The 140,620-nt window shown below is 52.6% G+C and overlaps 2 protein-coding genes and 2 long non-coding RNA genes across 7 annotated transcripts; all 4 read left to right on the top strand.

Moving 5' to 3' along the window:
- Positions 1 to 14,424: 14,424 nt before the first annotated feature.
- On the top strand, positions 14,425 to 75,442 carry NECTIN1 (nectin cell adhesion molecule 1). The gene is given in 8 exon segments (XM_064398051.1): positions 14,425 to 15,178; positions 57,448 to 57,798; positions 58,556 to 58,758; positions 58,760 to 58,859; positions 59,686 to 59,781; positions 59,784 to 59,802; positions 61,545 to 61,696; positions 70,737 to 75,442. Coding segments are annotated over 8 exon segments (1,545 nt in total). The 5' UTR covers positions 14,425 to 15,096; the 3' UTR covers positions 71,279 to 75,442.
- Positions 44,565 to 47,065, top strand: LOC135285462 (uncharacterized). 4 transcript variants are annotated; one of them, XR_010350283.1, is made up of 4 exons: positions 44,565 to 44,905; positions 45,779 to 45,801; positions 45,946 to 46,038; positions 46,738 to 47,065. It is a non-coding gene; the product is annotated as an uncharacterized LOC135285462 (long non-coding RNA). The 4 variants fall into 4 exon arrangements; XR_010350281.1 differs by having other exon boundaries at positions 44,566 to 44,905; positions 45,940 to 46,038; XR_010350284.1 differs by lacking the exon at positions 45,779 to 45,801 and having other exon boundaries at positions 44,567 to 44,905.
- Positions 75,443 to 90,963: 15,521 nt separating the features above from the next.
- LOC135285351 (uncharacterized) lies at positions 90,964 to 106,956 on the top strand. The gene is made up of 7 exons (XM_064397542.1): positions 90,964 to 91,063; positions 92,652 to 92,799; positions 94,646 to 94,733; positions 95,182 to 95,292; positions 100,193 to 100,302; positions 102,326 to 102,370; positions 106,762 to 106,956. The coding sequence occupies exons 1-7, from the start codon at positions 90,964 to 90,966 to the stop codon at positions 106,808 to 106,810; spliced, it is 651 nt and encodes a 216-aa protein (XP_064253612.1). The 3' UTR covers positions 106,811 to 106,956.
- On the top strand, positions 95,302 to 96,622 carry LOC135285614 (uncharacterized). The gene is made up of 3 exons (XR_010350409.1): positions 95,302 to 95,462; positions 95,702 to 95,861; positions 96,300 to 96,622. It is a non-coding gene; the product is annotated as an uncharacterized LOC135285614 (long non-coding RNA).
- Positions 106,957 to 140,620: the final 33,664 nt, after the last annotated feature.

A 140,620-nucleotide genomic window follows, 5' to 3' on the forward strand; every position in this document is an offset into this window, starting at 1 on the left:
CCCCGAGCAGGCTGGCACCGCGGTGGCAGCAGCCAGTGCCACTCCCAGAGGATCAAAGCTGGCATGGACACACCAGCAGCAGTGAGGTCTCTGCTTGTGGACAGAGCTGTGATGCTCAAAGTGACCTCAAACCACCCTGGGAGAGAGCAGGGATCCCTGCAGGCACTGAGCAGCTGAAAAAGGAAACTCGTGGGGGGAGAAACAGGGGGGAGAGCTGGGCTGGGCTGGGCTGGGCTGGGCTGGGCTGGGCTGGGCTGGGCTGGGCGGGATGGGATGCGATGGGATGGGGTGGGATGGGATGGGATGGGATGGGCTGGGCTGGGATGGGATGGGGTGGGATGGGATGGGATGGGATGGGATGGGATGGGATGGGGTGGGATGGGATGGGATGGGATGGGGTGGGATGGGATGGGATGGGATGGGCTGGGCTGGGATGGGATGGGGTGGGATGGGATGGGATGGGGTGGGATGGGATGGGATGGGATGGGATGGGATGGGATGGGATGGGATGGGATGGGATGGGGTAGGATGGGATGGGCTGGGCTGAGCTGCCCCACGAGGGACTGTGGGGCAGCGTGGCTGGGTTTGAGTCACCCACGGGGCACTGCAGAGCAGAGAGGGCTCAGCTGCACATTCCCTGAGCCCGGACCCACGGGACAGAACCACTCCCTGTGGGGACAGCCTGTACCTGTCACCAGACCTGCACGGAGGAGCAGCAGCTCTGCCTGCCCTCAGGAGATGCTCCCCAGTTTGAGCAGGGGGAAAAGGCAGCTGCCCAAAACTCATCCTGGGAAATGAGCGCCGAGAGAAGGCTGGGATGGCTGTGCTGCACTGCATCCATGTCCTGCTGAGCTGCTGCCAGGGCAGGGGGAAGGAGCAGGGATGGACACACAGAAATATGCTCGTGTGTGTGTGTGTGTGTGTGAGCTCCCAGCACTCTCTGTGCAGCATGTGAGGGAATTTCCATGTAGGATCCCAGGAAACTGCAGCTCTGAGAGCTGGCCCTCGGCCTTTTGGGAAGAGCTGGGCACTCTCAGAGTCCCAGACTCCAGGGAGGGAGCGGTGCTATCCCAGCTGCGTGCAGGGACACGGCTTTCTCCAAAGAACTGTTTATTCAAAAGATTACAGCGCTTAATCTCAGCTGGGTAAGGCGAGGTTTATCAGCAAGGCTGTGCTCCTAAGCCAGCTGACGCACAAGCGAGTGGGACATGCCTGTGCAGAAAAGCTACAATGGAGCAGTGCTTGAGGTCACCGAGATACCTGGAGTTTATTTTTCCCCATGGGAAAGCAGAGCAAGGCCAGGCTCGGTGGCTCCCAGAGCCGAGTGACACCGCCAGGCCATTCCAGCACCCACCAGAGACCTGCCCTGCTCTCCTGCCCCGGGGAAACCCTGCTGGGGTGGGCTCCAGCAAGGAATGAGCGTTCCCAGAGCCAGCTCCTCCCGCTGCCTGCTGGCCCTCCCCATCCCCGCGTCTCGGGCGCCGCAGCATGAGCGTGATGTGATGTGACACCTTCCCCCACACTTTGTTATAAATATCGTGTTTCACTGTAACTGTGTCTGACACCCCCTTGGAGGCATTTGCTCATGCTCGCAGCCGGGGTGCGGGCACGTGTGGAGCGGCCCCGGGGAGCGGCGGGGATGAGCTGCCCACCACCCATCCCTGTTCCCACCACCCATCCCTGTTCCCACCATCCCCTCCCTGTTCCCACCACCCTCCCCTGACCGTGCCCACCACCCCTCCCTGTTCCCATCACCCATCCCTGGCTGTGCTCACCATCCATCCATCCATCCCTCTGCTCACCACTCCTGCCGCAAGCCCACCATCCATCCATCCATCCATCCATCCATCCATCCATCCATCCATCCACCATCCATCCATCCATCCATCCATCCATCCATCCATCCATCCCTATGCCCACCATCCATCCATCTCTGTGCCCTCAATCCATCCATTCCCGTGCCCACCATCCATCCATCCATCCATCCATCCATCCATCCATCCATCCATCATCCATCCATCCATCCATCCATCCACCATCCATCCATCCATCCATCCATCCATCCATCCATCCACCCATCCCCTCCCATGCCCACCACACCCAGCCCGTTCCCGGCCCAGCCGCCGCTCTCGGTGTTGGTACCAGGCCGGTGCAGGGTGAGCCTGCAGTGGCCCAGCCCTGCTGGAACACGGATTTCTCCCTTTCCTGCCTCCGGAGCAGAGGATGGAGCTCAGAGCTGCCCAGCCCGACGGCCGACGTTGATTTCGGTATTGCCCCGTCCCCGCCGGGCCCTGGCACCCCTGGGCAGCGTGGCAGTGCCTGTAGTTATAGGAAATGCCACTAGATGTCTGTCAGGGCCCTGCACATCGCCTGATGGGGACAGCCTGGCAAGGAGGGGACAGGGACAGGGCACAAGCTGTGCCCGTGTCGGTATCAGTGTCCCAGACAGCATTCCTGAGATTTTTTGGTGGGAAAAACCTCAGTTTGCCGTTTCACAAACTCTCGGAATGGGTCGGGTTGGGAGGGAGCTTAAAGATCATTGTGTTCCACCCCTGCCATGGGCAGGGACACCTTCCACTGTCCCAGGTTGCTCCAAGCTCTGTCCAGCCTGGATTTGAACACCTCCAGAGCATCCAGAACTTCTCTGGGCATTCATTTCCTTCTAAGAGGACATGCAAACATGAACCTGTTCATTCCCTGGCAGGGTTCTCCTCCCTGCAAGGCACAGCAATCCCACTGGGATCCCGTGGCTCTGCTCCTGGAACTGCTCACGGCTCTGGGAGCAGAGGCCAAGCCTTGGATGTGCTGCCCAAAAACATCACCGAGGCTCCTTCCAGCCAAAGGGCAGCTGCAGCTTTATGGCCTCACCCCTCGGGTGTCTCTGCAGCAGATGCAGGGAAATTACCAGCACTGCTGCGAGGCAATTACTGCTCGAGCTGCTTGAGAAATGCCAGCTCTTTTTCAGAGGAAATTTGGGATGGAAATCATCTCTTTTTGTGTTTTGGGGAATTTGAGTTTCTTTGGTGCTCAAAAGAAAAGGATGGCAAACGTGCTTTTCTTAATACTGTTGATGTAAAAACACATTAAGGAAGCGCAAGGATAAAAAGAGGAGAATGTGTTTTTGAGCATAAAGGAGAGTATTTTACATATTTTATTTTTTTTTAATCTACAATTTTTTTTTTCTGTTGTGAAGGTATTTACGTTGCTCTGTAATAGAGGTTGAATAAAATCCTACCCAGTTTAGGTCCAGGTCTCTCCTGCAGAGGTCAGGATAGCACAGGAGCCTCTGCATTCAGGACTGTCCCTCCCCACAGCCCAGCTCCAGACCAAAGGAATTGTGACAGTAATGGAGCACAAAAGCAAATTTCTTTCCCTTTTGCTTCACAGCTGACGGCCCAGGATGGGACCAAAGAGGAAACCCTGCTAAAACCTCCCGGAGAGGAGCTGGCTGAGTGCTGGAGGGGGAAAAAAGGCAAAAGGCAGTTAAAAAGTAATGGAGAGGACAGAAGGGAGAGATTCTTGGCTCCAAGAATCGGGGATGTAAGGAGCACAAAGCATCTGGAAAGGCTCAGAAGTTTGCGTCTGAAAAGCTCCATTGGCTGATGTGTCAAGGAGCTTCCAATCGCCTTTCCAAAGCTCCCCTTCCCTGCGCCGCCTTTGTAATGGGTGGCTGTTCCTAATTATCTGTAAATGTTAAACGTTCTCTAATTCAATCAGAACAACTTGTTCGCAGATGGCAAACCCTTCATCTGCTCGGCTTTCGGCGGAGTCTCTGCCACAAGAGCCATCGATGTCTCTTCCTTCCCGGAGGGGCTGGAGACACGCAGGAGAGGAGGGTTAGGGTTCCTGTTGGGGTACGGGAGGAACCCCAGGCCTGTCCCGTCCCCCTGGCAGCTCTCACACCACCCCGAGCTCCTGTGGCACCCATCCTCCCTCCTGGGCAGGGCACTGCGGCCGCGAGGAAAGGATTGGGATGAGGGCTGAGGGATGAGGGGGTGAGGGATTCAGGGTGAGGGATGAGGGGTGAGGGATTTGGGATTTGGGGTGAGGAATGAGGGACGAGAGATTCAAGGTGAGGGATGAGGGATGAGGGATGAGGGGGTGAGGGGGTGAGGGATTTGGGATGAGGGATGAGGGATTCAGGGTGAGGGATGAGGGATTCGGGGTGAAGGATTTGGGATTTGGGGTGAGGAATGAGGGAGGAGGGATCCAGGGTGAAGGATTTGGGATTTGAGGTGAGGAATGAGGGACGAGGGATCCAGGGTGAAGCATGAGGGATTTAGGGTGAGGGATGAGGGGTGAGGGGTGAGGGATGAGGGATTTGGGATTCAGGGTGACGGATGAGGAGTGAGGGATTCGGGGTGAGGGATTCGGGGTGAAGGATTTGGGGTGATGGATTGGGGATTTGGGGTGAGTAATTTGGGGGTGAGGGATTTGGGGTGAAGGATTCGGGATTTGGGATTCAGGATGAGGGATTCAGGGATTCAGGATTCGGGTGAGGGGTTCAGGGATTCAGAATTCAGGATGAGGGATTCGGGATTCAGGGTGAGGAATTTGGGGATTCAGGACTTGGGATTTGGGGTGAGGGATTTGGGGATTCGGGATTCGGGATCCTCCTCTCCCCGCTGCCGTGCTGCTCCTGGCCTCATTCCCACCCTGCCACAGGTGCCCGGTGTGTCATCCTGGATGCCGAGGCAGTTGTGGCACAGGCTGGCACTTCCCTCCCTCTGCCTGCCCGCGCTGTCCCCTCCAGGCCAGCTCCTGTCACGGCCGTGCCCCGCTGACGCTGATCCCCTTGGACTCCGCGGTCCTCCTCTCGTTTCTGCCGTGAGTGGCACATGCCAGCACTCTGTCCCTTCTCGTTCCCTGCTCCTGGCCCCTTGCTGCTGTCCCAGCTTGATGGTCAGGGCAGCAAAGCCCTGCTCAGCACCCAGGAATGTCTGTGACAGGGACCCCAAATCAGGTCACAGGGATCCTAAATCAGATGTCCCCACTCCTGGCACTAAAATCTGTGATTTTCCCCACTCCTGACACTAAAATTCGTGATTTTTTCCCACTCCTGACACTAAAATTTATGATTGTCCCCACTCCTGACACTAAAATCTGTGATTTACGCCAGGGGCATGGGGACAAAGGAGGGGGCAGCCAGGTTTTCTCCTCACACCCAAGGGACACTCTTTGCTGCTGATTCCTAATGATTTATTGAAGCATCAACTCTTCCTCCCAGACCCAGAAAAGGGTCTCGCCTTTGATCAACCAGTGACTCACCATCTTGCAGCCGAGGTGATTTACGACAAGCACGAGCTATTTCTGCTCATGCAAGGGGAGGAAAATAGGGCTCCTCATCAGCAGGAGGGTGGGAAGGAGGGAAAACAAGCCGCCCACGGGCCGTGAGGAGCCGGGGCTGGGCTGGGCTGCTCCCCCAGCAAAGGTGCTGTGGAAGGGAGGTGAGGGGGAGAATCTGACGTCTCACACAGATGGCTCCATGCCAGGATGGGAATAGAACAGCTCTGGGATGCTGTGGTGGATGCAGGGATGGGAGAGGGCTCTGTGAGCCGTGGGGTGCAGGGCCAGCATCGACAGACTGCTGAGCACAAACCCTGAGCATCACTCCAGGCCTGAACCTGCTCTTTTCCATGCCTGTCTTTCCCTCCCTCACAATCTAATCGCTTCCAGATTATCATTTGCTGGAAATTTGAAAAAATTCATTTTTCCTTTGAAGATACGAAACTGAAATCCTTAAAGACCATTATACTTTTTCCATGGCAGCCCTAAAAGCTGGAGCATCACCTCCACCAACTCCCTGACTCAAATTCCCTTTTTTTTTTTTTTAGCTAAAAGACCAGCCCCTTTCCAGGGAAGGAAGATGTCTGGTTGCTCAGGGTACCAGCAGACTCACAGCTAACATTCAGCCACCGTGCAGAGCCACTGCTCCACCTCCTCCAACAACTGGCTGAAGAGAAGAAAAGTCATTAAAGTGTGTGTTATATTGGCTGGAAAAATCCTTGGGAAGGAGCTCCACGCAGAGCCCCAGTGGGCAGAGTGCTCGGCTGCTCAGGAGCAGTGATTAGGGAGAGTTTGTTAATGAAGCAGATTTTAGTGACTGAAGGCAAGTGGAGAGACAGGAGAGGGAGCAGAGTGTTCAGCACATGCTCTCATGTGGGCCTGCTGCAGCTGAGCTTCAGTGGCCATGAATCAGCCCAGTTCTGCCAGCTTTTATCAGCTGAGGTTGGACCCAGGGGATTTGGGGGTCCCTGAGGGCCACAGCACCATCCCACCCTCCTAAAACTGCCCAGCTCTGCCTGCTGCACATCCCAAAACCCTGTGAGGGCATCCAGAGCTGCTTCCGAGCCAGAAAGGTTTGACTGACTTTTCCAAACTTGTCTTTTTTGCCCTGCAATCCCTTTAAATGAGGGGGATCCCCCGAGGCAGAGCAGAGGGACGCTGAGAGGAGCCCGGGCAGCCCTGCTGGGATGCAAATCAGCCTCACCCCCTGGGTACCGGTGGAACACGACCAATTCTCCCTGCCTGGGGCTCTGCTCCCAGCTCCCCGGGCCCTGTGGGAGAGATGGAAGGCTGGATCAGGGCTCTTAAAAAAAACCAAACACCACTTAATGCCAGTGTTTACAGGAGGATTGCACCCAAATGCAGCAAAAATGTGAGTTTTGTTCCCTCTTCTAACCTGTCATCCCTCCCCCATCTCATTCCTTTCCTGTTCTGCAAAATGTTGGCACAGCCACCCAGGGAATTCCCATTTCCTGCAGCAGAATCCCAAATTTCCAGGTATGATTGTCTCCTTTTTTTTTTTTTTTTTTTTTTTTTTCCCTAAGTGTTGGGCAACAGGAAAAAGACTTCAGGGGAGTTTGTTAGCCCAAAAGCAAGACCAGGACCAGCCCTTCCCCCAAGATAACTCCCATCAGGTGATGAGAAACATTCCAAAGCCTTCAGACACTTCCCAGGGGATGCAGGCCCCCAGAGCTCAGCTTCCCAGCCTTTATCTCCCGCCTTATCCACATCTAATCTCCCTGCCCCTGCTGAATCAGCTGTGACAAGAGGAAATTACATTTGCTGGGAGCAGGGCTGGGTGCTTTGGGAGGGACATCTCTCCTTCAGGGAGGGGGAAATTGGGACATCCCGAGTTTCTGGGGTGAGGAGACCCCCGGAGCCAGGCGGTGCAGGAGCAGAAAACAGAGATTGCAATCAGATCCTTCCCCGTGTCCTTCAGGCACCACCAGCTCGGCTTGGCAGGCTCTCCAAAATCCCTGCAGCGATTTCCCAGCGTTTTCCCAGCTATCCTCCATCAATCTGTGCCCACCCAGCCCCGCTGATCCCAGATAAAGCCCATTTAGCCAAGCCCCTTCCCATCCAGCCCTTCATCACCAGGGATCGATATCCTATATTGACTGAGCTGGGCCCAGCCATTAACGAGTTCATTTTCCATCACTTAGATGCAGATGGATTCCCTCAGGAGCCCCGGGGTCACCAAAGTTTCATTAACAGAGGCTGTAAAAGTATTTAAATACATTTAGAAGAATCACTTGACAAATGGAGTGAGCCCACAGCCCTGCTCCTCTCAGGTTATCTTGAAAGAGAAAAGAGACTTTTGCTGCCCACAGAAGGACAAAAAGCCCTTAACAGCTCGTCCCTGCCATTATCCATCCCCAACACTTCACCTCCACAAAGGTCCGATTTCCCCTTAATGCTCCAGATGGAAACCAGTTACTCATTTATCCCAGCACTGGATTAAATGACTGGAAGGGTTTTGGCCTCCAAAATTCCCGTGTTTGGTGACAAACTGAGGCAGGAGGTGATGAAGGCTCAGCCTCTAATCTGGAGAGGTAGAATAGATACCATCGGCAGACACGGGGAGATGTGAATTCTTGTCCCAGGTGTTTGTATCAGGGTAAAATAAAACGTAACCAAGCCCAACCTGGCCTTGAACACAGAAAATTCCATGAGAAAAAAAGGTATCAAAAATACAGGCTGAACTCAGGGGTCTCTTCCTGCTGCTAAAAGTCTTCTCCTTGCCACAAATCTGCAGAAAACATTGAATTTTAATCACCAAACTCTGTGGAGGTCCTGGCTTAGCTGTCCCCCCATGAGAACAGGATTTGGAACCCAGAAACGTCACCAAATCCCCACCAAAACCCCACGGAAATGCAGCCCTGCAGACAGTTTCCACTGTGAGCTCATTTTGTGTCAGAGAGCTGGAGCCACGCATTTGAAAAATTTGCAAACAGAAATTTAATGTGACATTTTTTGTCCCCGCTCGGGAGGAGATGACTCATTAAGTCACTTTGCAGCTCTTAGTGGGTGCCCACGGTGGCAGGGGCTCATGGCACGTGGAAACAGAGTCACACTTAGGAGGGAGGACAAATCAATCTGACTCCCCAAAATCCAAAGCCTGCATGAATCCTTCTTCCTCATGTGAAGGCTCTAAAGTACTATTAATGCACTGATTTTATTTTTTCACCCCTTTTTTTTTTTTATTACAAATAAACCCAAACTGCAGAGAGGAGTTAGGAGCAGAGGCTGGTGGAAAGTTTGCCATGAGGACTCATCCTCATCCATCCAGGAAAAGCCACCCAGAGCCTCTGGAAAGGTCCCATGATTTCCCTGGTGACCTCCTCCCTCCAGAACCTGCAGAAGGAAGCAGAAACTCATGGATGGAGAACAACAAGCCAGGAGGAGGGAGAGGTTTGTCCCCTGGGACAGAGCAGCCACCCCACCCCACTGCCCCCTGTGCAGTCACTCCAGGCTGACAGAAACACTCCCCTTGGAGTCCCTCCAAATTCCCACTGCTAACTGCTCAGACTGCAGCAAAACCCCTCTGAATAGACACCAGGCAGGCCCAGTTGGCATTCACAAAACAAGGCTGGGAGGGGGATTAGTCTGGGCTCACGCTGCATTGTTCAGATAAAACCCCTTCCCTTCCTGGGGTGGAGGAGGAACGTGCACAGGAAACCCCCAGGGCCTCCCCACAGGAGATCCATGGGTGCTCCAAGGTAAACTCAGCCTTTAGCACTCATATCTCTGTTTATCAAGCATTAAAGCTGCCAGACTCGGGGATGATAAATCAGCATCTCTGGGATGTGCTGATTCCCACCTGGCCTGGTGGATGGGGGCAGAGGGTCCTGCTTTTTTGGGACAGCCAGAAATTAAGGACGTGGCTGAAAGGAGGGAAGATAAAAGATAATCTTTGCTGGATGTATCTCAGAAACAATGGCAGGGGTTGAGTGGGGCAGTCCTTCCCTGTCCCTGGGGCTGCTCCCTGTTCACAGCAGTGATTGTACTCAACTCACTCCAGGATTACACCAAAAATTCCCACGTCTGGCATGGATTTGCTAACCTTAATGCATTGGAGCTGCTACAGAATTACACCTTGCAAAGGATCTGCTCCAACTCTGAGGTCTCCAGAGGGTGGCAGTGGCTTTGCCCTGCTGATGGCAATGTGCCCCTCACTTTTGGGATGGCTGCAGGGGCACAGCTCCCTGAGCACAGCTCTGCTGTCACAGCATCACATTCCCCCTCCTGTGCCACTGCCGTGACAGCCTGCAAATGAGACAGACCCACAAACCTCCCTTGCGACCCAGAGATCAGGCCCCAGAAGAGCTTATGCAGGAAGAGAAGCCTATTTGTCCAACCACAAAAAGCAAAGGGCTTATTTCCACTTGTACATTTGCAGCAAGGCCTGATCCCGGTTCAAATCCGAAGCGGAGCGTGTCAGTGAATTTCCAGGGCAGGAGAAATCCTCTCTGGGAGCTCTCCCTCATGGATGGCTGCACAGCAGCTCCTAACACAGCAGCTCCTAACACCCTCCACCCTCCGTCAGGAGGCTGCTCCCAGACTTGGTTGGGGACTCTGTGTCCTGCCTCGCTTGCACGGGCACTGCCAAGGCCCTGGGGATGGCAGGGCACAGAGCTGCTCAATAATAAATGCTATTTTCTAATACAGTGGCTGCTGCCTCTGAACGAGCTGTGTCCGTTCAGATCTCGGAGCTGGGAGAGAGCTCCCCTTGCCCGACCTCATCAGCCATGCCCTTTGAAGTGTTCCTGCTGATTCCACTCTCTGTTTCTCCTCTGGTTTCCCTTTCCCTGGGGATGCTGTGCCTCATCTCCTGCCTCTGGCCCTCACGGACACGCACACACCATCCCCGGTGCTTTGTGTGCATGCAATCCCTTCCAATCCCTTCTTCCCCATCAGCTCCTTCTGGGAAGGCAGCAGCTCCTTCTCGGAGGCATTTCATAGCTTTGATGATGGAATTATTCTCTGCTGATGGGAACACAGAGCCCACACGAGGCACTGGAGCGCCCAGCATTGCTGGCCAAACCTCGGCCCAGTGGTTGCTGTTTGCATCGCTCTTATCCATGCAAGATCCCAAATTCCAGCCCAAATCCCTCCCCTGGATTGAAAGCCCCTCACTCCAGCCCTTGTAGGGCATTTCCAACCCGTGGGTCCCCCCAAGCCCACCAGCCTTGCAATTCCAGCTGCTCTCCACTGGAAATCCGCAGCAGAACTCATCCTTCTCCCTGCAAGGCTGGGATTCCTAATCTCCCAGGGTTTCTTTTCTCCGTGTAAAATGAGGATTACGCTTTAATTCCTGCCTCACAAGGGGGTGCTGTGGGGATTGCCAGGGTTAAGGCACTCAGACAGCACCGAAAGGCTCTTACCAACCCTTCGGCAGAGGGGCTCAGAAAAAACCCCCACTGCTGTTTGCAGCCTACTCGCATCAGCTCCCATTAACTGGGAGGCAATTTTCTCCCCAGTTCAGACTTAATTCCTCCTCTAACTGCGGGCCCTATCCAGAGAACAGCAGGGCAGCAGCGACTATCAGTGCTGAATTGCCTTTTAAAATAGGATGGTGCCCGGAGGTCTGAGGGAGGGTGAGCTGCCTGTGCAGTGCATGTGTGCTGTGTGGATGTGAGTTCATGTAGGAAGCTGCACTGGGAGAGCTCAGAAGTGAAGCCAAGCACGGAATCAGCTCGGGAAGCCCTTTGCACCTCTGATCCCCCATTGTTGGCTGCGCCGCAGACGCATTATGTGTGTTTACAGATGAAAAAGCAAAAATAAAACCGATGCCGGCTTTCAAATTCCACCGAGCGCAGCCTTCTGCACTGATTCCAAATGTTTATAAACACGGGAGTTAATGTAATCAGCACTGCAGCAAATACACACCAGGTACACGGCAGAGACAGGAGTGTCAAACGCGCTCCCAGCTCGGAGTGACAGCTCTCTGCTGTGGGCTCTGCAGCAAACAAAAGCAGCTGAAAAACCCCACCGAGGAATGCTTTAAAGAGCAATCCCTTCCCCCCTCCTCCTCCCCTCCTTCCAAGACTTTCTGGTAGTCATAACTGCAAAAATCTCAGAGAAGGTGTCCATTCCCACTGAGCCTTTCAAGTGGCAGGGAGCCACTCTTGGGAAGAGGCTTGGGAAGGCGCTGGGGGAATTCCTGGCTCCCCTGAGGGACATCCCTCAGCCCAGCCCCGGTTCTGTGCTCATTCCACAGCAGCCAGGAGCTGCTTTAGAAAGATTTGGACAAGTCTGACTCCAGGAACTGTTCCACCCTGGGGAAGGATGTGCATCAGCTCGCCAGGGAAGATCCCATCCAGAGGAGCTGTGCCAGTGCAGAACCCTCACCAGCTCCTCATCCAAAGGAGTGGTGCCAGTGCCAGCCCCATCCCAGCCTCATCCCAGCCCCTCCCCGCTGCCCACTGCCCACGTTTTCCAGTGGGAAGGGCTTGGGGAGGTCCCATTCCAGCAGGTTGCTGAGGAGACGTTACCTCACATGGCAGCATCAGCAGAAAACCCCGGTGCCAGCAGAACAGCCAAAATGCTGGGAGGACAAAACACTGCAAGCCTCTTGTTTTTTTTTCTTTTTTTTTTTTTTTTTTTCCCAGCCAAATGTTGTTTCATGCTCTAATGGCAATTTTCAAGAGCAATATTAGTGTGACAACTTATGTAAGTGTGGGCCAAGTTCCTACACCACTTCCAGGGTCTGTGCCTAGAGCAGATTTCACAGGGGTGCACAGGAAAGGCTTTGGATCTCTGTTTTGGTGGCTACTTGCCACCTAAAATGATATTTTTACCACCCCTAAAACCCAAGAGAGGGTAAATATTGCAGTTTTAGAAATTATTTTCCTTGGAGAAGGTGGGGTTCTTCACAGCCCAGCTCTATCTGAAGCACCAGGTGGGTTGGTTTTTTCTCTCTTTGTTTGTAGTGGAATATATTTAGAGATTTATGGAAGGGATTTCTGAGTCTCACAGTGGTTCATGTGTTCCAGCAGTAGGAACCTTGAAATCCCCTGTCTTATCACTGTAGAGCTCCTTTTCCACATCTGTGGCTGGGATGAGTTTTAGGAACCCACTGTTGTGAGGGGTAGAACAAGGAAGTAAAAAATGGGCTTCAACCAGCTGATCTAGCAAAGCAGGAGGCAGCTCCCCCAGCCCCTCAGAGGCCACGCACACAGAGACCTCCCCAAATTAAAAACAATATAAAGGATGATGCAATTAAATATGTTACATATTATGATCTTCCTCCACTAGAAATAACAAAAAAACTGCCAAACCAGAGCATTCTTCTGCTGCCTCTCCTGCTCATGCCCGAGTCCCCTTGGGCTTCACGGAAATTTTGGACTCACAAAATGCTGCAGAACAGGGGCCCCCATGGCACTGTGTAATAAATCTTAGAAGTTAACAGCCAGAACTGTGCCAAATGTGATGGGTTTTGCTTTGTGCAGGATCATGAAAATAATACATTCTGGCTCAGTAAGTCAGGCCTCATGCACCAGGGCTAATGGTCCACTGCTGCTGCTGCTGCTGCTGCTAAATGGATTTACATTTTTGTCTCACATGGTTGAGGTCTGTGATGTGGGAAGCCAAGGCCCCAAGGCTCTGTCGAATCTCCCCAGATTCTTGGAGGGAAATGTGAATTTTTCCCCACCTGAAATGCAGGAAGCTCAGAGGAGAGTTGAGGTGTGGCTGCCCCACAGATCTCAGGGACATCAGCTCAGGTGCAGTGACAACAGAATAAGTGGGAGAAAGGGGAATGTAACACCGGGAATCATGTGAGCTGGAGCATTGTTAATGTGGGGAACTCCATGGTAACTCGGAGAGACCTGCCCAGGGGAACAATGTCTCATCGGAGGTATCTCTTTAATGGAGTTAGGAAAGGAAATAATGAGATTTTATGGATTAAAACTGAAATTAGACAGATAAACACTCCACAGGCAGGAAAACCAACAAGCAACAAGGATGCTGGGAATCTCCTACGGCCTGCCTGTCCACAAGGATGGGGGGTTGCCCTCTTGAGCTCAGGTCTGCAGCTTCAGAGAAGAGGCAGGAGGCAGAAACCATCCATTCAGCAGCCTCAGCTCCACAGGCAGGATGTCCAAAGGAATCCCAGCGGCCTTACAGTCTGCGAATCTATTAACTAAACCTCATTACTACGTAATAACTTTTGTTATTTCGGAACAAACCTTGTATCTGCCTAATCCGCTTTGTTACAGAGCTGCCCATCCTTCCCTTGAACAGGAATTAACTTCTAAAGGAATTAAAAGGAGGAGGAGACTGCTGAAGGGGGTCCTTAGGGGTATCTTTTTATAGCTGCTGGCTGCCCCCCCCCTTTCCCTTTCCCACTATGTGTGGTATCCTTCCCCACTGATTCCATCCTTTTCTGCCTGCCAGGCATTGATTTGTTCCTGTGTTGTTCTAATGGAGCTTGAAATCAACATGACTTTGTTGTTGGTTGTTGTCATTGTTGTTCACATCTTTGTTTGGGGTTCAGCATCCTCGCAGAGGCCGGGGCAGCTCAGGAGCCGGCATTAGCAGGCTGAACACCTCCTTAGCGAGAGATCCACAAAGGCTGCCTCTGTGTCCACATAATAAAGGCTGCTACAAAGCGCAGCGAAACCGCTGCCCCCTCCTCCCGCGCATCAGCTCCTGTGCCAGCTCCGAATCCCCTCGCTCATCAGAGAGTGGCCACAACAGGCTCCTTCCCGCAGCAGGCCCCAGGAAAACGCTGTGGTGTCCACATCCCCGGCGTTCCGGATTGCCGGCTTCGCTTCCACGTATCCCACCCACACCGCGCGGGGTGAAAAATGCGCTCAGTCGGGGCGGTGGGCGCCGGGCACCGCCAGAGCGGGCACCCGGGCGCTCCGGCGTGCCGAGGGAATTCGGGAACAGCCTCGAGTGCCCAAGCCCCGCGTGGCGAGGCAGCAGCACCTCCGCCAGCCCACGGCGAGGCGCGGCGCGGCCGGACACGGCGAACAAAGCCCAGCTGCCGCCAGCTGCCAACATCCGGAGGGGCGGGCGGCCAGCCCGGCCACCCGTCCCGCCCTCGCCGCGCATCCCCGGGAGCCGCCGGGCGAAGGGTTAACGCTGCGCCCTCCTTCCGCCGAGCGCTGACATCACGGGCCAGGCTCCTCCCGCCAGTGTGTGCGTGAGTGCGAGCGCGGCCGCCGAGCCCCGCACCGGGCACCGCACCCGGGCACCGCACCCGGGCACCCGCGGCCGGCCCGGCCCCGCGCCCCCCGCCCGGCCATGGAGCGCCGCGCCCGGCCCCGCACCGGCTCCGCCTGAGCGCCGCCGGGGCCCCAGCGCAGGGCGGGCAGCGGGCGGGGGCTGCCGAGCCCCGCCGCCGGAGCCACGGCACCGCCGCAGCCCGCCGAGGGCTCTGCCTCGCCGCTCTTTATTTGTTTTGCCTCCCCCCTGGCTTTTTTGTTTGGGGTTTCTTTGGGGTGATTTTTTTTTTTCCTCAAAAAAAAAAAAATTTTTTTTTTTTTTTTTAAATCGCGTTTTCCACCCCCCCCCTTCCTTCTCCTCGTCACTCGCCCGGGCTCTGCGGAAGGAAGAGCCCGCGCTGCCCCGCGGCCGGAGCGCCCCGCGCCCGCCCAGAGGGGCCCCGCGGATGTGCGGAGCTCCCCCCGGAGCCCTCCCGCCCTCTCTTTGTCCTCACCCACCTACGATCTTTTATTTTTATTTTTTTCGAATTTTAATTTTTTTTTTCAAGCAGACCTGAGCATCACCGGGGGCTGGGAGGGTGGGGGGCCCCGCGGCGCTGCCAGACCGACCCCTGCCCATCGCTCTTAAGGAACTCTCATGGCTTCACGGCTGCAGACAAGTTGCCGTGCATCGTGCTGGACTATCGGAGTTTGCATCCTGGCAGCCGCGCTCCTACCAGGTGAGCCGGTCCCCGGAGGGCGCTGGGCTCCGCTGGACGCAGCCCCGGCGGGGTTTGCGGGGTGCCCGTGGGGGACAGGGGGTGCGGGGAGTGCTGCGGAGCGGTGGGGAAGGCTGGGATCGGCGTTTTGGGGTGCGCGCCCGGGTCTGGAGCAGGTGTGGGAGCATCTGTGCGAGGGTGGGAGAGAGCCGGGGCCGGGTTCAGCGCCGGCTCGGCTCGGAACAGCACGCTCGTTTGTTTTGGAAGCAGCTGCAGGCAGCGGGCTCCGGAGCCCGGCGAGCCGAGGCCGTTTGTTTGCTTTTTGGATCGAACAGCGTCTAGCGAGGCGCAGCAGCCAGGCTTCCCCGGAAAGGCAGCCACGAGGCTGGGCACGGAGCGCAGATGTTTCGGGAGGAGAGACGGAGGGTTTCGGCTCTCCAGCATCCCAAAAATCCCAGCTCCCCTCCGCGCACACTTCCCACGGGCTCTTTTGCGGAGGGGCTGGACCGCTCCCAGCTTTCAGCGCTTCCTTTCGCTGCCTTGGAGCTTGGCTGCCTGATGGCATCTTATTCATCCCTTTGGTTCCGATCCATCCCTTGGGTTCTGATCCGTCTCTAGTAGGGAGGAGATGGGCAAAGACGCTCATCGGCTGCTCCCCAGCTCGCTGGAGCCACCCGGGCGGTGGCAGAGCAGTCCGAGTGTCCCTTCCCTGGGCTGGGACCTGCCCCGGGCTCAGCACAGCGCTGGCCAGCGGGCGAGTGACCCACTTCGGCCAGTGCCCTGCAGGGACTCATTTATTCTGCTCCAGCGCAGAACGGGTTAATGCCATCCTGGAGGGCTTTCCGGGAGCCGGAGCCATGGAAAGGGGATCGGCAGTCTGCGTTCACAGCTTGTGAATGAGCTGAGAGATGCAAACAGAGCCGGTGTTTTGCCTCTTGGGTGGCTGGGGCTGGAGCGCTGGCAGCGGGCACAGGAGAGGGTCCAGCCCGTGCCCGCAGCAGCGCTGGCATCTGCAGCTGGAGAGAAGCTGCGGTGAAAGCAGGGTGGAATTGCGTCCACTCCTCCGGTTTTGGGGCTGGGGCAGCGTCCCGGGCTGGCTGGGCTGGGACTCGGAGATGTGGCCGCAGTGAGCGAGGTGTGGGCCATCAGACCCCGGCAAAGACGGGGATGTGATAACATCGGGACGTGGGAGATCAACAGATCTCAGCTTGGTCTGCTTAAAATGGATGAGGACGGAGATGGAATGGGAGGGGGTGGTGATCCAGAAACCAGCGAGGCTGTGAGAGGGAAAAGGTTAACAGGGCGATGAGAAAGCAGGGCTGGGTGCACCTCGGTATTCCCAGGACAAAGGGATCTGCTGTGCATTGCAAAGAGAGGTGACGGAAGGGACAGCCTGGGGCTCCCCGCGCTCCTCTGTGCTCGCAGGCAGGTGCCTGCCTGAGCTCTGGCTCCTCACAAGGAGTCTCAGAACTTTCCATGCCGTTCTTCTCCCGGCTTTCCCTCCTCATCCTCCCTCCCGGCAGCCCCGTGCAGGACCCGCTCCCCACAGCCCCGGGCGAAGGCACTGGAGGGGCAGCAATGCTGTGGTGGCTGTGCTGCCTAAACCCAAAGGACTTTGTGCTCCCCTGGGAATTGCTTTCACCAAGGAGACACGCAGTGACCCTGACACAGCCTGGCATCTCACCTTGTCCTGCCAAGAGTGACTTTTCCTCCTATTTTTGGCTGTTCTCAGGGCTGTGCTGCCAGCAGCCAGGCGGGCTCATCTCCTGCCACTGCAGTAGCGTGGCAGTTTGTCTTGCACTGTCCCGCTGACAGCTCTGCCAGGATAAGCCAGTGGTGCATCTCGTGGTGCCTTGCCAAGGCCGGGGTACAGCCAGCTCCGCAGTGTTCCAGGAGGATCATCCTCCCTCCAGGAGGATCATCCTGCCCAAACCCTGGCCCTGAGCAGCGGTGCCCTGCAGCCTGTGTGGGCGAGACTCTCGGCCCGACCAGTTTAGTGGTGGATGCACCACAGCTGCAGGAGTGTCTGATCCTGGATATTAAATATTTATTCATTTATTTCCTTCGTTTGGGTGCTGTGCAAGGACCCAGACAGTGCTGCACAAAGCAGAGAGTCTTTACCAGACCCCACATACTTCCTTGAGTTCACACTGCATTTTGCCAAAATTATATCTATAAACATATAAAGCTGTATTTAAACTTTGAATACAGACAAGCTTGCTTAACAAGGGGAGGAAACTCAGGATTCTTTACTACAATGAATTAGTAGCTGTGGACTTGTTGGAAAATGTGGTTTTGTACCCAACACCTGAGAAGGATCAGAGCAGTGCCTGCTCTCTGGAAAACCTTCCATGTCCAGCTGATCAATGCCATTTCATTCTTTTCTCACCCACCTCCCCCTTCAGATAAATGTTAGCTTTTTTTCTTTGCTCTGATAAGGAAATAAAAGTTCCACCGCTGTAAAAGCTGTAAGGAGTCTCGTATAAAAATCTGCTTTACAAATTATCTTTAATGTGAGCGGTTCAATCGTCCAGAACGGATTCAATTCATGGTTCCTGCAGCCTTGCATGCCCATCCATTTGGAACCAGGTATCAACTCACGCTCCATTCAAGATATTGATATCAACAGGGGTTACAGAAAGCCGTGGGGGAAGGGGAGGAGAGATCCCAGGCAGCTGATCTGCAGAGGTTAGGAACGCTTGCAGTTCAATTTATGCTTTACAAGCCTTGACAATCTGTCTGTTTATCCCCACCGTGCAGCTCCTGCAGCTTGAGATGCAGCCACACAGAGCAGAGGCATCATCCGTGCCTGGTCCTGCCTCTGCACATCTGGGCCTCCAAATTCCTCTCTGCTATTGCTGGGCTACCTCCTGATCTCCCAGAGTGGCCTGGGAACCCTTTTTGCGAAGTGCTTTGAGGTGCTCCGCAGGGGAGAGCTGCAGAGGTGGCTGGGGCTGCTTTGACACGGGGTTTTTCCATCACGGTGCTTGAAAGGAGCATTGGCTGAGCCGTGGTGACCTGCAGGGCTGAGGTCAAACTCGGCTGCAGCTGGAGGGAGGGTTCATTTCGGGGAGGTACAACAGCTCTCTGGAGCGCTGGGAAGAGCCAGAGCGTGTCACTGCAGGATCTGCTCCATCTTGTACTTTTAGAGCTGCTTTAATATCCCAAAGTAGCTTCCAAAATGAAAAAAAAAAAAGTTGCCCAGAGTCTCCTTCAGCATTTGGGTTGAGTTCTTGGTTGTTATTTTTTCTTCCCCCGCCACCTGCCTCCTCCCAAAACTCACAAACAGCAGCATCAGGCTATTTCAGGAAACAAAAGCATGTCTTTGGCTGATTTTTTTTCTCTTTAAACCTCACTTAGACCGACTGGTCAGGTTCTACCCTGTGTGAATGGAGGAGCTGCTGAGTGTGTCAGCGTGGGTGAGGCGCCAGGCTGGGGCAGAGGCAGCTCAGCCCACGATCAGGGGGTGTCTGCCCCATGGCAGGGATGCTGTTTGCCCTCTGAACCAGCAGCGTTGGTCAGGCAGGAACTCCCAGCCCACTCCCAGGGAGATTCCAGCAGCACTTCCAGTGCTTGGGATGAGCTGGTGGCTGAGGAGATGCTGGCAGAGCCTGGCACATCTCTCCTTGCATCACCCCTGCTCTGGGCTGCAGCTGGACCAGCCACAAAAGCCAGGCTCAAAGGGAGGCACCACAGGGCTCCTTTGAGCAGGGCTCACACCTCGGCTGAATCATGGAAGGAACCAGAAGAGCCGGTTGTCCATGACCTGCTTCCCAGGCCTGGCTGCCACTCTTGCCCTCTGCTAGTGCCACTCAGCTTGGGGACAGCCTGGGGGGACAGCAGCAAGTGGCCTTTTCCCACCTCTTCCCACCTGGGGAGTCACACAGAAGACAGGGATGTGGTAAAGCACTGCAGGAAAAAGGGGTTTTAATCCCAGAATCCACAACGATTTGGATTGGAAGGCACCTTAAAGGTCATCCCCTTCCAACCCCCTGCCTTGGGCAGGGACACCTTCCACCAGACTGGATTGCTCCAAGCCAAACATTTTGGGAAGAGCTGGAGCTGGGCTATGTGTGAGAGCTGCAGGGGTGAGTTGGTGAGCTCAGGATGGCCACAGTCCCCAGGGCTGCCAAGAAAGGGTTGAGTGTTGCAACATCCTTGCCCGAGGTGCTGATGGCTCTTGCTCTGTCCCTTTCACAGGCCAGGCTGGCTTATCAGTGCAAAAAAGCAGAAACAAATGAGGGAGGGACAAAGAAAGGTACTCCAGTCTCACAGCCCCTGGAGATCTTGCTTTTTCAAATAACGTCAGATTAAATCAGGGCAGCTCTGCTGAAGGGTGAGCTGGTGCTGCCAGCCGCTGGAGCAGGGACCCACTTTGCACTGGAGACACCTCTTTGTGTTAATTGTGTTAATTACCAGAGCTCAGCCAGCCCAGCACGGAGCTTTCCCAGCTCTGAACCCACAGCAGCGTTCCAGGTGAAGGTTTGTTTAAGGAATGGGAGGTTCATACACGATTCCTCCTGGCTGCTGTTAAGCCATGGATGTTCTCCCAGGTTTTGCCGGGCTTCTCCCAGTGCAGATTAGTTCAGGCTGGATTGAGGCACATCCCAGCACACACCCGGGGTTTTCAAGGGGAACCCCAGAGGAAGGAAGGAAGGAGAGGTTCCCCTCTGTCTCCATTCTGGGTTTAGCGTCCCTTCTCTGTCACACGGGGAAATGGGAAGTGAAATTCGCAGCACGTGTTACTGTGCCCTGTGCTGTGTCCCACCCTCCTTGGGGACACGTGTGGAGCCCAGCTCCTGCTCTCCACTGAGGGTTTGTCCTGCCTGGGCACTGCTTGCAGCCCTTCCCACAGACTGGCAGCAGAGCTGTGGCAGCTCCATCTCTGTGCAGTCCCAGGGCACACAAAGAGCAGCTCCTGGCCATGAGAAGGGGACACAGCTCCTGTCCCTTGCTGTCCCCAGCTCAGGGAGGCACTGGCCAGTGTGCTTTTGTCATGTCAGCAGCTTTGGGGTGCTGGGGATGGGTGGGAGGAACTGACCCAACCTGATGAACCATCTCTTCTCCATTCCCCCACCACAAAGCAGTCCCTGCAGGAGGTTTCTAATCCTGCCCCGACATTACTGGGTGTGATGCAAGATGGAAGCATTTCTAAGCCTTATCCACCCAACTCTCCTCTCTCTGCTGCAGGCCTGCCCTCCCTGGCCCTGAGCCAGACCAGCTGGGGGCTGGTGGACAGCACTTCAGCCTCCAGGAGTGCAGGGAGAAGAGCCCAGCAGAGGCAGGAGCTGTGTGATTCTCCTCCCTGGGAGTTACAGCACAATGAAGGAGTTTTCTGTCCTCCATCCCAGCCTATTTGCCTTTCTAGCTGCAGGAAACAGCAAAGTGCTTCCATCTGCTCCCAACCATGCAGGGATGCTCCAGATGTGGTCCAGGACCTGCAAATCACATCCCTGCCTCGGAGCAGAGGCAGGCACCAGATGGACCACCTGGCTGAGAGACAGCAGGTACTCCCAAGCCTGCTTAGGCAGGAGGACTCAGCCTCCACCTCTCTTCCCAGCAGTTCTCTGTCATCAGGCTGCTTGTGAGGTTTTGCTTCTCTTGTGGAAGGTCCATCCCTCCCTCCCCCTGAGAGGGGCATCAGGAGGCACAGCCAGGAGTGACGGAGGGTCCAGGGCTGACATCCAGCCTTCCCAGAGCCATCCCAGCGCCAAGGGCTGTCTGTGAGGGACCCCGGGGCTGCAATGGAGTGCTGGCCATGGAATGGAATGTGTGGCCACCTGAGAGCAGAGGCAGCCCCTTGCTCTGTGTGGCTCCAGGCAGTGAGGCTGCTGCAGTGCAGCTGTGTCATGTGGGTGCAGGGATTTCACCTGGTGGCTGCTCTCTGCTCTGAGGTTCCCACATGTGGCAGAACCAGGTTTCATTTCTTATTCCCTGGCAGGACACCCTCTGGACGGAGGGAAATGCTGCTGGAGCAGCTTTCCACTGACCATTTTCACAGCCCAAGGGCACAATCTGGGGGCAGAGCTCTGGCTGTGGGCTCAGGGTCTGATGCTGATGGGTACAAGAGGTTGGTGTGACTCGAGAGCAGAGGGCTGTAATTAGAGGCTGTTGTGCTGAGTGCCCTGGCAATGCCAAGGGTTACAAATGATCCCTGACGGGCAGAAATCACAGACCCAGGGGAGGAGAGAGGTCAGAGTTTCTGCCTCTCTCCGTTCCTGATTTCTGTGCAGAGCGGCCTGACATGGGGTGGTTTTGCTGCCCTGTGAGGAGCTCAGGGCAGGAGAGAGCAGCAAGGGAGGGATGAACCCTGCCCTGTCCTTGGGCAGCCCAGTGTGAGCCTGCTCAGCTCGAGCCTGGTGCCAGTTATCAGCTCTGAGTTATCAGTTCTGTGGAGTCATAACTCACCCAACCCCACGGCCCTGATGGAGGTTCCCCTTGCCTTGAAACTCTCCTGGAAATGACCTTACAAAGCCTGCAGTCAGGAGGACACTTTGCACTGGAGAATTACCTGCATCAAGCTCTGGCTACATTTTCCTTAGGAAGAGGCATCCAAGGGGCTTTACTCTGCCTTTTCTTGGGCTACACAATCAGCAGAGACCCCTTGGGGGCAACCCAGAATCTTGTTCCCACCAGTGCTGATGGCCTTCCTAACGTGGGGGTACTAAAACTAGAGGAAATGTTAGGGATGGATAATCCAGATGAGTTTAGGAGCTGTAAGAACACACAAGAAGATCTCCCCCATTCTGTATTTCCTTTTTCTTGCCTGTCTCCTCACTTAGCCAAGGCAATGTTGTCCTAAGGGCTGGAACAGGAGGCAGCAGAAGATTTGATAGTGCACAACTGCACAAGCTGCTCATTGCTGGGCCTCTTTGGGCTCTTCCCCTGGTCAGCTGCACCAAGAGGGGTGGTCTGGAGAAAGGGACACCTCTGATATGGGGCAGAACTGGGGCTGTGCCCATTTATGGCCGCTGAGGATCGGGGATGTGTTGCATAGCAGCATCCCTGCCATGCTGTAATTCATATCAGCTGCCAGTTTCCATTGGATACAGGACCCCTCTTGGCTCTGCCAGCCTCGATGGAGTGCTGGATCTTTGACTTGGGAATGCTGAGTTGATTTTGGTGTGCAGGGTGCTGAGGGGAAAGGATGGATCTCCCTCCTCCAGTCGTGGATCTCTTTCCTCCAGCTCAGCCCCTCAAAATCTGGGTGCTGTCTGAGAGGCCAGGAGCTCTCTGTGTGTGAGTTTTGTAGCCAGAGATGGGGCTGAGCTTTGCCAAATTTACCTCGAGCTCAGATTCAGTGAGAACCCAGGGAAAGTGGGGGAGGTTTTGTGGGGATCTCCTCTCCCAGGGAGTGATTGCAGTGCTCTGATCTTCCCTGGAGGCTTCTTTGGGGTTTTGCTGGCTGCTGGGATGCCTGATGGGTATGCTGTGAATCCCTTTGATAGGAGCTGGATGGGATCCTGTGGAGGATGGCAGCAGTCCTGGGCAGGGAGGGAGAAAGGCTTGGACAGAGCAGAGCTTGTAAAGGGGGGAATGTTCTCTGTGCCCGAGGAGGGAACGAGGAGCAGGACTGAGGAAAAGGAAGGCTGCAGGGAAAGGCAGTGCCCTGGCAGCTTTATCTGGGGTTTTCCAGGAGAGCCAGGCTGGGAGCTCTCACATTCTGTCACCTGCAGCCTCATTCAAAGCCTGATCAGTCAGCTCTTGATGAGGTTTCCGGGATGTCCACCCAAAACCAGCTCAGTGTGCCCACGCCAGCACTGCCCAACTGCAGCTCGAGGAAGGATCAGGAAGGAAACTGGCCTGGCCATCCTGCCCGTGTTGATCCATGGATTCCAGAACCCAGGGGGTCTCACCAGGGCTGGGACACTCCCCTGGGACATCACCCCAGACACCGAGCAGGCAGGGACAGGGACAGGGCAGGAGTCACCCCTCAGCATTCCAGGGACTTGCATTTGCTGCTGATTCACTTTGGAGCTGGAGTAGCAATTTGCCAGTGAAAGAACCTTTATCCCCTGACACCCCCAGTCCTTCTGGGAGTTTGATTTCTCAGCTCACAACAGAATGATGGCAGTAGCAGTGAATTCTCTGGGGCTAATATTGCCAGCTAGCACACTATAGAAAGAAAATTCTTTATTTGTTGGCGTGGCAGGAACAGACTTTGGAAAATGTACCCTGATTTTTAAATACCCATTTCGCCTGTGGTGTAAATACTAAAATGTGTTTTTTCTCTCCCCCCCCCTCCTTCTCCCGGAGTTTAAAAATATCACCAGCCTGGGGAGGTGCATCTTTCACTGAGATTTATAACGGCTGCTCTCAAGTGATCTGGAAAATGAGCCTCCCTCTGCCCCATCCAGCCTGGCACCTTCCAAGAATTTATTTCCTATATTTGCGCAAGCCTAAGAATACTTAGAGGCTGCATCTCCACCCAAGCACTCTAATTATTTAAGTTTTGTTTATGGGCACTCTCAGGGGAGCTGGGTACGTCCAGGCTGCTGATCCCTCCCTCCTCTGGGTAATTCAGCCCTGCATTTCTGCTGGTTGGTAATGGCCAACAAATCACAGATGCTGCACCATTTGCCCAGGATGGATCACCCAGGGTCTGTAAATTGGCCAAGCCCTCAGAGCAGGGGGGAGGAGGCGTGCAGGGGCTCCTGTGTGAGCACAGGGCTTTGCCTCGGAGTCCTGCTCAGTGCCAGGCTGCCTTCTCCAGTGATCCCTGCTCACTTCTGGCTCTGGCAGCCACTGGGAACCTGTGGCTGAGGCGAGGCAGGAGCCTGGGATGGCAGCAGGCAGCGAGGAAGAGGAGGGAGGCTCCTTCCCAACCAACCTGGGGCTGTTCCTGATCACATCTGGGGCTGCACCCCCTGCCCACACCCCCATCCCTTCCTTGGGGGGTTCAGGCCACCTCTCCTGTTATCCTCATCCCAAAGCTGGAGTTTTGGCAGTGAGGGGCTCTTTTCCCAGCCCTGTGGCAAAGCTCCCCAGCCCCAGTGAGATCTGGAGGAATCTGTAGTCCTGTGGCTGCCTCTGCTCCTGTCACGCTCGGTGATAAAGAGAGAGAGAGATTTTGATTACATTATGACAAGCGACAGAGAGATGGAGTGAAAGCTGCAGCCTGCCTGTTGTAATTCCAATTAGCAGGGGGAGTGTGGCCAGAGCCTGACAGCTGTATTGATCCCACCTTGGGATGGGAAAACCTTTCCAGGTGTCCCTGGGGCTGAGCACAGGGACAGCTGTGGGGCAGGGAGGGGAAGAAAAGCCTGTTTGTAATAGGGCAGTTAAGCAGGCGACTGCATTTCGCCTTCCAAAATGCCACAGCCAGCCCGGTACTTGAGCTTTCTTCTGGATTTACCTCAAAATCTGTGCTGCCAACCCCCCTTGGGGTTTGTCTGTACCTGCAGGATGAAGCAGTCTTCTCAGTGTGCATGTGGAGTGAGTTTATCAAGACTCAGCTTCTTCCCTAGACAGAATGTACCCAAATTAAATAAATCAGCATCCAGGGAACAAAAGCCCAGGGCTGCCAGGGAAGGGGGAGTTTTCCTCTCCCACTTGAAGGCAAGTCCTGAAGGACAGAGCTGAGGCAGGCAGGCTGGCAGGGCTGTGGGCAGGCTGTTTGTGCAGATGCTGTCTCAGCTGTACCCTCTCTGTGGCAAAGGGGAGCACTCCAATTTGCAGTTTTGCAGGTATTGATCTGAGACCTTTCACTGCCTCTAAACTCACTTTGGAAATAAAAGGCTCAAATCATTCTCCTTAAGTACATATATTCTTTTGTGTTCTTGACATTTCAAATGCTGCCGAGCCCGTGGAGTACCTTACAGTACCTCAGTGGAAATGGGAATATCTGCTGCCTCACACCGACTCCTACCAGGCATGAATCAGCTTTTACTTACAGGGAAAGAATGGCCTGGAGGTGATGGCAAAGGCAGGCTGAGCTCAGAAGGGCTGGCAGCATTTCCTGGCTTTGCCACGAGCTCCCTGGAACATCCTTGGCCAGCTCACTTCACCTCTGTGCGCCTTTCCTTGTCAGGAGCTGCTGGGAGCTGTCCCTCTCTGCCCTGCTCACATTGCCCCGTGGCTGCAGGGTGCCTTGCACACCTGATCCTCCCCGATGCAGGCAGGAGACATTTGCAGAGCTCAGGGAAAGGTGACTCTGCTTTATTTGGTCATTTTTTTCACGGCAGCCAGAAGCAGGCAGCTCCTTGCCCAGGGAGTTTGGAAGGCAGGAAATGCTTTTGCATGGATCCCAGTACAAATATTCTGTCAGGGCAAACACTGGGCTCAGTTTCTGGCTGCTCTGGGTGTGGGATGTGGGGCTGACATCATGGAATTTGGTGAACACGGCCCACTGGCTTCCCTGCCTGCTTGAATTCAGAGCTCTCTTGATTTCTTGCTCTGCTGGTTTTGTGTTCAGGTCACCTCTGGTTTCCAGGACAGGGGTTGCAGGAGGGTGAGAGGTGTGGGCTGGACACCTCAGCACTTCCTTCTCCTTCCCACCCACAGCCTGGCTGTGGACAGTGCACCAGGAATGGCTGGCAGGGTTCATAGCCTGCCCTGTCCTTGGGTCTGCTGTGGGTGCTGAGGCAGGGAGGATGTCCTGCTATGGCCGTAGGTGACAGCTATGGTGTCCTTGTCCTGCCATGGCCGTAGGTGACAGCTATAGTGTCCTTGTCCTGCCATGGGAGTGGGTGACAGTCATGGTGTCCTTGTCCTGCCATGGCCGTAGGTGACAGCCATGGTGTCCTGCCATGGCCGTAGGTGACAGTCCTGGTGTCCTTGTCCTGATGGCCATAGGTGACAGTCCTGGTGTCCTGCCATGACAGCAGTGGGAGCCTCCAGACCCCTGCAGCCAGTTTTGCTTTTCCCAAAAGCTCCCCACATGGCTCCCAGCAGGATTCCTGGCACCTGAGCTGCCCTGTGGTAGGGCACAGATAAGAGAAACACCTTTTTTTGCACGAGCAAGCACTTCCAAAACCCTGTGGTGCTTCCCCCAGGCAGGGATGGAACCCAGGCCCACTGAGCCACCCAGTTTGTCCCCGTGTGAGCCTGGCACTGACTGTGGCTGCCTCAGACAGCAGATGGGTTCAAACAAGTGTCTCTGTGCTAGAAAAGCTCTCGAGTCTCTCTCCTGGGTGATGATGATTTCAGCCATATGCAGGAGCCTTTGGCATTCCAAGGCTGGGAGAAATTTCCCTGGGAAGAGCCACAAAGAATCTCTTCATTCTGAGGCCAAAGGAGCTGCAGGATTCATTGGAGGAAGGAAGGGAGGTTCACTTCCAAGCTCAGTGGAGAAGCAGGGAAGCAGCAGAGTCAGCAGCTGCCTCCTGCCTGCCCACGGAGTCTGTCTGCATCCTCCTCCTCCTCCTCACCCTGCAGCCCCAGTGCACCCCAGCACCCCGGGCTGGGAGTGTTCCAGACTGGGGGAGTTATTACAAAATCCTGGTCAGGACACAGAGAGAGAGAGAGATGGAGGGTTTAAAGTTCGATAATTGTTAATTATTAGCCAGGCTTCCCAGGAGACTTTCTGGGAAAAAGACGTGGCTCTCTTCTGCAAAGGTGTTTTGTGGAACATTAGTCTGTCCTGGCCACACTAAACCCTTTCACTCTGCTTCTTTCTGCTTCCTGTGGGATTAATAAAGTGCTGCTGGAGAGCTTCTTATCTCAGAGCTGAATAATGTTTGCAATACAGGGAGGGGAGGCAGCTCTGATCCGGGAAAGGGAGCAGAGGCAAGGGAAGAGGTGGGCTCGTGGGGCAGGGGGAGGGTGTGGGGCAGCCTGGGCTGTGCAGAGAAAAACCCTGGCGACAACGAGCAGTAACCCAGGCTGGTGGTACCAGGAAGACAACTGATTTCTGCAGGGTTTAATATGAGGATCTTCCACTGACACTGCAGCTTTGGACACAGATTACAGTAAACTTTGGATAAAGTCATAAAGGACATGAGGGATTATCGGAATTTTGCAAGCATTCCAGACACCAGCAGAAAAAAAATCAGTATATATATAATATATATATATAAACAATATATTATATATCTATATATAAATATATAGATATAAATATATATATATAAATATATATAAATAAAAAAAAAAAATATCAACCTCCTGTGAAGGAAAAAAAGGCCCAAAAAAGGCTGCTGGTGCTGCACCCAGGAGGCTCTGCTGCCCTTCCCAGTCTCCCCTCCCAAGCTGGCAGCCGAGCTCTCCGGGCGGGAGCCCGCGGGCCAAGGGCCACACCTGAGAGGCAGGACGGGCTCTGAGCTTCCCACGGGTGTGGGCTGGAGCCGGTTGGGCCGGGCTGGGCCCCCAGGCCAGCACCCAGCAGCCCTGAGAGCGTGCCAGGGCCGCGGGGAGGGAGCAGCCTGGCAGGGAAAGGCAGGGCAGGGAAGGCAGGAGGGGTTCAGCCCCCTCAGCACCATCATCTCCCACCCTGCTGCCCCTCCTCAGCCCCTTCTGAGCCCTGAGGAATGCTGTTTCCCAAAGCCAGCATCTCCCAGGGCTCCATGAGCAAGGAAAGCCCAGGGCCATGGGGAGGGAGCAGCCTGGAAGGGAAAGGCAAGGAAGGGAAGGGAAGGCAGGAGGGGTTCAGATCCCTCAGCACCATCATTTCCCATCCTGCTGCCCCTCCTCAGCCCCCTCTGAGCCCTGAGGAATGCTGCTTCCCATGCCCACCATCTCCCAGGGCTCCACGAGCAAGGAAAGCCCGGGGCTGTGGGGAGGGAGCGGCCTGGCAGGGCAGGGAAGGCAGGAGGGGTTCAGCCCCCTCAGCACGATCATCTCCCACCCTGCTGCCCCTCCTCAGCCCCTTCTGAGCCCTGAGGAATGCTGCTTCCCAAGCCCAGCATCTCCAAGGGCAGGGAAAGCCCACGTGTGGCACTGCGGGATGGGGACAGGGCTGCAGAACTCCACCATGATCCATGTGTGGAGCCAAGGAGGTTGGGATAATGGGAACAGCTCCAAAACTGGCTCTGGAGTGGTAATATTGCTGTGGATTTTTCAGGAGAAAACAGGCTCCAGCAGCTGGGACAGCCTGTGCTAAAGATCCTAAAGAGCAGCCATTCCTTTTTTTTTATTTTTCCTTTTCTTGCAGCAGAGTTTCTTGCTGCCTTCAGCCCGTGTTTCCCCACAGAGAGTCCCTCACCTGTGCAGGCCCAGACAGCTTTGGAGGCTTTGAAGTGCAGCTTCACACTTGCTGTTTTCCCCCCCAAAAAAAGGAAAATATACTGTTAATTCAGTTCTGGGGCTGAGCACACCAAGCTGCAAAGAGGGCGAGGGAAGAGGAGGTGAAGGATGAGGTGAAAAGGGAGGTGAAAGATGAGGAGAAAGAGCACCCTCTTCTCTCCGAGTGGCCAGGTCAGGCCTGGCTGCTCCCTGCAGACCCTGCAGAGGAGCTCTGGGATGTCCAGGAGGTTTCAGCTGCTCCAAAGCCCCACACACGGCCCCACGTGGATGGTTAATCCCCAGGGAGATTAGTGCCTGAGTTTTATCTTCACCCACCCCGCTCCTCATCCCAGTCTGGCCGGGTGAATCCGTCTGGGAAAGCCAGCAAGGCTCACCAAAAACACCTCAAAACACCCCCAGAAACACCCTGAAAACACCCAAAACCACCCCAGAACACCCCCAAAACATCCCCAAAAAACCCCACCAAAAACATCCCCAAAACACCTCAAAAAAACCCTAAAATATCCCCAAAACCCACCAAAAACACCTCTAGAAAGACCCAAAACACCCCCAAACAATCCCTGAAACCTTCTCAAAAATAATCTGAAAACACCCCCAGAAACACCCCTGAGATGTCCCCAAAAACATCCCCAGAAACATCCCACAATACCCCGAGACATCGCCAAAAAAAACCACCAAAACCACCCTGAAAACATCCCTAAAAATACCCCAAAAAAACCACGCCCAAACACCTCTAAAATATCCCCCAAAAACCCTCCAAAAACACCCTGAGAACATCCCCAATAATACCCCAAAAACACACCAAAACACACCTAAAATGTCTCAAAACACCCCCAAAACACCAATCCACTCCCTGCAGGGATGGCATTTGTGTCCCCTGTGCCCTCCTGTGTGCAGTGCCCTGCTTTAGGGGTGAGGCTTGCTGGAGACAGGCAGGGACATGCTCCAGATGTCTGAGAAAATGCGGATTTTCCCCCAGCCAGGTGGATCTCAGGCCCCTTGAGAGGGGACAATCCCTGTCCCTTCTCCCTGCAGAGCCACCCCGAGGTGCCACCGAGGCCTGGCCAGGGTGGGAGGATGAGGGGAGGGTGCCAGGGGGTGGTGACCTCCCTGTCCCCAGGGCTGTGGCCCTGAGCATTCGCCTCCAAGGGGGATTTGCCCATCTGTTCCTTAGGCCCGTTGCCATGGCGATGGGGTGGCTTGAGATGGGACGCCGGGGAAAAAGAATCCAGGCAGGAAAATATTCCTTTTTTTTTTTTTTAATCCTGTAGGGGAGAGGGAGGGGATCCTTCTGGCTCCTCCCTGTGTCCCCCTTTAGGGCTGTGCTGTCCTCAGGCTCCTCCTGCTCTCTGCATTTCCCTTCCCCTCCAGGCTGGGTGTCCCATCCAGGTGTGTGGCAGAGGCCAGGTGAGGGTTGGGGTTGTGCAGGTGAGGTCTGGATCTCTTCAAGTGAGGGTTTGGGCTGTGCAGGTGAGGTCTGGATCTCTTCAGGTGAGGGTTGGGGCTGTGCAGGTGAGGTCTGGATCTCTTCAAGTGAGGGTTTGGGCTGTGCAGGTGAGGTCTGGATCTCTTCAAGTGAGGGTTGGGGCTGTGCAGGTGAGGTCTGGATCTCTTCAGGTGAGGGTTGGGGCTGTGCAGGTGAGGTCTGGATCTCTTCAAGTGAGGGTTTGGGCTGTGCAGGTGAGGTCTGGATCTCTTCAGGTGAGGGTTGAGGCTCTTCAGGTGGGGTCTGGATCTCCTCAGGTGAGGGTTGGAGCTGTGCAGGTGAGGTCTGGATCTCTTCAGGTGAGGGTTGGGGTTGTGCAGGTGAGGTCTGGATCTCTTAGGTAAGGGTTGGAGCCATGCAGGTGAGGGTTGGAGCTGTGCAGGTGAGGTCTGGATCTCTTCAGGTGAGGGCTGGGGTTGTGCAGGTGAGCTCAGGATCTCTTCAGGTGAGGGCTGGATCTCTTTAGATGAGGGTTGGACTGTGCAGGTGAGGGTTTGGGCTGTACAGGTGAGGTCTGGATCTCTTCAGGTGAGGTCTGGGAGCTCTCTTGCCCCCCTGGCATGGCCACAAGCAGTGAGGATGCTCTGACAGGGGGCTCTGCCTGGAGCCTGGAGCCATTCCCATGGAATCCCAGCCTGGTTTGGGTTGGAAGGACCTTAAAGATCATCTCTGCCCAGCCCAGATCCCCTCACCTTGCCCAGGTGTGCGGTCAAGAGGAGCCTGGCAGCTTGGTTTAATGCAAAGAGTCACTTGTCAGAGAGAGTTAGTTACTCCCAGTCTTTCCAGTAAAAAAAGCCTGGAATTGAGTGAAAATGGTGCCCTGCTGTTTGTGTGCGTGTGGCTCTGCCTGCCTGGGTGCATCTCAAGTGGAAATGGCCTGGAAAAAGAAGCAAACAAAAGAGGAAACAACAAATAAATATCTGCTTGTTGACAGTGAGATCTGGGCTAATGTTTGACAGACGAAAGTGAAGCGAACGCGAAGTGACAGATTGACAGAAAGACAGACATGTTTTTGTGCTACTTTAGCATCCTGATAGAAACAGAAGATAATTCAGGTTTGCAGGGGACCTTGAGGTGTCACCTACCTGCCTGCTGAGGTGGGTGGGAGTGCTAAACACCCACTGGCAAGAGCTCCACACCCCTGGCACCAGAAGGGGCTCTGAGGGGCAGGGCTGGCAGGAGCTGGTTCCAAACTGGTGGTACTGGGGCTGGGGGGCAACAGGAGCAGGCTGTGAGGTTTAGTGATGAGGGGGTGTTTGGGCAGATTGCCCTCGATGATCTTGGAGGGTTTTCCCAACCCTAATGATCCTGTGATCCTAAAGCCAGGGCTCCTCTTGGGGAGGACACATGCTGCAGAGGCAGGTTGGGGTTTTGATGATGAGGCTTTTTGTTTGTTCCTCCTAAATCCAGGGAAGTGGGATCGATGGGATGCATTTTGTGCTGGAGTCTGGCTGGGCCGGCTGCAGTCCCAGCTGGAGATTTTCCCATCTCTGGCTTTCCCTTTGCCCTGGACACATCTGCTCCCAGGGCAGGAGGCAATGGGAGGCATTTCAGGTTGGATAGGGCTTGGAGCAACCTGGAAAATGTCCCTGTCCATGGCAGGGGAGTGGGAAGTTGATCTTTAAGTTCCCTTCCAACCCATTCCATGATTTTAGGCTTTGGGGCCGGGGTCAAGTGTTGAAGACAAGCTCTGTTTTCCCAGCATCAGAGCTGAGGCTTGTGCTGGGAGCTGAGGAACCAGGTGCTCACATGGCCCTGGTGAGTGCAGAGCTGGCTTAAAGTCGCCTTTGTGTTCCCCTTTATCCCAGATCTGAGTGCAGCAGGGCTGAATGTCACCTGTTCCCTTGTGAGCAGCGATTTACAAGCGCTCATCCTGCTCCTTGTTTGCAGAGCAAATGCCCTTTTCCTGTTGGCTCTGCCCTCCCTGCAGTGGGGAATCAGCAGATTCTGGGCTGGAAGCTTCTCCCAGATTTATGAGCTTGCGCTTCACCTTGAGAGTGAGGCTCCCTCGCCCTGAGAAAGCTTTGAAACCCAAAACACCAATTGCTGACTTCAGCAAACACCATTGATCCTCCTGCAAATAAAAGTTCTTTCTTTTTCCTTTTTAGGACATGGCTTGTGGGGATTTTGTTGTTGTCTTCTTTTTGTTTCTCTTTTTCCTCTGGAGACACGAATCCCAAATGGTTCTGAGCAAAATCAATGTGATCTGAAAAGAACTCATCAATAGTCCTTATGGGGGATATTTCCTACCAGCCAGACACCAACAAAAACCCCTCCTCTCGTCTTCCTCTCCCCTTGAAAAGCACGGTTCTTTAATTGGCTTTTAATCCTGGGAAGAGCAGAGCTGTTTGCATGGAATTGGTAATAGGGGATCATATCTTGCCCTGAGTGATGGGTTATTTGATCCTGTCAGAAACCTGAGCCCGTGCCTGGGAAATCAGGTGGGGAGGGGGATCCCAGCCTGGCTCAGAGCCCAAACACAGGCACAGCTGCTTTGTGACTTCCAGGAAGGATTAGGAGCGAAATGGGGAATAATCCCCTTTTGTGCTGTTGCTCCAGGGGATGGAGTGATACTGGGGAAAAGCCTTGCTGGATCTATGGGGTGTACAAAGGGGGGGCACACTGGGCAGTTTGGGGGTTTTCACCTCAGTTCCAGTGGTGTCCCACACCTGACTGTGACTCACAGGGACAAACTTTGACCCCCCTGGTGGGCTCAGTGCCTCCTGTATGCCCTCATCTCATCTCTGTGTCCCTAAATGTCTCTGCCAGCACCAAACTGGGCTTGGAAACGGGGATGAAAGGCTGATAAATCCAGCCAGTCACCAGCTCACCCTCACCAAGCTCTTCAGGCATCATCATTTCATCAGGGCTTTGCAGTGAGGTCCAAAGTGGGGACCACTGCCATCACCAGCACATGGAGCTCCAGAAAGGGGAGCTGGGAGGAACCTGGAGCTGGGAGAGCTCCAACAGCACCAGGTCCCCAAGCTCTGAGCCCAGTGAAACGTGCTTGAAATGCCCCCTGGCTCCGAGCTGACTCAAAGGAAACTTGTTGATGTGGATGACACCGTTCATTTCTGGCTGGTTTTTGTTTGTTTTGTTCTGTGTTTCTTGCTGCAGCTGCCTTTGGAGCAATAAATAGCTGTGGAGCTTGCTTGTGGTCTGTGCTAAGTTGTTAATATTTAATCAGAGGTCTGAAGCTGGATTTGTTTGGTTGGTAAAAGATAAAAATGGCTTTTTGGGGTTTAGAGCTAGGGACAGACCTTCAGAAAAAAAGCTCAGGGTCAGCTTTTAATTAATCAATTATTTTAAGAGTGGAGCACACTGGTCAGTGACAGATTTTCTGAACACCTCAGCTCCCAGCAAATCTAATATGTGCCAAAGCACCTGAAGTGACTGGCACTCAGCATGCCATGGTGTGAAATGTTATTTACAGAGGAAGCCCTGCTGACATGTGCCAGCAAAGTGTTCCCTGGATCCACTCCCCCTCCTCCTGCTCCTTCTTGGGGCCTGGATTCTGCTCTCCAAGGAAGCCAAGGAGAGAAGGATGTCCTTCCTACACCAGGATCCAGCTTCCCTCTGGCCTTGTTGGGATTAAGGATCCAGGCCCTGGACAACTGCTCCTGTAGAAACCTGCAAACTGCTGAGGGAGGGAAGTTGAGCTTTTATTCCCCCATTAGCAATTCTTGCCACGTAGAGAAACCTCTCCAGCAGCTAGACTCCGTGACCAGGCTACCTGCAAAACCACTGGCACACAGCCCTAGGAGCTGCCTGTTCCCCTCTTGGCAGGGAGTGAATTCTGGGTGTCCCCAGAGCCAGCCAGACCCCACAGCTCAACCCCAACAGCTCGAGGGATCCTGTCCCAGCTCCTGGCCTCCATTTGCAGCATTTCCATGTTGGCTCTGCCTTGGTGCAGGGATTTGGCAATCCCCAGGGCTCCCCTGTGGATTCTGTAGTGCCAGGTCTGTGGATTATTATCCCTTGGGACTGAGCACTGGGATGGCCACGACTTGGCCAGCTGGTGTTTGCCTTGTGGAGGAGGGCACGGCTTGTTTGTGAGCAGGACCAAAGCTAGTCAGCCCTGGAGCCTGATCCCAGCATCCTGCCTGCTAAATCCCAGCCTTGGGATGAGCTCCTGGGGTCCAGCTGTCCACTCCAGGGCCAGAGCCTTGCCAGGGCTGTTCTGAGGAGCTGGGCTTTGTGTGCTGCTCAGCTGTGCACAGGATGAGTGTGCTGAGCTGTTGACTGAAGCACTCCCTGCCTGGGGACAGCTTCTCCAGGCTCACCTGTGCAGTGGCACATTGTCACCGTGCAGGATCCAGGGAGGGATCACAACCCAGAGACCTGGCACTGCAGGATGGGGATGTGAAGGATCCAGGTTGGGAATGCAGATTTGAAGGATGAGGATGGAAGGGATGCGAGATGGGGATGCAGGGGTTGAAGGGTGGGGATGTGAGGAATGAAGGATGGGGATTCAGGGGTTGAAGAGTGGGGATTTGAGGGGTGCAGGATGAGGATGTGAGGAATGAAGGATGAGGATGTGAGGAATGCAAGATGGGGATACAAATTTTGCAAAATGGGGATTTGAGAGACACAGGATGGGGTGTTGGGGGTGTAGGATGGGGATGTGAGAGGTGCAGAATGGGGATGTGAGGATAGCAAGATGGAGATGTAGATTTTGCAAAATGGGGATTTGAGAGATGCAGAACAGGGTGTTAGGGGTGCAGGATGGGGATATAAGAGGGTGTAGGATGGGGATGTGAGTGGTACAGGATGGGGACATGAGGAATGCAGGATGGAGAGGCTGGGAATGCAGGATTGGGATGCAAAGATTGCAGTTTGGGGATATAGGGGTAGCAGGATGGGGATGTGAGAGATGCAGGATGGGGATGCAAGATGGGGACACAGATTTTGCAAAATGGGGATTTGAGAGATGCAGAGTGGGGCGTTAGGGGTGCAGGATGGGGATATAAGAGGATGTTGGATGGGGATGTGGGAAGTGCAGGATGAGGATATCATGGGGTACAGGATGAGGACGTCAGGAGGGCAGGATGGGGACACGAGGGATGCCGGCTGAGAATGCAGAGGTTTCAGGATGGAATGCGAGGCTTTCCGAGTGGAATGTGAGGGTTTCGAGGATGGGGATTGGGAGGTTCCAGGATGGGGTTAATGCTCTGCACCAAGGCATCCTTTGTTCTGGGCGGGCTGCTGAGGTTTGGAAATGGAGCGAACACCGCAAAATAGAAACGTCCGCACTTTCTGCTGCTGATTTTCAGTTTCAACAGCTGCTCCATTTGGAACGGATGAAAATGCACTCCGGCTTAGTAGGAGTCAATTAAAAATAAACCGAGGGATAGGATTGGTGTTGGAGCCCGGCGACGCTCATCGGACATAAAAGTTGCATCCTCTCAAGCCTGGATTTTCGCTCCAATTTGCCACGGGCGGCAGGATGGAGCGGGGAGCGCTCATTAGCATGGAAATGCTGCTGGTTGCGCTGAATTCCCGGCCCCGGCGCTTTGTTCCTGCTCCCGGCGGAGCGGGGACGAGCAGCCCCCGGCCCCGCTGACCCCCCCTTGGTGCGGGGCGCCGGGGAGGGGACAGCGCTGTCCCCCCCGGGGTGACACTGCTGCCTGCCTGCCCGGGCGGATTAGGCAGCAGCCAGCGGACATCTGCAGGGAGGGGGCAGGGAGCCGCTGCTGCCTTTTGTTCTGGCTTTTTGTTTTTCTTATTTTTTTTTTTTACCTTCTGTGCCCAGAATGTGGCCATGGGGTGCGGCGATCCTTGGGGATTTGCCTTCTGCCTTCCCAAAAATAGCAAGGAAAAGCGCTGGTTTAGCCCTGCACCTGCACAGGTGCGCGTGCTGCTGGCTGGGATGCTCAGGAGAGGAATTCTTTGAGCAGGAGAGGTTGATTCTGTTGGCTTCTCTGCTCCTATTCCTCCTCTGACCACCTATTTTTTGGCACGAAGCCTCTCATCCTCCTGCCTGTGTGCTTGCCAGCAAGAAATTGCAAGCAAGGCAGGGAATCCAGGGTCATCCAGGGATGTTTGACTGGGAAAGGAATGGAAAAGACCTGATGGCCCACAGTAGGATCCTAATTTTCCTCCCCTTCCTATTATTTCTACATGGACGCTCCACTTGAGCTCTGCTGAGCTGGGAAACAGGGGCAGGTCCTTGCAGTGCCTCCTTCCCTGCAAGAAACCCAGCTGGGTTTGCACTGCTGTGCCTCAGGCTGCTCCAGGAGGGCAGGAGGAGGTGGCACCAAGCATCATTTTACCGAGGCTGGACTGAGCACTGGGCCAAAACTGGGCATCATCTTTAAGTGATGAGCCTGAAATCCGACCCACAGCCCTGGTGTCGCTTTTCTCAGAGGGGGAATTCACAAAGGGAGAAGGGGAAAGACAAGTTCTACTCAGAAATTTGGGCAAAAAAAACCCCAAACAGTGGTGCCAAGGAGAAGAACACGGGCTCGGCTGATGTTCCCCTTGTGGCTGTGCTGGTTAAGACCCACTAAGGGGAGCAGCAACTCAGAAGTCATTTCTGAAGAGAAAAGGCTCTCCTGAAATGGGTTCTCCAGCTCAGCAGCTCCTTGAGGCAACAGAGGCTCCTCTGCAAGAGATTTCAGCAGTGGCTGGGGAGGTCTCCGGATGAGCAGAGCTCTCCCTCTTGTCCAGGTCAGTGAGAAAGGCTCAGTTTCACTGAGTTCCCTGCAAGACCCTGCTTTGAAACAAAAGGGAAAAATGGAGCAAATCATCCAGACTCCCTCGTGTCCAAGGGAAAAAATAGGCACTTCCAGATTTATCCAGCCCAAGGTAGATTTCGTATGCAGAGTGCCTGAATTGAGAATTTCTCCTCCCTGGCTTTGCAGCGAGTGCAGACAGAGAGCCAAGATGATGTCTGCACTGGGAGCTGGGTTTTTCCACCAAGGGGGGCAGCTCATTGTGCAGGCAGAGTTTCCTCCTCCTCCTCTCACCTTTCCGCAACTTTAGGAGCCCTTTCAGTGGCTTGGAGATGCTTAACAGCTTCACAGTGGGGAAGGTGACCCTTTTTGGAGCTTCCTTCTCCCCTTTCCTGCTTCTCTTGTGCCTTCCCATATCTCTCTGTGGTGTGTTTGCATGGCAGGAAGAGAAAATGCAAGGACTGGAAATTAAATCTGGAGAATAAATGGAGATTTATTAATTTATTAATCTGACAGAAGTAATTACTGTCTCTCCAAGATTCATCTCCTTGCCTGGGTTCCCACACGGCCCCAGGAGCCACAGAACTGTGACAGCAAGGCTGGGAAGAGCTTCCTGAGGGGAATGGAGAGCAGAACACACAGCCAGGATGGGCAGGGCACAAGGGCAGGGCTCCAGGACATCCCAAAACTGGGGATGAGACAGGGCAGGATGGCTGGGCTGATGCTGGACCATCATTCCTGTGCTCACTGCAGGGAATCCCTGTCCCCTGGGACAGCTGTGGCATTGCAGGGACAATCCAAGGCAAAGGAGCTGGCTGGGAGCTGCTGCCTGCACTGCAGGAGCTGCTCTCCATGGGTGGACTGTGAGAGATGAATTCTGGCAGCAGCTTCTGGGGTTCTTGGAGCTGCTGGGAGTCCTTGCACTCTTCTTGCACCCCTGCTCCTGTTAATGTGTCATTTAACACAAGTGTGGGCACAATCCCGCAGTCCTGAGAGGTGCCAAAACATTGCTGATGAATCCCCTGGCTCCAGCTCCTGGCATTATCAATTAAAAAGCCATTTTTCCTCAGTGTGTGCATTGAAAAGCTCTCAGCTCGTTTTATTCTTCATCACCCTCAGTGCAGGAAGGCCTGGGACTCCATTTAAAATCTATTTCAGCAGTGGTTCCGAGGTTTCTCAGTGACCTGGCGAGGTTTCGTAGGCTGTGCTTGCAGCCAGGGGCTTCTCTGCCTCCCTCAGGATCCTTTGCTCTGTTTCCACCTCTGTAAAAAAAACAAAGGGAGTGGATCAAGAGGAGTTTTCAGACAACATCTTCATGCTTTGGCCTGATCCTTCCTTCTCTGCCTCCCTGAAGATCCTTTGCTCTGTTTCCACCCCTGTAAGAAAACAAAGGGAGTGGATCAAGAGGAGTTTTCACACAATCTCTTCATGCTTTGGCCTGCTCCTTCCTCATCTGGCAGCACCAAGCAAGGCCAGTGGGGCCTTTTTGCTGTTTTGTGGCTGAAAACTCCTGTTGTGGTGCACTCCTGTGTGTGTGAAGTGCAGAGCTTTCAAGGCAGGGGTGACAGGGAAGTGTTTCTGCAGTGTGACAGGGCCAAGTGGGTCCCCCCTGCCTCCCCTTCCCGCAGCCCTGGCTCCCTGTACACTGAATTTCGCTGCTGTGAATTTGTCAGGCTGCTCCCCCTGGCACGGCAGAGCGATGCTGCTGTGTGCAGAGGTGCCAGAAAGGCAGAGCCAGAGGTGCTGGGGAGGGTGGGAGAAAGGGAAAACACACGGGAAGTGTGAGTCAGGTGCCTGTGTGCTGTCTCTGAGCCTGCCACTCTGCCTCTTCCTCTTCCTCCTGGGAAGGCAGAGCTGAGACACAGCCAGTGCTTTGCTGGCTGCCCTCTCAGAGAGGGAAATCACCCCTGAGCAGCTCCAGCATGGGACAAGGCACCCCAGGCAGGCTGAGCAGCTCCAGGGGCAGCTCCAGCTCCCCTTGGGCTGAGGGAGAGCACCCCAAAACAGCTGGAGGGGCTCTGGTGCACTCAGGGTATCAAAGGGGGGGCCCAGCCCTGCTCCTCAGGGTGTCCCAGCTCTGTGCACGCTGAAACTGCCCAGCCTCTCCTCCAGTGCAGGCCACAATGGCTGGGGACAGTGGGACAGCCTGCAGTGCCTCTGGGGGGTCCCAGCTGAGGCTGCTCACCCAGCCAGGCTGCAGACAGGGGTGGAATGACAGAACATCCCAAGGCAGGCTGCAAACAGTGATGGAATCACAGAACATCCCAAACTGGAAGGGAGGCACAGGAACCTTGGGGTCCTGCATCCCCACAGCAGGGTGAGAGCTGTTGGAGTCACTCCCTGATGGGATACAACACAACCCCTGGGAGCAGGCAGCAGGATTTGAGCCCCACTGCTGTAGATCTGGGGTTTGGACCTCGGGCCTGATGTTCAGCCCAAGGAAAGCTCTTGGTAGTGGCAGCAGGGAAGAAGGGACAGCAGGGAACATGCCTGGAAGGGGCAGCTCCTCCTGCCCTGAAGCTCCAGGGCTGGCTGTGTTCTCCTTCGGGTGCTTTTTTGGGGGTGCTGTGGGGCAGGATGGAGCCAGCAGGGGTCTTTGCCAGCTGTAGTGATGTTGCTGTGCCTCCAGCCCGAGTGAGGTCAGGCTGGGGAGCCTCACCCCTGCTCTGCTCCTCCTGCCTGGCCCAGCTGTGTCTCCAGGAAGGTTTCTCATTTCTGGGCTGGGTTTCTCCTCTGGCTGCTTTGTTTATGGGGGAATAAATGACACAATCAGGCGGCCTGATCTGGTGTGCTGGGAGGGAGGAGAGGTTTGATGCAGATCTCCGGGGCTGTTGCAATCAGCTTAGCCATTCCCAGCAGCAGGGGCTGTGGAGATCAGCCCTGGGAGGGAGGCTGGACCCTGCTCTGCCAGCATGAAGGTTTTGTGGGCTAGTACCAACGTTAGCACCTAAGTTTGGAAGCCTTTTTCAAGGTCTCAGATCAAATCCTGTGTTTAGTTCTCAGCTTTGTCTTGCAGGCCCAAAGTTCTGAGAGCTCCCTGCATTTCAGATTCCAACATCCCCCCCTTCTCCTCTTCCCAGCACCTGTAGTCAGGCTTTCCCAATCTGCCAGCCCTTTATTCCCCACTGCAGTGCCCCTTTTCAAGGCCCGTCCCTGTGGACAGTCCTGTGACCTCCTCCCCTCCTGTCCCCTCCGTTCTGGCTCACTCATGTCCCCATTTTTGGGTGTCACTCCTAGGGGCAGCACCTGAGCTGTGCCTGCCCCTGGAGGCTCCAGCTGCCACAGGAGCCACAGCTGGACGTGGGGTGGAGAAGGTGGATGGGGAGGGAGCGTGGGAGAAAGAAGGGCCTGTGCATGAAATAATCCAAGTGGGGAAAACTGGCAGGGTTGCTAATGCTCCAAAGGAGGAGGCAGGCTCTCGCAAGCCCTGGGGCAGATCAGGAGGCAATAAAGGAGAAGAAAACACCAGAAATGAGATCCGCCAAGCTGACGGCCCAAGCAAGCTGAAACCTGCCTGGGAAGGCAGCTCGTTCCAGAGTGGGAAGGGGCAGATTCCCAGTCAGGACTGGCTGTGTGCAGTGCCTTTCCCATGGTCACAGAGCCCCAGCTTTGCAGGAAGAGCTGGGCTTTCAGTACCAGGAGGGGGAACTCTGCCCCCAACCCTTAACCCTGACTCGAGGAGCTCAGTTTGTGGGCAGCTAAAATGTCAGCCCAACAACTCCTCTGTGCAAGTCCCAGCTCACAGAACTTACTGGGCCCAATCTGGGGCTCATTCACAGGGACAGAATAAAAGCCTGTCCCACGGTAACACAGCCCCAGGTTTGCAAGAAGAGCTGAGCTTTCAGTACCTGGAGTGGAACTCTGCCCCCAACCCTTAACCCTGGCTCAGGCTCTCGAAGCTCAGTTTGTGGGCAGCTGGAAATGTCAGCCCAACAACTCCTCTGTGCAAGTCCCAGCAGCTCACAGAGCTTATCTGGGGCTCATTCCCAGGGACAGAATAAAAGCAGGCTCATGCAGCACCACACCAGGACCTTTCACACGTGCTCTAGCACCAGAACGGGAATGACAAGGGGGATCTGCTGTGGCAGCTGGATTTTTCCTTTGGGGAGGACTCGTGCAGTCCCAAATATCACCCCAGCACAGGCTGCAGTGCTTTGTGTGCAATTTGTGCAACTGTCCTGCCCTCAGCCTCGCTGGGGCTGGAGGAGGGGAGGGCAGTGCCTTTCCTGGGGCTGGGAGCCAGGGGACATTCCCCAGCAAGCCAGCACAGCCCCCTCCAGCACACATCCCTGTGTTCAGGACAGCTCCGATGCAGGGGCTGATTCCACGGCCCTGCTGCTGCTTTGCCTGTGACATTTCTCACTAAATCTGCCTTTCTGGGGCAAGTTGGAGCAGGCAGCCCCGATTCTGGTCGGACAGGCTCTGTTTGTGCTCTGGGAGAAGCGGAGGGGTTGGCAGCAGGGATGGGAGGTGCAGGGTTTGTGGCCTGGGAGAGAGGGGACGTGCTGGGACTTGCTGCCCATCACTCCCCCTCTCCACTGTTCCAGCTCAAGGTTTTGAACTTTGGGAACGTCTCCCTGAGAAAAAAGGGGTGTGAAACGGTGCCAGAGGGAGGGAAGGAGTGGAGAAGGGGAGCAGCAGGAGCTGGTGGGAGTTATCTGAGTCAAGGCTGTCCAGTGTGGGGACACAGAGAACAACCAGCCATCCCCCCTGGGCCAACACTCCAGGCTCTGGAATTGGATAGCTCCTGTCTGTGAGGAGAAGGAATGGCATTGTTTCCCTGTCCCTGCTTCCCTCTCTTCTCCTCAGCTCCTTCTCCATTTCCAATGTGCTTTTTTCCCCCAATCCCTTCTCTCCCCACCGCTCTCCTCTCTCTTCCATCCTTTTGTCTGGCTCTGTGTGAACCCCTCTCCTGCTGCCTGCAGAATTCCTGTGCCCAGACACAGCAGATGCTAAAGGGCAAGACTGGAACTACTCTAGATGCAATCTCCATTTTGCTCAAGGATCATTAATTACCTCGATGATTAAATACAATTAAAGATCCGTAAGACCTTTCTAATATCAGGGCCTTTAGCAAGGGCAGCTTTTAGGAACTCGCACCAGCAGCGAAACAAAAGGAGGAGATAGACCAGCAAATCGGGGAATCCCAATTAAAATCCGTGCTTAGCTCATTAACCTAATTACACATTGTGTCTTGCTGGCCTCAGCTGGGCTGAGGGGGAGGCGAGGCAGCAGTGGGGGCGGGCTGGGTATCCATGTGCTGATCCTATGGGATTGTTTATGTCAAGTCCCATTGTCCCTTTGGCTGAGCAAATGGCCTTGGTGGGGGATTCGGAGCCGGGGCTGCGGAAATCCAGGAGGGTTTTGTTCCCTGTGTCCTTGGAACACGTGTTTCCTCTCCCCTGAAATGTTCCCTGAGCACACACCCTGCTCCGTGCCCTGCCTGTCAGGTGGCTCAATCCCACACCCAGCTCACCCTCACCCGCTGCGGGGAGCACTGGGGGAGAAGGAGAGCGGGGGAACGGGATGGGAGTGGGTTTGAGGGGGAGAGAGGCTCCCCGGGAAGGGGAAATGGCTGAGTGCTGAGCACAGAGAACCCCCAAGCAGGCAGATTTCTGTGCTGAGGCTGAAGAACGCCAGAGCTCCCTGACTTGGGGCTTGCCCTGCAGGGAGCCATCTGCTCTAGTTCTCTGCTGTGGCCCCAGGAGTCCCTGTCCCCTGTCCCCTTCCCCCTTCTCACAGCAGGCTGCACATAAGACACCCCTTCTCCCACCCTGAGTCCAAAATCCTGCACAAAGATCCCCCCTTCTATCCTGAGGTCCAAAATCCTGTACTAAGGTGTCCCCTTCTCCCACTTTGAGGTCCCAAATCCTGCACAAAGGACCCCCCCTTCTCCCATCCTGAGTCCAAAATCCTGTGCAAAGGACCACCATTCTATCCTGAGGTCCAAAAACCTGTAGTAAGGTGTTCCCTTCTCCCATCCTGAATCCAAAATCCTGCACAAAGGCCCCACTTCTATCCTGAGGTACAAAATCCTGTACTAAGATCTCTCCTTCTCCCACTTTGAGGTCCAAAATCCTGCACAAAGTTCTCCCTTTCTCCCATCCTGAGTCCAAAATCCTGTTCCCAAGCCTGGCACAGGATCCTGCCTTCCCAGGAGTTCTTGGGAAGGGAGTCCTGCTGTCCTGGGCCTGTCTGTCCCACCGAGAGAGGGAACAGGAGCCTTCACAGGCTGGAGGCAGGTGACTCAGGGATTTGTGGCTTTTCCACACGAAAGTCTGCGGGGTGCAGCTGCCTACGTGGCTGCCTTCAAAGGCTTGGGGAGGAGGTGGCAGGTCCGGGCACGTCCTGCCCAAAACCGGCCCAATTTGGGAAAGCAAGTCGGAGCTGGAAGAGGTCAGGGCGCGGCTTCCCATGCACCAGGGCAAGGGAAACGGCAGGAATGGGGACCCTGAGTCCCGTGGGAGCCAGTTGTGGCTTTCCCAGTACCTGCAGGCATGGGGGAGAAGGGATGGAGGCAGGGAAGCAAGAAGGTCTGTGCAGCTGGAAGGGGACAGCATTCCCTGGACCAGCTTGAGCTGCCCTGTGGAGAGTTTGGGAAGGAGGCAGAGGGGGGTTAGGCACAGTTTGCCACATTCCTGCTGGGAAGGAGCCCTGCCATAGCCTCAGAGGCCTTCACACAAAGCCAGGGTGCCCCAAAAGGCCGTCCCTGCTTGGGGAGAGCTGCTGCTCAGCCCTGGCTCCCATCTGAGCCCCTTGGGAAAGATCTGTTCCTTCCCTCTGCCCACACAGAAACACACCCAAACACCATTTTCCTTCCCTTGGGTTTGCTGTGGGCATCTGAGGAAGATGAAGGGATATGAGGGGACCACAGGGAACTGCTGGGAGCTGGGAAGGGCTTGGTGGGATGGGGACAGATAGAGAGGAGGGATCTGCCTCTCTGCTGTGTTAGGAATGGAAAAACAACAGCTTCAAACCCTGCTGGAGTTCCTTGGGTTTGGCAGTGGGGTGAGGTTTGCAGTTGCCCAGCTCTGGGAGCACAGGCACTGCCCCAGCCCAAACATGGGTGCAGGGAGCTCATCCCCACTGCCATAATAAAACCTTAGGGCAGCTCTCAGCCAAGAATTTAATCTAACAGAGGATCAGCAGGAGCCTGGTGAGACATCCCAGCCCCGCTGGGACAGCAGGGCTTGCTTTGCACATTGGCCATTCCTTGGCTGGTGCTGTTTGCAGGTAATTAAAATGGCTTAACCCTGCAGCCCCAGCAGCTGCCTGCAGCTCGTTTGTCTCCATGCCCAAGGGACCCTGCCCTCGGTGTCTGCTCCAGAGATCCCCCTCTCTGCAAGGCAGGTTTGGAGGATAAAATATTTCATTACACGGGCAGAGAGGGAAGGCAGAAACTCAAATGCCTTTTTCTAAAATCACTGCAGTGGAAAGAAGGAAGGGAGAAGAGAAAATGTAAAGAAAGAGGGGGGTTTGTAGATCCTACAAGGAGAGAATTCTGAGTGTTCCTCTGTTATGCCAAGTGTATCTGGAGTATTCCCAGAGCAAACAGTGCAATTACTTTGGATTCACACTTTGCCACGGAGTTGTCAGGCCCGAGGTTCCAGCTCCCAAAGGGCTCTGTGCAGACTTGCAGATGAGTTGTTGTGCTTTCCCAGGGGATGTGGAAGCTCTGAGAGGAAAGGCCACGCTGACTTTTCTGAGGACAGCTGTAAACTTCCTCTTCCTCTTGGGCTTTGTGCTGCTTCCCTGTCTGAGTCCTTCCCTTGGGGACATCCACAGCATGTCCCCATCCTTGTCTGGGTGTTTGTGGAGCCTGGATAGCCCCCAGGGCTGGGAACAGCCACGAGGATCTCACTGGGCTCCCTCTCAGCTCGCCCTGAGAAGAGCCTGTTATTTCCTTTTCAGGGCTGTTGTTTGTCCCTGATGGGATCTCTCCCGAGGAAGGTGTGTCCCTCCCCTCGAGGAAGGCTCTTCCCTTCCCTTTGGGGCACATCCTTCTCGTCCTCTGTGCTGTTTGCTGCCTCTGTTTACCCCAGAGGCAGAACCCACCTTGGACTGGTCACAGAGATCCCCGTGACTGTCACAGCCCTGGTGTTGTGACACCATCACAAACAGGAGGCTCCCAAGCCTGCAAGAAACTTTTGGTTTATTCAGCTGCCTCCTCTCAGAGCTTTTACTGACATCCAGACAATTCCTGTGACCTCCATCCTTCACTGCAGATTGAGCCTTTGAACTCTCTGAGCCCTGCACTAACAGGGGTTAATGACATTTATCTGCATTCTTATCTTCCTTGTCCACTGCCTCTTGTCACTCTGAAGTTACTTCCAGTAACTGGAGGGTTTGTGGCACCCAGGTGACATAAATTCTTTTTCCAAGATGGGACAATTACTCTTCAAACAGGTTCAGAATCTCCTTTTAGTCTCTTTTCCCTGTCTTCTCTTTTAATTCATTTTCCATTCATTTAATACCCACATGCTTATTTCTGGAAGTCTTCCTCTGCTACTATTCTGGTCAGTTTTTTTACCAGATTGGAAACGGGACTTTTTGTCCTCTTTCCTCTTCCATTAGCTATTTATATCCTCCCATCCATCTCTTCAGGTAGCCAAGCATCCAGCTGTGTTCTCTCTGCCACCCTGCTCCCTAAGCAACAAGTAAAGGTGGTTCTGAGCAGTCCTTAGCTCAAGCAGGGGTGACAAACAAGGGACACTGCAGCCTGGGAGCCACCCCAGCCCAGCTGCCACGTCCAGAGGTGGTGGAGCACCGAGGGGACCCACGGCCAGGCTGGTCCCACCCTTCTGAGGAGGAGTTCTTGTCTCCCTCCTTGGGATTCCTTCTGCACAGTTCCTCCTCCTCCTGGCATGGGAGGTCAAGGCATGGAGTCACAGCATGCTTTGGGTTGGAAGGGACCTTAAAAACCATTTAATTCCACCCCCTGCCACAGGCAGGGACAGCTTCCCCCAAGTCCCACCCAACCTCGCCCTGGACATTTCCAGGGATGGAGAGTCCACAACCTCAAGGCCCAGCCCAGCTCCCCTCCAGGCCTCCAGTGTTTGTCTCCAGAGCCATTTCCCCCACCCTGGGCACTCCCCTGAGGGAGGACAGGACTGCTCCTGTGGGAAATGGGGTGTTTTGGAGCACCCCTCCTCGCTCCAGCCCTTGGGAAGCAGCACGCTGTGCTGGGGAAGGTGCTCAGGAGTTTCCAGCTTTCCCAAGATAAAAGTTCTGCTGGAAACCTGGAGGACCCTTTCATTCCTTCATTCTTCCTCCCACCAGGAGAGCTGGCTGACATTTTTGGGGTAAAGTCTGTCTTAAAATATGCACAATGTTCTGGAGGAACTGTGTCCATATTGTCATGTCTGCTCAAAAACGTAATAGCCTGGTTTGTGTTCCCTCTCTCCCTCTCTCCCCCTCTTTTTTGCCCCCAAATGTGAAAGGAACAGGAGTTCTCTCAACCAGCCTCCCCTGGAGTTGCTAGAGAGTGGAAAGGCACAAGCAGCAGACGGAGGAGGAGGAGGAGGAGGAGGGCACAGCAGGCAGGTGCAGGGTGGGAGCAAATCCGTCTGTCAGGAAGGAGGAGCAGACAGGGAATGCACAGGGAGAGGGGCTGCAGCGGGGCTGTGGGTCCCACACAGCTTGCAGGGCTGGCCCAAGCCCCCAGAAAACTCCTGACCCAGGGCCAGGGTGGGATGAGAGCCGGGAGAGGATGAACCCAGATGGATCAGAGCCTGAAGGTGGGGAGAGGCACAGGGAGGTGATTTGTGTTTGGGGGGAGAGCTGTTGGAAAGGTCACCCGTGGGGATGACTAAGGCACGATGGGCTGGCAGAGTGGGCATGTTGGGAGTTTCAGAGGGAGGTCTCCTTCTGCTTTGTGGCTGTCATTTGAAACCTTCCACAGAAGGGAAATTTCAAAAGAAAGCTTTGGCCTGGCTTCATCCAAAATGCCCCCATTCCATGGCAACCAAAGCACCCCGTTCTGGCTGCACTCTTGGTCACTGTTTTACCATAATGCCATTTCAAAGAAATGGGATTCCACAAGCAAAAACCATTTCAAACTTATCAAAAGGGCTTTTTTTTTTTTTTTTAATAGAATTTTGCCAAAATCAGCACGTTCCAGTAGATGGTTTTGGCTTGGACTAAGTGACACTTTTCCATCAGAAAAAATATGCTGTGCTGGAAAATTTTCCACCAGCTCTGGTTATTTTTTTATAGCATGCTTTCCATTTTTGTGGCAGCCTCCAGTTTGAGCTGAGACAAAGCACACAGGAGTCCCCTGAGAGCAGTTGACCTCCTGGTCTTTGGAAGAGCAGGATGACTCCCTGGAGCTCTCCCCAGTGGCACAGCAAAATCCATCTGGCTTCCACATCCTTCTGCACATGGCTTGCTGCTCCCTAAGAAGGAAACAGGGAGCCTGGTGCTGATGGAGTTGAACAAAAGTCAATGAAATCACCATGAAAGTCAATAAAATCTGTCAATTAAGGCCAGCTGAGCTGTTTAACCCTGAGAATCCAGGCCTGGTTTCTCCAGCAGCAGGCTGGGAATGGGGAGCTGGCTCTTGGCTTGCTCCATCCTGCTGCCCGTTCGTGGATCTCCACGAGGAGCTGATTGCTCTTGGTCCTGCCTTGTCTCTCATGGATCAGGACTGGGGGAACAGTTTTAGGGTAAATGTGTGATTTCAGCCTGCCACGGGGATTGAGGCCTGCCAGAGCTGTGGGGATCCCAACCTTCCTGATTAAATTAAAGTGAAACACCCTGAGAGAGGCCCCCAAAGGTGTTGAAGGTCGTGTTTGAAGGAACACCCTTGTCCCTGGGCACTGAGGCACTCAGCACTGGTGTCACTCCACCTCCTGAGGGACATTTGTCATCAAATTCCCCTAAGTGTTGTAGCACAGCCCAGCTCCTCCCTGGGGCTACCTGGAAGCACAAAGCCACCTCGCTGGAGAATGGGATAATCAGGTGTGGGGAAGTCTTTAATTTCTCTTCCTGGAAGTTCACCTGTGTCCCTCACTGCATTACAATCACGAAGGAGATACAACTTTTGAGTCTAAGTCCCCGCTTAACTCAGCAGAAGGAGCAAAGCCCCCACTGAGAGGTGTCCAGAGGGAAATGGGAGTTTGTGAACTCCTCTCTGCACAACAAATCATGTTTTTTTTATGCAGAATTCCTTGCTCCTTCCTCCTGCCTTGCCCTCTGCTCTGGTCTCTCTGAGCCCTTGCTGACAGCCCTCACCTTTCAGGGCAGGGAAGAGGGGCTGTACCTGTGTTGGTCTCCCAGGAAAGCAAAGATGCAGAGGATGGGGCAGGGAGCATGACCCGTGGTGGGAGGTCTCCCTGCTGGGCTCTGACCCTCCCTCCCGGCTTTCCTCCCCCTCCCCATGCTCGGCCTGCCTTTAATGGGTGGTCTTGTCACTTGTTTACAGCCCTGGCCCTTGCAGGCCCCTCTAAGCCCAGCAATCATTCCTCAGACAGCCTGGATGGAGGCTGGGATGGGAGAGCTGCATCTCCACCCAGCACGGGGGTCACGGAATGGTTTGGATTAAAAGGACCTCAAAGTTCATCCCATTTCACCCCAGGGACACTTCTCCATCTCCCAGGTTGTTCAGAGCTCCATCCAGCCTGGCCCTGGGCACTTCCAGGGATGGGGCAGCCACAGATTCTCTGAGAAACCTCAGTCCCTCACAGTAGGGAATTTCTTCCTAAAATCTAATCTAACCCCCCTCCTTCTCAGCATGTGGGATATTTCAGAAAAGGGGGGCTGGCTTTGCTCAGAGGGTGAATGGCACACTCACCCCCAGCCTCAGTCTCTCCTAATTTCTGGCATGTCCTTAGCACAAAATTTCAGAGATTTGGTTGCAAGCGGTTTTCTTGTGGTTGGTAAAACCGTGAGCCACATTTTGGGAACCTTTAGTGCAGCTCTCACCTGGGCAATGTTTAGGTTTCCACACTCTGCCTACTAAATGGATTTTCCACTTCATCTCCCTCGCTTTCCTCAGCCATGGAAATGAGGGTGACTCTGCCATTTGCATCAGGGGTGGGTGGGGTGCGGGGCCTCCCCACAAAAAAAACCTCCATCCCTGCTTCCTCAGGTGAGAATTGCCACCATCCTCTGCGCATCCCCACCTCCAGCCGGGTGAGATTGCCGGTGCTTGCCTGGGTGGCCCTGGGCACATCTCTTTGTCATTCAGCACCTCTGATTTCCCCACCCCTGAAAGCAGGGGTAATAAGGCTTTCCTGCCTCTCAGGGTGTTGGAGGATTAATTAGTTGCTGTTTGAAAAGCCTTTTGAAGATGCAAAGCTTTTCTCCATAAATATGCAGAGTGATTCCTGCGGATGGGGCCCAGGTAGGGCTGGAGCTGGGTCTGCCTCTGCTCTGTGGAGACCATAAAATTTGAAATTTGTAGGAATTCCTTACACAGGGGCTTGATGATAAGAAAGCTGAGCAGCAGCAGGCTGGAAATCAAGCAGAGCGCTGAATTTGGGGTTATTTGTGCTCGCTGTTCTTTCTGGGCTGTTCTTCATGTGCAGGAATCTTTAAACAACCCAGACAAAGTTGGGAGGTCTGAGTCTTTCCCATTTCCCAGCAGAGATATCTCTAGGGCAAGATAAAAGCACATTAAAAGAGAAATCACAGGCAGGGAGCCAGCGAAGGGTGTCTGTCCATTGCATCTGTTGGTGCCATGTTTGCATTTGTCTTGTTTGCAAAGCTTTTCCCTACTTGTCAGTCACCAGAACATATATCACATTCTCCTGGTTACAAAAAAACTTGCTTGTTTCTGTCTTTCGAAACAAATTACAGAAGAACAGAGCGTGGCATTCCTGCTTACGAGAGGAGGAAACATTTCTTTTTAACTTGGGGAGATACTGAGATATCAACAATATGTTATATCCTGAGAGATAATGGGAGGAAAGCAAAACCACAGGCAGAAAGCTGTGACTGTTAAACATACATTTCAACTATAAGAAAGTCAGAGTTTTGATCTTCTCCATGAAAATTACAGGGCTGGTCAGCACCAGCGGGGTTTGGCAGGGCTGCATTTCTCACCACGTTTTGGACACAAGACCAGCGTTTGGATCTTTGATAATTTCCTGTGACCGGGCATCTATGCTGATGAAAGAGGCTTGGTTTGAGTGGGGACAGAGGGAATTGGCTGCTGGGGCCAGCCAGAGGAGGCTGCCAGTTATTAACCCCGGGCTGAAGTCACGCCTGAGTCAGCAGAGTTTCGGCTTTGTCCCGTTCCCATTGTGGAGGCGAGTGAGTCACTCCCTGCTCCAGCCCTGAGAGCTCCCCCATTTCCTGCTCCTGCTCCAGCTCCAGACCAGCGAGGGGAGGAAGGAGCTGATGTTCTCCCGTTTTTCTGTGCCATCAAGTTTATTTTTGTTTTTATTGAATCTCTTCAGTCTCAAGTTCCCTCATTTCGGAAATGAGGCTCTCCATGGGTTACTATCTTGATCCCCTCTTCACAGCTCCTCATTAAATCCCTCCTCCTTAGCACCTGGAGAGCTCTAATAGCCAGGAGATTTAGCACTGGACCAGTACTCCTTGAACAATATCCAAGGCAACGAGGAAGTCCAAGAAAGAGGCAGAGCAGAGAAAACACTCGTGTGCATTTGGGGACTTAGCCCATCAAGATAACGTCTCAGGACAGTCTCAGCTTAATTAGCTTCCCTCTTCTCAAAGCTCCAGCTTCTTTCCCTTCCTCCACACTTGATTTTCCAGCTTTTCTTCCCCACCCAACCACCAAATAAGCATTGGCTCTGCTTGTGGTCCTCTTTCTTTTGCTTACAGGTTAGAATTGGTAAGCAAAACGACCTTGGTTTTTTTCCTTGCTGGCAGGCAGTGAGATGATTCCAGAGAGAAGAGTCTTGGATTTTTGGTTCTTTGTCTTTGCCTGGCCAGCTGCCTGCTTTTCTTAGTGCAGAATGTCATCCTGGACATATCCACTGGTGGAAAAGTGGCTGGGGACGAGCAGAGGCAAGCGAGTGGCCTGGGGTGTGGTGGTGGAGACACAAAAGGGATGGGAAGATGTTTAAGGCTACAATGGAAGGAGGGCACATCAAAGAACGGCACAAGCATTGACCAGCTGGAGAGGCAAGCCCAGAGACAGTAGTGAACAAAACACACCGTGTTCTATCACAGCAGTGGGGAGGGAAGGAGATGCGACGTGGAAATTGCAGGACAAAGGAGATTGGAGTTGTGAAACCGGGCGCTGGACAGGTGGGAGCAAGAACACACAGCAGGAAAAGAGCTGAGGAAGGAGCTGGAGTCACATCCAGCCCAGAAGGAGAGGGGGAATGAGCCAAGTGGCCAGGCCGGGGCACGGGGCAGGCTGAGTGTGCTCAGGTGTGTGGGAGCTGGCGCTGGATTAGCTGAGCGCGCCGGGGCGGGCGACCGAGCCTTTGTGCTTTGTTGCTGAGCATGGGCTTTGGGAGCTTTATTGCAGGAAGGCCTTTCCCAGTGCTGTGTCAGCTCTTTCTGCAGCAGCCCTGCTCTGCCAGCCTCCCTGCTTTTGCCATGGGGCATGTTCCCCTCCCCGTGACTTGGGGGGTGAAGCAAAGCAGCTGTGAGAAAGCCAGGGAAGGAACGGCAGGGAGTGAGAGCTGGGAGCAGAGGCAGGCTGCTGTTCCCATCCCACTCCTCTGCTTCGCAGCCCTTTTCCTGGCTGGATGTTTGCAAAGTTGAAAAACTCGTGGTCTAGTCTGGTGGTCATCCCCGTCTCTTCAATCCATGGCCCATCCCACCCTGGTCTCTGTTTTTCTTTTGTCTCTTTCTACAAGAGCACTGGGACAAGCATGGCCTTGCTCTTGCTTGGGGCCTGTGTGTGAATCCCAGCCGTGGCTCAGTGACCAGATTTCCCAAAGTGTAACAGGGAAGAAGTGGAGCATCGATGGATAAGGCCCTTTGGGGAAGAGCTTTCATTCAAGGATCTCCTGAGGCTGCTTTGTGCTCCATTTATCCAGAGAGAAAATCCTGCACAGGCAGGAGAAGGCTTTATCCCAAAGGCAGCCAGTGATGGCCTGGCTGGAGACCTCGCTCGATGCAAGCCATTGACTGGTGCTGGGATAAAATCATCTCTGCCCTGCTGCCATGGGCTGGATCTGGGTCTGAACCAGTGACCTCGAGGAGAGGACCCCGTGTTTCCCATTTACAAACCAAAGCCCAGCCCAGTCCTTTCTTTTGAGAGGGATTTATTTGGCTGAGGGCCAGGCAGGCCATTGTACAATGATGCCATTTCCCGACAGCTCCCGTAAATCTCTCCCAGCTCCCTCTGGGAAGGGGGAAGGGATGCCTGGGCGTGCAGTTTCTCTCTTGGGGTGCCCCCACCCCATCCCCGTGTTATCTCAGGCCTTTCATGTGCAGCCATGTCACCTGGAGCTATAATCTTGCCACATCTCTCTCATCTTCCTTCTAAGGCTCCCCCTCCCCTTGTGTTGGAAACTCAAGTTTTACAATCCCTGTGGTGCTCAGGCTCTGCAGGAGTGAATCAGTGGATGACAGAGAGGCCTCCAGTAAAAGTCTGCTGCCACAGGAAGGGCCTGGGGTGACTCACTGGAGCCCACTGACTCACTGGAGCCCACTCCTTCACTGCAATGGGCTCCCAGCAGGGCGAGGCAGGCCCTGTGCTCTTGGAAGAGCAGCACAATCCTGATTTAAATGCCTGGCAATCAATGCAAAGGCTCCCTGGCAAGAGCAGAGGTACTAACCCCAACCTCTTGGCCAAGCGCCACTTCACACCTTTGCTTCTTGCCACCTGAAATTCCCCTGCTGGGATTTAGGATCTTTTCTCCTGTGTTTCCCACCCTGCCTGACACACCTGGGATGTTCCTTTGGGCTGCTGGAGGCTCTGCCCCACAGGAGTTGTGTTTCAGACCTTTGGAAAGATTCAGAGTTCAGAAACACCAGGAGAGAAATATTGAAATGCCACCAAGTGGAAAGTTTTGAGCTCCTGTTCCATCCCACTTTTCCTTCATGGAAAATTTGCAGTGTCTGTGAGAGATACAGGACCACGGATGGGACATGATTGCCATGGCCATGGTGCTGTCCCAAAATCAGGTCCTTTTGTGGGACTTTGTGCAGGTTGAAGTGTGATGCATTGATTTATCCTTCTGTAAGATCCCAGCTGCTGTGACTAAGAATCAGGAGCGATCCCTGTGACATCTGCATCAGTCATGATATTGCCACACCGAAGGGTGGCTCATCACACTCTGCCAAGGGCTGTTTCAGTGCCCTGGGGGCGAGATGAGTATCAGGGAACAGGAGGGAGAGAAATTGGTGAGAGGCTCAGCAGAGGCAAGGTTGTGCAAAGCAGAGTGGAGTTCACATGGCTCTTAACAAAGAGGCATTGAGTGAGGTTGTGACAGAGCTCACCCAGAGCCTGGAGATCATTTCCAGAGCTTTCTATACGGGGGAGCAAGAACCTGATTTGCAAGTGTGGGAGCCTCACTGGAACAGCACCTCCTGGGCTTTTAGGAGAAAGGGTTTCCAGCTCCAAGAGCCACCACCTGCCACTTCTGCTGTGTCCCAGTGCCCCTGACACCCAGGGAGTGCAGACCTTCCTTCCAGCCCTCGTGCCTCAGGGCACCCCGAGCTGTGCACGGAGCCCCCGAGGCCTCGGTGAATATCTGGGCTTGGGATCGTGGGGAAAGGCATCAACACAAACCACTTCAGAGGCCAAGGTGGAGGAGTAGGATCTCCGAGGCCTGCACTAATGAGGTCTTGGCACCAACATGTCTTTGGCACACGGCTGGGCCCTTTTTGGTCCGTGACAAAAAATAACACCACAAAACTAATGAATAAAATTCAAATGGGCAAGCTGCAACCCATCCAGCTAATCCTTGCTCGGGTGCTGGCTGCCCCTGGGAGGTGTCAGCATGGATTGGTGGGCACCGGGAGATCTGGGGTGTGAAAATGGCAGGATTCATCCCAAGCTTTCTCCCTGCCCTTCCAACCACACGGATCGTTCAGCAAAGGAGAAACGCGGCCAATCCCAGCACTCCACACACACACACATCCAGCTGAATATGTTCAAACCTCTCCAGAGGCTGATTAGTGATTTTATTTTCTCCTCCTCTGCCGACCGTGCGTGCTCATTGCCATCAATTATCTATGCATTTGCCCTGATGAATTATTGAGTGTGTAACGGGGCGAGGGAAGGCCCGCCAGCCCAGCTCAGTCACCTTGCAAACAAGCGCTCTCCAGAGCATGGCAGCAGCCAAGTTTGCCCTCTGGCTTCTGATTTAGGATGGGAAGCTGATCCAGCAACCTCCCAAACCCCTCTCCCCCATCTGTCCCCCTTCCTCATCTCTGCATTGAGGTGTGGGTGCTCCTGGAGCAGAATGGGTGCGTTGTTTTCCTGATTTAAAGCTTGGATGAGTGGAACAGAGAGAGTTTTTCCTGTCTTGCAAAAGAGTTGTTCAGTCACCTGGAAAGGAAACGCGATTTCCGCGCTGTGTTTGGGGTTTTTCAGGGTGTTTTTTTGTTTGTTTTGTTTTGTTATTTCTTCTGCCGGGTGTTATTTTTTTTGTTTTCCCTTTTCCCCTGGAGCCTCGAGAAAGTTTGGAATGTGTTTTTGTCAAGGCTGCTGCGTGTAAGGGCCTGAATCCCAGCTTTGGCAGCATTTGGCTGTTGGCAGGCTGTCCTCACTCAACTGGCACCAGCTTTTTCCCTGGCCAGGAGTCTGGCTCTTGACACCTGGGTACAGGAGGGTTCTGCAGGACCATTGTGGGCTCAGGATCAGGTTTATCATCTCCAAAATCCACTTTTTCTCCAGTTTATGTCCAAGCCCAGCCAGTTTTGATGCATGGGTCCCATGGCAGGGGGAGGGTAGAACTGGGAATTGTTGCTGCCGCTCAAGGTCAAGATAAATAACTTGATTTTTAAAAGGGTCAGTTCATTAATTTGCAGGGAAATCACAGCATAAAGGAAGGGCACAGTGATGATGGATGCAGTGAGGGACTGGGCTGATGTCCCCTGTGCTATCCATCACATTCCCTGCTGGAATGGCTGCAGCTTGATTGACTTTATCTTCATTCGAGAGGCACAACTTTGTTGCCCATCAGTGACGGCCTTCAGCCTGGCAGTGCTCACGCCACGAGGGACTGCCAGCCCTGCAGGGGTGACTCTGAGGAGAATCTGGTGGCTTCCACCCTCTCCTGTCTGCAGTTTGGCTCCTCCGCTGCTCCCGGGCACCAGAGGAGACGCTGAGCCGTGACTTCCTGCGCTGGCGGACAGGGCCGCTTTGTTGGGGCGTGGAAATGCCGGTTCAAAGGGCCCCGCTGGGCCCCGTGGGGGGTCAGGGAGCTTGTGGGGAGCACAGCCAGCTCTTGTGGGGAGCAGAGCCAGCTGTGCCAGCGCCCCAGCCCCAGGCAGGCCCCGCTGGGGGCACGAGCCCTTGGTGAAAGAGGCGCCGATGACTCCGCGCTCCCCCGGCCCTGGGAGCTGAGGGAGTGCTGAGCACACCCACCCAGGCTGGGCCGTTCCCAAGGCCCTGGCTACGTGATTGAAGTGCTCCCCAGCAAGCTCCCACACGCTCCTGGGAGGCTCTGGAGCCTTCCGAGCCAGACTGCTTGGCAAAGCTGTTCCTCACCTCGGCGGGTGTGGGCAACGCTGCAAGAGGCTCGCTCACCTCCGGGGTGGAAGGAGCAGCATATGCTGCACAGCATGGTGGAGACATCTCCCCCTCCCCTGTGCACCCATTCTTCCCTCAGATCCCAGCGTGGCCTCAGCTAAACCCAGCCTGTGCCCTCGTTTCATCAAGGAGGATGTTTTGGGAGCTGGTGGCAAAAAAGTCCTCCACTGTGTCCTGCTGCTTGGGACATCCTTCTCCAGAGGGGAAACATGGTCCAGATGTCTTTCTCAGAGTGGGGACATCCCTTCCCTCTGCTTTGTGGAGGGAAAACTGTGGGGGAGATGGCCCTGGCTGTGCTGGGAGGGGAAGGGTGCACCCTGCCAGCCCCAGAGGACACAGTGGCTTCGTGCGTGCAGGCACTTGAGGGCACCAGCGCTTTGCTGTGGCTGTAAGAAGCTCTGGAAAACATTCCTGAGCACCCAGCTGCAGTGCTGGGGTGTGGGGCTTGGCTCGGGGAGCAGGGGGCAAGTTCACACAAAGCTCTGGAGGCCGAGTTTCGGTCGGAACTGCTGATGGCTGTGGTCAGCTGGTGGCGTCTCGTGGCCAGGCTGGGTTGTTGGGGCTTGTCCTCAGGGTCACAGGAAGGAGAAGGGAGAAAGAAGAGGCGTGGATGAGATGTGGGGATTAGGATAAGGCTGGGAACAGCAGGCAGGGAGCGAGGGGGCAACGTGGAGTGTGGGTGGAGAAGAGTTTTGTCTGCCTGCACTCGTGTGTGTGTCTGTGAAACTGCAGGAAGGAGACTCTTGGAGAAGTCCCAGGGCACATCTGCCACGGGGACCAACACTGAGGAGTTTATTTTAGCCTTGGACAGGGAGCCATTCATCCCTGGAAGAACAGAGTAGGGTGACATTTCTGTTAGGAGGTGCTGTCTTGTTTCTCTTGCTCTGCATTTTTCTTTCCCCAGCCCCTCTCTCTGTTCCATTACTCTTTCATGTTCATCACTCTCTGTGCAGGACATGAAAGAGTTCTCTATCTTTCTTTTTTTTTATTAGCCCTTTCTTTCCTTTCCTGCCCAGCTCCCAGAATCCATCCAATTGCAGATTCTCCCAGAAGCTGGGAGCAAAACCCGCTTTTCTCGTTCTTCCCACCTTGCCTCTCTGTTGTATTTATCATACAAATACTGGCCGTATAATTACCAGAGCATTATCTCTAAACACACAGATTAGAAAAAGACACAGTGGCAGCAAAGATGAATTTCAGGGTCAGTCTGGTGGGAGATACTTTTCTCCATCTGTCAGGGGAGGAATCAACTGAGACAGAAGAGCTGTCATGGACTGCAGCTCCCACTTTTCATGACCACCTTCACAGAATCAGGGTGGAAGGTTCCTAAATTCAGCCATCTCTGGGGTTACAAAAAGGCCACAGAAACAATTGGATGATAGAGGGATATCATGCAAGGTGTAGAGGCAGTGCCTTAACATTGTTCTCGTATGGGAATTACTGCTGCCCTGAAATGAGGGCTGAGTCTTTGCAGCTCCTTTAATTACTGCTGCAGCTCCAATGGGATTAAATGGATGTCTGAGTGTGTGTTAGCATATGTTGGGATGTGCTGTGCTGATAAACATCAGGCCTTTCACACGCCTGCAGACACACATGCCCTGCATATTTACCACAACTGACTCAGTGTCACCCCGAGCTGAAGACAAAAGGGAGGAAGGTGTTATTGATCCAGCCTTGTGCCTTTGGGTGATGATGATGAAGAGCCCTAGGCTGGGCTGGTCGTAGTGGGAGGAAGGTGTTTATGGCCAAGAATGAAGCTGAGGGTGGATGCAGAAGGTGCCTGTAGCCACAAATTGCTCTTGTATCAGCCATGCCAATAGGAAACACAAGTCCTGTGAGGAATGGCTGAGGGAGCTGGGGGTGCTCACCTGGAGAAAAGGAGACTCAGAGATGCCCTAATCATTCTGCACAGCTCCTGAGAGGTGCCTGTGCTCAGCTGTGGTTGGGCTCTTTCTCCAGGCACTGACAGAACCAGAGCACACAGCCTCCAGCTGCACCAGGGGAAATACGGGTTGGATATCAGGAAAATTTTTTTACAGAAAGGGTGATAAAGTTCTAGAATGGCTGCCCAGGGAGGTGGTGCAGTCACCATCCCTGGGTGTGTTTAACAAAGCCTGGAGGTGGCACTGGGTGCCAGGGTTGAGTTGAGTTGTTGGGGCTGGGTTGGACTCGATGATCTTGAAGTTCTGTTGCAACCTGGTCATTCTGTGAATTCTGTGAAACAAATGGAGTGAATAGAGGAATTCCTGACCCTGATGCCCAATAACCACAGTGCTCCTGGGAAGTGCCCAAACGCTCACAAGTTGCCATTTCGTTGCAGGGCTGCAAGCTCAGAGTGTCTTGGTCAATGACACCGTCTCGGGGTTCATCGGCACGGACGTGGTGCTGCACTGCAGCTTCACCAACCCGCTGCCCATCGTGAAGATCACGCAGGTGACGTGGCAGAAGGCCACCAACGGCACCAAGCAGAATGTGGCCATCTACAACCCCGCCATGGGCGTGTCCATCCTGTCCCCCTACAAGGAGCGGGTGACCTTCCGGAACCCTTCCTTTAAGGATGGCACCATCCAGCTGTCCCGGCTGGAGCTGGAGGATGAGGGGGTTTACATCTGTGAGTTTGCCACTTTCCCAACCGGCAACCGGGAAGGGCAGCTGAACCTCACCGTGCTGGGTAAGGCTCTGGGCAGGCTCTGCAGGGTGAACCTCCAGTCCAACAGAGCTGAGGGAAGCTGAGATTCACGTCCTGGGAGATCAGGGTGAATTTGGGGTGTAAGTTGTAGCTGGGATTGATTTTTAAGGTGACTGGGAAGAGGTGAAGAGTAGGGAGAACGAAGCAGGTGGTTCTGAGACAGCTGAGCTGTCACACCTCTTGTTCTTTCCAAGCCTCAGTTCCCCTTTTCCCTCCACCTACACTCCTAATGGAGGTGCAGTAACAGTGACCAGGTCCCTGTGGGAGTGGTGAGTTTTAATGAGCTGGGGCTGTCAAGAGAGAAGAAACAACAGATTGATCCTAAACTCAAGCAGAGCTTGTCCCTGGAGCTCAGGGCTGTGAGTGAACAGACCCCACCCAAGGTCTACATGAGTTGTTTTCTCCCCAATTTCAGTTCCTTTCTAACACAGGGATGAAAACCTCTGGGAGGAAAGGATTGACTTCCCATTATCTGTGCATTTAGGGCACCTCCACCATTGTTTCCCCATAAATGATGCAGGAAGATGGTGCAAGGCATATAGGCACTGCCATAAAGCAATTATTACATGGGAATTATTGCTGGCAAATTGCACACTCTGGACTCACCACAAGCCCTGTCACAGCCTCAGTAGTGTTAGATGGCTCTTGGATGTAGCAAACAGAGCAGCATTGCTTTTCTAACCATCCCTTTGCACCTTTTTCTCCTCCTCCTCCTCCTCCTTTCTGCACTCCCCTGCAGCCAAGCCCACCAACTGGATGGAGGGCACCAAGAGGCCGCTAATTGCCAAGTCTGGCAGGACAGAAAAGATCCTGGTAGCCACCTGCACCTCCTCCAACGGGAAACCCCCCAGCACGGTCACCTGGGACACGAAGCTGAAGGGGGAGGCGGAGTTCCAGGAGATCCGCAACAGCAATGGCACCATCACGGTGATCAGCCGCTACCCGCCTGGTGCCCAGCCGCGAGGCGCACCGCCAGCAGCTCATGTGCGTGGTCAACTACCAGCTGGAGAGGTTCACCGACAGCATCACCCTCAACGTGCAGTGTAAGGGGCCTGGCACAGCCTGGGGGGGGCTCCCTGCTCAGGGATGGCTGGGGGATAGGCTCTGGGGAGAGGGGGGTGTGTGTGGGGCTGTGGTTTTGGTTTTGAGAGTGAAAGGTGAGAGGATCCTTTGGAATAATCGCGGGTTTTCTCCTTGTCTTCTTTCTCTGCCTCTGTTATGTCCCTTTTGTTCCCCTTCTCTCTCTCTTTTGGACTCCCTCACGTTCCTTGTCCCATCATTTTTCCCTCCTCGTGTTCTCTCTCCTTCTCCCACTCCTTCCCCTTATCTCTTCCTATTTCATTTTCTCCCTTTTCCCACAATCCTTTCCTCTCCTTTTCATCTCTCTCCTTTCCTTTCCTTTTCCTTTCCTTTCCTTTCCTTTTCCTTTCCTTTCCCTTTCCTTTCCTTTTCTTTCCTTTCCTTTCCTTTCCTTTCCTTTCCTTTCCTTTCCTTTCCTTTCCTTTCCTTTCCTTTCCTTTCCTTTCCTTTCCTTTCCTTTCCTTTCCTTTCCTTTCCTTTCCTTTCCTTTCCTTTCCTTTCCTTTCCTTCCTTTCCTTTCCTTTCCTTTCCTTTCCTTTCCTTTCCTTTCCTTTCCTTTCCTTTCCTTTCCTTTCTTTCCTTTCCTTTCCTTTCCTTTCCTTTCCTTTCCTTTCCTTTCCTTTCCTTTCCTTTCCTTTCCTTTCCTTTCCTTTCCTTTCCTTTCCTTTCCTTTCCTTTCCTTTCCTTTCCTTTCCTTTCCTTTCCTTTCCTTTCCTTTCCTTTCCTTTCCTTTCCTTTCCTTTCTCTCCTTTCCCCTCCTGCTCTCCTCCCTTCCCCCCATCCCTGCAGATGAGCCAGAAGTCACCATCGAGGGCTTTGATGGCAACTGGTTCCTGAACCGCAAGGACGTGAAGCTGATCTGCAAGTCTGATGCCAACCCCCCAGCTCACACTACGAGTGGAAGCTGTAAGTGTCCCCAGAGCCCCGCTGCCAGCAGCAAATGTCACCTCCCAACAGGGACAAGGGAGTGTCTGCAGACACCTCGCTCCCCCTCTGGTCACTTAGGGCCCAGTCCCATTAGTGTCACTGGTGTCACTCCAAGTACCCCCCCGTGCCTGTGGTGAAGGTGGCTGCCAGCTCAGTGCAGCCTCAATATCCAGGGAGAATTTCCCCTTCTCACCTCGCTGGGAATCATATTCTGCCCTGGTGACGTGAGGCAGCTGAGATGTGACAAGGTGATTAACGTGCCCAGCACCACCAAGAGCCTCCACAGCAGAGCTGGGAGAGAACCCAGGATTTCCCTGCTTTGAAAAGGCACAAATGACACAAAATTTGTCTGTGTGTGAACAACCTTTCCCTGGAATCAGCCCCTCACGTGACTGACATTAAACAGCAGCAATTCCTTGTCCTCAGGTTTCCAGCTTTTGGCTGAACACACGAAAGGGACTTGAAAAGTGAGTGAGGGGTGTCTGGGCAGTCAGGTGGGAATTGCTACAACCTGATGTGGTTCTCTCTGCTGCTCTTTATTCTCTGTAAGCACTCATGTAGCTTTAAAAGAAGAAGATCAAATGGATCCTTTCTTCTTTTCAGCTGGCATTTGTCATCAGGAGAGAGGCTCTCAACATGGCTTTGCAAGGAGCACATTCTCTCTCATTCCACTTCCCAGATCAAACTGTTCAAAGTGAAAGTCTGAAGAGGATTGTTTTTCTTGCCTTTTTTCCTAGTTCCCCATCCCCAGCTCTCTCCATCTGTTGGTTCTGCCAGTCTGACTTAAACTCCAAGAGGCTCTCTGGGTTCCTCACAACATTTCCAGGAAAGCCTCAGAGGCAAAAACGCACCCAAGGCAGAAGAGATGCCACTTGAGGCTATTTCTGTGCCTGGGGTGTAAAACCCAGCAGTGCTTTTGCTCTCCTCCCATTTGGATGGTGATGAGCAGCAGTCAGGGCAGCTGGCAGAGGAGGCAGCAGCCTCCTGGAGCATCCCACACCACCCTTCTGAGCACCCTGTGCTCTGTTTTTGTAGGTTCAGGGCTCTATAGGACCGTGGTTAAGGTGTTTTTCCATCAGCTTGGGGATCATTGGCTTGATGCAGCTGGAAAAGCTGTGTTTTCTATACATATGTGTACATGTAGACATGCAGAATACATGCATTTAGGCACTTCTTTGCAATCCCAATTATACCCCCGTTATTCCCTTTTGTTTCTTATAAATTGCTGACAATATGTGCACATTTGGGTTGGGAGGAGGGGAAGGAATTACTTGAGTAATTTTTAATTGCCTAAGAGGAGTAATTACTTTACTTTGCTTCAGTAATTAAGAATAACCAGGCCATGTGTGTCTTTTCCTAACACACAGGGTTGGTTTTTTTTGAATTTTTTCATCTGCCTTTGTCAATTTATTTTCTGTATCTCCGGGTTTAGTTTTGCATTATTCCAGTTTCACACTTACCTGATTTCCAACATGGGCAGGGCTCTAAATCAACACTGAGTTCGAGTTGAAATTAACACTGGCTGATCAGGAGAGTTAAATGGGCAGGAAATTGGGCTAAAACAGGGTCAGGTTGTGTCCCTTTCCTGCCTACATTAATGGGGATTTTCCAGCCAGCACCTCCAGCTTCCACACTTACCCAAGGGCAAGCACAGACCCAGAACGCTGGTGTCACCTCTGGGTGTCACCTGTGGGGTCAAACATGGTTTATGTCCCCCCCAGGCCAAACGGGACCCTGCCAGGGAGCGTGGAAATCCAGAACAACACCATCTACTTCAAGGGGCCCGTGTCCTACAGCGTGGCTGGCACCTACGTCTGCGAGGCCACCAACGCCATCGGGACACGCTCGGGCTTGGTGGAAGTCAATGTCACAGGTAGGACAGCACCTGGGCTGCTCTGCAACGTGGAAAAAACGGTGGGGAGGGAGACAAAGGTGGGAGCAGCTCTATCTCCTCGATCACCACTGTCGCCTTTTGGGGGTGGGAGTCTCCTGAGGGAAATGGGGCAGAGGAGTTTTGGCTTGGTACTGGTGTTGCACTGGTTTGCTTTGGATTTTCTCCTTTCTTCCTGTGGTCTTTTTTTCTTTCTTACACCGATTCGAGTTGTTCCCTCCTTGTCTTCTGCTTTGGATTCAGAGAGATTGTTGTCCATGTTTACAGCAGAGGCACGTCAGGGAGATATTGATCAGAACAAGGGGCAGGATGAGGATGTGCACTGCCAGAGAGGCAGGAGATGGATGAGTCACTTGGTCAGGAGGGTGTTTGGTGTTCCTGGTGTTGGGCAATTCTCACAATTCTTCATCTGAGCTCCTTGCAGTGCTGCTGTGAACTCACTCACCTGGATCCCTGTGGGTGCTGGAGCTGTCTGGGCTCCAGGGAGGAACAAGATCCCAGGATGCAGGCAGTGGGAAGTGATGCTGTGATGTCACAGGACACAGAAGGAATCTCACGGCCTGCAGAGCCCTGTGGCCACAGGAGGGAGGGAAAGACACGTGGGCAAGCTTGGGTAGTGTCAGGGAGAGAAAGCCATGTCAAGAAATAGCTTCAAGGGAAGAAATAACATATGGCAATAACCTGATTTCTGAAAGTCAGACTGACATTGTGAGACATCACCAAGTGGGATAAGTGGCTGTGGGTGCTTTGAGAGGAGGAAAGGGACAATTATCCCATTCCTTTGGGGCAAAAGGAGCCATTTGGGTTATCAGGCAGTGTGGTGGGTCCCAGGAGGGCTGGAAGTGCCCCTTGGAGCAGTGAGATGGGGCACAGCCACACTGCAGCGAGCTCTGGGCTGCAAACAGCCTGAACAGGATGGGCAATGAGGTGAACAAGGAGCACTGGGGGCTTCCAAGGCACGGGGAACACAGGACAGGCTCCCAGGGCTGTCACCTCTTCCTCTGCCCAGCCCGAGGCAGTCAGAGCCTCTCCTGCCACCCCAGTCCTTGGGGAGTTATCTGACCCGAGGGTGATGAAACCCCAGCCCCCTCCACAGCTTTCTCTGGTGGTAAATGCTGAGCAAGCACAGAGCCGAGTCTGGGGCAGCTAAAATTAGCAATAACTCCGTGTTTGGCTAAAATTAGCAATAACTCCATGTTTGGCACCTCAGCTCCCCTGTCTGTAACTTGGGCAAACCAGGCTAAATCTTCCTCTAGCCAAGTGCTTGGAGGTCAATGGATGGGATGTGCTAATTAGATGCTAATTACCCGGTATTTATTTATGATCGTTATCAGTGGAGCAGGCCTTTCATTCACACCTCCTGCCCTGGATCCCTGCCTGCTGAGCTCTTCCTGGTACAGCCATTTCTCTGGGGGCTCTTTCTTGTGCCAGGGAAAGGCACTCGAAGAACAAAGCCCTTTGTGCCCAGCCCTGCCCAACCACCCAGAACCAGGGCAAGGTCACGGCCAAAATCAGCTGCTGGCCATTCCAGGGGAGTTGTCACCTCGGTGTTCCTGGGACAGTGCCTGGTACAGACTGAGCTGACTCCCTTTGGCAGCAGAAATCCATCCCACGCAGCGTCCAGAGCGTTGGGGCACGTTTGAAACAGTGAGCAGAGCTTAAAACCCCCCAGGCTCAGCCCTCAGACACAGAAGGAGGTGGAGCAGGGACTGAAGAAGACTTTGAGAGTAAGAGGCTCTCACTTTCCATCCCTCCATAGCCTCTGTGTCCATTTCTTGCTGTCATTCTGCCTGTCCAGCCTCCCCACGTCCTTTGGGGTGTCGGGGCACCAGGCACAGCCCTCTCCTCATGGTTCCTGCCCGTTTGGATGTGTCTCAGCACCACAGTGGCACTGAGGGTGGCTGCACCAGCTCACCTGCACGGGCTCCTCCAGAGATGAGCAGCTGTGGGTTTCCCCCTCCGGGGTTTGGAATTGTCTCTTTTCCTGGTGTTTTTTCAGAGGACTGGAAAAGAGCATCGTTCTCAGGCTCCACCAGCACTGGGCTGGCAGAGGAAGAGGGGGCTGGCAGGAATTTTTGGGGTTGGGTTGGTGTCTGCCTGCCTGCAATCTCAGCTGGTTCCCAAAGGTCTGGGTTATGGGGTTGAGGTTAAATGAGAGGGAATGAAGGGCACACCCACAGCTGCCCTTCAAGGAGGGATTAACAGCCAACCCCACAGGCCAGGCCTGCACCACATTAAAAAAAAAAATCCTTTAATAATTCATGGGATCTGAATATGTTTATCCAGCTCTCCCTAAGGAGCGATTAGCCGGTGCTGGGGAGGGCTCAGCCCTCCTCGCTCAGCTATTACAGGTACATTTGTTTGGGTCTTGCAGGCAATTTAGGGATTGTCAGTGGACCACGAAACCTCTTTCAAGAGCTGCATGCAATAAATGGAGTTCAATCTAGTGAGCAGCCAGCCTTGGGAGAAAAAAAAAAAACAACACAGAAGGCTGATGCAGAGAAAACCCTGCAGCAGCTTTTCCTCTTTCTGTCTCCCTGTTCTCCCCGCTTTTGCCACCCAAAATCTTCCCTCTAGGCCCCAGAGAGGAAAAGTGCAGGGTTGGTCCAGCCCCCTGATGGGGAGGGCAATTTGTTCAGAGGGAGAAGGCTGAATGCTTCCATGAGAGTTATGGCGCATTAAAGAGATTGATAAGTGGAAATTTAATATTTTATTCCAGCAATCTGTTCCCCTAATAGCTTCTCCTGCCTTGCAGGACCTTTGTCAGTCGCAGGCAAGCCATGTAGTGTGACATGTAACTATTTATTACAGGCAGTGGGTGACAGAATAAAAGGCTGTGCTTATGGACTGCACGTGTGTGGTGGTCCTGCACAGAGAACTGGCCATGGGCATTCACCTGTGTGATCCCAGTCTGCATCCTGGCTGTGGATATTCACCTGTGTGATCCCACTCTGCATCCTGGCTGTGGATATTCACCCCTGTGTGATCCCAGTCTGCATCCTGGCTGTGGACATTCACCTGTGTGATCCCAGTCTGCATCCTGGCCATGGGCATTCACCTGTGTGATCCCAGTCTGCATCCTGGCCATGGATATTCACCCCTGTGTGATCCCATTGGACATTCACACCTGTGTGATCCCAGTCTGCATCCTGGCCGTGGATATTCACATCTGTGTGATCCCAGTCTGCATCCTGGCCGTGGATATTCACATCTGTGTGATCCCAGTCTGCATCCTGGCTGTGGATATTCACATCTGTGTGATCCCAGTCTGCATCCTGGCTGTGGATATTCACCCCTGTGTGACCCCAGTCTGCATCCTGGCTGTGGATGTTCACCTGTGTGATCCCAGTCTGCATCCTGGCTGTGGATATTCACCCCTGTGTGATCCCAGTCTGCATCCTGGCTGTGGATATTCACCCCTGTGTGATCCCAGTCTGCATCCTGGCCGTGGATATTCACACCTGTGTGATCCCATTGGACATTCACACCTGTGTGATCCCATTTTTATCCTGCCCATGGACTTACACACCTGTGTGATCCCATTTTCATCCTGGCCATGGATATTCCCACCTGAGACCCCCAGCTTTCATCCTGGCCATGGAAGTGTTTTTCCCAAAGCTGCATGCACAGGGACAGGGCAGGAACAAAGCATTTTCAGGTGGGAATATCCATGGATTCATGAACATGGGCTCTTCTGGGTGCAGCAGAGCATGGACACCCCCTGGCCCTGTGCAGGAGACATTCACCCACTTGTGCACTGGCTCCAGCCAGAGGAAGCACAAGGAGAAAGGGAAAAAAATGGCAAATGGAGCTTTGAAGGAGACTCACAGAGCTGGGGCAGCAGGGAGAGCCTGTGCCAGCAGCTTTGCAGCCCTGGCCTTGGATGTGCTACAGGCTGGGGGGGGAGGAAAAGCTGGCAGGGGTTGCTGACCCCCCCTGCCTGCTTGGCTTCCAGCAGGGAGTTATTTACACACCAGCAGCGCTCTCGTCCCAGCAAGGTCACTGCAGACAGCCCCTGGGGCTCGCTGGAGCTGCTGCCACGCTGCACTGGGCTGGGAAAAGCCCTTGCTGGGAAGTCCTAAATCCCAGCTCCTGCAGCAGGTGCTCCCAAAGCCAGGCAGATTTAGGTGGGAGGATGTAGGGCCGGGGGGGGCAAAGAGGAGCAAGCCCCGAGGGGGCTCTGGCTGATGCTAATCTTCCAGAGTGGCTGTGCATCCTGTCTGGTGGCATCTGTGCCAGCACCCCCGCAGGAGCAGGGCCTGACTGACAGGGGATAGGTGACCTGAGAGGGAGATTAAAACCTAAGACACGTTTGGCATGTGGCCCGAAAGCCGTCACACTCTGAAAGGCCAGCGGCAGCTGCTGAACTGCTGGATTAGCTGCCAGTGGTTTTTCCATCCCCACCCTCCCTGCAGGAACCCCTGGGAGGGAGGGGGAAGCTTGGAAAGCTGGAGATGGACATGCAGAGGTGCAGGGGGGAGGGAGAAGGTCAGCAGTGCTCTGGGCTTCTCAAATGGCAGCTTTGTCCTGAGGTTTCTCCTTATCTTCCCTCGTGTACATAACTTAACACACGAGCAAAGTCCTGGGATAATTTGGCGTGGGCTGTTCCGGTAGGGAAAATTTGCCATCAGCAATCTGGCTCCTGAACAAACCCTACAGGGTCATTTCTGTGTTTGCTGAGGCCATCTGGGAACTGGGAAGCCCCGTGAATATGCTGGAATTCAGGTTCCTGTTCCTCCCCAGAGCTGCTGTTCGTGTTGTGTGGATGTTTGGTTTCCCAAGGTAGAAGGAAATCCAGAGTCTTCATCTGGAAGAGCTTGGGCTGACACATGTCCAACAGCTCATGGAGTTTGACATTTTCTTCCATGCCTGTGGCTACAGGGAGAATTTGGGCTGGTGCTGGCTTTTCCCTTGGTCTTTGGGATTGAGGGGAAAAGGATGGTAATATGACTTAAAGGAAAACCATGTCCACAGGAAGCAGTCTTTTAAAATATCCCAGCAGATGAGCAGAAGAGCTTTTGAAAGCTGATTTCCAGTGGATCTGCATATCACAGAAGAATTGCTGGGTGTCTAAAAATACCCTTTTTCTGATCTGGGCCCTTCCTGCTCCTGGGAGCAGCCTCCTGTCCCTCTGGGTTCTCTGATGTCTAATGAGGTTTGGCTCCCACCTCTGCCAAGGATCCCACTCCAGCCGTCTCCAGGAGCTTTCTGATAGGGATAATTTCAGCTCCTTCTCTCACACAGCACTAAAATTGGCCAGCAGGTTCAAAAAAAGCAGCAGATAAAGAATTGATGGACAGGTGGGATGATTTGCATGCGCCTCATTTTTATTGAAAAACAGCCATTAAGAGAAAGATTCTTTAAAACCTGTACTTTTGAAGCCGCTCTTGCGATGGGGAAGGTTTGGGGAAGTTTGTGGCCTCATTGCTGAGCCCTGGGCTGCTGCAGGAAGAGGGCAGGAGATGCCTGGAGCCTTGCAAAGGGATCAAAGAGAACCTGTGGGCTGGGCCAGGTGCCAGGCTGAGCCCGGGGTGACCTCCTGTCCCTCTCCCAGCTGCTGTCCCAGAGGTCTGGCTGCTGGCACAGGGACAGGAAGCCGGGCTGAATGCAACAGCTGGCAGAGCCGGGCACGGGCAGATAGTGTTGCTGCTTTAATTCCTATTCATACAGCACTCCCTCTTTTTATAAGGGCTGGGGGGTGGCAGGCGGGGGGAGGCTTTTCATGCTGGCATTAAAGCCTGGCTTGTTCCCCCTCCCTCGACTCCGCTGTCTCCTGTTTCTCCAGGCTGCTTTTCACAGGGGCTTTAATTCTCTCCAGACTCTTCCTAATGGATTTTTCACGTGGGGCCCCTGAGTACGCTCAGGCATCGCACCGGGTTCCAGAAATTTCACGCCCCCCTCCTCGGACACAAAAAAAGGGGATCCTTTTCCCACACTTCCCCCTCTCCCCTTGGTGCTGCTCTGTTTGAAACGGGGCGGGCAGAGGGGTGGATCCGAATTTGTGGGAGTGGCGGTCGTAAATGGATCTGGATGAGGGGACAGGTGACAGGCTGGTCCCTGCTCGCCACCTGCCATGCCGAGGCACCTTGTCACGGGGCACAGCCCTTCCTTCCTTCCCGGGAACACCACTCCCATCCCTTGAGTGCCCACCTGGCTCCAGAGCTAGCACGGGTCTGTGCCGCCATCCAGTGGCAGTGCCGGGCTCTGGAGTGGCCCGACCCCCTCCTCCCACACCGACCCCACCCCAGGGTCACCCAGGAACCCCCAGAGCTCCCCTTGTCCCGGCGCCGGAGGGAGGATGAGGAGGGAGGAAGCTCTGGGGGTGATTTGGGGTTGCTGGTGGGTGATCTTCCCCCTTCTTCCTTCCTTCTTTCTTTCTCCCTTCCCTGTTTTCTCTGGCGTGGGAATGGAAGATGGGGATGGGATGAGGGGAGAAAATAGTTCCTTGACTGAATGATGTGTGACATCCACCAGGGATGGATGGATGGATGGATGGATGGATGGATGGATGGATGGATGGATGATGGATGGATGGTGGATGGATGGATGGATGGATGGATGGATGGATGGATGGATGGATGGATGGATGATGGATGGATGATGGATGGATGGATGGATGGATGATGGATGATGGATGGATGGATGGATGGATGGATGGATGGATGGATGGATGTGTTCCTGCTCATGTCCATGGCACTGGCAGTGCCACGGGGGTGGCACAAGGGTGGCAAGTGCTACATCAGGGGTGGGCAGCACAAAGGGCAGGGGAAAAACAAATATCTCCTGAGAAAGGTAGGAAAACATCGCTCCTTTTCTCTGCACACATCCAACCTGGACTGTTAATGAGGCTTGTAGCAGGAAAGTGGGCCAAGCTCCTTTAGAAATCAGGCACCGCCTTCCCCTCTCAGATCTGTTCTCCAGAGCTGCGAGGCAGAGGGGTCTGTGTGGTTTGGGGGATCTGCACACCACGTCTGGGGTTTTTTAGGGTGGGTTTTGGGACCTGTGGGGCCATGCACAGAGTCAGCCTTGCTGTAGGGAACAGCAGAGTGTGAGAAGGCTTCAGGGCTGTGGGAAAATGAAAGACTGAGCCCCTGGGGACTGCTGGGCTTCCCCTGCTCCCACTCAGCCTCCAGGTCTCCCCTGCTCCGTGCACAGCTTTGGGAACTGGGCACCACAAAGGCTGGCACAGCAAGGAGCAGCCTGGAGGGTGGCTTGGGCAGGGTAGGGAACAGTGTGGATGTTGTGTGGTTGAATCTGAGCCCTCAGCAGGCAGGACCACGAGGGGATGGACGTGACTGTCCCTGGTGTCCCTGCAGAGAGGTTCTGCATTAAGCAGCTGGCTGGGACAGGCCTTCTATTGATGCAACATGTGGCTTTGGCTTTCCACAGCCCAGCCCCAGCTCCCTGTACTGCAAGACATGTCCTTGCTGCTTCTCTAAGGCTGTCTTTGGGGAAAAATGCTGGCTCCTGCCTGCACAGCATCTTGCTCCTCATTCTGGCTGCAGCAGGGACCCTCCATCTGTCCCCCAGCCCACTCTGCCCAGTGGGCTGCTCTCTGTGTGGGTTCAGCCTCAGGAGGCTCTGCTCCAGGCAAGTCAGCACTGCAGAAACCAAGACGCTGTTGTCAGATTGATGTTTCAGGAAAGGCAGGAATTAATCATCTTCCAGGCACAAAAAAAACTGAAAACATTTATGGCTCAGGCCAGACATTGCTTGAATTCAGTGCCCTGGTCCAAAACCTGCAGCTGTTGCAGTGCCTTTACTTGGGGGAAGCTCCTTTGTCCCCTGTCCCTCAGTGGCTGGGCTGAGCTGTGCCAGCAGGGACGTGGAGGGGGGTAGGCAGCAGTCACTGCCTCTCATCCCTTTGGAATCTGCCCCTCTGAGCCCCTCTTTGCCCATCAGCCCACCCTGGCTGTGCTCAGGGATGCTGACTTTGCTGCTGGGTCTGCACCTCTCCGTGGCTGCCGGGGGAAAAGTGAAGGCTGGGAGGCTCCAGGGTTGGCAGAGAGGCCTTGGAGGTGGGAAAAGCACTGGGAGAGGTCTCATGTGCAAAAACAAGGCTGCCACAGGGCATTAACAGGGCGCCTGCTGCCTGGATTGGGAGGCAGGTGAAGGGCTGAGACAAGCACGTGGAGTTTAATGCCTGCTGGACACGGGTGTTCAACAGGCTCTGAGCTCGGCCAGGGGCTGTAACTCTGCCCAGGAAGGTTGATTGAAGTCCTGGCTCAAACTTTATCTGTGCCAAAGTGTAGGTGTTGAACTGCATGAAAGAGAAAAGAGCTGCCTTCTCATCTCTTTCCTCTGTTCCTCTGTCTCTTTTCGAGTTATTTATTTTTTTTTTAAATAGGTCAGGGTAGGAGCAAGATTAGCAGGAGGAGTGGCACTGTGCTGGCCAGGGAAGGGGAAGAAGCAGAGGGAGGGCTGTGTCCTCATGCTGCAGGGTCAGCACGAGGGGTCAGGAGCCAGCAGGGCTCTGAGCAGCTCTGTGCAGCCACAGGGCCCCTGCGGGTGGGGGATCACAAGGCGCTGCTGCCTTGGTTCTGAGCTGGGCTGGGATGTGAGGAGAGGGATGCAGAGCTGGTGGCACCTCTGAACAGCTCAGTGCTCACCCTCGGGTGGGGTTTGGGGTCTCGCTCCCTGTCAGGAGCACTCTCTGGGAAGCTGGAACTGGAATTCTGTCAGCCGGTAAAACGGAGCGCGTCCGGACTCAAGGCTCGGGGCTGGTGGGATCCGAGCACGCCTGGAGACACCAGGAGGGCTGGGGAGGGCAAATCACTGCTTCCAGCCTGCTGGGCTCCTGCATGAGGCTTGGCCAGCTTGGCACGGCACCTTCCCCTCGCTGAGGCAGAGCTGACCCTGTGAGGACACCCCTCTTCCCCTTTCCCCAGTTTTTCCCTTCCCTGTTCCTTACCCTCATCTTCCCACCCCCTCACCCCCAAACTGGCAATGAGAGCGTGGAGGGAGGGCGCGTTTCCGCATGGTTTGACACTGTTCCCCCTTCCATCTGTCTTTTCCTACCCAGAATTTCCCTACACCCCGTCTCCAATCGATGATCACAAATCCATGGTGCAGCCGAACATCCCCACACCGGTGATTGGGGGCATAGTGGGAGGCGTCTCGCTGGTCCTGCTGGTGGCCGTGGTGCTCTTTGTGGTACTCCGGCGCCGGCGTCACACCTTCAAGGGTGACTACAGCACAAAGAAGCACGTGTACGGCAACGGCTACAGCAAGGCTGGCATCCCACAGCACCACCCCCCCATGGCCCAGAACCTCCAGTACCCCGACGACTCGGACGACGAGAAGAAGCCGGGCCCCTTGGGCGGCAGCACCTACGAGGACGAGGATGAGGATGCGGGAGGCGAGCGCAAGCTGGGCGGCCCCAAAGCCTACGAGGAGGATGCCAAGAGGCCTTACTTCACCGTCGACGAGGGCGAGGCCCACCCCGAACCTTACGACGAGAGGACACTCGGCTTCCAGTACGACCCCGAGCAGCTCGACCTGGCCGACAACATGGTGTCGCAGAACGACGGGTCTTTTATTTCCAAAAAGGAGTGGTACGTGTAGCTCCACGCCCCTCTGCTACACTCACGCACTCACACTCAAACACACGCTCACAAACGCGCTCACGAGCGATGCCCTCCCTGCCCTGCATCCCTCCGAGCACACCCACGCACGCCCCGGCCCCGCACAGACTTTTTGGATGCTGGGGGCCAGCGGGGAGGGAGGGCGGCTTTGCTTACGGATCATTTTTTTTGGGGAGGGGGGGCGGGGCTCGTGCGGGAGGGCGGGAGGTCGGGTAATTATTTTCTCTCGGTTTTGGTTTGGCTTTTTAATTTCTCTCTTCGACGACTTTCGTCCCCTTCTGTGGTGTTTGTATTGGTCGGTGGCTTAGGTGTTACTCTTTGCTTTAACGACTGTTGCCCAGCCTGTATATTACACTCTGTTTGTGTCTTCATGTCTCAGAGTGCCCTTCCCTCCCCGAGGCTTCCTCCTCCCACTCCCACCTCCCTGAAACACTGGAAATTTGTTTGTATGTTGTCTTCTTTGTTTGTTTTTTAACCTTGGGAGGGGGGCAGGTGGGCTGTCCGTAGGACGGAGGCCAAGAGAGTTTTATGGCAATGGAAACATAGGTGCCATTATCAGGTGAATGGATTTTGGGTTTTTTTTTCCCCTAATCACTTTTTTTTTTTTTTTTTTTTTTTTTTTTGGTGGGGTCTGGGTGACATTCCCATTGCCTGCTGCACACCTGGAGAGAACCACACTCAGTTTTTAATGACTCAATAAAAGGAAAATGAGAGAAAGGGGGGAAAAAACGCCCTTGACCAAACCCCATGTGTAGGGGCTGATAGCAGAGCAGGGAAACAAAACTGCCATTTTCCTCCTACAATTTATTATCGCCTGACTTTTCATTTTTCTGTCTTTGTTTGAGTGTTCTTTGAAACGAAAGAAAAGGAGTATTTATTGCTGACACTTCCCCCCGTGATGGCTCGGAGAAAGGCTGGCTCTTTTTTGTTCTTGTTGCTGTTGTTGTCTCTGGTACCAGCCACAGAGCAGTTCACTGGGGCACCACTGTGCCGGGCACATCCACTGGGGAAGGGACCAACTGAGGACACTTTGCTTGCACACATTCACTGCCTTCAGCTCTGCCCTGCACACCAGGCAGGGTAGGACCAGCCCCTGAGGTTTATTTTATTATACCACTAAGACTTAATTGTCATGTGTTTACACTTTGTTTTTTATTTTGATCAGAGCTTGGGGGTGCTCCTCTCTCTCTCTCTTCTCTCTTTCTCTTTCTCTCTCTCTCCTAGCAACAACCCCAGCCCGTGGCTGCACCACGTAGGTGGCATTGATTGCCACTTTTCCAATATCACATCCCTCTCCTGAGCACAGGCTTGGCAGACAGGGTAGGAGGGATTGAGCCTGGGGTATTGATCTTTCCCTCCTTGCCTTGAGCCACGGCGTTGTGCTGGGGAGGTTTGGATTGCTGCTATCTCTGCTCTGTGAATAAATGGGATTCCAGACTTCAGGGCCCTCTGTCTCACACCGACCATCTCCAAATTAGATTCATTGGGTTGGGGCTTATTTTTCTTCTTGTGGGTTATATTTTATTTTTTTTTTTAATTTGATGTATAAATAAATCTTTTGTTTGAAAAGAAATCCCCAGTTTTCTGAGCTGTATTATCATGCACATCTAAAAATAGCAGGACTAATTCTCCTCCTGCCTTACCCGCTGGGTTTTGTTCCACAGCGGTTATCCTGCTGCAAAAAGGGAGGAGGGTGGAGAGGCAGACCCACACAGATGAGCCAAGGTCAGATCTCTGATCCAGCAGCCTCCAAAGCTTTCCTTTCCTGTGAGGTGCTCGGTGCAGAGCACAGCCTGAGCCATCCCCAGCGTGCTCTGATTGCATTAGTGGGGTAGGGCAGTGGGCAATCCAATTGTAGGGCTGTAATGTCTCTGCTGTTCCTGCCAGCCCCTCAGGCTTCCTGGCTTCTGGCATGACAGCCACATGCCACAGGAAGGCTGCTGTGTGCCCTCAGAGCCAGGGCAGGCAGAGATTCCCTCGGGGTCCCTCAGGCTGAACCGCCCCAGCTCCGTCCGCTGCCACCAGGAGCACCCTGCTAGCAGGAAAGCCCCCAGTAAAGGGAATAAAACATCCTAATATCTCTCCAAAGCTCTGATTAGTGATGATTAGGGGTGGGAATGACTTCCCTCCAGTGCCTCGGGAGAGCAGCACACACACAGGGCTTTGATTCCCCCAGAGGGAGAGCCTGTAATCTGGCTCAGTGTGTGGTGCAGGGAGAATTCCCAACAAAGTCCAGCTCTGGAGTGAATAATCCTTCAGATGTGAGCCCCACAGCCAGGCTGGGAACAGGAGGGTGACAGTGCCTCCAACAGCAAGCTCTGGGCAGGCACCAGCAGGCACCTGTGAGATCCTGCCCTGCAGATTTCCCCAGCCCAGGCACACCCTGTGAGGGGCTGGCTTTGCAAGAAAACAGTCTTTTACAAAATCTGCAGGGTCCAGCAGTGATTCTTCACGTTGAGGCCACTACTCAGGTCTGGCCAATTCCCACCACAGCTCTGTGTCCTAAAGAACAAAGGTGCAAAGGCTGGCAAGTGGGGCACAATGGCCTGAGAGAGGTCAGAGCAAAGGAACCCTAAGAAATCAGCTTTGGGAGTTATTAGCTTGCCTTTGAAGGTGTCATTTTTGGAGCTGTAGCCTCCTTGGATTATTTATTGCCCATTCACACACTGAGTGAGGGCTCAAAAACCCACTGGGAACCAGGGAAAGGAAAGGAGAGATGGAGCAATGTGGGATTTCCAAACTAGAGCCTCTACACGATTCCCTTTCCTGCCCTTTTTGCACCAGCCCAAATTTAGGACTTAGCTCAGACACTTACCTCCTCAGAGTGGTTCAGAAAAGGGGTCAAATGAGCATTTTTCATCCAGAACCTGGAGTGGAAGATCCTTAGACAGCGTTGCCTGGCACAGCAGTGAGGCACCCTGCGAGTCCAAGGCTCGGTGCTGCATTTCTCTCATCCTTGAGCTCTTCAGCATTGCTCCCCTGGTGCAATTACCACCACAGCCGTGGAGAAATGCCACCTCTGTGCTGTCATTTGCTTCTTGCTGTCCCTTGCAAGGTCAGCTAGATGGCCAAGAGACTCTTGGGGTGGTAATTAGCCGGGTGATTAGCCATTAATCCATAGCAAGGTGGAAGAAAAAAGAAGTGTGGGGGAAGAAAATCAGATTGATGCTTCATCTGAGAGCTGTTTTGGTCCAGTAATAGCATCACTGCCTTTTCTGGGTTAAATTGCTCTGAGGGGACCCTTGAAGGGAATTAGATGAGTTTTTCCAGCATCATCAAGCAGAAAGTGATCCCTGTTCCCACCTGAGTGCAGGGGTGAGCTCAGGAGAGAGGTCAGAGTGAAGAACCACGGGGAGGGGATGAGCTGGGACTGTGCAGGGCCAGCCTGGGCTGCTCTTTGCCCTGGTGGCAGTGTCACCTGTCCCTTTGTGCCCCAGTTTCCCTCAGAGGGCAGATTCTGTCGGGCTGGAGTGCCACACAGGCTGCCTCAAGTGAAAAATCCCCTGCTTCTCTCACCCCCCTTTCATCAGAGGTGCTAAGGAGGCAGAAATGCCTGGCAAGGATTAGAGGGAGCTTCCAGCTGGGAGAGGGAAGCTGTCCACGGGATTCCTCCTTTCCAGGTGCTAGGGAGCAGGAAATGTCCCATTTCACACCAGTCCCGAGCTGGTGTGGCCCCCCTGGGCTGGGTTTCTGCCCTGTCAGTGCCTCCTCCCCTCCCCTGGCAGGGATCCCTGCCAGGGAACAGGGGCATCAGCCTGGTGCTTCTCCCTTTTCCCAGCCTCACCCTGGATAATAACAAAGCTCGTGGTACCTCAGGGTGGGTGGGGAAGCTGAGCAGGCAGCGAGAGGGGTCAGCGACCCAAAATTCAGGTGAATTTGGGCCAATCCCCCATTTCCCTCCCTGTGAATTCAGGGAGCTGTGCAAGCAAACAGATCTGTGTCACAACCCACAACGAGCCTGTGCTTTATGTACAAAGACACCCCAGCTGTTTCCCTGCTGGGGCTTTTCTCTAGGATTATTCATTGCAATTCACCCTAGTGATGTTATTTTCCCTTATTTAATTACCAGGTTTGTTGAGTTTTTTTCCCATGTTAAATCATTTTCATTCAAGCAGGGGAAAAAAAAATAAGAAAAAAAAAACAACCTGAAGATTTCCTCATGAAATAAATCAACAAACTGAGATGGTTGTACCAAATTGACTGCAAAGACATGAGGGACAAAGGGAGCCATTTTCCTGATGTTGAGTCAAAAAGAAACACAACAACAGTTCAGCAAAAATCAGGGAGGGTTAGGGAGAGAGAGACTCCAAAGATTGATCTCGAGGCAATTAGAGAAGGGAGCGTGATTGGAGCAGGGCTGCTGCTCTGCTGGGCTCTTTCCCTTTGCCGTGCACAAGCACACGCACACACACGCTGACTTTTGGGGTTTGGGGAGCAGATTAGGTGGAGAGAAAAACCCCACTGCCCTTGTGGGGCTCAGCTGTGCCATTCCTGCAGGCTCTGAGCTTCCCGGGGTGGCAATGGGGGGATCCCAGGTTCCCAGCGGGTTAAAATCCACTTTTAGGTTTCCCTGCACTGAGGTTTGGGGTGTGTGCAGGTGTGGGGACAGGGGACACTGCCTGTTTTTTACTGATAGGTGTGAAACAGCCCCTCACCCTCCCTACCCCATGCCCTTCACCCCAAGGAATCTGCTCCAGTTTGGGCTTTTCCCTGGGAATCCTTGGCACAGGGAAGGTCCTGGGCCCTTCCCTTCAATCCCAAACCCACCCCAGAGTGGGGCCAAGGGCAGAGGGGCTGGGGGAGAGCAGGGGGGGCTCAGCCCATCAGCAGGGGAAGGAAAGCCAAGCCTAAGGCTGAGCTTGGATTTGGGACCAGGGGGTTTCCCTGCCTGGCTCCCCCGGGGTGAATTAAGGAGCACACGGAGTCAGAGCCTCTGCTCTTGGTGGAGGGACTCTCCTTGAGGAGCTGGATTTGCTTTTCTTTGGCCTTTCTCTTTTTTTAAAACATGATTCCTCAGCTCCAGTGATTTTTATCTCTCTTTTTTTCGTCCTCTGGCTGTAATGATCATTGTGGAATTAAAACCGCAGACAGACAAACAAACAACCCCAACCCCACTTTTTTTGTTCTTTTATTTCTTTTTTTTTTTTTATTTTGTAATCTGTGTTGTAAGTGCTTTTGTACAAAATAAAAAATAAAAATAATAATAATAATAATAATGTAATGGACTTTCATGATTTCGGTTTGGGGTTTTTTCTTTTTTTTTGTTTTCTTTTATGAGGTTTTTTTTTATTTGTTTTGGGGTTTTTTTGTTTTATTTTGTTTGGTTTTGTTTTCCATCCTTTGTAATTTGTTCATTTTGAGTCCTGGGTTGGGGAGGGAGGGTATTTTCATGGTTATAATTTGTGTGGGCGGGGTGTTGCATCACCCTTCCTTTTACTTGTATAAAAAACCAATAGTGGCTGAGCTGTGGAAAAAAATAATGTACTTTTTTATAAATAAAGAATTTTAAAAAAAGAGACTTTCTCCTTCTTTTTGGGGCATCTGTGGCTGCGTCGTTTTGCACTCAGTGACTGGGAGCTGTGAGGGGAATCACATGGCACCTGTTTGCCAATGGTTTGGGTTGGAAATATCCCAGCATGTGCAGTGTTTTTTGGAAATTCCAATTATTTGTATTTGTATTTTAGAAGGGGAGTTGCTTGCAGCTGAAGGCTGAAGGTTAAGGGTTAAGAAAGTTCCAAAATAGCAATGGGCTGGAGAAGGTGATTGGGGATGACTGGGTTTGCCACTGGCATGGTGGTTTTGTGTGGAATTCCTGGACAGCAGATCCAGTGCAGGCTGAACAAGGCTGGGAGAGCTTCCCTTTGTTGACGTAAACAGTGAAATTCCTTGGCTGAGACCCAAAGTTAACCTGAGCTTAAAAATAAACAGCTAGGAAAAACACAGGGCAGAAAAATCCATCGAAAAATCTGTGAAAAGTTAGGACAAGTGTCTGTGGCTGAGGAAGTTCTCACTGCCGGCTGCAGCAGGTGGGACAGGCTATTGGAAAAATGTCAATATTTCCCTAGAAATGTGGCAGGGCCAGGAGGCAGAGAAACTGGAGGATGTTTTAGAGAGCCACACGTGCCTGCCATGGCAATGGGGCTTCAAAACTCTCTGCAGGCTCAGGGTGAGCTCAGGGCAAATTGAAACCTTGAGAAGGATGACCCAGAACAGAGACTAGACGGAGCTAAAGAAAAATGTAGGGATTTATTAAGAGGCCTCAATGGATCCACCTTGGGCCGCACAACCCAAAATGGTCCTAAAGTGGACACGAGGTCATGGGGTCTCTCCCTGGGCTCAGCTCTGCTCCATGTGCACATTGCAGTTCAGTGTCCAACCCCAGCTGCAGCCCCTGCAGTCCCATCCTGCTTGTTTTTCTCTCTCCAGCCCATGGGGTTTGTGCTCTTGGGCTGAGATTTGGATCATTTGTCCTTGGTGCCCAGCTGGAGCAGGAATTGTTTTGTCTCCCTGCTCTGTGCAGAGCTCACCATCCCCTGATGTGAACCCAGACCCACACACCAAAGCAGCTCAGAACCTGAAAATAAAAAAGCTGAAACCTGAGACATCAATGTCCCCATGTCCTGCCTTGGGAAGGACACTGTGTGTGACAGAAGGCCACAAAAGAAGCTTTGTTCCCAAAGACTGAGGCCAGGCTTTGGCCAGGGAAGGAGGCAGATCAGAGGAAACATTTCTGCTGTCCTTGCACTGGTACCAGCAGCTCCTCTGCCATCCTCTGGGAAAGCGGGATACTCCCTGGGAAGGGCTTTTTGCACCCAACCTCAGCACGTGGGTGATGTGCTGGAAGCCTGAATCCAAATCTGAGCCAAATCCCAGAGCTGCCCAGCACAGAGGGAGAGGGACGCTGACCCAAATTGGGATTGGAGCTGGAGGGAGAGGGCAATGCTCAGGATGAGGCTGGGAAGGAGTGGTTTGGTGCCTGGGGCTGGTGCCAGGCTGGTGCCCTGTGTGCAGCCTGGCAGAACCCTCCAAACTCCTGTGCTGCTCACAGGGCTCAGCCACTCTGCTTTGGGGGGGATTAGAGACATCCCTGGGAGTGCTTTCCTTGTGGAAGAGGAGGAAGAGCCAGGCTCCAGGGTGACCCAGGGGATTTGTGACCACTCTCTGGGCTGTGTCTCTCTCTCCCCCCATTTTCCCCCTCTCATTTTGCCCCGTTAGCCGTGGCACCTGCTGGAGGTGCAGCTTTCCTTCAGGACTGACCACAGCTGCCTCAGCCAGCTCTGGGGGTGGGAAGGAACAAAAGCAGCCCTGCAGAGCTGGGAAGAAGGACAGGAGGGGCTGTCTTGGCTGGGATGAGCCCCTGGGAAATGCTGAGAGTTCAGTGATGATGGATAAAACCCAGGACCTGGGGCCTCTCCTCAGCAGCTCGGGTTGCAGAGGGCTGAAGGCAGCAGGGCCAGCCCCCCAGGCAGTGCCCCCAAGGATTGGGTTTCTTTGGAACCGAGCAGAAACACGCTGGGGATGGGAGCACAAGCAGTGCCTGCTGGAATAAAAAGTGCCTTGGATCCCTTTTCCAAGGCACGGATCTGCAGGAGAGCCCTGCTGGCCCCAAAAGGGGCTGCAGAGCCCTGAGGAGCTGCATCAGGGCAGGAGGGGATTTGTGAGCCTGGTGGATTCCCCTCCCTGCTGAATGCAAGTGGAATTTGTGGCTGGAATGTCCCCGGTGGAGGTGCAGAGCCAGGTTCCCCTCCTGTGCATTCCCTCACCATTCCTGGCCACCCTGGGGGTTTATTTCTGCCCAAATAAAGGAGTTGGAGTGGGATTTGTGGTGAGATGCAGCTCGGGGTAATCAGGGAATTTCCAGGGAACCTGCCTGATATCCCTGGAACAGCAGCTGGGATGAACACCTTGCACAAGACCCAAAACCAGGGGGATCACCCAGGATCCACAGAACCAGAGTTGGAAGTGCAGGAGCCAAAGGGCTCCAGCAGACAGAGGAGGAGGTGGGGACTGGGAGATGTTAAACCAGTGAGGGGGCACTGGAAACAGGTCAGGTCGCTGAAATCTGTGACCCTCAATCCCAAATTCCTCGTGAGGTGAGAGGCAAGCCCTGCTGCAGCTCAGCTCGGAGCACTCAAGGTCACACAGAGCCCATTAAATCTCCTCCAGCCACCGCTGGGTAAATGTAACCACGAGAAACTCACTGAATTACTTGTAGCAACAAATATGTTTGATTAGGGTTGGGTTTGTTTTTTGATTCTTTTTTTTTTTTTTTCACTTTCAAATTATTTGCAATCTCCAGTTTGATTTGTATGAACATATTTGTTGGAGGAAATTGCTTTATGCAAATGGATTCCAGCTGAGGGACCTGTGACACCAGAAGTGCTGTTGAGCCTCAGATGCCCTCAGTGGTGCCTGGCAGAAGCAGAGGGGGGCTGCTTCTCTCTTCCTCCTCCTCCTCCTTCAAACAAGGCATTTCACAGCCTTCCCAGACGTGTTTAGATGCAGCCTGGATTTAGAGAGCATTTGCAGAGCAAGGCTCAGCCTGTAAAAAAAAAAAAAAAAAAAAAAAAGAATAAAAAATGGATGCGTGTTGCACTGCTGGAATTTCACATGCTGGCGAGCAGAAATCAGAGAGCCAGGCTGATGTTTTCACCTGAAATGTAGGGTAAAAATGTTGTGTCACCCTCCAGGGGCTGAATTATTGAAAGGCAGTGATTTATGGATATCTGCCATCCGAGCTGCTCCCTTCACCTCGGCAGCTGAGGTGAATGTGGCCTCATCTGACTAAGCCAGGCTCAAGGTGAGCTAAGGATGCTCCCTCCTCCACAGATTTCACAACTGCTGGACCAAACCCAGGTCCTGGTAGGAAGCAGGCAGAGGGTTTTGTCTGAATGGTTGGGAATTTTGGGAGGAGAACGGTTTGAATGTGAACAGTAAATGATCTTTTTCTGCCTCCGTGCAGAAGGCACTGTCCTGTGGTTTGCTGGGGAGCTCAGCACTGGATAAATCCCTGGAGGTGATTAGGGATCAAATCCTAAGGGAGCTGTGAGAGGAGGGGGGGTTCTGATTTTTGTGGTTTTCAAGTCCTTTTCCAGCCTCATCCTGAGCCCCAGGTGCACCTTCCCTCCCTCCACCCAGCCTGAGCCACCCCTCACCCCAAAGAGGGAGGGTGTGGGAATGTTTCCCTCTCTCCCTCATCTCCCTGAACACCCCAAACTCCTGCCAGCCTGTTTTCCTCAGGGCTTGGAAGAGAAATTTGCCAACTTCACACCTGTCAGGTTTAACTGATTGCCCGTGGAGGGAGGGGAGGAGGGAGGGAGTCCATGCGTATGGCTCTGCTCACCAGGGGAAACAAATCCCTCCATTCCCCGAGGAATAAACGCTTCATTTCCAGCCTCGCCCCACTGCTGCACTCCCAGCCCTTCCAGTGTCACCAGAACAACGCACAGTGGCTTGGTGCTGGCACACAGATCTGTCCACCCAGGGGGCTGAGCCCAGCCCGAGGTGCTCGTCCCCAGGTCTATAATTCCCCCAGTGTGCCCAGTCCAGCTGCTGCCAGCTGTGCTCTGAAGGCTGCAGCTGTCTGGGGTTGTGAATGGAATGGGAATGGGCTGGGAATGCCAAGCTGGAGTAAACACTGCCCAGCAAGGATGGCGTGGGGGGCTTTGCAACGGGGAGGAATCGTAATTAAATAGGAATTAGTTACTTAAATGGTCACTTCCTGGGGTTTCGTTGACGTCCGATTAACTGAACTTTTAATTTGCATAAGCAATAAATGTTTAATTATGTTATTAATATATTTGAGTTGAGGAGCTTATGGGGTTTTATAATTGGCATTTAACTAGATAGTTCCAGCGTATTAACTGATGTTTTATAGCTCCGTGTGAGCTTCTCCAATTATAACTGACCTAAAAATTTGCTTGGAGGACCTGCCTTGAAAGTGTTACCTGAGCAACAGAACGGGGGGAGGCGAGGAGGAGGCTGCTGGAGCCTGTCCCCAAAAGGAGGGACGTGCACAGGCAGATCTGCACCCTCCACAGAGGCTCTGAGAGCCCTGTCCCTTGCCTGGAATGTCCTTTCCTCAAGGCCCTGTGTCACAGAGGGGTCACCTCCCCTCTCCTGGCATCCAGCTGAGCCCAGAGGCTGGCCCCCAGCAGGGGATTGGGGTGGGACAGGGAGATTTGGAGGTGGGGAGGGCTTGTCCTGGGTGAGGGGGTGACCTTGTGACTGACCAGCTCTGGCAGCCTCTGTGTTCAACTCCCAGATCCTGTCAGTCATCCTAAATCTATTTTCCATCCCATCTCCACACTTGTTTTGATGACATGACTGGTTTAGTAGGCAAAAAAATGACATTGTGTTTGACTGACAAGGCCCATTTCCCCTGACCCTCACAGACTGGCATTGATTATATTCCTGCCTTTTAATTCTTCATTACCTGGAGCCTGTGTTTCCTTTTTCTGTGATGCCAGGAAACCACCGTGCAGGATTCGAGTCGTTCTCTGTGCCCTCCTCCATTCTGCTGGAATTTAACCTTCTCAAATTTAACTATTCTAACAAATAGTAAAAATCCAACAGCAGAGAGTGAGGAATCTCCTCAGCTGAGTCTTCCAACCCCTCTGTTTGCTTATAATAAGTGGAGTATCCAAGGAGATGCTGTCCAGCAAGCTCCTCAGCTTTGCCACCCTCAAACACAGGGAAATTGTTTTCTCATCTCAGAAGCCACAAACAAAAGTCTGCCAGTCTCTGGAGACAGACCATAAGCAGCTTTTCAAATCTTGTGCCTTTTCTGGGTCATTTTGGCTCTCTTGGCCACATCCACCTGCTGTGGAACAGTGCAGGGGTGCTCTTTACTCCTGTTGTGTCCCCAGGGTAAGCCTGGCTTTGGTACCCATGGCCTTCAGCTCTCTGTGCTGCTCACTGGTTGCTCCCTTTCCTGCTTTTCCATTTGCTCCATGCTGGAGAAGAGGGAAGCTCTCTGTGTCCAAGCTGAGAAACTCCCTGCTCAATGAGGCTGCGTGGTTAATTATTGGTGCTTTTGTCATTTGGGAAGTTAGGTGAGGGGGAAAGGTGTGTGAGAAGCCTTGCAGTGCCAGTAACGGGAGGGAGAAATCAGGAAAAGGGTCGGGAATGTGAAGCCTGAGTTGTTTTCTTCACTGGGGCCTCTCCTGGAGCAGGATTGGGTGGGGACAGCTGGGGACACCAGGACAGGGACAGTGACAGTCCTGGAAGGTGTGTGAGGGGCAGGAGGGGAGGCAGCAGCACCAGGGCCACAGGAGCATCCAGCAGCTCCATCCTCACACATCCAGCAGCTCCATCACACACATCCAGCAGCTCCATCCTCACACATCCAGCAGCTCCATCACACACATCCAGCAGCTCCATCACACACATCCAGCAGCTCCCTCCTCACACATCCGGCAGCTCCCTCCTCACACACATCCAGCAGCTCCCTCCTCACACACATCCAGCAGCTCCCTCCTCACACATCCGGCAGCTCCATCCTCACACATCCAGCAGCTCCATCACACACATCCAGCAGCTCCATCACACACATCCAGCAGCTCCATCCTCACACATCCAGCAGCTCCATCCTCACACATCCGGCAGCTCCATCCTCACACACCCAGCAGCTCCATCACACACATCCAGCAGCTCCATCCTCACACATCCAGCAGCTCCCTCCTCACACATCCGGCAGCTCCATCCTCACACACCCAGCAGCTCCATCACACACATCCAGCAGCTCCATCCTCACACATCCAGCAGCTCCATCACACACATCCAGCAGCTCCATCACACACATCCAGCAGCTCCATCACACACATCCAGCAGCTCCATCACACACATCCAGCAGCTCCATCCTCACACATCCAGCAGCTCCATCCTCACACATCCAGCAGCTCCATCCTCACACATCCAGCAGCTCCATCACACACATCCAGCAGCTCCATCCTCACACATCCAGCAGCTCCATCACACACATCCAGCAGCTCCATCACACACATCCAGCAGCTCCATCACACACATCCAGCAGCTCCATCACACACATCCAGCAGCTCCATCCTCACACATCCAGCAGCTCCATCACACACATCCGGCAGCTCCATCCTCACACACCCAGCAGCTCCATCACACACATCCAGCAGCTCCATCACACACATCCAGCAGCTCCATCCTCACACATCCAGCAGCTCCATCACACACATCCAGCAGCTCCATCACACACATCCAGCAGCTCCATCCTCACACATCCAGCAGCTCCATCCTCACACATCCAGCAGCTCCATCCTCACACATCCAGCAGCTCCATCACACACATCCAGCAGCTCCATCACACACATCCAGCAGCTCCATCCTCACACATCCAGCAGCTCCATCCTCACACATCCAGCAGCTCCATCCTCACACATCCAGCAGCTCCATCACACACATCCAGCAGCTCCATCCTCACACATCCAGCAGCTCCATCACACACATCCAGCAGCTCCATCACACACATCCAGCAGCTCCATCACACACATCCAGCAGCTCCATCCTCACACATCCAGCAGCTCCATCACACACATCCAGCAGCTCCATCACACACATCCAGCAGCTCCATCACACACATCCAGCAGCTCCATCCTCACACATCCAGCAGCTCCATCACACACATCCGGCAGCTCCATCACACACATCCAGCAGCTCCCTCCTCACACATCCAGCAGCTCCATCCTCACACACATCCAGCAGCTCCATCACACACATCCAGCAGCTCCATCACACACATCCAGCAGCTCCATCCTCACACATCCAGCAGCTCCATCCTCACACATCCAGCAGCTCCATCCTCACACATCCAGCAGCTCCATCCTCACACATCCAGCAGCTCCATCACACACATCCAGCAGCTCCATCCTCACACATCCAGCAGCTCCATCCTCACACATCCAGCAGCTCCATCCTCACACATCCAGCAGCTCCATCCTCACACACATCCAGCAGCTCCATCCTCACACATCCAGCAGCTCCATCCTCGCACATCCAGCAGCTCCATCACACACATCCAGCAGCTCCATCACACACATCCAGCAGCTCCATCACACACATCCAGCAGCTCCATCCTCGCACATCCAGCAGCTCCCTCCTCACACATCCAGCAGCTCCATCCTCACACATCCAGCAGCTCCATCACACACATCCAGCAGCTCCCTCCTCACATATCCAGCAGCTCCATCCTCACACATCCAGCAGCTCCATCCTCACACATCCAGCAGCTCCATCACACACATCCAGCAGCTCCATCCTCACACATCCAGCAGCTCCATCCTCACACACATCCAGCAGCTCCATCCTCACACATCCAGCAGCTCCCTCCCTGCTCCAGGAGGCTGGAGAGTCACCTTCTGCTCTGGGTTGCTGCAGCTCTCAGGGTTTTTGGGAGAGGACAGAAGGAAGGGGTGTGAGGTGCAGCTGCCCGGGCACAGGAGAGGACTGTCCCCCTTTCCCTGCCCGTGCCCTTCTGGCCAGGTGGCAGGGGAGCAGAGCAGCTCCTCCTCACCCTGCCGGGCATCCCCTGGGTCCGGATGCAAACGGGAGGTGAGCTCATCCTTTGGAGACATGCAGGACACAGCTGCCCGCTGCTGTAAACACCCCCACGGCAACAGGAGACAAACACGGCCCGGGGCACACGGCCAGGCAGAGTGAGACATTCCCAGGAGTGCTGCTGGGGATCGTTGAGCAAATTAACTCTATTAACACAAATGATGAGAGTCTGAGCTGCAGTTCCTGTGCCTTCTATCTGACAGAATTCATCTGGTGGCTGCTTGTAATAGCGTGACCTTAATGGACTCATCAAGGGAGCAGGGCTGTATCTCTGCCTGAACATGGGTTTGGGAGCACGCTGTGCTCTGGGCAGGCTGCTGAGAGCAGGACAGGAACGTTCTGGTGTAATGGGCTGCAGGATCCAGCCCCTCCATCCCTCCAGGAGAGGCAATTTCAAGTGTCATCACCTCCTCGAAACTGTGCGGCACAAGAAATAAATTACTAAAGGGATTTGATTGTTCATTACTCTGCCAAGCTGCAAGGAAATGAAGCAGAACTAAAATTAAGGGCTGCGAGGCAGAGGAAATGCCAGAGAACATTTTCCTTCTTCTCCAGGGCTCATCTCCTTCCCTAAAACGGGCTGGAGTGCTTCTCATCCTGCAAGTCCTGGGTGTGGGAGGCAGGGGGTCTGTGGGGCTGGCAGGTGAGTTTGGGGTGGATTGGTGGCACCAGGGTTGTGTTTGCCCCCTCTTTGCTGGAGTGGCACAGAGAAGAAAAACCAGCCCAGGAAGAGGAATCTGTGGTGGAGTTCCCACCAGAGTTCTGCAGAATCCTCATCCCTGCTGGACGCCAGGGGTTAACACCCTGCTCCCACTGCTGCATCCAAACCCCGTCCTTGTCAGTGGCCACTGGCAGCATAAAAAGGGAGGTCACCAAGGGCTAGGGCCACATTCCAGACATGTTTTTGCGGCCAGCAGCTCTTTAACCAGATGTTATTTAACCAAGGATGGTGTTTCCTGCAGGGGAAGGGAGCAGAGGGACAAACTGGTCATTACTGGAGAGAGCCTTGCATGGCAAAGCCATTCCCTGCTGGAATGTGTGTGAAATCCCCACGAAAACCCAGCACATCCCAGTGTCCACTTCAAAGCAGGCACCCCAGGGAGGGCTGGATCCACACACTGCACTTGCAGGCTCTCCCAAAACCTCATCAGAGGCTGGGGAGAGGCTTGAAAAGCCTCAAAGTGCCAGCTGGGCTGGCAAAAATGACAGAGGGGAGGAAAGTGGTCAGGGATCTTGAAGGGATGCTGGGATCAGTGCCCAGACAGGAGGATGGCCGTGCTGGGAATGAGCTGAGCACCCAGGGGATACCCAGATTCTGGGCTTCAATGGAGGGAAATTAGAGAGGGACAGAGGGATTCCCACTTGTGGGAGGAGAAGAAAGGACAATGCAGAGGGGTCGGGGCATTTGTTTGTCTAACCACCGTTGGGGACTCTGGTTTTGTCCCCATCACACATACAGTAAAAGCAGGACACTCCCAGCACCCCTCTGCAAGGACCAGCAGCGCCGTGTGGGAGGTGAGCAGCACATTTTGGGGGCCCAGCCTGTGCAGAGGGGGATTTCCAGGGAAATGAGGCATTGTCAGGATCGCAGCCATGCCTTGGCACTCGCCTGTGTGGTGGCTGATTGTGTAAGTGAGAGTTACATCAACAAACACCCCGATGGGAGAGGCTGTGATGGCTCTGAAAATTCCATCTGACTTATATCAGGGCACGGAGGCAGAGGAGCAGCTCTGCCTTCATTTTGGAGTTTAACCTTTAGCTGGCTGGGCTGCAAAATGTGGAATAGGTCAAGATTATCTCGAGTCAGGATGTTCCCTGCTGTCAGATCTTTGTAGGCTTTCAAACCTAATCAGGAAGAAAGGAGACCTGATCAGGGGAGCAGGCAGCATCCCTCAGCCAAGGACATCCTGGAACTAACAAGTTTTAAGCATGGGGTAAATGAAGATGTTGTCTATCAGTGGAACAGACAGCAGATCTCACTCCAGGACCTCCTGGAACCAACAAGCCTTAAGGATGTGTTAAATCAAGATGTTGATGGATGTCTGTGTGGCAAAACATTCAAGGTCCATGCATCCTGTAGCTGAGCTATCTTCATTACAATATTGAAAATCTCATCACAAAGGCCCTGCCCAGGTGAAAACTCTTCCCCTGAGCATGTGCAGAGGTTTGCTGGGGTTACATAACTGGCATGGGAATTACTGACATGGTGCTTTTGTCTCCAAGTGAAGCCCAGACACTCTTCCTGCTCAGAAAAGCCTTTCCTAACCAAATCACCCCTGTTCCCTGAGCTGAGGTGCAGCTGCCCCTGTTCCTCTCCCTGCATGAGCAGCCCCTGGTGACAGAGCTGGGTCTGGATCCTGCCAGGAGTTAAGTGGTGCTGCAGACCATGAACTGACGTGGGATGTGGGTTTGTGTTTGCACAGGACAGGATTTCACTGTGAAGTGCAGCCTGGTCCCTCCACCTGCAGCGAGGGAAGGGTCTGAGATGGGGCAGGGTCTGAGGGGACCTAGGTGGGAGCAGAGTGAGCTGCTGTGCTCCCTTTCTCCTCTCCCCTTAAACCAGGATCAAAGCAAGGGCTCTGAAGGGTTTGGACCCAGGGGATGAAGGGCTGAAGGCACTTCAGCCTCACACACTCCTGGTCCAGTGCTGCTGGTGCAGCTTTCCCAGCAGTTTCTTGCCCTCCTGAATCCCTTTCATCCTCTGGATGCTTGGCTGTCCCTGGAAGGGATTCACTGAACGCACACGGCCCAGAGAGCAGCCCCCAGAGAAACCCTCCCCACTCCCCTCCCTCAGACTTCAGATCCCTTTAAAACCCCCAGTGCCTTGCAAGCCCCGCTGTTTATCCTCCCCTTTGCCCTGTCAGCTCCTGGGAGCAGCTTTCCATTAACCCTTTGCAAACAAAAGGCACCACAACAAGGCTGGGAACCAGCTTGTGCCTGGGGGTGTGTGCTCTACTGGAGCGTGTCTCAAATTAGCCAATCCTGCTCCTGCCTTCAGAACCAAGCCAGGGAAGTGTTTGTTCTGCCAAGCTTTTCAACTCGGTTTAATTTAGCTCTGTGAACTTGTCTCAGGCTCCCTGGAATGTGTCAGGTGGGGTGTATTATAAATATGCATCGTCTGAGCTCATTGTCTTGCTCAAAGGACCAGCAGGCAGAAAGAGTCCGGCAAATCTCTCCTTGCACCAGGTCACGGTGACAATCCAGGCTGGGGACAGGCTTGGTTTGGGCTGGCACGGGCTGGGCACAGGGTGCTCTGCTGTAAATGCTGTTTAAAGGCTGCATGGAGCACTGAGGATGCATTAAATCCAACCAGGCTGGCTGCTGCAGGAGCTCCAGAGCTGCCAGCACAGAAGAGAAGGATCCCAATCCCTTCCCAAGGCTGTGAGCATGGCTGAGCCCTTGGCCAGCCAGCCATGAAATGGAGGGGGAATTGCTCACTGTGGGGAGGTGATAAATGGAAAGGGAACCCTGCTTTGGACTGGTTATGGGTGCAGAGGGTTTAGCAGAGATGTTGTGTGTTGTTGTGGTGGTTTGCTGGGAAGGAAAGAGGGATCAGGCTGGATTTAGGAGCGGGCAGACAGGAGAAGGGTGTGCAGAGCTCTTGGAACAAATTAGCTCCACTCAGAGCTGCTGTAAACCAGCCCTGAGACTGGCCCAGCTTCCAGATTCACCTGGGGATGCAGTCAGTGCCTCAGCAGTGAGATGGGGCTCAGGCTCTCCTTGGGGCAGCTGAACTCCGGGCAGACAGTCAGAACAGGAAGAAAAACAGGGTGCGACCCAGTCATCCCCCCCAGGAGAAACCTTCCCGCCTGCCCAGACCCACAGCTCTGCTCCTCCCCAGGGCATGGCTAGAGGGACACACAGACATGGCTGAGAGGGACACACAGACATGGCTGAGAGGAAGGACACACATCCATGGCTGACAGGACACACATCCATGCTAACAGGAGGGACACACAGCCATGGCTAACGGGACACACAGCCATGGCTAACAGGACACACATCCATGGCTAGAATGACACACATCCATGGCTGACAGGACACACATCCATGCTAACAGGACACACATCCATGGCTAACAGGACACACATCCATGGATAACAGGACACACATCCACGGCTAACAGGACACACATCCATGCTAACAGGACAGACATCCATGGCTAACAGGACACACATCCATGGCTAACAGGACACACATCCATGGATAACAGGACACACATCCACAGCTAACAGGACACACATCCATGGCTGACAGGACACACATCCATGGCTAACAGGACACACATCCATGGCTAACAGGACACACATCCATGCTAACAGGACACACATCCATGGCTGACAGGACACACATCCATGGCTAACAGGACACACATCCACGGCTGGCGGCATTCCTCCTTCACTGGAGCAGCGGTCAGGGTTTGGGGTGTGGTTCAGCGGGCTCTGGGGCAGGGGAGGTGGCTGTCAGCAGCTCAGGATGGTGTCACTGGCCCGGCTGGCACAAGGATCTTCCCCTGCTGGCGGCTCCTCTGGAAAAGCGCGCACGCGCCCTGCCTGGCTGGGAATGATGTTTTATGGAGAGATAACCATTCCCTCCCTTCCCTGGGTCTGCCTCCGACTCCAGGAGAGCCGTGGGAGAACAAAGTAATGAACAAAACAGCTCTGAAAGAGACTGGGGGTGGGACGCCCTTCTTTTCTCCTTAATTGTAATACTGTGAATTAATTCAGCTTCCAGCAGGAATGAGGAGTTTCCCAGCAGCCCTCAGACATCCAGATAAGGCTGAGCTGTTTGTTGAGCCCCTCTGGGTTCTCTGGTACCTGCCTCAATGCCAACTGCTTCACACAAACTTTGTATTCTTTTTTTTTCCTTTTTTTTTTTTAATTTGGTTCTTTTTTTGGAGAGTTTTAAATTGTTCAAGCGTGACAGAGCACGGGGGTTTGCATTCTTAATTGGCACAGACTTTTCCCACTCCTGTCTGGAGGCCCCTGAGCTGTCCTGCCAATTTATTCTGATCCTGATTCACAAACCTTGCAAACATCTTCCCAGGGCTGCCCAAAAGCCCTGCCAGTGGAACTGAATCCTCATCTGGCCCTTCTGGGCCTCTCCTGAAGCTCTTCTGGTGTTCTCCTCTTGACTTGAGATGTCCCTTTTTGCACATTCCCCTACAGAAAGGCCCTGGTGGTGCCCTCCAAACTGTGCCAACCACAACTCCTCCCCAGGGAGAAATATGGATTAAAAAAAAGTGGATAAAGATGAAAAAAATAGGTTTTAAAAGTCGGGGGGGGGGGGGGGGGGGAAGTAAGAGGGAAGAGGAAGTGTAAATGAAGGTTTCTCTCTAATTCTCATTTTCCTCTATCCTGGGCACTTTCCTGCTCTCTCAGGACCTTCTTTTCTCATTTATCTTCCTCACCTCCTGGGGTTTGCTCTTCTTGCCAGCAATTAGCGCTGTCACCTCTGCCACCTCCCTGCCTGGACCCCTGCAAAGCCGTGACCAGCACTTTGGAGTGGCTCAGATTGTCCCCAGCAAGGCGAGCTGCACGTGTCGGGGCAGGGTGTGCTGTCACAGGGCTGTGCCATGCTTTGGTGCTTGTCCCTGCGAGGCCACACAGCCCTGGGATGGGCTCTGACCCCGGGATGTTCATACAGAGAGCCTGGGAAGGAGGAGGCACCCTCATAAAAACCCCAAATATCTGCAATTCTCCTTGTGCTCCTCCATTCTTCCACTCCCCTGCTCCCTTTACTGCCTTGTATTCACCTCTCCCTCCTCTGCTGTATTTCCCTCCCCTCATAATTTTCCCATTCCCTTCCTGCTGTCACCCAGCCTCACCTGAGTTCCTGGAGATCCATTTTATTTATTTATTTCCTTTTCCTCTTTCTCCTCCCACCCTTTTTCCCCAAACACACTACTGATTTACGGCAGCAGCAGGAGGCTGATGTTCTCTGCTCGTTCCCTGCTCGGTCCCTGCCATCCCCAGAGCCATCAGGGGCCAATTCATCACGGCAATGCCCCAGCCAAAGTGACTGGCACATTCTTTACAGCCACAACCCTGAATTCTGGCCTGGTGGGGGCTCCATGGCGAGATGTCAGCCGTGAGAGAGCTGTCTGGAGGCACAAATATTCTTTACGAGGTGTTGTGGCTTATGGAGGAGGGAAGAGGAGGAAAAGTGGCTGCCACCACAGGTTGTGATGGCTTCAGCATCCTGCCACCACAGACAGAGCTCAGAGCTCTTCATCAAGGAGCAGGGGAAGGCAGGGGAAGGGTGGGATGCTGACCCTGTCAAAGTTTGGCAGGAGAAAAGCAGGATTTTGTGGGAAGGGGAATGGGGCATCGGCGCCAGAGCAATTCCCAGGGTGAATTCCCAGCGTGGGGCTGGGAGCTCGAGTGCTTTGTGCAGTTTGGGATGGGTTCCCAGGGAGATGTTTGCACACCTCAGTTCCCTCCTGGATGAGAGCAGCAAATCTGTGAGCTGGGGAAGGCTGGCTGGGAGGGGAGATTTGGGAATATTCTCTTGGAAATGATCCAGCACAACCATTTGAGACTGCACCTGGCACAAGGGGTTTCAGGAGGAGCAAGTGCTGGATCTATGGAGATGAAGTGGGAGTAAAGAGCAGGTTTTTCACCCTGAAAAGTCCTGGATTTGTCGTCCTGTGTGGTTTGGGGATGTGTGCAGATGTTTTATAGCCACATACATTTCGTTTTACTACTTTGCACATGGAAAGTGGGCCTAATTCCGAGGCCTTGGGGATGGGTAGTTTAGGGGAGATTGTGGTACCCAAAGCCAAAATTGTTGCAGAACAAGATCCATTAGCCCAATCTGGTCTCTAAGAGCAGCCAATAGCCAGGGCATTAAGAAAAGTACAAAAATTAGATGTGACAGACAAGTCCTACAGAGCCCCTTGTTCCCTCATCCCTGTCTTGCCCCCCTCCCCTAAATATCTTTTTCTCCTCCTCCTCCTCCTTCTTCCTCCATCCCAATTATCTCCTCCTTTCATCACTGCCTGAGTTGTAAGTACAAAGTACCAATTAGCTAGTTTTCAAGTTTAATTAGGTTGGAAGGTAGAGCAAATTAAATCCTTTTATCGCAGGTTTCAAAGCGCTTTCCCATCGGGATGGGTTTCCTTTGGATGAGGCCCGTGTTTGTCACCAAGGAGCTGGCCCAGGTCACAGAGCAGGGGATGAAATGCAAGATTGGGTCTATCTCCCTCCTGCCCCTAAATCCTGCACTCAGGACATCTTTTTTTTGGATTGATTTGGGGTGCACAAACCTCTGCTCCACCTCAATCTATTGAGCATTGCTCCTTAGCTTGTTTTAAGAACATTCCAGCAGCACCAGGAATTCAGTGAGGATGCTGGGACAAAGCCCAGCAGAAGGCTTTCAAAATACTTCAACAGTATCAAGCAGCAGGTCCACATGAATGCTTGGAAGCACCTTTATTCCCTAAACCCTCCTTCCTTTGAGGCCTGAACAAAGGCAGGGAAGCGGATCCAGGAATAAACACCTGAAGATGAAACCGCAGAGCAGAGTGGGGAAGTGTTTAACTCTTGGAGACACAACTGTAGCCACAATTTCTGCTCCTCTTGAGCTCTGAGCAGTGCATTTCAATAGGGTCTGGCTCCCTCCGTGGAGCTGCTGGACAGGGAAAACCTCGGGAAAACCTCGGGATTCACCCTCACCTTTGCTCCCGGAATCCCTGCCGGTGCCAGCGCCACCCCAGCTGTGTTTTCAGTGTTCTAACCCTGTCCCCTGTGCTTCCCTGTGTGTTGCAGACAAGCCACTACCTCAGAGTGCCCCGGGAGGCATCATCGGGATCGTGGGAGGCATCATCGCCGCCGTCTTCATCATCGGCGTGGCCGTCACCGTCATCATCGTCTACCGGCGGCAGCAGAAGAGCCGCTCCGACACGGACAACGACCTGTGAGTAGCACAGCCACTGCCCACCCGGGGTGAGGCTGCTGTGGGCACGGGGGACCCCACCTCTGGCCCTTCCTCTCCCTGCACGATGGGAAAATTTGGCAGGAAAATGTTTTCCTGCTGTTTCTGTCCCGTTTCTCTGATCGGCTTCCCTTCCTTGGGGCTTCCTGGTGCTTCCCGTCCTGCTCTCTCCTGTTTCTGGGGTCTTGGCACAAGCCTGAAGTGGGAGCTGGAGCACAGGGATGCTTCACCAGGTGCTGGCATTGCTGTGGCACGTCCTTGGGGCAGAGGCTGAGTGCCACTGTCCCCCTCTGTAGATCCTATTCCTCCTCTCCCAATGGCTTCAGGCTCCTGAATGAGACTGAACCCCATCCTGCCATCAGAGAGGGGTTTCTGATAGACCCTGAGCACCTCTGAATGCATCCCAAAGAGTCTGGAAAGGGTTCACATCCACCAGCAATGCAGGTTTGGACCTGTGGGTGATGTAATCTGTCAACAGCAGCGACAGAGGCCACCACAGAGGCTCCTCTTTGGAGCTGGGCTTTGCTCTGCCTAGCACAGGGCAGCAGAGATGCCAGGCAGGGAATGGAGTGGTGTGGAGGTCACTTTGTGCAGCAGGAACCTCTCCAGGAGCATTTAGCCTGGGCTCTGCTGAACAGCTCTATCTTGTCACCAGCTCTTCACCCCCTCCCTCCGTTCCCACCTCGCAGGGGAGGCACGGAAAGCCCAGCACCCAGAGGTTGCTTTTATGTTCCCCCAGCCCCCACCTCATTGTTGTTACACCTTGGGCACATTTTGTGCTCCATTTAATCCCATTTGAGAGAGGGCACTGGAGGATAGCGGGAGAGGAGCGGGGGAAGCGGCAGGAGAGGCAGAAAGGCACACAAACAACAAAGCCCAGCACCACAAGGTGAAATTGCATCAACAGCAGCGGGCCTGTGATCGAGATGCATTCTGACAATCCACTTCCCACAATGGCCCTCCACCAGGCTCAGGGAAGAGCCACTTTAGCTGAGAATAGAAACACAGCCCTGCCCAGCCCTGCCGAGGTGCTGCCTCTGTTGTGGAGGCTGATCCCCAAGGTAATAGCATTTCTTTTCTGGAGAGCCATGAAGTCAATGTTTTACAGAGCCCCGGGGACCTGCTCTGCCCTCCCTGCCACCAGCACATTCCAGTCCCACGCTGGAATCCAAGGGAAGGCGCCCATCTCCATCAGATCTGTGGAGTCTGCACGGAGAGAAGGGAGGGGGCAGCCAGCTAATTAGTGGATCAGAGTTTTAATAAGTTTTGTAAAAGGATTAGACACATCTGTGCATGTGAACAGAATGTGCAGAGACAGTCTCCGGGCTGGGATTATCGTGGCTGCCAATCCCTCTGCTCTGGGGTAGGAGCTGATCCTTGGCGAGGGTCAGGGATAAATGTCCCTGCCTGGCAGAGCTCGTCCATGAGGAGGATTCAGATTCCTCATGGGAAGCTGTGGCAGGGCTGCCATCCCAGAGAAATGCCAGGCTGGGGCTGGCATTACCTCGTTATCACTTTCTGGTACCTCACAGCCATGACACAAACACCTCCCCACCAAGGGGTGGTTTGCAGTTACCCCAGCTGCTCCCTGGGGATCTGCACCCTGACACTGGGATTTGCCTGGAGTAAGGACAGAACGCTAGGAGGGAGTTTATTTCCATTAACAATTCTAATTGGGGTGACACAAAGGGCATGGGGGAGTTCCTAAGGATAATCTATGTGATTGTATTGGCAGTTTGGTGACAAACACAATCAAATCCTCGGGCACATCAAAGCAGCAGAACCTTTTCTCCTGCTTTCTACTCAGCAGCCTCCTCTTTCCCCGCAGGATTGACCTCCCTCCATCCCACAAACCTGCCCCTCCACCAAAGAGGAAACAGGACATGAAAAGCCACCTGACTCCAGAAGACATCCAGGTAAAAACCTGCAAATTCCTGCCTCTGGCATGGAAAGCTGATCCCAAGCAGGGTCCACAGTGCCTGGATTTTGGGAAATGGGGATTGCAAGAGCAAAGATGTCCCTGGATTGAGATTGAGGGGCAGAAATTGAGGATTTTTCAAGGCAAGGTTGGATGGGGATCTGAGAAATTTGGTCTAGTGGAAGGTTTGAACTGAAATATCTTTAAGATCCTTTCCAACACAAACTGTTCTATGACTCTATGATTCTGTGACTCTGTGACTTGTCCCCCAGAATTCTCAGAATCTAGCATTAATTAAAAGTGTGATTTGGGTTCTGCTCTGCCCCTTTGGTGGATATTGAAGTCTGAAGGGGTCTGAAGGTGTTTGGTTGTGGTGCCACCTGAAGCAGAGCTTGCCAGAGATTGACCCTTCTCTTCTCATCCCTCTTCTGTCCCCTCTACTCCAGGTTGTTCACTTGGACAACATGAAACACGAGGAGGAGATCCAGAAGTTCCCTCTGCAGACTCCCTACTATGACATGGCAGCCCCCGAGCCCTCTCCCTACAGTGACAAACTGGTAAGGAGCACAGGGTGACAGTGGCACTGCCTGGCACCTCAGCCCAGCCTCACCTGGCACCCAGGACCCCAAAAAAGCAGGATCCCCACCATCCCCAGCCCGGGATTATCCCATCCTGGAGGAAAACACCCTCCAGACTGTGATCTCAGCTCACCCTCATTCAGCTGTCTGTAGGTCCCAGAGCCTTTATGGGTAAAATGCCCTGCCCACCCCAAATTCCGTACCTGTAACCCACCCATCCCCCCTGGGCACTCCTCAGCTCCTGCAAGGAGCCCCTGTTAGGGTTTGCAGCTGAGGGAAGCAGCAGTGAGAGCTTCACAAAGCAATTTTCTGCAGGGCAGAGCGTGCCAGCGTTTGACTCTCACTTGACAACAACAAGTTATTTAAACCCTTTTTTTTTTTTCTGGAGTGTGGATTTGTTCTGCCTCAGATGGAGAGATGTTAATGTGAGGCAGCAGCAGCGGGGAGAGATTAAGGGTCAGGAGGAGATGCTGGCAGTCACATGGGAAAGGCTGGTTTGCAAGGAGTGAGGAAATGTATGATGTGAAGGTGCAGGGAACAGGAAACAGGTAAGATTAGAGTGAGTTTTTGATGAGAAAACTGAAAACCATCCCCCTCCCAGGCCTTGGACAGCATCCTTTCCCTCCCTCACCCTCTGGCATGAGGATGCTCTGCTTTTTTATCCATAGCAGACAAGACATCCCAATGTAAATCCTTCAGGTCCCTCCCAGGAGCAGTTCAGAGCACTGCACACCCAGCCCGGTGCTGCAGCAGAGTGAACTCCCTGCCTGGAGAAAGATGTAGAAATACCAGCCCAGACTGGAGTAATTTTTTATGAACACCACTAATTACAGACCAGTTCATCCTGGTGTGACCCTGCCACGTGCAGATAATGGAAGGACAGGGCCCAGTGACCTTTAGCTGGCACAAGTCTGAAGCCAGGCAGATGCCAAGGGCGTTGGAAATCAAAAGCCACAGTTCTGATCCTATTTACTTCATCCCTAAAGGAAAACTTCCCCTTGGAGCCCTCCCTCAGTCCTGGGGCTGGTCCCCAGCTCTTTCTACTCCTTGCTGAGTTTCAAATGAAACACAGGACGTTGGAGCGAGGCTGCTGCTTGAAAAGCATCTGAAAGCTGAATTTCAGGCAAGCAGGAGGACGGAGGAGCTCATTTTGGGAAATAACGAGCAGTCAGTTAATTAAGTGGCAGAGTTAGTGATGTGAGATGGGGCCTGATGGGTTGCTGCTCCGTAACCATGGCAACGGAGTTTGCTGCTCTCAATCCTGGCCGGAGAAGATGCATTTCCGTGTCCCACGCCTGGCACCGGCTGCTCCTCACCCGCGGATCCAGCCAGGAGGTGACGGGCTGCGGAGCTCTCCTTCCACTTGGCCCACCAAGAACTGCCTCTTCAGCAAGGACGGGGTGTCTGGGGGACTCCAGCTCTTGGCACAGGCCTGGCACAGCTGTGGCAGAGCCCTGTCCCTGGCCAGCCTGCCTGGCAGTCCCTGGCAGCGGCGCCAGGCTCGCCCAGCACGTACCTGCGCCGTGCCCTGGCTCCCTGCCCCAGCAGCAGGATGCAGCCTGCTCCCATTCCTTGCTAAATGGCTGCATCCTTTGGGCAGGCAGCTGGCTGATGGAGTTGGGGGCTGGCAAGGCAGAGAAGGGTGGCCTTGGCTGCCAAGGAGTGCTGATTTTGCTGGATTCTTCCCAGATCTCCCAGGCAGGACGTGCTGCCTCAGCCAGGACAGGTTGTCCGGCCACGCTTTGCAAAGGGACAAGCTTTGCCTTCCTCCCTGCAGGGAAAAAAGTGACTTACATCACTTTTTTCACCCTTAAAGCACTGCAGAAGCCTCCTTTTCATGTCACAGTGGGATTCTGAGGAGTGGGAAGCCCCAGGGAACAGCAGTGCTTTCCAAAACCACCCTGGGATGGAGCAAGACCTGCCCAATCCCTCCCCTGAGGGCTGGCTCAGCTGGAGGATGAGGAGGGAAGCACATCCCTGGTCCCTGCCAGCCTGACTTTGGCACAGCCCTGCTCCCACCTGCTCAAGATGCAGATGCAGGAGGCTCTGGGGTATCCGTGGTTCTGGGATCCCTGAGAGGGAAAGGCACAGCAGAAAGGCAGGATTTTCTTGTTCTGCCTGTACCTCATCTGCAGATTTGGCCTGGGAGGGGAGTGAAGAAGATGAGAGCGGAAGGGAGCAGATTCTGCAGGAAAATGGGGCGGGTGCATTCAGCTTTGAATGAATTGTGCAAAACCTCGTAATTTGGGATAAACCAGATTTATCACGAGGCAGCATGAAAGGCACTGCCTGGGGTTGGCGATTTCACAGCGCTAGAATGGGAGGCAGGCAGTGATTAGAGATGGCAAACAGTGAGGGAGGGGGGAATGGGAGACGTGCCAGGAGAAAATAAAAGAGGGAGGTGGAGGAGGAACCTCCAAGAGGGTGTGCAGGGCCGTGCGTGTGGACGTGTGCTGGCAGGGGACCAGGACACAGGGAGAGGCTGGGGCACGTCTGCAGGGTCAGGATACCTGCAGGAGGGAGCAGAGCTATGAATGAACCTGTGGTTTTAGGGTTGCAGGCTGTGGGAAAGCCAGCACAGCCCCAAAATGCCCAAGGACAGCGGTGTGGACACTTGAGGCTGCAGGGGTGGGTGTAGGGGTGTGGGTGCTGCCTGCAGTGCTTTTCTCTGAGCAGTTTTGGGGTAAAAGTGAGGATATCAAAGCAGGAGAGTGTGTTTGAGGTGTGTGGGTGAGGGCAGGTGTGCTCTGCCAGTGCTTTTGTGCCAGGTGGATGCTCCGTGGTGTGTGAGAGGCAGCAGGAGCCAGACAGAGGTGGAGGCACGAGGCAGTGCGGGAGCAGAGCTGTGATTAGTGTCCGTGTCAGCAGGGCCCATTTGCACAGGTAGAAGGGGAAGTTTCATTGCTGCAGACAGCAAAATAATTTCTCTGGGTTTGCAGGGCAATTACCGGGGTGCCGACGGTGATGATTTACACCCAGCGCTTGCGTGAGGCAGTGCTGGGCCTTGTATACAAGGCACATTATTGATATTGTAATAAATTCTGCTCCAAACGGGCAGAAAGGAGCAGGAACGAGCCCAGGAGTGGGAGAAAGGAAGGGAAATCCATGGAGGAAACACCTCCTGTGGGAAGGAAGCAGGAGAGGAGTGAGGCAAATAGGCAGGATAGGAACGAGGAGGTAAAATTTAGTCTGGCTTCCTCCCGGAGTAGGGGAGGTGCTGAGACACAAAATTCAGGGGGAAAGAGCTCTGCAAGGTCTAGATTTAGGTCTAAGGCTGGAGTTGGCATTGCTAATTTTCCTAAATGTCCAAACTCCAGTTCCAGACACGAAGCAGAGGCTCCACAGGATGCGCAGCTTTCATGCCAACAACTCGCCGCTGCCATCTGGCCACCAAGGGCAGGACAGAGGTGACCTGCAGCCCTCTGCTCCTCCAGCCCCCAGCTTTGCTGAGCCCTGGAAATGCTGCTGCAGCCCGGTTCCCCTTCATTCCCCTCATCCCTGGGGCTGAGGGGCAGATCGGGGAGCCAAGCCTGGCACAGGCCAGCGCAGCAGGCAGAGATAATCACGGAGCCAACAACCCCTTCCAGCAACAGGCACTCAACCAGCTCATTACGGGGCTATAAACTTCTAAAAGCGGCTCAGCCACAGCTGCTAGGTGGCTGAGGACGCTTCCAAACAGAGAGGAGAGGAACACTTTCAAATTAAACACCTTTTGCACCACTGCCATGCAGTGCAGCCATTTTGGAAAGGGGAGAGAGAGACTGGAAAGCTGTTTTGTTTGGAAGAGACACCTCTCTCCTCTCAGAGAGGCTCAGCAGATGCCTGGCTAATGCTGGCACCGAAACCAGCCCCAAAAGTGAGGATTAAAGAAACTCCATGGGGCAAGGAGCCAGGATTCCCCTCACACCATGGCTGCTGGCACCAAAGCTCTCCTGGTGATCCTTATTCCCCCCTGAGCCACAAGCTCTGGGCTGTCCTGCCTTCCAGGCTTCTCCCATTATCATCTGCATGAAAGATGCCTGGGTAGGAGTGATCAGACAAATTGGATAATATTCCATTCATGCAGTCCTTGCTGATAAGCCTGCTTAGTGAAGGAATGCCCATAAATATTTCCATGCCAAAGGAGATGCTTTTAGCATCTCTTAGACCGTGTTACGATGACAAAATCGTGCTGCAGAGGTAATCTGCAGTGCCAAGCTGTGCAGCCAAGCCTCGTGTTAAACCAGGCTCTTCAGCACTCCACAGTCCCCACACTGGGGCAGAACAACAGTGACATTACCCTGTGGCCATGCCTTTGGAGTTTTGGCTTTAAAGCCATTCCTTCCGGGTATCTCCTTCCCAAAACCCCAGATTTCAAACCAAGGATTTTCACTTGTGTTCCCCAAACCTGGGTTTGCAACAAATCCCAAACTCTTGGGTTAAAACAGAGAGCTCAGGTGCATTGTAAGGTTTGAACTCACAGACCCAGCCCCAGCTAAGGGAAATGCTGGTCCCAGAGGGGTTCAGTGGAAGATCAGAGCAGTGAGATGCTGCTGGGAGCAGCCCCAGTGAAAGGGGCAGTGCCTGGGAGTGCTGCCAGCCAGGGCTGGGTCACTCAGCTCTGCTTTTGGGGGCTCAGCACCTTGGGGACTTTTGCTTTGATTTGGGATTTTACCTGACTGATTATTTCATTACCTCCCTACCTCCTTCTTTTTAACTGTTTTTTCTTACTCCCCCCCTGTTTTCTTACTCCTCCCCTCCCTCCTCCCCCTTTTCTTCTTTCTCCCCCCTTCACCCGCCGTGTCCCTGTCTCACCCCTCACCATCTGCACGGACCCCCCGTCCTCACCCCGACTCCTCCCTGGTGTCCCCCCACCGCCTTGCTGCTCTCTTCTCTCCAGAGCCCTGCCAACAAGGACTGTGATGTCCAGTATGCAGAGCTGGACACGTCGGCTCTGGCCGCGTCACCCAGCCCTCGGAGCTCCATCCATGCTGGCGGAGACCTAGTCGAGTATGCAACCATCCAGCCCAACTTACGCTAGCGCATGTCACTCTAGGCCCTTTCCCCTCAGATTCTGGCCTCAAGGTACTCACCACAGCACTCTGCCGTCCTCACTGCACCCCTCAAAGTCACCTCTGCCCCCTCCCTGCATTCCTGCCTCCCTCCGGAGCGCTGCCTCTGCCTCTGTCTGTCCCTCCCTGCCTGCTCTCTCTCTGTCTCTCTGCTGCCCTGGTTTGTTTTTATTTTTGGGGGTGCTGCCCAGAATGCTTTTGCCTTGCCTCGCCTCTCTGCATGCTCTTTTTGCTGTGTTTCCCTTTGCTTCCTGCAGCCAGGCATGTGGGACAGGGGGAGAGGGTTCATGGCTTGGTGGCAGAGCTGGGGTTTGGCCCCCTGCTCCAGGTGGGTTTGAAGTTCCTGCTCTGGTTGAGGGAATTTCTGCAGCACCTGTGAGGAATCAGAAGTCAGAGATGCTAAGAGGGCTTTTCCAGGCCAGGACAAGGAGGGGAGGGAAAGGAAAAGGGAATGATTGAAAGGGAAATTTAAAAAAGAAAGGCTTGTGTGCATGTGGAAGTAACTCTAGAGAAGAAGGAGCATATGTGCATGTGTGAAAGAACAAGGTGGGAGAGGATGTGACAGAATATGGGAACACCTAAAGGCTCCCACGGCTGAAAGACTCCAGGGATAAGAGACAGGCAGAGAGGGACTGTGCATGTGACAGTGACAGGGCTGGCGTGGCGTGGGGCTGGTGCAGGTGGCCTGGGAGAGAGGGAGAGATTATTTTCCTTGGTGTTCTCCTTCTCAAAACTAGACACAGACTGAGCCCTGTTCTCTGGACTTTTTCAAGTGTCACCAAACGCTTTCAAGCTCAGGTCCTGTGGCAGGGAGTGATTTGGACTCAGTTGCTTGGTCTGGACCATCTCCAGTCTGAATGATGATTTTTTAAATGTAAAAAGCACTAAAACTGGGGTGACTTCAGCGCTTCCTATGTTCCTTTGCCCCATAACCGCGGCTTTTTCTCAGTTATTAAAGCCACCAGGTCCCTGAAAGGGAGAGATCTCTCCTTTCCCACCTTTGCTGGAGGATTCCAAGAGTTTTTGGCTGAGGAAATGCCACTGGTGCCCCTCTCCTTGGCTCCAGCTCTCCCTCACTCCTGCGTATTCCTGAGGTTGTGGTGACTCCAGGCTGCTTCCCCTTTGTTTTGCTGCCTTTCCAGCAGCAGGAAGGATCTGTGGGTTTAAAGGAAGGGAAGGGAGAGGAGAAAAGGCAGACAGTGAATGGAGAGGTGCTTTGCAGCTCCCTGAATCCCTCCTGGTCACCCCAGGCAGGTCAGAGGAGACTGGAGAGCTTGGGGCCAGAAAGGGATGGCTTGGAGGAGATAAAGATCATTGGGAAGGAAGGAAGGAAGGAAGGAAGGAAGGAAGGAAGGAAGGAAGGAAGGAAGGAAGGAAGGAAGGAAGGAAGGAAGGAAGGAAGGAAGGAAGGAAGGAAGGAAGGAAGGAAGGAAGGAAGGAAGGAAGGAAGGAAGGAAGGAAGGAAGGAAGGAAGGAAGGAAGGAAGGAAGGAAGGAAGGAAGGAAGGAAGGAAGGAAGGAAGGAAGGAAGGAAGGAAGGAAGGAAGGAAGGAAGGAAGGAAGGAAGGAAGGAAGGAAGGAAGGAAGGAAGGAAGGAAGGAAGGAAGGAAGGAAGGAAGGAAGGAAGGAAGGAAGGAAGGAAGGAAGGAAGGAAGGAAGGATAAACAGTAAACAGGAGAAAAATGGGACTTTTGTACTGGGATTTTTTGTCCCCCTGGACAATCCTGATCAGCTGAGGAGCTCCGTGGGTGAGGGTGCAGCACCCACTCCTGGGTGCGAGGTGTGCGGGGGCTGCTCCGGTTCGCTCTCTCCCTGTGCTCCCTGGTGTTCCCCTGCTGGAAGCAGCCCTGTAGCCCCCCTGGTGTAGCCAAAGCCCTCCTAGGTGAGTGTCTGCAGCAGCCTGGGCCGGAGCAGATCCGTAACCTCTCTCTCTTGCGGTGTCTCACCCACTCCTGCTCCCAGAATGAGGATCAAGGTCTTCGTAGACGTAACGAGCGAGAGTGGACAGTAAGTTTTGGTTGGGTCTGGTTCTCCCTTTCCTCTGTCTCCTTGTGGGCATCTGTTTGTCACTGCGCTCCCAGACACTTCCAGCCTCTCCTGGATGAGAATTCCAGCCCTGAGGAAGGGGTGGTGGAAACCAGCCACTCTCCCTCGTGTCTTCACCTCCATTCCCAACAGATTCTTGGGCTGCTCCCACTGCTCCAAACAAGGCAAGGGCTCCCTAATCCATCTTGGGAGGTCTCGCCTCGTCCTCCCCAGGGTGGGGAATTTTATTGTCAGCAAAAGGACAGTAATCCTCCAAATCCAAATTTGGAAATCCTCCCAGTCTCTCTGAAGTAAAAATAAAGCCAGTCATATGGTGCTTTGAAGGTGTAATCTCCCTGCTAAGACACACCACAGATCAGGGCAATTTAAATTTTTTTTATGCTTTTTTAATGATTTCCTCCCCCTTCACCGCCCCACACTCCAGCTCTCTGTTTTGCTTGGGAATTTCTTGTCCCCGTTGCATCAGGAATAGCTGGAAACCATCAGACTTGGAATCAAGAACACGACAAATCAGTGACCAGGGATCAGATTCCCATTTCCAGATTGCAGGAGAAATAAAGAAAGAGGTCGCTCCTTATTAGCTTCCCATTTTTAAATGAGGATATCAGCCCTGCCTTGACTCCAGAAGGGTGGAGAGGAGGATTTGGGAGAGAAACAGCCAGGAGGGAAATGTTTGGGATGATTGATGGTGTGAGGTGCTGTAGGAACATGGACCAGGTAGGTACCAGAGGCAGCAGGGGAAAAGCATGCTCGAGGAGGAATGCAACGTTCTGAGCAAGTTTTCTGCATAATTAATACTTGCATGTGTCTGAATGCATCCCTCACCACAGGTCCTTGCTCTGTATTTTGGGAATTTCAGCTCAATCTTTTTATTTCCTGAACCCAGGGGCGAGTCCCTCTGTCCCACCTGCCCTCAGTTCTGTCCCCTCAGGAGCCCAAGCTCAGGTTCCTGCTCATCCCTGACACATCAATGCTCATTCTTTACTCAGCACAGGGATTATTCAAGAATTCCCTCACAGATAAAGCACCAAACAGAGCAGGAACCTGCCCACAGATCCCTAAAATCATGGCCATACTTGGAAGTAGAAAAATACCCCGAATACCCCAAGTAGGGAGTTCAGATCCAGGGGAGGAGAGGATGTGAGGGTCCCAACACCAGGAGGAAATATTTCTTTTTTTGGTTCCCGGTGTATTTTCTGTCCCCCAACACCCTCAGCCTCTGCCCTGGCTGGTGACACAGAGTGACAGCAGCTTTGTGATGCTGCTGCTCCTTCCTGGCCATCAGCCTGTGCTGCAGCCCAAAATTCCAAACCGACAGATGAGGGGGGTCAGGGTAGTGGCAGCCCAAAATTTCAGGAGTTTTGAGCAGCAGGGGCTTTTTCCCAGCCAGGAAAACACAGGTGAACACATTCCATAAGGGCAAAAATGTGTTTGCCATGAGCTTGGCCAAGCAGAGAAAACCATTACCCGTCCAACTCTCACCTGTAAAATCTTCAGATTTCCCAAAAAACGTAGCAGAGAAACCCTCAGGTCACTGAGAAGGAGTTTTTCACTTTCAGACCAGTGGGAACTCATTATTCCAAGATGATTAAAAGTACAGGACATGGTCAGCTGCCTCACACCTCCTGCTACCCAAAGAGATGTTCTGCAAATAGAAGAAAAGATGGAATTGGGTGTGGAGGGATGGAGAAGGGTTGAGTTGAAGTCATGGCAGAAATGAAAGCTCCCTAATTCAATCAAATAAAGCCTGTTTGAAGGTAATCTGCCAGGCTGTCTGAAATGGATAGATTGCTGACATCCCCTTTAATCAAGCTTTTGGAAATAAAACTGAGAGGGGAGGATGTAACCCAGATAATGCAGAATTGCATGGAGTCATGCTGGAGACAAAGGCAAGTGGGAGAAGCCAGGTGGGGGAAGGTGGTAGAATCATGTGCCAGTTCAATTTAATTAGTTCATTATCCCTAATTTAATTTCAAACTTCGTTAAAGATAAATTAGATTGGGGAAAAGTCACAGTGGGACTGGGGAAGGAAGTCAAAGGGCACCGGCTGCGAAATGTGTTAAAAACCACCAGGCTGGTTTTGTTCTCCTCCCTTTTGCCACGCTACAAATGAGTTCAGGGAACAAAGCAGGAGCAAAGCAACTCCCAGCTCAGGTGCTGAGGAAAGCTAAAAGGAGACAGGGAATTCTCTTCCTTTGGGCCTGACATTCTCCAGCTGCCCTGCCCTGACCCCACCTATGAGGAGCGAGCACAAAAGAGGGGCCAGCAAGAAAAGAAGGATTTGTTTGCACTCACCTGTGCAAACAGAAGTGCTGACAAAAGACACTGGGTGTCTTTGGCAATGCCTCATGGGCGCCTGTCTCACAGCCACATTAGCTGGGAGATAAGCAGGAAGAAAAGTGCTCTGCTGACCCCGTGTATTGTCACAGCCAGCCTGTAAAAGTGTCTCACAGCCCCTTCTGCTGCCACCTGATCACACCCAGCTCAGCTTCCACTTAGGTTAACTGAGGATCTCTCCTAGGAGACCTTTCTGTCCATCAGGCCTGCACACAGCACTAGCAAATCCTCTGCTTTTCTCAGAGAGCACAGAAACTTCCCCTCCCACTTAATTGGTAACAAATTACAAGAAGCCCCCTTGCTTGCTTTGTCTTACTAAATTTCTGTAATTAAGACAACTTCCCTTTCAGGTTAGCTTAACCCAGAAAATTAAAGCAGGAGGAGAGCATGGCTAAATACAGATTTTTCCCCCTTCCAGGTGTGGAAAGGGATTCTGTTGAGTGTGACAGTTCTTAAGAGTAGATTGTACAGGGAGGGGACTTTACACGTCCCACGTTCCCAATCCGTGAGCCCCTTTTTACCTCTTTTTATCAGCAGAACAGCAAACATTTATTTAAGGTTAGGGTAGAGTTAGTGAGGCTTTTTCATGGCCCCTGGCTGGGGCTCCTCTGGTTAAAGAGCTCTAATGCTGCACTTATCCACATTTTCACTTGGCAATTAAAAGGCTTAAGTGGATAAAAACTGTGGGAACGGCCCACCCAAATTTAGGATCCCAGCGCAGCAACTCCACTACTGACTTTTAAAAGCTCAATCTGTTGGATAAACAGTTTTGCCAGTGGAAGGGAGATGAAAATGAGGCTGACCTCAGCACTGCTGCTGTTTTCCTGGGGCTCAGGCAAACTTTCCCTCACTGGGCTCAGCCAGACTGTTCCCAAAATTGCCTCTGTGCCACTCCCAGTGGTATAAGCCATCAATAAATTATTGTCAACACCTTGTTTTCTATAGGATTTTGGTTTTTTTAAAGCATCCTGGTGAAATATTCATCCAGGAGCTGGCAGCAGATGAGCCATGAGTGGATTGTTGTGTTCCTTCAGGCGTTTTCTCCTGAGGGCCAAACCCTTGTCCTTCCCACGAAACTGACTGTTCCTGGGATTTTGAAAGGGAATAAGGAAGGGCTCAAGGGCAAGTTGCTTGCTTCAAACCACAAGCATCAAAACGCTTTCCAGCGCTGTTTGCTCCCTCTTGGAGAAGAAATTATCTCCTGGTGAGCGCCCCTGAGCGCAGGTTGGTTTAAAAACAAATTTTTGTTTGTCCATCCTGCTTGGGTCATCCTGCAGGGTTTCCAAAGCAGGAAAGGGTCTGGGAGCAGGGAGGAATCCTTCCCATCTGCTGCCACCCTCTGGGGAGCCACAGCCCTGGGATGTGGGAGAGATTCTCCCTCGACCCCAGCAGAGCAAAGCATCCACACACAGAGGGAAAAGCACGGGAAGCAGAGCAGCCTCGGGTTTGGAAGTGATTTTATGTTCTCTGTAGTTGATTTGACTCACAAAACCCACCCTGAGGCTTCTTGGGGAGCTGTTCACACAGGTAAAGCCCAGCACTCCTGTCTTCCACATAAACAACAGGCACAGTAAGCTCATTGTGCATCCCAAGCCCCAGGTAGGACACATGTGCCCTTTAAATGGAAGAGCACAGGCCTGGCTTGGATTAATGATGCCTTCAAGCACTGCTTTTCCAAAACTCAGGTTAGAAAGCGTAGAAATAAACTGCCCTTCCTCTGGCTGGCTGCTTGTTTAGTGCAGAGAGCAGAGTATTTACAGACAAGGGACACACCATGCCCAATCCATCCATATTCATCAACGATCTGGGTATTTCAGGCAGAGAGACAGAAACTTTGCAGCGTGAGGATTTATCACCTGGGTTTCCATTTTCCTGAAGCAGCGAGCTCGGTAAACTAGTTAATATTCCATCCTGCTTGCTCTCTGTGTGTCTCAGCAAGGAGCTGAAGAGCTGTGTGTGTTTTCTGGCCGTGGATCCCGGAGTTTTCACCCGTTGACTTTTGTCTCTACTTGCAGAACTTTGGAAAGTGTCACTCAGAGATATCGAATGCGAGTGATTACCTGACCCGCTGTTACTCACATGAAGATCGATATCTGGAGAAGATCCCTCATGTCTATGCCCCCTTGTCAGACCTCCCACAAGATCTTTATCCTCACCATTCCGACATCTCCTTCTGCTGCCCACCTCCCGGCTCCCGGGCTCCTTACATCTGTCCTAAGGAACAGTATGTTTAAAGTGTCAACACTGCAAAAAAAAAAAAATGAAGAAACTCATGGTTTTCACCTCTCCTGTCGCTCAACAACCAAGGCCTTCCAGCCCTCCCTTCCCTTTGCCATTGCTCATTTTATTGATTGGTTTTTAAATCCGGGTGCAATTGCCATGATTAGTTCCAAGTGTCTGCCTGGCTTGCTAACGCTCAAGGGAACACTCTGCCTTCTCCCACGTCCTCTCCAGCACCTGCATCTTTCTTTTCTCCTCCCGGCTCTGTGTGTGCATGTGTCTGTGGGTGACAGCTGCCCTGTGGTGGATGGGATGTGCCCAGCCCAGTCCAGTGTCCGTAGCTTTTCCCCTGTGTCCATTCCTGCACTCTCCACACGTGTGGGTCATCCCCAGCCCTCGCTGCAGCTTCTGTGAGGTTTTACAGCACAGCCAGTGCTCAAAGCTGAGCCTGTGGCTTTTTTTCTTTTTTTTCCTGCTCCTTTTCCCCCTTGGAAGTGGGGATAGCAAATCCCCGTTTGTGAAGAGCTGAACAGCCAAGATTGCTGAACCAAATCATAAGATGCTTATAACGAAAGATGCTCAAAACCAACCCAAAAATAGAGATCAGGACTTGGTTTAGGCAGTTTGTTTCTGTCCTTTTCCCTTCCTGCTCCCACTCCCAATCTCTTGGATTGACTCTTTTAAAGGGGACATATTTTGGAGTCAACACATTTGGAGAAAGCATCCTTTAAATAACAGGTCTGATAACCTGAAACCCAAAGGAGAAAATAATTACAAAGGAAAACATTCTCTCTAATTTTCCTTCCAAAGCCTAACGTGGCCCCCCACGAGCTTTTCCCCCTTCTCTTCCTCGCATCTGTTGATTGGAATTTTAAAATTAACTCAGGCAGAATATGAAGAATAAATCAGGATTTCAGGTAATCTCCTTGCTCTTAATGAAGGATAAAAGCCAATAGAGGAATTTGGCCTTTTAACTTTTATAAAAGCATCTTAGTTTTGGGACTACACCTTTTTTTGATATTGGAATGTGTGTGGGTGTGTAAATCCAAATGTGTACATTCCCGTGACCACAAAGTGTTTTAGAAAAGGGAACTTATCTCCACATCACATTTGTGTTCACTTGTATTAGAGAAAAAAAAATAAATATCGTTATACACTTCAATGTATATAAAAGCAAAGAAGAGGAAGAGGAGGACAAGGAATGAACATCCTGCCTCAGAGCTTGGTTTCAGGGATAACTCCCACCTGTTTCACCCATGGCATGGAAGAGGTGAGGCTGGGATGGTTCTGAACAAAGGGATAAAGCTTTGTGGCCAGAGGGCATTTCCTTGGCTTTGGCCCAGGGAATTTCCTCTGCTTTTCGAATCTGGCATTCTGCAGACACTCAAATCCCTCTGGAAAACGTGAGGATGCTCGAGCTGAGGGCATGTGGGAGGGAGAGGTGGGCACCACACCTCACCCTGCTGCCCGGGCACCCAAAACCTGTCAGCGCAGGTGAGGAATGAAAATCCCAGCAGGTGACAACTCCTGGCAGGGGACGTGTGACCACAGAGGTGTCCCAGCCCAGCTCCTGCCCCGAGGCACCCATTTATCTCTGCCTGGCTGGATCTCAGCAGCTCTGCCCTTGCTGTGTCCCTGTCACCTCGTCCTGCCTGTCCCTGCTCCTCCCCGCACCCGGGTCACTCTGCTTCCCTGCAGGCTGACAAACACCTCTGGGTGTGGGAGAGGGGGTTTACACCCTGCTCAGCCCTGTGGGGGTGACACCACGTGCATGGATCCCCCTGAGTGGTAAAAACACCCCCAGCCCTTCCCAGCCCTTCCCCAGTGCACGCTGCCACTCTGTGCCCGAGCAGGACAAGGTTTGGGGGGGAATTGCTGCTCCTGCAGAGGTGTGCTCCTCCTGGGAGGTGGCCTCACACTGAGTGACATCAGCTGAGCCAGATGGAGGTGCCTGGCTGGCTGAGGAGTGGATGAAGGGGAATTTTTGATGCATTTTTTGGCCAAGCTGGGATGGGCAGCAGCAGCCCTGCCACGTGCTGGTGCGTGGAGCACCCTCGTTCCCAAAGGATCAGGGGAGGATCATCAGGACACAGCCTTAGAGCACTCCAAACAACTTTTCAATCCCATCCTGCCAGTCCTGACTGATGCAAAACTTTCTGGAATCATTTGTAGTCACATTTCCTCTGCCAGTCTCCAGAGGATTCAGCCGGTCGTTCCCTCACACCAAGGGACTGCAGTGCTCCGGGTCTCTGTTCAGAAAATGCATTTTTCCCTCTGGTTTCCTCCCCAACACACCTTGGGTTGCCACAGAGCTGGAAACTGGGTGTGCTCTGAACTGAAGGCACAGCCACCACATTCATCCCATCTGCCAAATCTGCCTTTGCTCCCTGTCTTTGGAAAGGTCAGGAGGTGCTGGAAGCCCCACGGGTCTCTGATGTCCTGGAATCAACCCAGCACCACTGACCATGAGGAAAAAGCAAGCAAAAATCCATTCCAAGCTTCCCTACCTGCATGCCTGGAAGAGCAGAGCGCTGCCCGCACTGTGGTTTGATTTTCACCTGATGTGGTTTCAGACAGATCCAGGAATTTAAATGAGAAGTGGAATATGTTCAGGTCTTCAGATACAAGAGGAAAGAAGCCAGACAAAATGATTGCTTGCCAGAGGAGGCTGAGAACACGTTGCAGGTGGTTTTCTCTGCTGCCCATGTCTGGGACAAAGATGCTTTGATGAGCAAGGGGAAGGCAGGGATACAAACTGCAGCATTAGAGAAAAACTCTGCTTGCCGTGAGCAGCTTTGGATCTGAGCTGCCCACAGAAGTCTGCCACAAAGGGTTTTACTGGGCTTGCAGCAAAGCAAAAGGATTTCAATCCTTCTTGAAAAGGTAAAAGGCAGGAGAAGCCTCAGTTCAAAGCACTGGTTTGACTTATGCCAGCACAGGTATTTAGTCTAGGAATGTCTTGGTTTTCTCTGCCTCTCCTGAAGAGCTGGTTTGACCTCAAAAAATGGCAAGAGGAGCTCGCCACACGCCACCAAATTCCTCTGCATCCTAGGAAAGGGGGGGAAACCCTGAAGGACAGCCCTGAAGTAAGAAATAGTGAGTCCACTGCTTTGGTTTTACAAATCTGTGCTCGGAAATGGTTCTGATTCAGGGCTCTTGTTCCTCTCTCCCTTTCCCTGCTGTCACACAGAGGTTGCCCAGTGGCTCTTCCAGGCTAAATCCTCACTCTGCTCCGCGATAAGGCTGCCCATGCCTGGGGGGAGCTTGCAGGTGCTGGAATCAGGGCCAGGGGGAGGTGTTCTCCTGCTGACACGGTGCCAATTGACTTTACAAGATCCCTGCTCTGGAGACTGAGCCATCCAGCAGCGCTGTTGGGTGTGGATCACCGAACAAATCCAGCTGGAAACTGCTGGAGTGGGATCCAGTGGGCTGGGAGGAACTGGTGTTGTAGGACAGAGAATCATTCAGGTTGGAAAGACCTCTAAGATGGAGCTGTTCTTCCTGTCACCAGGGTGAAATGTCACGGGTTCTGTTCCATGTGTTGGTGGCACTGACACCAGAGCTCTTGCAGATGGAAAAGACTGATCACAGAACTTAAATAAAAGTGAGCTGAAGAGTTACAGCAACTTCTGTCCTGCCTGTGGGGCTGTGGGGGGTGTTTGATGTCTGCCTTGCTCCCGGGGCTGCCTCCTTGCTGAGTTGTCCTCCACATCCCTCACCCCTTGCACTGCACCCCCCAAAATGCACCCACGGGCACTCCTGCCTTCTCCCAGGAGCTCCTGCCCATTCCAGAGGCTCCTCAGGACTGGAATATCCCACTTTTCCTGCTGCCCCCCTCCCTGCCTGCAGCACAGGACCCAAAGGTAAGCAGAGGAGCAGAGGTCAGTGACCTGCAGGGCGATGGCTGCTGCACTTCCCTGCCCTGGCTCTGCCCCCAGAGCAATCAGGCTGCCCAAGAAATGCCAGCCTCGCTCCACTTTGTTGGAAATCCTCCTCCCAGCCTCCCCCTGCACGTGGGAGGGACAGATCCAGTCACAAACAGCCAGTCCCCGGGGCCAGCAGCTATTTAAGGAAAGAAAAGGGGGGTTCTCCTCCTCCCCAGCCCACCTCTCATGCCACGCTGATTTCCTGGTGCAGGCACTGGGTGCTGGTTCCAGAGGCAGGGAGACAACAGGGTGTGAGCCCAATCCAGCTGAACACTCAGCACTTCCTCCGGAGGCTCCCTATCAGACACAGCTGATCAATAAACCATTTATTGATGGCATTTTTTTAGCACTGACTCTGAGAATGGAAAAGCCCCAGGGTATTTCTTGCCAGCAAAGCTGTACTGCACAAGAATGGAGCCTCTGCTTCTGGGTAAAAGCCCTTTGGAACAATTTAGCCACAGATTTGGGGCTAAATTTAGGGATGGGGCATAGAGGGAGGGTGGAGGGTCTGAATGCTCCTGCACCAGCAGCAGCCAAAGCTGGCCATGCCTGGGAAGGGTTCATTGGATTGTGGGAGAGGAGCTGGCACAATTCTGCTCAGAACTCCAGAGTTTCTCTGGGCTGCCTCTCAGAAATATCAAGGAGAGAGAAAATCCTCCTCAGGGCCAGGATATCACACAGGATGGTGGGAGCAGAGTGCTGGCAATGCTCTCCTCAGTCTGCACACAGACAGGTTTATCCTGCATTTCTGGATCCTGGCATCTCCCCCCAGGACCGTGTTTACTTCCCAGAAGGGGGAGAAGAACCTGGATTTACCTCCTGCATGGCAGTTTTTAAAACATTTGCCCACAGACTGCCACCAATGCCCATCTGAACGTGGCCCATGGGAGCTGAAAATTTCCACCAACACCCAGTGTGGCATCAGAGACTCCTTGCACATGTGAAAGCTGCCCACTCCAACTGGAAAACACATCCATTCCAGCTCGTTTTTTATTTCCTCGTGGCTGGCAGGGTCAGCACTGAGTTTTGTGGTCCCTTTCTCCAGTGCTGAATGTCTGATCAGTGCCACAGTCAGAACAGAAAACTTCCTGCTGGGCCATTTTATGGCTCTGCAGAAATTTATGCATCTATTCATATGTATAAAACTAAAATACAGCTCTTGGACTGCACTAAATATATCAAATCCATCAAAACACTTACACAGGATAAGTAAATTGATACTTATGTAGTGTAAGGTGAAAAGCTGTTGTTTTACCATCTAATTACCTTTATAAAGATATTTTCTCCTGGAACTAAAAAAAAAAAAGGCCCCATGGAGGGTGGAGGATGTTCAAATTCAAGGAGGAGCTGCAAATCCAAGGCCAGCACAGGAAAGGGCTGCACTGAAGATTTCACATCCCTGCTGCAAGCAGGGCAGGCTGAGCTCTTCTTTTTATTTTTTTAATTTTTTTTTCTCTCTACTGTCATGCTCTATTTTCTTCCCCTTTATGGCAGATGGGAGGTGAGGTTTTAAAGGCTGCCAAGAATGCATCCAGCCCTGCTCCTCTGGCGGAGCAGCACCATAGAGGGAATGAACTTTTTCTCCAAGCTTCCTCCCACCTCCAGCCTCCCCTCCCCCTCGTCATCCAGGCTGGAGTGCCATCATTTTCATATCAGCACTAATTACATTAATTATTCTCCTCAGCATAAAACTCATTACGCTGGAATTTACGGTTCATTAAGTCAGAGGCAGAGCTCTTCCTCGGCGCGGTTTTGTGGGGTCAGGATTATTTCTGTCCTGGCTGGGGGCAGCCTCTAACCCGTGTGTCCCTTGAAAGTGTGACCACAGCCGTGTGTGCCACCTCAGGGCTGTCACAGCGGGCTGGGGGTGGCTCTGAACCCCGGGAGGACTGGAGGTGTGAAATGTGGTTTGTTCCAGCCCAGGTGTGAGGAGCAGAGAGGAGCAGCCAAGGCAGGGCGAGCCAAGGTGCAGCAGGATGTGCTTGGTGCTGTGGGAAGAGCTTTGTTCACCAGGACATCCAGCTCCACACCTGCTGCAGAGCTGCCTTCAGCCTCTGGAAGTTGCTCCCAGAGGATTTTCTGTCTGGGCCAAGGCAAAGTGCTCAGGGGGGTGAAATAGGAGGAGATTTGGGGGTGCCACGGGCTGGAATGGCCATGCAGGCCGTGCCTTTGGGGTGACAGCAGTGCTGTGGGCCAGCTCCCCACGTCCCTTTGCCAGGCTGGAGGGTTTACCCAGCTGAGGGGTTTATCCACCTGCACCCCCCGAGAGCTGGAGGTGACCAGCACTCTCCTGGGGTGATGGTGTGGAAGTGCTCCACATCACCTGGATGTGGTGAGGGTGTCACCTCCTGCCCTCCCAGGGACACCCCTTGAATCACCCAGCACCTGCCCCTCTCCTGAAGAGCAGCCAGGAGTAAATTTCACTGATTTTGGAGAGTAAAACCCGAGCTGGGGATGGGAGGGAAGCTGCAGATGCCCTGCTGAGGTTCCCCAGCCTAGAAGCTGGGCAGCATCACTTCCCAAGGGACCTGACCCCGGGGAATCCTTTTCCTGAGTGCAATCCCTCCTTCCCACACGGCACAGGTTCCTACCACGCTCCCTAATTACTGTAATTAAGCAGTCACGCTGAGTGATGTTAGACACGGGGTTCAGAGTGGTTACAGCCCTGCAGAAGATGAAACCACCCCCAGCTCCAGGCTCTGAGCTCTTCCCCGTGCTGGTGATGATGGGTTAGAACAGCAGGCAGAGCCCTATGGCACAGGCTGTGTCATTTGTCACGGCTCTGGGGTCACAGCATCACTGCCTGTGGCCTCCACACCCCTGCAGCTCCCAGGGGTGCAGGGCTGGCTGCAACAGTGGATGGGAAGTCCTGGAAGGGTAAACTCCCTGTGACTGGCACAGGGGTGATGCCTCTGTGTCTGTTTTGTCACCTGCCAAGCATGAGGGTGTAAATATGCAGCTGGATTTGTGCAAGTGCAAAGTGCTGTGGGCCCATTTTTGCTTTATTCACTCAGTACCCACCATTTTCTCTCTCTTCTGGTCCCCTTTAGGAAACAATTCTGAGATTAGGCAGTAACCAGGCATGAGCACGGAGGTCAAACCGATTTCCTCATGGTTTAACATCAGCCTGATCAGCTGGGAAATGGCCTTTCCTAAGGCACAATAGCAGGGCACTAAACTGGAGACAACCTTTTCAATCCCACACCTGCATTCCCTCCCTCCCCAGCCTCTTCTTCCCTGGGGGCACCCAGTGTTTGCAGTTCTAGGCTCAGTTCGTACACACCTAATTCATTTCTCTGCGAATGTGAAAATCAATAGTGTTTGTAGAACCCACAGAGGCCCTCCCATCGGTCACTGTCCTCGTTAGGTCCATTCCTGGCTGCCAAAAGATCCTTTCAGGAGGAGATTCCACCAGCTGCAGAAGGAAAATCATGATCCCCACGTCTTTAGTGAAGCCTGAGAAGTCTCCAGGCTTCTACTCTCGCCCAGAGCAGAGGGAAAGAGTTTTTTGGTGATTTTATGGGATGGACTGGCTTTTCTCAGAATTTTGCCTGCATAGTCAAATTCTGGTGCTTGGTTCAGCTCCAATTAAGCTCGAAGTGCCTTCTCACACCTGCAAGGACATGCATTTCTCCGGCAGATGTTCAATGGTTTCAGCCCTACTTGTGCTTGCAGATTTTGTGGGCACAACACTGAAAACCAAGCTTGGGCTGTCCCACTGCACCAGAGCTCCACATCTTTATTATTATTATTATTATATTAATATTTTTTTCTATTTCCTGTGCCTCTAATTTTATCTCTAGGAAGTGTCCTCCAGCCAGTGTTGGATGTCTGTGTCGTGCCTGTGCTAGGAACAATTCCAGCCCCGTGGTCAGCTGCTCCATCTGGGGATGTTCCAGGGGTTTGTACAGCTGTTGACTGCCCCCCTTTCCCATCTGTTCCTCTCCTCCCTGCCCACTCCACCATTCCCAGCATGGCAGCACCACCTGGAGCAGTTGGAGAAGGGAGTTTAGCAGAGCAGGGAGCCCAGGCTGAGCTCTCCAGTTTGCAACTGCTCTTTTTTTTTTATTTAAATATATATACTTTTTTTCAGTGTTTGCCTTCCGAATCCCACGGAATAGTTACTAATATTCCATCCCTGCTTATTGATGGGAAACCAGCTGGAGTGTGATTGCTTGTTGTATCTCAGGGCCTGCTGATAAATGTTGCTGCTGAGCTGGCCATTTCCCAGCTGCCCGGGCCCCAGATCCAGAAAACTTCATTTTTCTTTTCCCTAAAAAACCCTAAACGGATGGACAGCACATTCCTCTGGATTTACACCCATCCCAAATTGCCTCCTGTTCTGGAAGGGCTTTTAGGCACACAGAGAGGGCTCAGCTGCACCTTGCTGGCTCTTCCAGGGCTTTTTCTGAGTAATTTCAGCTCCTCCACAGCTCCATCCCTCTCCCGAGGGCAGCAGCATCCTGACATATAAAGACAGCAAAAAAAAAAAAAAAAACAGAATTAACCCTTTTTGCATGCTTTTACCACTCTTCAAGGCACGCTGAAGGCCTTAATGACACAGTTTTTAAGACTTAAATTCAATGTAGGAATTAATACATGAGTTCTTTGTCCTTCAGCTTCTTCTCTCTCTTTGTATTGGGATTGGGTTGGGATAACCCTGGGACAAGGAGCCCAAAAATGGCTCCAGACTCCCTGGAAAGAGGGAGCTGATCCTCCCCTGGGCAGGTTTAAAGATGGGACTTGGCTTTTCATCACCAGGACCATCCACTTTTCCTGCTGGTCCTCAGGGAGCAGCACAAGATGTGAGCAATGCTCTGAGTCAAGCTCAAGGGTAGGAGAACCCCACAGGAATCAGCCTCTGTGCCATTCTCACTCATGGGGAAGAATTTATAAAGACAGCAAAAAAAAAAAACAAAACCCTTCACAGCTTAAATTTATTCTTTTTCTTTCTTTTTTTTCCCCTCTCTTTTTGGATTTTTTTTTCCCCAACATGATATGAATACAGTCACAGAGCTCCTCTGAATATTTGAATATTTAGATTTTTTGTTTGAGCACCGGATTCCTCTGTTCCCATTCGCTCAGCTAATTACCCTTTTAGCTTGCTTTTGCTCTATTTTCACAGATCTCCTGGTTTATTTATATCTACCTATCTATAATGATTTCAGAGCCATTACTCACAGCAGCACCAGGAAACATTACATTTCCCAATTTACAATTGCAATTATGATATCCGTCAGAAACAAATGCAGCTGCCTTTAATTTTAAGCAATATTTTGATCATTGTAATTAAAAAAAGAACTTATGGCACTGCACACATTAGAGAAATTAATGTAATTTCCTGGCTGCCTTAAAAGGCATGCAAATAGTGGTCGTTGGATGAGAGATTTAGGGGAGAATTAACCCTTTTTGGTTGCTTTTACCACTCTTCAAGGCCCATTGAAGGCCTTAATGATACGGTTTTTAAGACTTAAATTCAATGTAGGAATTAATATGTGAGTTCTTTGTCCTTCAACTTCTTCTTTCTCCTACTATTCTCTTTCTGAAATTGCTGGTTATTAAAGGATTTATGTGCAAACAAGACCATTTTCCTGTCACTGCTCATTTCAGCTCGCCTGTTTCAATGTGTGGGGACAGATGAAATCCAGTTGCTGATATTATAATCATTGCCACAATTGCATATTACAAACTCAATAACAAACTCTGGCAGATCCCAGGTCTGTGTCTTGCTGTGCTTTACAACAAGGAGAATTTACAGCCCGAATTTGGATGCATGGCACAAAAAAAGCATCTCTGAGGGAAGCAGGATTCACATGAACAGACACAGAACATCCTTTTCATGGAACTTGAGGCTCATTCAATTAATTTTAATGTGCTGCTTTCGCCATGAAAGGTGCAAGTTTGACTTGTTGTTGTCTTAGCAGCAGGGGATTCATCAGTGCATGGCTTTTCTCCTTGTGTTATTTGCTGCCTCCTCTGTTCCTCTGGCCACTGGGTGCCTTTCCCAGCTTGGGGCTTGTTCTGCAGCAGTGAAATGTTAATAACAGGCACATTATTGCCAAAGTGGGCAAACCTGGGGTTCTCCCAACTTTCTGTCCTTTCTGAGAGTCTAAAATAAACGAGGAGGACACAGCTCTTGTAGTGGACAGGGTTTAATTGTTGCTCTTATCACTGCTTGTGCTGTGATTTTCCCCTGCAGATCCTGTCTGGCTGGTGCTGTACCAGTGGGAAATGTCCCTGTTTTGAAGCTCCTAATGACAAAAATGTCAGGGAAAGGGACATTCCGTGGGATCAGCAAACACACAAACAGCCTGGGAAAGTGTGGGTGCTCCAGAATCACGTTGGATGAGCTGGGGGAGAGCAAAATGACACCAAACCAAATGATCTCATCACAATTCCCTCTGCTCTGCTTCTTACTTCTGCAATCTGGTAACTGGTCTGACCACAGATTTCTATCAAGTCCAGGATGATCTTGAGATAATTTGATGTCTGTCAGTAACAGGTCAGGAAGACAAAAAGCCCTTTTTTCCTCACTTTAGGCACCCAGAGCTGCAGAACAGAAAATTTAAGTGCAGGAGAGGAAGAACTGGCTCCTTTTAGGAATTTTCCTTCAGGTCAACACCTCATCAGGGCGATCACATTCTTAATTTCAGCCTGGAAAGATCAATCCAGCTGAAGGAAATCAAGCTGCAGTCAGTTGTCTGCACGTCAGTGCTCAGAGCATGGAGCAATAATCACTCCCTGATCAGAACTGGCTTTGCCATTATCTGCCTGGTGCTGGGCTATGATATATGAAGCAATTTTGGCTGCGACAGTTTCTGTTTTGTGTGCAAGCAGATCCTGACTGGTAAAAACTATACAGAATTGTTTTGGGCTTTTTTTTTTCTTTTCCCCTTTGTGCTTTCTTTTTTGCCTTACGAAGGAGTAATATTTTAAACTAAAAGGAGTTTTCAAACCACAGTCACTATCATTCATCTTTACAGTCCTGGGGTAGGAACAATCTCTTCATTAGACACTGGATTTTTCTCCATTACAGCACTATCTGAATGCATTTATTCGGTCATTTATTAGAAGTTACTTGATGGGGTGCAGGGAAGGAGAGGACTAAATTAAAGCAAAAGGGCTGTGTGCGTAAACACGCCTGTATATTCTAAGTGGAGAAGTCTATAAAAATATTCCAACTTAATAACAGCCATAACTCTGGGGCTCACAGTGAAAACACCTCACTTGCTGCAGTGATAAAGGGAAAAAAAAGGGGGTTGGCCCAAGCCCCATCTGCCCAGTGGGTTTTTATCCAGCTGGGGCTGAGGAAAAGTGATTTCTCTTTAAGTGTTGCATCAGCATCCAGCCCTTTGTTCAGGCACAGCCTCGTCTGTCTCAGGCCATGATTGTCTTGTTGGCTGCACTTTGTTTTGGGAGATGTGCAGGCAGCCAGGATTGAAGTGGAACAGGGTTTGATCAAGCCAGGCTTTTGCTTTTAGGATTCCCCAGGCCTGGCCTGTGCTTTGTGCTGCAGGAGTGCCTCGGGGCCAGCTGATCAGAGGCTGGATGTGGAAATTCAGCTCCCACCGGGATCCTGGGCAGGTGGAACTGGCACCACCTCATCAGCATTGAGGCTAAACCCCTCCTGAACCCACGGCAGCAGAAGGGGCTCACTAATGGAACAGAATAAACCCCAGGAGATCCTGAATGGGAATGTGAGGCACCAACCAATTAATGCTGGGAAATTCAGACTTCATGGGCAGGTCTGGTTGTTTTCTTTTTGTTCAGAAGCCGGGTGAGCTCAATTTACAAACCAGGATGTGCTGAAGATGGAGGACCTTGCTCTCCCACAACAAAACCTCCCTTCTGCACCCTGCCCATCTCCTCCAAGCCTGCTTTTCACCCACACTCCCCCTCCCACCCCTCTGGCTCCTTGTGTTTCTTCTCTTGGCTAAAGCTCAGTGCCCAATTCCCCCAGAGTGCAGGGGCTCCTTCATGGGCGTGCTGCAGGCTCTGCTCCCAGGAGATAACACCTTTGACTCGAGTCAGAGCGTTGCTTTCCCACCCCACATCGTGCCTGGAGCTTGGCTGAGGAGATCAAAAAGCCTCTCCCCCATTTCTGTGCATGTCACACCATCATTCCCAAGTTAGTTCTCCTAGGATGCCTGTGAGGCTGCTAATTTTAGAGGATCTATCACTGTTTCTGGGTTTATTTTGATTCCCCTTCTCACTTTTATTAAAACAGACAAGTCTTCCCTGCATATTCCAGAAGGCTGCTATGGTTTCTCAGAGGAGATTTGTAAAAACTAAAAACCAAAAATGAAGGACCATTTCCATCCAAATACTCTTAAAAATTTAACAAAGCAACACAACAGCTCACAGCTCAACAGGAGCATTTAGTCTTTTATGCTTAATTTCCACTGTGAATCTCTCCCTCAGAAGTGTGCTCATGCAGCCAATTGCACAGTGAAAATGCCAGACTGAAAAACAAATGCAGCGCAGGCATTTGGCCTCTCCAAAAGATAGCAGGACATAAAGCAGGATTATGATCCCAGGATGCAATAAAAAGAGATAAAAAATTCAGAAGAGATCAAAGTAATTTTGGAAGCAAATGAAACATTTACATGGGAATCAGACCTCATAAATGGGAAGAGAGCAAATGGTATCAGCCTGGATTAGAGTCAAGGAGGTCTAAGGGCAGATGTGTCTCAGGAACCTTTTTAGGTGTTTGGAGCATCCTCAGAGCAAAATCAGGGCCAGGAGGAGGAGGAGAGCTGAGCTGTGGAGGTCACTGAGGTGCCCAGGGAAGGGGGAATGGGCTGTGAGTGGGTGAATAGCTGGGAAAGGTCAGGTTTGTGGGAATAGCAGGTATTTATCAGCAGTCACTTGTTTGTAGATAAACAGCCCTGAGAAGACCTTTAGCAGCCTAAAACTTGACAGACACATCCAGAGCAGGCAGATTTTGAGCTGGAAATAGTTTGTAACCCCACCCCAGTCAGGGAATCGCCCAGGATATAAAGCTGCAACTCACACTGGAGAGGGACCGGGAGAAAACAAACGGATTTCATGGTGGAAATTAAGGAAACAGCTGTTCAAGTGACACGGGTGAGCAAAGCCGAGCAGTTGGAGATGAAAATATTATTATAACCATCTTTCAGCCTTTCCTTTAGGAGCCCCAAGCAGATGGAAGGGTCAGCATTCCCCTTTTTAGAGGTGACAAAGCAATAGCTTGATCCTGAACCAACAGCAAAGGGAAAGGAGGGACAGAGTCTGTGTGGAGAGAGGGAATGAAAACAAAATGAACACAAAGCAGGCACAAAAGTGAGAGGAAATGCAAGTCTTTGGAGGAAGAGCAGCTCTGTGTGAGGGTGGCTGGTCCAGCAGCTCCTCAGCACTGTCTGTGCACAGATAGGGCTGCTCAGCATTGATGGATGGGGGGTGCTGGCAGAGGCAGCCCAGCCTCTGAAACAAAGCCCTTTGACAAAGTCGTTAATTAGATCCACACCTTATCACCAGCATGGACTCTCCATCTATTTCCCTGCATGAATTGGGATCGTTCCCAGAGGAGACACAAAGGGGAGAGCAGAACCTCGCCCCCAAAGCCGGCTGAGATCAATTCTCATTTGCCTGGGACACGTTCCATGGTTTTGTCTCACCTGACAAGGGCTTGGAGAAGCAATTTTTAAATGTCACAGCTCATGACCTCCACCTCTCCTGCCTGCTTGCAGGATTCATCCCTGCTCAGGCTGGGGAGCGAGGAAGGTGCAGCAGCCCTTGGGAGAAGGTTTCAGTTTAATGCCCAGCATGTTCAGCTTTGGATCTCCTATTGAAATCAGGGAATTTGTTAAGCTGATGAGGGAAGGCTGCAGCAGAGAAATACAATAGCAGAGTGGGATTAGGCCTGGAGTAAGTGTCTGTACTTTGGAGGATTAATGAGAAAACTGCAATGGATTTTACATGGTGAAAAGGATTCGCTGAATGCTTTAGGTGAAATGAAATTAGTCCCACTCATGCTCTCTGAGCCTCCAAGCAGGAGAGGGGACTGGCACCCTCCCATCACGTGTAATAGCCAGATCCCCTCCAGCTGCTCCTCTTGATGGAAAATTCCACTACAGCACTGCTGGCCATTTATTTCCATTTAGGATGGCAAGCCAGGCTCATCTCTGGGCACAGAGAAATCCCGACAAAGCCAACTCTGTGTCCAGGGACTCCGAGGCTCCCTGAGGCTGAAAGTGAGGAGAAACACTTGCCTCAGACACTTCAGATGCTCCAAATCCTTGCAGGAGAGAAGGCTCAGAAGGACAGGCCCTGAAATGGAGAGAAGGAACATTGGTTCTTCAACACAGGGGGAAAGGTAGATGGAATAAATCAACATGTGGATGGATGAAATCATGAGAGGTACCAGGGAGAAGCTTCCCAGACCCCTGATGGAGGGCACAGATGGGGAAAAAGAGACTTGCTGATGCTGGAGCATTTACACTGCCCAGGGCTGCTGCTCCTGGAAACAGAGGAGGCCACTGAGAGCAGCTTGGGCTGGCTCGTGCCTCCTGTGTGTTGCCTTCCAGTCCATCATTCTGTCTAATTAGGCACCTCTGACACACAATTAATCCTATTTGCCTGCCGGCTTTTTTTATCTTTCCTTCTGCTTTTATCAGGCAGAGAATTAGACCCTGCTGGCATGCAAAGTGCACTGCACAGACCTGGCTTTTCAGGGGGATTTGGAGACTTTTCAGGAGGCAGAACCCATGATCTTAAAAGTTTGTTAGGAATAATTAATTTCTTTCTCTTCTCTCCTTTTTCTAATCACTGAGTGTTGATTTCACCTCTGCTCAGACAAGCAGAAAGGCAAAAATGTGAGCGTGGGTCAGAACTCAATTCAAGGCTGCAAAGTCCAATAAATCTCAGTTTTCAGCTGCTCCCTTCAACTTGTCCATGGCTCCATCCCAGGCTTCACCTGGAAATTCCACAGACCTTCAGAGCTGCACCTTCAGGCCACAATTTCTCTTCCCAGGAAAGGTTGTGGGGACTGAGATTTTCAGGTCCCTTCTTCACCCCTGAGAGGATTGGTCTCACCAACCTCCAAGAAAGAGAAGGAAAAAAGAAATTAAAATTCTTAAACTCCCAGCATGATCACTTTGGCAATGAGACAAGTTAAATCTCACTTCTTCCTGGGATTTCCCCATGAAGTGCCTTCCCCTTAACTGGGAAAGAAGGAAAATTTGTCTGCATGGTGAAGATGGACTGCAGATAAGGTCTGGTGACCACAAATCTTCTTCCATGCACAGGTCAGAGGCAGAACAAAGCTTGCAGACAGCCCAGTGTCCTTATCCTGGGAATAGGGATACATTCCCTTTTCATGGATATTAAACTCCCTCCCATATCCATCCTTCCAGGCCCCTCTCTCTACCAGCCTCATACATCTCCAAAGGTGTCTTTGAATATGTATTTAAATATGAGCTTCACCCTCAGCCGTGTTTTTGTTCTCGCTGGGAGCAAGGCTGAGAGGATTGTAATAATAAGAGTCCTACACTTGTTTAGGAAATGAAGAGGCAGGAAAAGGTCACGCTGCTCCCCCTCCCTGTTACCTGTTCAGCAGGAGCTGGCTTCCCCAGCCAGCCCCAGTTCCAGCCCTGCACAGCCACCCTGGGGATCACTCCCTGTTAGTCCCTCTTTGTTCCAGCAGCTTTGTGATTCCTGTAAAACAATGATTAACAAGACACTTCTGACTGAGCAGGTACTGCAGAGAGCTGCACCTTCCCCAGCAGCTTCCTCTGCTGCCTTTTATATATCACACTGAAATGTAATTATCTTCACGGTGCAGGGTGTAAATCAGGGTGTGTGTCAAGACGATTTCCCTCAGGGTTTTATTTTATTGCGTAATAATATTTGACACAGGGCTTAGAGGTGCTGTTACCTGCCTAATCGTGTGAAACAATTTCATGTGCAAACAGCTGGTAAGTGTGAAAACTACCATAAACCAGCTCCAGGAAATGCTCTGATTCCCTTATCTATTCCTGGAGAATCCCCCCTGGCACTGGTGTTTCCCTATCAGGCTGGGAGGAGCTGCTCTGCCCTCACGCAGGAGAATCCAGCTCCATCCTCCCTCCTTGGTGTCCAGAGGCGAGCAGGGAATCAGGGTCTCCATCTGTGTCAAACCCCTCAGGCCAGAAGGGATGAAGCCAATTTGGAATAATTAATTGGTTGGGTTTGTTATCTCAGAGAGGAAACCCTCTGCATCAGGGATGATGTCCCAGCCTAATCTCTCACAAATAATCTGGGAGGGAGAGGCTGGGCTGTCACCCTGCTCAGGTACAGAATTTTACACTCAAGTTTCCCTCAACATCCATCGTTTGGGGTTGGTGTTTCACTGCACTTTGTCCTAAAAGGGGACAGGGACAGGTCAGGCACAGGGGGACACATGGAAAAGCTCTGGGAGTCCAGCTGGGCACCCAAAGTGGAGCTGAGGCTCTCGGTCCTTATTTACAAACCCTGCTCAGGCACTTGTTTTCCTGAATGCTGAAATCCTCCTTCACCTGGGAGCACAGAGATGAACCCAGCCCAGGTGTGACATCAACATGGAAAAATTAAAGGGGACAATCCATGCAGGAGGGAAGTGAAGATCCCCAAATCCGAGCCCCCCTTTCACTTCGGGAGCTTTGTGCTGCAGAAAAACCCAAGTGCACGGGGAGAGAAGCTCAGAGCAGAGAGGAGAGCTCAGAGCAGCCCTGCCCTGCTTCTCCTCGGCACAAATGGGAGACTCTGCCTCGGGGACAGGGGACAAAGGAGAGGCAGAGATGGCAATCTCGGGACAATGGTGGTTATTTATAAGGCTTTTTCCGTGCATTGGAGATCATAGCCAAAAGGCATCTGCCTGAGGTCTGAATTAGTCAGAGTGGGGTTGGGAGGGGAGGTGGGCAGCTGCTTGAAATCACCAGCCTCCAAGTCACTATTTTTTTTCTCCTCAGGGTAGCTGGCATTGTCAATGATGGTTTAACCTACTTACGATAACAATCCCTGTAATAAAGGCATTTTTTAAAAAAAATCCCTTAGCCCGAATGGGAGCTGCTGTGCAGGGAGGGTCTGTGTGGGGCCTGCCAGGGAAGAGTGGCGAGCCAGCTATGTTCTGTCAGTTTTTAATACACTCCCAGACCACCACCCCCTGCCAGGCAAGAAAATTCCTTTCCAGGAAAGGATCTGGCAGGGGCTGTCCCTTCCCCCACAAAAAAAAAAGACCTCCTCCCTGTGGATTAAGGCATTTCACATCTGGAGCAATATTAGATCATCGAGGTTTCTGCTGCATCCTGAAAAACCCCTAATCCTGGCCACCAGCTGGCCCCAAGCCCCTCTCCAGCTGGCCCTGTCCCTTTTGCACAGCCAGTGCCAAAATGTGTGCCCTGGTGGCAGCAGCAGCAGCCTGTCCTGCTGCCTCAGGTGCCAAGGCAGGCAGGTGTGGTGCCAGGGGTGTTGGGCATCCCTGGGGCCGGTTAGTCTCAGGCTCGGCTGCCTGATCCCGAGGCGGGCAGAGTTCCTGGATAAAGCGTTCTGAGACTGGGAGCAGCCCTCTGGGATGGCTCATGGATCTGTGGCCAAGGTCTCCCAGCTGTCCCAATTTCACAGAGACCTTCAGAGGCCACGGATAGAGCCAGCCTTGTTCTTTAGCTGTGTTTTGCTGCTTCTCCTCAATACAAAGCCCTTCTCTCTCTGCTCCCAAGACTTCTCCTGTCCAGCAGCACCACCAGCACCATCAGACCTCCTAAATCCATTTAATGAGGTGCAGAGCTCGCTGCTTCCCTGACTCCAGCTTTGATAAGGTCCTGGCTAAACCCTTCCCTGCTCACCCACTCAGAACGCTGAGGAAACCCGAGCTGCTGGAGCAAGGTTGGGAGGAATGGACTGGAACCTGCTCTCTCCCAGAGCTTTCCCCCCAGGCTCAGGGTGACACAGGGACGCAGGAGGGGTGGTTTTTTTGTGTATTTACCAGATATCTTGGTAGTGAGTCACAGGGAACAGCACGAGCTGTGCTGGACGTGTTGGGAACAGCGGGAGAGCGGCAGGGCTGGCAGGGAAACATCTCAGGGCTGTGCCTGGCTGTGGGCAGGCAGAGAAGGTGGGCACTGGGGGCTGTGTCACCCTCCCTCTGCACCCTGTCATGTGCCTGGACATGCCACACGTGGGCTGGGTGAGGCTTTTCCACCCCAATCCCTGCTGAGGGTGGCAGGGACAGCAGAGGGGATGAGGTGCCCTCAGCCCAGGGGCTGTGCCTGCTGCCCTGCCCGGGCAGATTCACTTCCATACCGAGTGCTGTTATTCATCAGGGTGCTCAGAGGCTTTCATGGAGCTGCAAATCCCAGCTGCTCCAAGCAGGAGTGAGCCAGCTGCGAGCCAGGGAGAGATTTCCCAGTGCTGGAGCAGAAATGTGCTGGGCTGCCATGGGATTAACGCAGGCAAGGCGACAGCAGCTGCACGGATGAGTCCTGGGAGGGAAGGAGAGGAGCCTGGAACATCCTGGGGCTTGTCCTGGTTATTTATCCTTCCACCAGAACGGAGGGCTGAGGTGCAGGGTGGAAAATCCTCGGAGGGGAAAATGATGATTTAGAGCTCATGCCCTCTCTGGAGGGGCTCTGCAGCACCTGGCACAGGGGACCTGGGGGGTGACACCCACGAGGGACGAGGGACAGAAAGCAGGAGCCTTCATCTCCATCACTGGAGCAACAAATCAATTGTTTTCTCCCTTGGATGGCCACTGAGGAAGATGATGGGGCTGGGAAGCAGCAGCCCTGGGCCAGGGCACGGTGTGTGTGACAAGCAGTGGCTTTGAGTGCATTCTGGAGCCTGCTCAGGCTAATGCAGGGTTTTATTCTAAACCATCCATGAAACACGGCTCGAAAATTGCACTTGCTATTGCTACCTCAGCCACTGCAATCAAAGCTGAGGAAATGTGTGGCTCAGAGAGCTCTGAGAAACAGAAAAAAAAATAGAAGAAGAAAAAGGAAAAGAAAAAGAAAAAAAATATTTAAAAGGCAAGGCAAAAGGGAAATGGAGGGAGAGCAGTGACTGCTGATGCCAGGGAGGGGGACAGGGGCTCCCCAGGTCTGGGGGGCTGCAGAGATCAAAGGAAATTAGATGTACAATCAATGATAAAATAAGATGCAAGAGCAAATCTGCCTTTATTTGCATGGTGAGGGAAGGATTTTGGGGGTCCTGTTGATTCTGTGTAGATCATATTAACACCAACAAAACACTTGGTGCTCCCTGTAAAAATGGCAGCATTTATTAAATGCTGCAGTACAAGCAGCTGGATCTCATCATTGTCCTTTTGCCTGGGATTTCAGAGGGAAAAGGAGCAGCGTTTGCCTTGAACACTGTTGTCAAAAATGAACATTTGCACGTTATTTCACAAGGACATGACTGTGTCAAAAAAGGAGGTGGGATGTGGTGACCCCAGAAACGTCTGGAGCAGTAACAGGGTCTTCCCCTTGCTGTTGTCACCTGAATTCCTGGGAGCCAGGAGGGTTCACACCCAGGCTGTGCTCTCAGCTTTGCCGTGAGCTCATCCCAGATCCGGGGCTGTGGGGACAAACTCAGTGTCCCTGCAGGAGCAGGGAGAGCTGCCAGGTTCAGCTCTGGGGCCAGCTGCTCAGACAGCTGCAGGATGGATTACTCCCAGCCCTGCCCTCAGTCTGGAGGCAGAGATAACAGAGTGGTTTGATGTCACAGACCACAAGCCCTCCCTTTCCCATCCTCTGCATCCCCACATTCCTCTGACTTGTACACCCTCCCCGGCTGCCAGGCAGATCTGAGGTATTAAAAAGAGGATCCTAAAGAAATCTGGCAAAGAATTTGCTATCTCAGAACATGACATGGAGCTGAGGGAGCAGCTATCAGAGCACCCAAAGCATCCCCCAAAGAGCAGCAGCCACCCTCTCCCGATCTGAGGGGAAGTAAAACATCTGTGGCAAAGCAAGAATGTTGTGTCTTTCACTCTGGGATGGCCCAAGTGACAGCACAGAGCCACGAGGGCTTGAGAAAAAACACATCTGAGCAGCTGTGGTGGTCATTTACCCCAGCAGCGACGGGGTATGGGAGTGATGGATGCTGCTGATCATCCTCTGCAACACTGAATTGCCTTTCTAGATGAGAGTTATCAATTTTGCTGCCATAGCAACCCCAAAAGTCACCTAGAGGGCTGCCTGTCTGGGAGAGCAGGGATGGTTGCTGTGTGAGATCAGGGAGAAGTCAGGATTTCTGGGATTCTGGGCCCAGCTGGAGGCTGTGAGAGCCCAGGGACCAAGGCAGGACAGTGGAGGGACAGAGGGACAGAAGAGAGGAACCAGCTCTGAAAATGGGTGCTGGGGTTTCTTGTCACAAGCCAGCAGCTTCCCCAACATCTTCCCTTCACGAGTCCCTCTTATGTAGAGGTTAATGACACTGAGAGCCCCTGTCCCTTTGCCACAGTTGAGTAAAATCTCTCAGAGGCTCAGGAGCTGTAGAAGGGGACAGAAAAGCCTCTTCTCACTGACGCCATATGTGGTGTGATCCCATATCTCCATTTCCTTGGAAAATCAGGCAAGAACTGGCACACTCCAACCATTTCAGTGCTTTTCTGTGAATGTTTTCAAACCCTGAAGTTTAGCAAAACTACCCTTTTCAATGCAAATAGCTACAATTTAGCTAAATAGTGATTTTCCAACCAAAGATTTCACAGAAAATTTCCCAGACAGCTGTAGAGAAACCAGAGAACAGCCCAGAGAATGAATTTCCTTCATTCTGCCACTCACATATTGCACATTTTAAACATGTTCCTGTCTGTCTGTGAGCTGATGTCAGCTTCTCATTCCTACCAAGCGTTTGAAGTGTATTAATTTTATTGAAAGACCTTGTCAAAGCCGCCTCTGCGTCCCCATCTAGGATGCTGGCTCTGCAAAGCCATTTTATTTTCAGTCTGACCCAGTGAGCACTGATTGCAAACAACGATTTCTTCTGCTTTCGCATCCTGCGCGCGCCGCCCTCCTTTTTGTTTGGAGTTTATGGTCACTGGCTCTGGGTTCTGTCATTATTTGTCTTTGTTCTGTGTTTTAACCTTTGTTAGAGACTCAGCCATTGTGCAATCCCTGTTCAGTGACCTATAATATCCTAATTTAGTTGGCATTCTGATCTGGGTGAACAATCCACTCTAAGGGAGGCTTCTTTCCTTTTCTGTTTCCCATTCCTTTCAAAAGGTCTTCTGTGCATTTCTTCACCCTCTTCACACCCCATTCTGTGTTTCCTTGGGTTGTCTTTCACCTTTTCTTTCTTTTTTTTGTTCCAGATCAGCCTCAGCTCTCACCCCTGCTCCTCTCCCAGCCCCTGCTCTGTGCCGTGGCACCAGGAGATGCAATCCAGTTCATCCTCCCAGGATCAGCCAGAAAAGGGAACTGCTCCTCTGCTGAGGCTGAACATTTTGTCAGCTGGTGGTGGATGAAATAATGACCCTAAAAACCTCTGGGGAGCAAATCCCACCCACGTCTGAGGACCAGCAGCGGGTGCCTGTGGTGTTCACCATCACAAGAGGGAGTCTGGGGAGTTTTTAACAAAACTGCTTGGTTTTGTTACAGCAGACTGAGACAAAGGAGAGGCAGTCACAGGGTTCTGGACAGCTCCTGACACTGCAGCCCTTCCCTGGATTGCCACAGGACAGCAGCACAGGGAGGAACCTGCCAGGATCCTGTCCCAGCTGTGCTCAGCTTTGTCACAGAGGGCCCCTAAGGACAAGGAGCTGGAGCTCTCTGTTCCTCTCCTGCCTCTCCCGGGATCCCCAGGGGCTGAGATCCACTGGGCTGCTCCACAGCCTCCTCAGGGCAGGGCTGGTTTGGAGCCTGAGTGCCCAGAGCAGAATTTCTCCCACTTTTCCTCCTCCTGTCCCTGCTGGCTTTGAGTTCCTCTCTGACGGATTCCTGTGCCAGGAAATCCCAGCTGGGAGCTGCTCCCAGGGGAAGGTGCTCACATTTCCCCTGGCCCTGGGGACATGAATATTGCAGGGGCTGGGAGCCAGCAGTGAGCCAGGGGGGGGCTGTCCCTGCTAATTCCCCCCCAACACAACATCCAGCACCTCATCAGCACTGCAGGCAGGCTGGGGGTCTTGGTGGAGACACCTCAGCCACAGGGCAGCAGCAGGGCAAGGTGGAGGATCTCTCAGTCTGGTTCTCTCAGTCTGCCCAAAGCAAGAGGAGCCAGCACTGTTCATCTTCTCAGTATGGCTGAGAAAATCAGTCTGGGAAAGAGGTAAAATGGCTGAATAATTTAGGAATGGGTGGAGCGCTGTAATTATGATGGCGGGCTGCTTGTCCCATTAGAGCCATGTTTAGGGATCCTAAACTCCTGGTTCCTAAAGGAGCAGCATCCCTGTACCAGTTCAGCCCTCTCCTTCCTCCCCTCCTTGCACCCTGCTAAAATAACAGCCCTGGGCAGCCACGGTCAGCTCTGCTGCCAGCCTGGGGATGTTCCAGTGCACATGCCCAGGAGGAGGAAAACACCCTTCTGGCAGCTCCCAAATCTCTGCTGTCCCATCTCTGCCTCCTGGCATGGTGATGAGGACGTGAAAGAGGGAGATAACACTGAAAGGGAGGAAAACAAGGCCTGTTTTCCCCTCTTTGCTGTTTGGGAGGAAAGGCAGAGCGTGGCAGGACTATCAGATCTGTCAGCACCACAAGTGGCAAGGCAAATGCTATTGTACACCCCATCCTGGGGCTGGCTGGGGGAAAGGAGAGGGAAAACAGAGGGAAAACAAGCCGGTGTGTTCGACAGGGAGCCAGCACGTTTGTTATCAAAATGGAAATGCAGCCTTTTGTTGATGGAGGTGTATCTGCTTCCCATTGTCTCCCGTGCCAGCCCCGTGAAAGGCTCCTTTGATGGCTCCGTGTTTGTGCAGGGGCTATGAAATTGCTTCGGAAGACAAAGGGAGTGGGTGCTGCGGGTAATGAAAAGGAGGCGAGGGCTGCGCTCCTCTCGCCCCGGCAGCGCAATTTCCCCCGGAGCAGCTGTCAGAGGCTCGCTGAGAAAATTGGAAGGCTGAGGCTGGATGGGGGGCCGGCGATGAGCAGAGAGAGCGAGAGGCTGCTCTTTTGCAGGGCTAATGTGGCCATCTGCTCTGCCTTCGCTGGTCTGCTCCAGCCCCAGTGCTCCCAAGCCCCGCGGCCGCTCGCTGCCCGCTCCCTGTGCTGCTCCCATCTCAGTGAGGACAGGGCCAGGAGCTGTCTGCCACACGGTGCCACCACCTCAGACACTGCCAGCAGCTGCCATGGGACCTTCCCTGTCTGGGGAAAGGATGGGAATCCTATCTGGAAGAGCCCGAGGGCTGCACATCTCACTCCTTTCCTGGCCCTGCTGATCACCAGCGAGGGCACCGGGGTGGAGTTGCATGTAAAGCAGCAGCAAACTGAGAGAGAGCAGTTTAGATGAGATATTAGAGGAAAATTCTTTATCATGAGGGTGGCCAGGCATTGCCCCATCCCTGGAAGTGTCCAAGGCCAGGCTGGATGGGGCTTGGAGCAGCCTGGGACAGTAGAAGCTGTCCCAGGGGGATGGGAGGAGATGAGCTTTAAGGTCCCTTCCAATCCAATCCCAATCTGTGCCGTAATTCTACAATTCTGTGATGAAAACTGCAGGGATAACACATGCAGGAAGCACACCAGGCATTGGAGAAACACCCAGCAAAGCTGACAAAATGTAAGTACCCAAAGCACAGCCCAGCTGAGCTGGACACTGCAGCAGGCAGCATCAGTAGCACTGCATGGCCCAGTCCTCTGGATCCTCACTGGAATGTGCTTTTCACCTGGATTTCTCCCTCTTCACCCGTTCCTCACCCTCAGTTCCTTGCACAACCTCTCTGAGGGGTCACACAGTGTCCCCCTCACTCCTCCTGCCTTTCCCCCCATCCTCCTCCACCCACACAGAACCTGGAGCCAGGCGTGCGTGCGGAAACCCTCTCTGATCACACACACAAATTCTCATTAACTAATGGTGTTCCTAATAGGAATGGGTGTCTTTCTTCACCCCTCCTGCTCGGCTGCAGAGTTTAATGGCTCAGTCATGCTCAGCCGGCCTCGCTCCTTTATCTGCTCAATAAAGAAATGGTTTATGGCACATCCACGCCTCGGCCCGAGCTGGCAATTTCACACAGGCCTTATCAGCACTCGCACACGCTGTAAGGCCGCTGGAAATTAGACGTGGGATTCGCATGTCTAACAACCGGGGTTAAACGCTTTTTTTCCCTTTTTTCCCTGCTTTTCCCCTCCGCTGCTCCTTCTTCTCCCCTCCCTCCCTTGTCTCACCGGTTACAGCTCTGACAATGGCTTTAAAAGGATAGTCTTGCCCGGCTTCTGGTAAAAGATGTTAATTTATTGTAGTCGCTTCTTTATTTGATTATTGGTTTATTAAAACTGCCAGGGGTGAGAGCGTTTCTCCTCAACAAATCCTTTAATCTGTTACCAGCTCTGTGGGCTAGACAAACACGAGTGGCTGTGGCTTTTTTGGTGGGATCATGCCCCCTTTTCATCATGGGAGCACAGGGATGCAGCCAAGCCAGCGTCCCGTGCCGTGCACTCAGAGGAGCTGCCTGCCAGGAAGGGCTGTCCCCAAAAGCAGCAGCTGTAGCTGTCACACTCTCCTCTCAGCCTTGGACACACTGGATTTCCATTTGTTCAGCTCACCTGCACCCTGAAGAGCTCTTTGGCAGCGTGTGGTGACTCCCTGAAGCTCTCTGTTTCAGCCTGCCTGGCAGGGACCCTCTGCCTTCTGCACCCCAAAGGGCTCCTGCACCTCATTTTTCCACCCCCTGCTCCTGTCCCAAATCTCCCCTAGAAAAGGGGACCCTGCTCATTCCTACAGCCCTCAAACCCAAGCATCCCCCAGCTGCTTTTCCCCTCTTGCCCAGAATTTAGCTGGATGTCACCTCAAGTGCCTGTGGTGGGGGCTGAGGTGACTCCTGCAGGTGAAGGTGGGGCTGGTTTTCCTCAGCCTGCCCGCACAGCCACGAAGCCCATCAGCATTCAGAGCCAACCCTGCCGTGTTTGCACTCAGGGCTGGGGTTATTGCAGCGAATCCAGCCCTGCCTGCTGCATCCCAGCCCCAAGGATTCATCCAGCCTCGACTCTCCCCTTCAAGCATCCCCTCTCATCCTGATTTTCCTTCTGCTCTGCCTTCCAGCTCAGCTCCAACAGGGCTATTTTCCCTGTGCAGAGATGTTTTTTCCAGTGGCAGCAGCTTGTTCCAGGCTGCAGTTCCTGCCACATAAAAGTCAGCAGCAGCTGAGCAGAGCGATTAATGACAGCGGTTAAGGTTTTATACAGAGCCTTCCAGTCTAAGTGTTGCAGGGCACTTAGAGGGCTGCATCAAAACACAGCCCCAGGGTCCCTCCAGAGACAGCAAAAGAGTCCCCTGGGCAACCTGAGCTGCATTAGTGGCATGTGGGAAGCTTTGTCCGGGACCTGGGAGGGCAAGCAGAGGGGAAGGGTGACTCCCTCCCTTCTGAGCTGGAACAGGCCACTTCAAACAGCTTGAAAATCCTCACTTGCAGGTCTAAAAGTGACACAATTTCAGTGCTTTGTGTTTTTTTTGTTGTTGGTTTTTAGTTTTTGGGGTTTTTTTTTGTTTTTTTTTGTTTTTTTTTTTTTAAGGCATTGCTGTTCTAATTCCTGGATGAAGGGGGAAGGCTTGGGGAAGATTTAATTTGGCTGAGGGGGGGAACAGCCCCTAAAGCAATTGCTGGACCTGCAACTTGAACTCCAAGGACAGGAGAGAGGGGAAAGCCTCCCAAGATGTGCTGAACTCCCTCCTCTTCTCCCCCTGCTGCTTTTCACCAGAAAGTCACCTTCAGCACTGATGGCTGGGGCAGGACAAGGTGCCTGTGGCTGGAATTAAATCAGGTTTTATCCATCCTGGGGAATCTGCACATCGCCAAGGCTCCCACGCTCAGTGATGCTTCTGGAATGTCTTCATCACAACTGTCTCAGCTGACCTGTAATTTAATTTTCTTCCTTTCTGTCTTAGACCTGTGCAGTAGCATCCCTCTGCCTTTCACTGGAGCAGGATCACAGACATCCAACACCTCCTGCCAGCCTCTGAGGGAGGGGATCCAATGACTCTCCTGGATAACTTGTTCCTCACTCCTCTCATTAAAAACCTTTCCCTTCGACTTCACCTGGATTGTCTTGCTGCATTTTTCCTCTCCCATTCATTAAAAATAAATAAGTGATGAACCAAGCAGTTTTCCTGCCTCCCTTGCTCCATAAAAGCTTTTGACATCGTCCACAGAAAATGAACCTCACCCAGAACTTAATTTTTTGTTCCAAACAGGACACACTTGAGATTAAGACCTGAGATCCAGAAAAAAAATTCCTTTGCACATGTAAATAAGGGGCTTTTATGCAAGATGTTGATTATAAACCTGGATCTGTCCTCCCACAATGAAATGGTGCCTGAGGGCATTAAGCTCCTGCTCACATGTCAGAGTTAGGGCAGAGAGGGCTGAATAATTCATCAATAATCCTCAAATTTGGCTTCCCTGCCTGTCTGGGAGCTCTGTCTCTCCCAGAATCTGTTCATTAGGTGAGGTAACTCACAAAAATGGCAGAGGGACCCCGGGTGGGAAGATCTGCTCGGAGTGGAAGTTTAGAATTTGCTTTGCTTTGCATCAGGAATTAGCTGGGACAATTCCAGCAGGGAAATGAGAGCTGTTTGGTGTTGGTTATGCTGCTCACACGGCTCTGCCTGTCTCCTGAGCAGCTGAACTCAACCCCTGGAATGAGTTTCCTGGGTGAATATCACCCTGGATTTCCATAAATGTGCTAAAACATTGCTTAAAAATTCGTTCCTCTCAGTCAGGCTGATCTATCCCTGTGTCCATCTGTATCATTTTATTTCCACAGCACCCATCACTACTCACTCTTCCTCAGTCTAATCTTCCTCATCTAATTATTAATTTCTCCACTGGAATGTTTGCTGCAAGTTCCCATCAAAACTTCAAGATGCAGCTGGAGTAAATCAGTTGAAAAATGAAGAAAATCAGATATAGTCTGAATTTCCCTGCATTTAATCCCAGTTTTCCAAGCCCTTTTAAACTTTTGAACAACATTTGCACATCCAAGAAGGGGTGGGAGGCAGGAGAATGAAAATAAATGGGCATTTAAGTTCACTCAGACATAATTCCACTAGAAATGGCAAAATCTGATGGAAAGGAGAAGAATTTGTTGATTACTTTTATAGTAGGGGAGTTTGTGAACTCCCCAGACAAATGTCAGGACACCAAGCCTGGAAGCAGCCAGGGAAAAGAGTGGAACTCAACTCAGGAGGCAGGAGGTGTGATAAAACCTGGGGACAAGGCACTGGAAAAAGAGATAAATCATCTTGGGAAGGATGCAAGGACGCTGTGCAGGGAAAGGATTACTGGGATCATTCAGGGAATGACAAAATTACAAGACAAGGCACTGTTTTTTTTTTGTCAAGGGGAGAATGAAAGAGCATCAGATGCCAAAGGAGCAGAGGGAAAAGGAGGGGGAAAAAGGAGAGGAAAGAGGAGGAGGAAGAAGGAGAGAAAAAAGGAATTTCAGCCCTCCAGCTAAAGAGGACCAAGGAGGGGGCAGTGACAGGCAGGCAGCAGCCAGGAATTGTCTCCTTTTCCCCACCAGCCAGAGATTATCAGAAGTGGGAGATTCCAACATCATTCTCCGTGGATTTTGAGCCTTGCCCAGCCGGAAGGGAGGGAAAAGCAAAGCCCATCTCTGTCAGAGACTTTGCAAGAATGAATCACTCTCCCCTCACCCTGGAGCGCCGCCGTCTCCTCCAGGTGACAGCTCACGTGGGAGGATAAATATAAATAAAGAGAGGGAAGCTGCAGCATTTTGATGACTCATGTAATATTCATTTTGAATTAGTTTGTACATGATTCCATTTAAAAAAAAAAAAAAAAAAGAAGCAGACATTCCATAAGATTTTTTAATTTTTTTTTTATTTTTTGCAAGCTCCAATTTGCTGCTGGCAAGGAGCAGCATTCGGGTCTTTTATGGGTATTAGTTCCATAGAGTATAGCAGGAGGCAGAGGAAGTTTAATTATGATTCACTGAGCCACATTGTGGGTATGTTTTAAAGCCACTTAATTAGTGCAGAAATATACAGCTGTAATTATCCTGAAATATGGCCTAATTAACCTATCGAAAACCCATGCACGTGGCTCAGGAAACTTGGAAGCATTAATAGTCTATTAATACACCGGGGCTGACAGCCCATCATGCTCACATTTGGGAACAGGAACCTCCTCCCGTGACCTCCCATCGAGCAGAGATTCCTGTGGCAGGTAAATCCTGCCCTTTCCCTGTGCTGGAGCTGCTCCTGCCACAATCTTTGTGGATAAATTGGGATGAAGCTGCTGTGATCCAAACAGCCCTAAAGCTGCTGATCATCCAAAACTTTGTTCAGTCCTCTTCCTCAGTGCTGAAATTCATCTCCAGCCCTCAGCAGACACTCCTGCAGGCTCAGGGTGTCCCTTCAGCTCTGTCACTGTCCCCAGTGGGTCATTCCCTGCTGGATGCATTCCCAGCCCTGGAGCAGACAGGAGATAATCAGGGAGATAGCTAAAGCACCAGAAAGGGGATGGCCAAAGGTCCTGTGTTCAGTGCTGGGTGTTAAAGCTGATAAAAGCTGGGAAAACCAATTATCACTTCAAAGGTGATATCCAAGGCCAGGGAGTGCCCAAGGCCAGGCTGGACAGGGCTTGGAGCAGCCTGGGGCAGTGGAAGGTTGGGATTTAAAGTTCCTTCCCACCCAAACCATCCTGTGATTCTATCACGGATCTTCCCAAACCATCTCAGAGACCCAAGGAATCAGGAATTTGCCCTTGGAATGCTGCTTGCAGGAGTTTTTACAAAGCAAATTAATGCCCTGTCCCTTATTCCATCATTTTGTAGATGAGGAAACCAAGGCACAAGCTCGGAAGTTTAATTCCCTGCCTCTGCCTTCCTTAGGCCCTGCTCCAACAATCAGGCCACGCTGCTTCTTCACTGGGAAAACTGATTTTAACAGAGCTTCATCCTCCAGGAAGGAGCATTTATTTCTTCCACTTGAGCTGAAAAGACAATCCCTGGATTGGCAGGGAGGGGTGGTGAGAGGGAGAGGGAAAGGCAGGCAGGAAGCAGCTGGCACGAGGTTCTCCAGGCAGAGCACGCCACCAAATATTCCAGCAGTGTCTTCATCCTCTTGGTGATCAAAGCAACCGAGATTGAATCCGGCTTGTAATCATCCACGGGGTAGTTTGCTTAAAATTCCCCTAATTATGGAAGTGCAGCAAATTACTGCTCCATGATGAGCTGAATAGGAAATTGAAGGCTCCCACAACCCAACTGCTGCCACGGTGGCTCCAAGACAAAGCAGGAGGGAGGTTCAGAGGGAAGAGAGACAAAGAAATGCAGGTGGAAATGAGCAGGGAGAGGAGGGGAGGACCGAGGGAGGGAGGGAGGGAATTGTTTCTCTGCTACGTCTCTCTGGGATGCCACCAGTTCTGGAGAGCTGAGAGGAAGAGAGCACTGAAATGCAGCCTTGCTGAGCTGGTGCCTCTTCCCCAGCAATTGTGACACTTGACACTGCCACAGGCAGTGCTTAGACCAGAGCTTCTGGCTGAAACCCAGAGAACTCCTCTGAGCACCATCCTGCCCGACCTGCAGGAGCGGGGCATCTCTCTGGATAAATAATCTGTATTATTTTCCCTCAGAGTGCTCTTGCAGTGGCAATTCCTCCTGAGAGGTGACAGCAGGTACCACAGAGGGCTCAGCTGAGTCACTTAGGGACAAGGGGCTGGAAGAGGCTGTTCTGTGTTAACAAGAGGTGTTCTCTCCCAAATTTACCTCCACTTTAGGGCAGCTCTGAGAGCAAGCCCTCTCCTTGTCCTCTTGAGACAAGCCGTGCCCAGGATCCTGATGGAGTTGTCTCGCTCTGGATGCTCTGTACTGAGCGTGAGGGGGAATTCTGCTGCCTCCATCTCTCTCAGGAGCACACACAGGCTGTGATTAAGCAGAGCACTTTGCTTACTTAATATCAGTGTCACTCCCAGAGCCCCGGAATGAATGAGCTCAGCAGTGCAGAGCAGAGCCCGAGCTTCCCTCAGTCACAGGCGGCTGCTTGGGCTCCATCCTCCTCCTCCTCCTCCTGCCAGCACAACACATCAAAAGCTGCCTACAGGAGTCAAATCATCCTCCTGGGAATGCCACCCCCATCAGAAACCAGTGCTGGGGCGGGAAAACACCACAGACAAGTGTAATTCATCCCACCCGTGTGTTTCTACTGGAATAAACCCTCCGGTTCTTTCAAGATAAACAACAACAGACAATAAACACCAAGCCAAAAATGGGTATTTTTGCAGCAGCTTTGGTGTGGCTCTTTTCAACAATCTCCAGCCACAGGGAGTACCTGTGTTGATTGGAGTTCAAGTGGGAAGGGACCCCAGGGCTGCTCTACCCAATCTTCTGCTCAAAGCTTTGTGGGGTCACAGGAGGTCACCCAGGAGGAGGCATTTAGGTTGGATATCTGGAATAAATTCTCCCCTGAGAGGGTGGGCAGGCCCTGGCACAGGGTGCCCAGAGCAGCTGTGGCTGCCCCTGGATCCCTGGCAGTGCCCAAGGCTGGGTTGGAGCAGCCTGGGACAGGGGAGGTGTCCCTGTCATGGCAGGGAGTGGGAAGGGGGGAATTGAAGGTTCCTCCCAGCCCAAACCATCCTGGGATTTTAAGATTTTGTCCTGAAAACTTCCAAGGGTGGCAGCGGGCAGTGCCTCAGGGCAATGATGAGGAATTTATGGGCTCAGGAGGCACCAGGGGGAGAGGAGGAAACTGAGATTTGGTGAACGAGCAGCAGAGCAGCCAAGGGGGTCTTTGCAGGAGAATGTTTTGTTCTCCTTCATCATGAACACTGGCCCAGCCAGAGCCACCAACCCAGCAACAACACGAGGGAATTGCAATCAGCACCTCAGTCCCGTCTCCTGTTTGAGCAGGGCATGAAATGGTGCAGGAAAATGATCCAGAGGAGTTATTTTTGCTGCTGTAGAGGGGCTGTGCTCCTCAGACTTCACCCACTTTTCAGACCACAAAGTCTTCCATCCTCTCCTCACCTTCCCCTTCAGAGCTCTGCTGAAGTCCTGTGTCGTTCCTGTCACCTGAAAGGACCTTCCTTCCCATCCTCTTTAAGCAAAAAAATGTAGTTTCCCACCAAGAAGTGGCTTTAATCCCTACAACACCATTTTAATGTCCTCCAACACTTAAAGCATTGACCACGTGAGAAATTCTTTCTCGAGGAGGAGCAGTGGCTGGCCAGGATTTAAAGCTCTGCTCTGGAATGGAGTCTGAGTGTCCAAATTAGCTCCTTCTTCCACTTCAGGTGTAACATTTCTCTTTTCTATCACAGCTCATTGTAAATCCAGGTGAACACAGGGGGTTAAATATTTTCATCACATGCAGTGGCACAGGACTATCCTTCTTTTTCCTTAATCCGAGTGCTTTTCTCCCCCCAGAGTTGTTTATTTCCTAGTCAACTTCCAATATAATTTGTACCTTGTTTTGCATCACTGTAAATCATTTCATTAATGAAAAAAAAAAGAAAACCCCAAGTCATTATAAAGCAAATATACAAAATACGCAGAGCTAATCTCTCCCTTATATTGCAAGGATTAAATAAACAGAAATATCAGCAGAAAGTATTCCAGACACGTTGGGCTGCCATAAAATCTAGTAGGTGAACTGTTCATTTACATATTCCCCAAATACAATGGGATGACACTTTTGAAATTAAAAACTGATGATACAAATGGCATTTAAAGTTCATTTAATATTATTTGTTAAAATTTCACTGACAAATCTGTCATATGTGAGGCAGATCCTATTACTAGGAGGAGAAAAAAAAAGCAATTGAAATCCAAACCAACCCCAACACTGAAGGGTCTATTAAGACAGTAGATGAGAATTTGCATTATCAAATAATCCTAACAGGAGAATTTATAAATGGAAATGTAAACTGTGCAGGGTTTTAAATGTTAATTCATCCCCATAACTAGTTTCATAAACAGCTTGAGTGTGTTTCTCCTGGAGACAAGGCAGAGATGTTTCCCTGGGGGATTGGGTTTGTGAAGAGCAGACCTGGAGGCACCTGGGATTCGGGCTGAGGCACTGCAGGTGGATGAGCCCTGGCTGTGCCTGGCTCCAGCCCCAGCCCTGGGCATTTCTGTGCCCTCTCCCACCCATCCCTGAGTCTGCACAGCATCACTCCCCAGATCCTAAACCCCTGAACCCCTACAGAGCACTGACCCCATCTCTTGGCCTGAAACTTGAAAAATTATCCCACTTTCCAAAAAGATCCAGAGCAAAAAACACTTTTATCCTGTTTGAGTGACAGGAGGCTCATGCACGGCTTAAAAGCAGGTAGATATTTGGATTTCTCTTTGTTTGTTTATTTATTTTCCCCTCACATAAATAAGGAAGGGAAGCATTGTAGGTGAAACGGTGCATGGAGATTAATCTGGTTCATAGCCCTCATAAATATTAACAGGCTGGTAAATGTGTAACCTTATTTCTTTGTCCCTCTGCTCTCATCTCTTCCAAGCTATCTATTTTCACCAGAGAAGGTTAAATAAGTTGGTAAATGAGACCGTGGAAAAGGGAAGGTGTTGATGCAGAGGCAGCACACACAGGGGTAGGATCAAAGCTGTCCTTCCTTCCTTCCTTCCTTCCTTCCTTCCTTCCTTCCTTCCTTCCTTCCTTCCTTCCTTCCTTCCTTCCTTCCTTCCTTCCTTCCTTCCTTCCTTCCTTCCTTCCTTCCTTCCTTCCTTCCTTCCTTCCTTCCTTCCTTCCTTCCTTCCTTCCTTCCTTCCCTCCTTCCTTCCCTCCTTCCTTCCTTCCTTCCTTCCTTCCTTCCTTCCTTCCTTCCTTCCTTCCTTCCTTCCTTCCTTCCTTCCTTCCTTCCTTCCTTCCTTCCTTCCTTCCTTCCTTCCTTCCTTCCTTCCTTCCTTCCTTCCTTCCTTCCTTCCTTCCTTCCTTCCTTCCTTCCTTCCTTCCTTCCTTCCTTCCTTCCTTCCTTCCTTCCTTCCTTCCTTCCTTCCTTCCTTCCTTCCTTCCTTCCTTCCTTCCTTCCTTCCTTCCTTCCTTCCTTCCTTCCTTCCTTCCTTCCTTCCTTCCTTCCTTCCTTCCTTCCTTCCTTCCTTCCTTCCCCTGAATTTTTCTGTTCTCTCTCCTTCCAACAATTCCACCACACACACAGCTGAGTGGGGAATGAACAGACACTTTCATTTGCACTGTAATAAATGAAGAAAACAGCGGAGGAAAAGCTTCAGGTCATGTCCCTAAGGAATTCTCCTGGAGGATGGTGATCCCTGAGCGAGGTGGGAGCTTGGGGCCACAGGAAGGACCCGAGTGAAAAGGGCATGAAGTGCACAAGGGGGTTTCTAACACCAGGATTTATCTGGGACTCCAAGCACTCACAAAATTACTGAAATAACTCTTAGGAAAATAAATGGATGGAGCCATTAGGCCACAGCAGCCCCCAGAGTCTGGCTGCAGATGTAGAAGTGTTTGTGGGTTCTGGAGGGAGCTTGGGGCTGGGGGAGATGGGGACAGGGAAAGGTTCCCTGAGCAGGAGAGGAGGGGACAGCAGGGACATTCTCCTTGCTGACACAAGGCTCTCCAGCCTGCAGGGGCTTGGGCTGAGCACTGTGCTCAGCATCACACCCCAGGCTGCTTC

This window comes from Passer domesticus, chromosome 23 (assembly GCF_036417665.1).
Source record: "Passer domesticus isolate bPasDom1 chromosome 23, bPasDom1.hap1, whole genome shotgun sequence".
In the NCBI taxonomy this organism is placed as follows: domain Eukaryota; kingdom Metazoa; phylum Chordata; class Aves; order Passeriformes; family Passeridae; genus Passer; species Passer domesticus.

Excerpts from the sequence above, each read along its gene's own strand:
- LOC135285351 (XM_064397542.1), top strand. The coding sequence starts at position 90,964 with ATGTCAGCCGTGAGAGAGCTGTCTGGAGGCACAAATATTCTTTACGAG. Across the intron at positions 92,800-94,645 it reads TCCGACACGGACAACGACCT|GATTGACCTCCCTCCATCCC; the intron begins GTGAGTAGCACA and ends CTTTCCCCGCAG. Across the intron at positions 102,371-106,761 it reads GTAACGAGCGAGAGTGGACA|AACTTTGGAAAGTGTCACTC; the intron begins GTAAGTTTTGGT and ends CTCTACTTGCAG.